This window comes from Homo sapiens, chromosome 8, assembly GCF_000001405.40.
Source record: "Homo sapiens chromosome 8, GRCh38.p14 Primary Assembly".
In the NCBI taxonomy this organism is placed as follows: domain Eukaryota; kingdom Metazoa; phylum Chordata; class Mammalia; order Primates; family Hominidae; genus Homo; species Homo sapiens.
Genome location: NC_000008.11, coordinates 121,740,375 through 121,884,553, shown reverse-complemented (window position 1 = coordinate 121,884,553; position 144,179 = coordinate 121,740,375). Strand labels below are relative to the sequence as shown.

General features: G+C 37.8%; 2 annotated features.

The window, feature by feature from the left end:
* Positions 40,097–40,611: an enhancer, noted in NCBI's record as "NANOG hESC enhancer chr8:122856182-122856696 (GRCh37/hg19 assembly coordinates)". NCBI's record gives its function as "activates a minimal SCP1, AML or CMV promoter by ChIP-STARR-seq in naive H9 embryonic stem cells {active_cell/tissue: H9 hESC(naive)}" and the evidence as "EXISTENCE:reporter gene assay evidence [ECO:0000049][PMID:30033119]".
* Positions 60,672–61,398: an enhancer, noted in NCBI's record as "OCT4-NANOG-H3K27ac hESC enhancer chr8:122835396-122836122 (GRCh37/hg19 assembly coordinates)". NCBI's record gives its function as "activates a minimal SCP1, AML or CMV promoter by ChIP-STARR-seq in naive H9 embryonic stem cells {active_cell/tissue: H9 hESC(naive)}" and the evidence as "EXISTENCE:reporter gene assay evidence [ECO:0000049][PMID:30033119]".

Genomic DNA, 144,179 nt, shown 5'->3' with positions numbered 1-144,179 from the left:
GAGTCAATCTGTTTAGAACCTCATGGATACTCTTACAGAAAATAAAAGCTATTGAGAAGAGAAACGGAGGCAAAGGATGTCGGAGGTCAATCAACTAATATCTACTCCATCATCTAGCCCTTGATTGCTCAGTCAAGTGTCAGGAAAAATATCAGCAATGCCCTTTTTATTTAATACCATGCATTTCTTTTATGGTCAACACTATTTTAAGTATGCAAATAAAGTATGCAAATATGTGTGTGTGTGTGTGTGTGCATTATGAAACTCAACTGTCACTTACAAATTTACTGATTAATTTACTCAATAAATATATATATATATTTTAATTTTTTGAGATGGAGTCTCACTCTGTCACCCAGGCTGGAGTGCAATGGCGTGATCTCGGCCCACTGCAACCTCCATCTCCAGGGTTCAAGCGATTTTCCTGCCTCAGCCTCCCCAGTAGCTGGGATTACAGGCATGCGCCACATGCCCAGCTAATTTTTGTATTTTTAGTAGAGACGGGATTTCACCGTGTCGGCCAGGCTGGTCTCCAACTCCTGCCTCAGGTGATCCACCCACCTAGGCCTCCCAAAGTGCTGGGCTTACAGGTGTGAGTCACTGCACCTGGCCAATATTTCCTGAACACCTGTTTTGGGTTAGCCACTGAGATTCTATTTATTTATTTATATTTTGTTTTCAATCTGTTTATCTTTTAATGTTATTACAGTGTCTCCAAGCTGCAGTGATAGAACTAATTATTTTTTTCTAATTTTTTTTTGTTCTATCCAAACTCACTTAAAATATTAGGACAAGGGAAACAAATTAATATACTTCAATGTTATTTTCTTCTCTCCAAAATCCAAATTATTGTTAGGCTTTCTTTGAAGTCATCTTCAGAGACTAGACTTTGTAGGCACTGTAGAATTATGGTTCAGGGGACAGACTAGAGCAGGACTTGTTGAGTTCAAATTTTAGCTCACACCATTTACCACCTTTCTGACCTCGAACAAGTTGCCTAACTTCTCTGTGCCTCAGTTTCAATAGATGATAAATAAGGTTAAAGACATTATCTTCATCATACAGACTTTGCAAGGATGAAATGGTCCCACCCTGGTATAGCACTTAGAAGAGCACCTGGCATATTGCAAACACTTAATATTACACTCTAACAAAAAAGTGTAATGTTTACACCAAAATATTGTTTAGAAAAAAGATAAAAATTTTGCACAAAAGATTAAATGGTGTAATGGTGTAAAAAAGGGAAAAAAAGGCAACTGGCATCACCAAATATCTAAAGCTTTTAAATCATATCCGAGCACAAACACACATTTAGAAATTCTATTAAAATAAAGAATGTGAAGACAAGCAGAGGAAACTTATTTTTACATTCTTGTTTTCAACTATTAAAAGATATGTATATATGTGAGTTTTCTAATCGGGAGCCTAGAAATCCAACAGGCTTCAAAAAGTAGGCCGAAAAAAAAAAAAATCCCACAATGTGTCTTTGATGGTTCCGGTCTCAAATTATATTGACTGCTTGACAGACAAAGCGATGACCTATCTATCCTAATGGCCCAGATGAAGATTTAGACAATCTTATCTTCAGAAAGACTTTAAAGATAAAGAAACTTCCCCACTAGAATAGGGAACCCACTTCAGTATCCTAAACAGGCTATCATCAAGCTTCTGTAAATAAAGCTGGAGAGCTCAGTACTTGACAAGGCAAGCCCTCTGTCCTTTCTGAGCCTCTCTAATCATTTAAAAGTTTTCCTTGTAAATTCTTTAGACGGAAACTCTTCAGTGCCTTTAGGTTTTCCACACATGAACTACTTTCTAGAGCCTTCATCATGAGCACCTTCTGTTTTGATCAGTGATCACACTAAGGTGGCCCACGGCATGAATATTAAGCCCCTACATTGATTTTAAAGAATGCAAATTGTTTGCCAACATTTAAACTCCAGCAGAGTTTAGAAGTCTCTTACAGGATGAGACAGTTTGCAGACCTGCCTACATAGCTACAAAATGCTGTCAGACTCTGCCCTCCTCAAATTTTAACATACCTTTTCCAGAACCTCTGATAGATAACCATATAAACAACCTATAGACAACCACTGATATAAACTTTCTGATATTCACCTCACACCTCACAATATAGCAACCAGGATTAAATAATAATAAAACACTCAAGGTAAGCTCAGACCAGCTTATGGGAAAATTTTCTCTTTTTCTATGCATGATATTCAGCTGAATAATATCAGTTAGCTTTTATGTGTGACATTTGAAAGTCAAAATTAACCTAAATTCATACCCTTGTTAGTTTTCAAAAATAAAACATTTTTTAAATTATAAAAAATGTACATTCTTATTACAACAACTTTAAACAATACTAAAAAGTAGGTAAAGCATAAAACAAAAGCCAACCCATCTAAGCCTTCCATTACCACACAAAGCAATTATTTTCAAAGGCCTGTTAGAATCTCCTTCATCAGCCACTAATATACCTATAAAGACATGAACCCAAATCTAATAAATAACTGTACCCTTCCCTTAAGGGTTACTATGTTCTGTTAATACAGAGATTCTAAGCTGTACCAAGCTCTGAGATGTTGAAGAGCAAATTATTTGAAATCACAGAAGTATGACTTTCCCATGATTCAACAAAAAAGGATCCAGAAAGAAGTTAAAATATTTCAGACGGGTGGTCACATAGACATGTCAATTCCTAATCTGTGCAGCTGCTCTTTGTCTGATACTCACTGTGGGCTTTCCACCCATCTCTGGGGAAAAACTAATGTCTATATGAACTGGCTGTTTTTAGCCCAGGCACTATCCTGCAGCCTTTAGCAAAGCTAAAGGCTTACTTTTACCAAGGCTTGGTTTATCTTTACCAACGCTTGGTTGATTTTTTTCTAGAATAATGCCACAACAGCTCCAATAGGGGATTGGCAGAGATCTTTGGCACTCTGAAGTTTAGGGTGGATATGGTTAACTTAATCTCAATCTATCATTAAGATCACACCAACAAGTAAATTTCTGTATTATTCCATATGATCAGGGAATAATTTAAACACACACACATACATACCTCCAAAATACAGATGTTCATTTTAAAAGGCAAGACAGCTTAATAAGACAAAGGAAGCTATATTTTTAACTGTCCCATAATTTTATAAGGATGTCTTCCTAATAACGGAACTAGTTCTTCACATTAATAGGGATAAATGGAGTCGTATTAGAGTCACTGCCGTCCTCTCACATTTGCCACCCTCCCCAACCCCTACCCCTGGACCTACAAGGTATAAAACATGGGCCAATTTCTGGGCCTTACAGTTTTGATGAAATTCTTACCTAGCAATTTTGTCATCTATATGTATTTGTATTCTTTTGAAAGTTGTCCACAGAGACATAATAGGTACACAGACATGTATATCATATTTACATGCTTTCAGTATATTATCTTAGCCATCTTGTTCTTCAGAAGATATGTTTTCCTACTAAGTCTGAGTTCTTAAAATCATTACAGTTAGAAAATGTTCTCTTGTTATAAAAAGATAATCACTGAAGCCAATTGAGTCTTTTTAGAATTAGAACCCTTTCATTTTTAAGTTACTAGCCTTTTTGTGGGGGGGAGGCGGGGACAGTCTTGCTCTGTCACCCAGGCTGGAGTGCAGTGGCGCAATCTCAGCTCGGCTCACTGCAACCTCTTCCTTTCGTGTTCAAGTGATTCTCCTGCCTCAGCCTCCAGAGTAGCTGGGATCACAGGCGCATGCCACCACACCTGTCTAATTTTTTTTTTTTTTTTTGTATTTTTAGTAGAGACAGGATTTCACCACATTGGCCAGGCTGGTCTTGAACTCCTGACCTCAGGCAATCTGCCCACCTCGGCCTCCCAAAGTGCTGGGATTACAGGTGTGAGCCACTGTGCCCAGCCAGCTATCTCTTTTAACCAACTTGGAAAGCACTCCGAATCTTGAGAAGGATGACTTCAATATCTTCATCTTCATTATTGATAAAAATATCACATGAGATGAGTCACTTAAGAGAAGCCTGTGATACCTCCCTCCATGGTGGCATTTATCCATTAATAAAAGCTCATTGATTACAAGTTTTAAACCAGCTCTGATTTTCACTGTATGATCTATCGCATATTTCTCAGCCTTGTCTGCCAAAAAAATTATGCAAGTCTTTGCCAAATTCCTTGGTGAAATCCAGATATATTGCTTATGAGATTTACTGAATCTGTGAATTTGCTAACTTTCTCATGAAAGGGAATGAGGTAAGTTTGGCCTGACTTAAGGTACCGGTATTAGCTCATAATGATCATCACTTCACTTTAGAAGAACTCACAAATCACCCTTATTATTGTTCAGTCTGGACTTCTGCCTGCCCCAAGAAATACACAGTCTGTAATTTCTAGAATTTATACCCATTCTGGTTTATAAGATTTCTAGAATTATTTGTAGTAATTCTGGGACTACACCTGCATTATCTTTTTGGTATCACATAAATAAATTAAGTCCATATTCCAAGATGCACCTAGTCTTGAATTTATTCCAAAGAGCTGGATTCTCTAACACTGTCATCCAGGCACACCTGGAACTTTAATGTTCATCTGTTCACATGTGTATTATTGTTCCAGTTTGATAATCATTTGCCTTAATAAAGAACACAGAGTGTACCAGCTAAGGTGCTCTTGGCTGAAAGTAACAGGAATTCCAACTCAAACTGCCTAAGATAATTAAGGTATGTATAACTTTCAGGAGTAGATCAGGCTTCAGCATTTGTTAATTTGTGTCTCAACATTACCATCCTGTCTGCTTGCTCTTTGTATCTTTCAGTCCGTTGCTTATAGCATCAACGTCATAACGAGGCTGATTCTGCTTATAGTCATAAGGTGGCTTCCAGCATCAGTCTGAGTTCATGTTTTCTGATTCATATTACACTGGAGAGACAGAAGACAGAGAATGAGAAAATGAGAAAGAGAGAAATTCTTCTAAGAATGTTAAGCTTTCCTTCTAGAATGATTGGGCACCCACATGTCACAGTCCCATCCATGTATCATCATAGTCCAAATGGATTAAATGAATTAGTATCTACCCAATAGGAATAAGAACAAGCTTGGAGAAAGTATGAACATCCCAGCACTTTGGGAGGCTGAGGCGTGTGCATCACGAGGTCAGGAGATCGAGACCATCCTGGCTAACACAGTGAAACCCGTCTCTACTAAAAATACAAAAAATTAGCCGGGCATGGTGGCGGGCGCCTGTAATCCCAGCTACTCAGGAGGCTGAGGCAGGAGAATGGCATGAACCCGGGAGGCGGAGCTTGCAGTGAGCGAGATTGCGCCACTGCACTCCAGCCTGGGGGACAGAGCGAGACTCTGTCTCAAAAAAAAAAAAAAAAAAAAAAAAAAAAGAAGAAGAAGTTAAGGGGAAATGGGATAATGCTGGGTAGGAAACCAAGGCTGTTCACTTTAGGAAATAAGTAATAAATAGAGAGACCTTATTTATATGTATTTTGTTTTTAATCTTTCATCTTTTGTTTAAATAGAGAGACCTTATTTATATATATTTTGTTTTTAATCTTTCATCTTTTGTTTATCTTTTAATGTTATTCTAGTGCCTCCAAGCTGGGGTGCTAGAACTTTCTAATTAATTTTCCCACACCAAACATAATCTGAATATCTTTTATCAGGTATATCATGTAGAGAAGTCCAAACTTATTCTAGATTTTTATATTTCAGACAAATTCTTTAGGAATAGAGTTATAAATTTTTATTTTTCATTGGTTACATTTCTCTTTTTCAATATATTACTCATGGCAACTGAGATATGTATTTCCAAACCTCTTTTGTAGATGAACTAATAATAATACTGTCTGGAAGGGCTAATGACTTTCTCAAGGTCTTTGTGTCTAGTTAATAACGTATATGAGATTAGAACACAGATTTATTTCATTCTTAACCAATATTAAAAGCTCACTGATTACAAGTTTTAAACCAGCTCTGATTTTAACTATATCATCATCGCATATTTCTCAGCCTTGTCTGCCAAAAAATTACACAAGTCTTTGCCAAATTCCTTGGTGAAATCCAGATATATTGCTTATGAGATTACCAAACCTGCGACTATTCCCAGGAGTTACTGGTTATATTCTCAATGGGCCTCAGTGGAAGAGGTCCTGTCCTTCTTGTCCTCTCTACACTAAGTTTCTTTTTTTGTGAAAAATTCTACTCTTTCAATAACCTCTCTTTTTCAATATAGAGTGGTGTTCAGGAGTTGCTCATAATCATGCATTACACTTATGATTCCCCAATAGCAAAATTTAGCCTCCAAATTCTATGATGTTGTAGAAATACAAAAAGCTTTGATTCTCTTGAATTTCATTTTTATCACTCATTTTAGCAAGGTACTTAACCTCAGAGAAATTCCATTTTCTCATTTGAAAAAAAAAATACTCATCTAAAATGGTGTTATAATAAGGGTTAAATGTAATTAAAATATATGAATGATTTTGTACATAAAATAAAGTCAGTAAATGATAGTATTTAAGTGGTAGTTTCTATTTTTGCTGCTATTATCATCTACAAATTATAGTGGAAGTTTTAACCAGTATCCCTGAAGTCATTGAATGACTTCTGTAACTTTCCTACCTATGTTGATAGTTTCCTGTGCCTAGGCTGTTCTTTCCTATTACCTGTGCTACTAAAACCTACTTCATCCTTTAACAAAGCCTTTCTCTACCTTTTTGTTTCCTTCAAACTAATTTAATGAGGTGAAGGTATTAGAACTAGCATCTTTTCTTCTCTCCATGTTTAATTGAATCATGCAATTCTTTATGAGAAATCTTACTAAGGAGGCATAAGTATGCCATTAATGTGAAGCCAGGAGAAGCAAGCAGATTCATTTGGTTTGAACATAATAGGAAACAATGGGAGAAATGGGAAGGAATACTATCTTGAAAACACTGTAGAGATATCACAGCTCACTTAGAAAAATATCTGTATTAAAAGGTTCCACCAAAAGTGTATGGAAAAACTGGCCAGGCATGGTGGCTCACGCCTGTAATCCCAGCACTTTAGGAGGCAGAGGCGGGCAGTTCACCTGAGGTCAGGAGTTCAAGACCAGCCCGGCCAACATAGCAAAACTCTGTCTCCTTTAAAAATACAAAAATTACCCAGGCTTGGTGGTGGGCACCTGTAATCCCAGCTACTCAGGAGGCTGAGGCAGGAGAATCACTTGAACCTGGAAGGAGGAGGTTGCAGTGAGCCGAGATCACGCCACTGCACTCCAGCCTGGGTGACAGAGCGAGACTCCGTCTCAAAAACAAACAAACAAAAAAGATGTATGGAAAAACATTTTAGAGGAAGCCTTATATTAAACATACATCTGCATAAATTAAGGAATCCTTCCATTTTCCATTCCTGTGAAAAGTATTTATTATAATCAAACTAAAATTTTCAGTCATATAAACATGCGGATTGAGATCAAGGTTTAGATACAAATGAAGAACATTTCTGAGCAGTGCAGAATAGTCAATAGGATTTGACAGTAGACTCCAGGATGTGAGAGCTACTTAATTCATAATGTAAAGAAAGTCTTTTTTGGCAGAAGACACAGCAAAGATGACACATTGGGGGTCCTTCAAGAAGTTCAGCCATGTCTGTGAGTAAATCTCACCTAAACTTTGCCATCACCACAGGGAACACAGGTTTGGAAATAAAGGTTTATTAAAGTATTTTCTTTTCACTACAAAGATGTTGAAAAATGCATTCAACAAAGTGACATAGGAAAGTTGGCTCAAGAGAAAAACCCCAGGTACTAGAGAAGTGTTCATTACAGAGTTGATATTTTTCCACCTGACCCATATGATACCAAAGTGGAGTAGGTTATAAAAAAACGAACTTCGCTAATACAGTTTAAACTAAGCTGGTATTCAAGGATGGCCAAAGCCAAATTCTGATATATACTACTACCCCAACACACACACACACACACACACACACATTGTTAGAATTCCTCCCCTTTTCTAGAAGTGTCCTTATCTTGTCCAAAGAGCTCACCTAGGCATGTCTACCTCATGTTTCATGTTCATTTTCCTCTAGGAAAATGAGATTTTTTTTTCTGCATCTTTTTCCTTCGTGGCACTTAGAGGTAACTTGTTGGATAATCATCCAGAACAATAGCTTAGGGAATATGTAATTTCTCACAATGATTTATTGAATATATTATGTTGGTGCAAAAGTAATTCCTGTTTTTGCCATTAAAAGTAATGATGTTTTTGCCATTACTTTTAATGCAAAAACAAGAATTACTTTTTCACCAACCTAATATTAACAACACAATAGGTTATACATTGTATCCGATATATTAATATCTTCAAACCCCATGTCTATACTTTTGTTCAAGTTATTGATATCTCAGCCTCTTCTAAAGAGTATCTGAGGATGTTTTCTACAGTATACATAGGCTTACTATATAGATCATTATAATATAATTATTTGTCAATTGTGGAGAGTTATGATGAATTATGGTTCCTATGTATTTCTACCACATATGGAAGACCTCAGAAGGAATATTTAGGTCCAAAGACCTCTTGGACCTCCTTTATTCCTTATATAAATACCCCCACAAAAGTTCTCTGCCACAGTTGCAAGTAATAGTAGCATGCATTACAATTTTCTGAGCACTGGCTAAGCACTGGATGCGTGCATCATCTTATTAGAAAAATCCCTAGATCTTGATAGTTGGAGAAATAATGTCAGAGAGGTTATTTTTTTCTCAAGATCACTTAACTAAAGGTGACATAGCCTGAATTGATATTAGGTTCTATCTAAATCACAAATTCATGTTCTTTCTAGCATAGCCCATCTAGAAGATTTTTGTTTTGGTTACACCCTCATAGTTGCACAACGTTATCAATAAGGCATCAGTAGCACAAGAAAGGCCTTCAACTGACCATCGAACAGTTCCACTATCCTGGGCTTAGTCATTAAAGTGCCAATTGCGGATGCCTTTGTCAGTCACCTGGGAGTGATAGCTGTGCGTGGTAGGGACAGAAGGTCAGGCCAGGAATAAATAACCTCAAGCAGATAAGGTTACAGAAGTGGCCTCCTAACACTCAAGGATTACCTCCAGATGCATAGGGAATTCATTATGAGTAAAAACGAGTTATTTAGAAGACAGATATGAACAACTCAGAGTAGTAATATAAAGTTAAACAGGGGTGAGGTTGAAAGTGTGGAGGAATATCTCATTTATTCAGCCTTGGTTCACTGAAATTCTCCTAATAACAATCAGAATATGAAACCCGCTGAATCATTGATATACAGAAGCACCAAATAAAATACATGTGGAAATTAATCTGTGTCTACTGTGGAATATATATTATGAAAATATTATCGTCTGTAGGTGTGTTGAGGGAGGGGTGGTTATTTTTAGCTTTTTTTTAAGTTTATGCCTATTATTTTTAGTGTTATGATTGTGAGTTTTTTATATTTTATAAAATATTCTATACCATTAAATTATTTATAATATTATTGTGGTATAAATATTAAAAATCCTATCATCAGAGAAAGTCTTAGCAAATTTAAGTGTTGCAAACTATGAAAAAGCTTTAGTTATTATTTGTTTTTTTAATTGCTTGATGATTATAACGTATCATTTATAAACTTTGTACTATTCATTAATTTTATTTTCCACCAAAGGAGATGTGAGAGAAAAGTAATAAGGAACTTAAATAATGAAATGAATTACAATATTAGTTGTGAAATTAAGTAATTAGAGCGATCAAAGCCTAACTGATAGGCCTTTCTTGCCTTATAGTAAGATGAACAGGGATAAAAACTGTCATATATTCTAAGACAGAATTTTAAGAAATTCTGTATGATGATAGGAGAAGATATATCTCAAGTCAATGGCAAATCCAGAAGTCATCAAAATTAGTCAAAGTCACCAATAATGACTCTGCCCTTTTCTCTTTCGTGACTACAACAGGAACAGAAGGATATCTTTAGACTTCAATAAAACTATTAAAGTGTTTTCAACTTGATCCCAATATACGATTCAGCAGAATTTGAAAGGGTGAATGGGAAATAACTTAGAGCAGAGAAAGTAGGAACAGAGTAGGACACCAAATGAGAAACAAGCTGATTGCCCCACAGAAACCACTCAACCTCAGAAAAGAGAGGCTCTAGGCATGAAGAAGGTGGAGGCAAAGAGACTGGGCCAAAAACCAGGTGGATTACTTGAATGTCTAGGAAAGTGGTCATTTTCATTCCTATCCTATGCAACGACTGCTCCTGCTCTCTCTCCATAGGAAAATGGAGATGTATATTCTGAAGAAATTGAACTAAGGCCACTCTTGATTCAAGAAAATAAAGCTCAGAAAAGGGTAAGAGGTGAAGTTCTGAAGGTAAAGACAAAGGAGGTGAAGTCACAGGTGAAAGGAAAGACCTCAGCTCCCCTCATTTTACCTTACTCACAGGAGACTGGTATCCTTCTTTCAAGATCCTAAACTGCCCCAGAGAAGAGGACTATTAATAAGGACATTTGGGAAAAGTCATTTTTAAATGCCAGCTGTCCACGTGATTGCCTACTACTTGCTAAATTCTGCTTACTGGTAGAATTTCTATTTTTAAAAGGCTCCAAAATGCATTTCTGTTTTTAACGGCTCAAAGATCACAAAATTTTGGAGGAAAGTTTCCAGCATGAAGTATAAAGGGGAACAATAAAGACAATTAGAACTGGGAACTATTTAAAAATGATAGTCCATATTTCATCCACATGAAAGAAAATATTGCATCAATAAAACAAGAACAAGATGCTATGGGTAAACAGAAACTCTGATAAAAATTAATCCCTGAAGAAAAAAAGGGACAGAATTTTTTTTTCAAATCAGTAAAAAGATTGAAAGAAATAACTGACAAAATGCTCCAGAAAATAGAACAAAAAAGTGGAGCTAGACAATAGAAGAGAAAAGATCAATTCAGAAAGTATCCAAGTGCAAAAAATAAGCACTAAAGGAATAAAATGCCTAGAATACAATGTAGATAAGTTAACAAATAAATAACAAAATACAGTATTTTATAACTGAGGCCATAAGTCTCCAAATTGAATGAGCCCACTAAATTGAAAACAAGATGAAATTTGTAAAGGCACAGACCAGAGCAACTAAGTGGGAAATTTCAATAATTATGGTTTTAAAAAAAGATTCTGAAAGCAATACAAAGGTCTAAAATTCACATACAAAAAAAAATTGTATAAGAACAGCATCATATGAATGATGATGAAAGCTGGAAAGTAATGCTTTCAAATGTCTGAGTGAAATTAAATGTCCACCTAGAATTCCATATCCATTCAAACTACCAACTGAGAATAAAGATAGACTAAAAATATTTTCAGAAAAGTGGAATGTCAAAAATATTACCTCCTTGAACAGTTTCTCAAGAATCTACTCAAAAACAAAAAAAGTCTCATCATAATAAGTAAGTAAATCAAGAAAAAAGACATGAGATCCTGCTAACAGTCAATCCAAAACAAAATAAAAGTAAAAGCAATTCTTGGGATACTGAGAAGGAAAAATCCCAAACAACAGCAGTGTGGCAGGCACAGACAAACCCAGATTCAGATAGGAACAGAAAAAAGGAGGTCACCAGGACCCACCTCTAGGTAAAAGTGGAACTGGTACATTATGTATTAGGTTGGTGCAAAAGTAATTGCGGTTTTTGCCATTAAAAGTAATTACTTTTGGCCGGGCGCAGTGGCTCATGCCTGTAATCCCAGCACTTTGGGAGGCCAAGGCGGGCGGATCACAAGGTCAGGAGTTCGAGACCAGCCTGGCCAATATGGTGAAACCCTGTCTCTACTAAAAATAGAAAAATGAGCCGGGCGTGGTGGCGGGCACCTGTAGTCCCAGCTACTCGGGAGGCTGAGACAGGAGAATCACTTGAACCCAGGAGGCAGAGGTTACAGTGAGCCGAGATTGCACCACTACACTCCAGCCTGGGTGACAGAGTGAGACTCTGTCTCAAAAAAAAAAGAAAAAGAAAAGTAATTACTTTTATGTTACTAAACTACTTACTTTATAAAAAAGTAATTACTTTTTTATATTACTAAAAGTAATTACTTCTAATGCCAAAAACCTTAATTACTTTTGCACCAAGCCAGTTTAAAGTTTGTAAAATCTTTTACTAAGAGGCATTTTGCAGAGCTTATTTAAGATGTTGGAAGATTTAGCTCAATGATCACGCATTAAGCAAATTACATAGTAATTAAATGGGAGAGAGGGAGGTGTCGAAGCTGTTTTCAAAAAAGTTATCCTGGTACTCGGCACTAAGTAGCTCAGCAGTGAAAAACAAATGTTTACATTGCCATAGTAACAATAATATGGACTACGAATTTAACAAGCATTTCAAAATCTATATATTGATGAAGCAGCAAGAAAGGAGAGGATATAAATAGTTAATATCTGAACTTGTGAGTCAAGAGATAGCAATATAGAGATATTGATTTGATATATATGTGGAGCTAAGAAGAAACTGGCTTAAAAAAAAAAGCTACCTTTGATGAACAGTTGGAGGCTTAGGGGTCATGATGGTGGTCAGCATATGAAATAGAAGTGGGTGCAGGGTACCATTCTTAGAAATGCATTTGAATGTTTAAACTCTGTGTATATGTTACATTGATGGATAATAAAATGACTAATTTTAAAAAATTATTTGGTACATCCCCAGATGTAGATGATTGTCTTTACATTGTGTATAGTTATGACATTATTTATCAATATTAATGAAATAAAACAGGAATATTTATAGTATGATACCATTTTTAAAACAAAACAAAAAACTCAATATATGGTACATATGTAATAGTATATGCTTCTGCATACAGAGAAAAATCTATAAAGGTACATACCAGATTATCAAAAGTGTTTACCTCTAGAAGGAAAAAAAGGGGCAACTTTTACTTTTAACTTTTTATTTTGCATCTAAATTGGAACTTTAGAGTGACTGTGTACAAATTTTGTGTTTAAAATTTTTATTGGATTTTATAGAAACAAAGGGGGGATCAAAGTAACAGGGTAGAACTCTCCAAATAATGGAAAGGGAAAATCAGTCCCCTGGCATACAGCAAGTAAGTTACATTTGATCCATTTGACTTTCAACTCCCTTTGAAATTGTTTGACTTGAAATTGTTCAGCAGTTGTGCTGGAAGAGGCTCAGATGCAAAGACACTGATATTGTCTCCTACCTCCATTTCAAGTCAAGACTTCTTTTTCAAGTTTCTGTATCTCAGACCCCCCATATTTGGTGCTAAGGAGAGAAAGTTAAGATGTGATCCCTGTTCTAAGTAGTCTAAAGTCTGATTGGGACAAGTGAATATGTAAACAAATATAATCCTATATAATTATATTACCTTAAACTGCTCTAGAAGTTATAGAGATATAAGATATTGTTAGTAGCAATATTAATAACATCCAGTGTTTATTAAGTATATACCATGAAATAGTCTTTTAAGGACTTTAGTATCATTACTGTATTTAGCCCTCCTAATGGTCCTGTAAGGTGAAAAATTTTGTTATTTGATTTTCTAGATAAAGAAACTGAGGGTTATAGGTGTTGAATAACTCATTCAAGATTGTACTCTGATAAATGCTGTAATGAAAACCTAAACTTTATCAGGCAAGTTTGACTCAAAATCTCATGCTCATACCACTACACTCTACTGTTTCCCAAATGTTTTTAGGTACACAGGAGTTATTTGATTAAGTCTGGTAAACTGAAAAATATTAGTAGATCCATTTTGTAAATAAACATTTGCTATAGGTTGAACCTTTTAGTTTCCCACAAAATTTATATGTTGAAATCCCAAGCCTCAAGGTAGTGGTATAAGGAGGTAGGGTTTTTAGGGAATGATTAGGTCATGAGGGTAGAGTTCTCATAAATCGGATTAGTGCCTTTATAAAAGAGACCCCAGAGATATCTCTGATGCAGTTTTTTACCATGTAAGGACACAGCAAGAGGCAGCTATGAAGCAGAAAGTGGGCCCTCTCCCGTTGCTGAATCTGTTGCATCTTGATCTTGGATTTCCCACCCTCCAGAACTATGAGAAATAAATATTTATTTCTTGTATTTTTGTTATAGCAGCCCGAATAGACTAAGACAAAAGCAAGACGAAACATGAGCTTCAGGACTGAAGAAGACACTCAAGCAATGACCCAGGGTGAGACTAGGAAACCAGATCTTTTGCTCCAAGTCTCCTTTTCTCCCTTTTGCTCTAATGTGGCCTTGAAGTTTGGGCATCATAAGAAAAAGTTACAGCTCCTCCCTCCCCCATTTACTGAAGAGAAGACTGAACAGTTTCTTTTTCTTTCTAACCTAACAATAGATTTTATTCCAAACCCAGAGTTATCCAACCTGGCTGATTTCCTTGGCAAAATTGTATTTGTGACTCCAACAAGTGTGGATTTGAGGGATGTTGCAGAACCATGGAAGGGGTCACTTAGAAAGAAAGAATTAACTTACAACCTGTGTAGCCTGTGCTTTCTGATCCAGCACCTCGAAAAAGGGAAAGCCTGAAGCATGTCACAGGAGCAAGAAGGAAAACATAAATAATGTCACCCATAACGTAATATGGTTCAGAGGAAGAAATGGGGTCAGGCCATTAAAGAGTCGAAGATGAGATCATTATGCTTTAACAAGGCAAACTGTGACTAGAGGAAGACAGCAATGAAAAGTGGGCTGGGATATTGAAAGCCAGTATGTGAACACCAGGGGTAAAACAGAGCTTCCTAATCAAAACCATATTCCCAAGCTCTCAAGCAGTAATGCAAGAAGGATAAATGAGATAACAGAGATGAAGGAAGCAGACTGAGGGAGTTGTAAATACAGCGAGGGATGGAGATGGCACATGGCCTGAAGGAGTACTCTATAGTTGGGGAAACCAAGACAGCTTTGAAACAAAGCTGAAAGAAGACAAAATTGCATCTGGATAGACCATGCTAGAAATTCAGGATCCAAATTCTAATCTAACAGGAGAAAACCATCCTAGGAAGGAGATGTCAAATCACAACAGGAGAGGAAGAAGAAGTTAATGGAAAACAATATTTCAAGTCGGCTTTGCCTCTGAGGGTGTTGAACTGAAATCTGTGGAAATCAAGGTGTGCTGGAGGTAATAATCTTCACGTGTTCGTGTGAAACTCAAAACCCTCTTGATGTTCTGCCTGGCAAATTCTGTATTTCCCTGTTTTGACCTACAGCAGGAGATATTGTCCAAGGACTTGGGCTGGGGGCCTGAGAGGACTCAAGTTGCACCAGACGTCTTTAAAACTCTCAAAGTCCTCACTGTGCTTCAAATACACCCCCTCTCCAAACACACACCCCCTCCAACACCAGCCCTGTAGTGATAGGCACCTCCTCTTTGATATGCAGAAGTAAGAGGAGGTTTGGTAAAAAGTTTTCAGACATTTGAGACCTCTTTCTTAGTGATTGATTTGATGAAACAGCATAGGCAGAATCTATAAAGAAAGATGATATCTGCTGGGCACAGTGGCTCACGCCTGTAACCCCAGCACTTTGGGAGGCCGAGGTGGGCGGATCACCTGGGGTCAGCAGCTCAGGACCAGCCTGGCCAACATGGTGAAACCCTGTCTCTACTAAAAACACAAAAATTAGCCATGCATGGTGGTGCATGCCTGTAATCCCAGCTACTCAGGAGGCTGAGGCAGTAGAATCACTTGAATCTGGGAGGCAGAGGTTGCAGTGAGCCAAGATTGTGCCACTGCACTCCAGCCTAGGCAACAGAGTGAGACTCCATCTCAAAAAAAAAAAAAAAAAAGAAAGATTATATCATTGATTTAAACCACTACAGAAGCAGAAGATACGAGGCTCTTAAGATGTTTTAAACAATAGTTGTTTAAAACATAATAGCACAGCTATGCTTCCAACACAAGTTTAGTTATTTGTTTTACTTGCTTTCTCTACTAGCTTAACGAAGAGCCAAAATGACGACAGTCATGTGTCACTTATCAATGAAGTTTCATTCTGAGAAATGTGTTGTTAGGCAATTTGTCATTGTGGGAACAAGGTAGAGTATACTTACACAAATCTAGATGGTATAGCCTGCTACACACCTAGGTTGTATAGTATAGCTTATTGCTACTAAGCTACAAACATGTACAACATGTTCCTGTACTGACTACTATAGGCAATTATAATATAATGGTAAGTATTTGTATATCTAAATATATCTAAACAAACATAGTAAAGGTAGAGTAAAAATATTATAATCTTATGGGACCACCATTATATATGCGTCCATCATTGACCAAAACATTGTTATGAGGTGCATGAGTATTTTAGTTTTGGAGGCTTATTTTCCCCTGATCACTCTATGTCAGAATAACTATGCAAATAAAATTCTTTTTAAGAGAAAGGTGAGATGGGAGGAAATTATTAGAATTGTTTGAAACTCTCTACTGGTCAATTTGAGAATTTAATAAATTCCTGCTTTTTCGCTCATTCCTTCATTCAGTTATTATTAATAGAATTCCTAACGTACACTAGGCATTGTGGTGAGCCCTGGAGATCTGATAGTAAATAAGACAAGTAGAGTGCCTATCAACTTACATTTTAGCAGGAGACAGACTCACAGATTATTTAGAGTTGTTGTCAGTGCTACTAGGAAAACTTCGAACATTCTATGATATTTATAGGTTTATTATATATTATATAACATAAGAGGAGACATGACCTAGTGGATGAGGAGAGGCTAAGAAATCTTCTCTAAGGAAGAGACATTTTATTTGAGACCACCAAACTAATACAAATTATAGGATCTACCTGGGGCAGGGAGGAGAACAAGGGAGCATTCAGACAGAAAGAAAAGCTAGTACAAAGGCTTATAGCAGAAAAGAGCAGACATAACATTTACAAAATGCAAGAAGCTAAAGGACTACAGGAGGTAAGAGGGGTGAATACCAGGTTATGTAGGAACTATGGGCCTTGGTTAAGATCTTGGGCTTTTGCCTAAGATCAATGGTAAGAAATGACATTTCTAGCAGGAAAGTCAAAAAATCTATGTACTTTTAAAAATGTATGGTCATATGTCTCTAGTACTTGTATTTGTAATTTTGACTACAATTTATTTCCCATGTGTGGCATGATTTTTAAAGGTGGCTTCCTCATTATTTCTCCCTTGGACACATGTCTCAGTCTGAACCAGATCCATCTCGTAGAATGCAGTGCTGAAGTTAGTTTGTACCATCTAGCAAGAGCTGACTGTGCATATCTTGTCATAACTCTATGTTCAGTGGCATCAAGATGAAGCTAGAAATCAGTGATGGTGAAAATATTTACTCCATGGGAGTTGACAAACACCACAGAAAAGGGCTTTTTAAATTAGAGACCCAATGGACCAGCACCTAACAAGAGCTGTCTCTGGGGTCCAGTGATTGGAGAAATTGCCTAATCACAACTTAGACGAACAATGACCAGGATAAATTAAATTAAAGTATGCTGGTTCACGCCTGTAATCCTAGCACTTTGGGAGGAGGATCACTTGAGATCAGAAGTTCAAAACCAGCCTGGCCAACATGGTGAAACCCCATCTCTACTAAAAATACAAAAAAAAAATAAAATTAGCCTGGTGTGGTGGTGGGCACCTGTAATCCCAGCTACTTGGGAGGCTGAGGCAGGAGAATTGCTTGAACCTGAGAGGTGGAGGTTGCAGTGAGCCGAGATTGCACCACGGCACTCCAGCCTGAACGACAGAGCAAAACTCTGCATCAAAAAAAAAAAATAGAGTATGCATACATAATCCTATATATGTATGAAAAGCAAATGTATACAAAAATAATATATATACGCATAATATATGGATATATATAATCACATACATACATCATACATAGAGAGAGAGAGAGTTTAAAAAGAACTGCTTGCTCCTAGAGATGAAGGATTCTTTTATTCTTCATCTTACTTTCAAGTGTCTTGCAAGGTACTTGGCATATAGTAAATATTCAATAAGTATATATTTAATGAATGGGACAAAAGCTCTGCTATTTTGTATGTATACTCGTAGATCCTAACCACCACTACTCTTTCCAAAATATACACACAGCCAAAAAGTTAATCCCAGTGCATTCAGGAAGAGCTCAAAAACACTGTGTATGGGAAAAGCAATAAAGGTGTCTGGCAGCAGTCTTGAATATATCTATATGATTCATGTAAATATGTGTGATTTGCAATGCCATTTTCAAGTGCACTACTGATGTCTGGATCTATGAACTAAGAGATCTGATGTAAATTGAGAGCCATTACTAACTCAACTACTGAAAGATATCAAATATCATCTGCACTAAGCAGGCAACTTATCAGAAATTCCTACTGTTTGGGTCATTCCTAAATGATGCAGCAAAATATAGTTTCTCCTTCTTCATTAATTGGCAATGCTGCTTCTGCTGAGAATTTTCCACAGACCCTCTAGGAGGAAAAAGAAAAAAAAAGTCTCTCCTTTCTCCTCTGAGAGCATGATGCTTATAGTACTACATAGTATGTTTTATTACAGTGTACTTTTTAAAATATTAAATACATTTGCTAGTACAGATACATATATTTGTATATACTTAAAATTTCTTGATTATAGAAATTGTCTTTTTCACCTCATGATCTCTTTACAAAAAAAAATGTTGAATAGATAAAACATCTGTCTTTATGTTTAGCGTCTCTCCTTCAATAGATGAAAATTTACTAGGAACGAAAGGCCGTCTTATCCATGTTTGTACCCCAGTCTCTAGCAGAGAGTCTAGCAAAAGAAGACTTTGAAAAATTAATTGAATCAACGGATGGAATTGAACCAGATCTCCTTTTTCTGCTATACCTGAGAATATGGAATTTCAGCACTCCCAGATCTGCCTGCCTAGCTGAATTATCTCTTTTCATCCTTTCTCTTCTTTCCCTAACTCTAAAGTCCAATATTTTAAAAAACCATAAAAGCGGCTGGGCGTGGTGGCTCCCATCTGTAATCCCAGCACTTTGAGAAGCTGAGGCGAGTGGAGTTCAAGACCAGCCTAGCCAACATGGTAAAATCCCAACTCTACTAAAAATACAAAAATTAGGTGGGTGTGGTGGTGGGCGCCTGTAATCCCAGCTACTTGGGAGGTTGAGGCAGGAGAATTGCAGTGAGCCGAGATCACGCTATTGCACTCCAGCCTGGGCAACAAGAGCGAAACTCCATTTCAAATAATAATAATAATAATAAATAGAAAACCATAAAAGCAGTGAATAAACTAAACCATAGATTTAACTACCTGTGAAATTTCAGTCAAGTCAATTAATTCAGTTTCTTCATCAGCAAAACGCATAACCAAAGCTCTATTTAAAAAATAGCTTAAATTTGACGATTTGATTGGGCTGTTCCCATTAGAATGTGAAGCCACAATATGTGAAATGAACACTGAACCCCAGGGATTAATGGAGCATCCTTTGACTAGCTTCATGAGACCATCGGAAGCCTCTGGTAGGTTAATTTATTAGTTTTTATTAATATTATTAATGTATTAATGGAGCATCCTTTGACTAGCTTCATGAGAACATCAGAAGCCTCTAGTAGGTTAATTTATTGATCCCCCAAATTAGCCAGACTCTAAAATTTGTTAGTACTTTTCAATTCCCCCAAGAAGCTCATAAAATCATAGAACTCTATCATTAAAATGAACATTAAAGATCTTTCTTGATCTCTTTTTATATATAAAGATAATACCAGCATTTAAAGGCTATCTCATCTTATCTACTACCTAGGAGCACCTACCACAGTTATTACAGTGGATTTGTTACCTTTTGTTGACAATCCCACTCAAAACTATATATGGAATTCCAGCATGTAAAATAGATCAATAGAAATACTCCTGTTGAATCACAGTAGGGAACAAGTTCTCCCTTTCTGCCATCTTGTGCAAATCCTGATGGCCTTCTCCATATCTCAGGAGGCTCAATTACACAAGATTTTAAAATGCTGTTCTTCAAACATTGCTGTGAACTTATCTTCTAGCCTTTGTTTGAACACCTTTAGAGATGGGCAACTAACTTAACAAAGTTACTCAATTCAACATCTTTACCCAGTTTTGACTATTGCAAAAAAGACATTAAATACAGTATTGTGCTGAAATTTCATTCCTTGTAGTTTCTGACCTATTTTTATAATTATACTCTTGGGGTCATGTAGAATACAGTAGTCTGTGGTAGCTGACAATTTCTTTTTAAAATCTGCTCTGCCAGCTCTATATCTACTTTCTTCCATATGTTCATGGAGCAGGCTTGTTCCAATTATAGCACTGGATATATCTTGCAATAATGATTGCTTCGAAGCAGGGAAAGGAGAAATGGCCTATTCTGGGCTGATAACACACCTTCCCTGAGACTGATATAGATGCTGGTGAAATTATGTTCTTACTTTCCTCTAGGTCTGCTAAAACGAGAATGTCAGTAGTCAGATATCCTGCCACATGGAGAAAATCTGTCTGCATAGGAAAGAATGAGGTCAGCAAGCAAAAAAAGCAAAGATTAGAGAGAAAACGAAAGAATATTACCTGATGTTTTGAGTGCTAGGTTCCAGTTCTTCTATTTTGATTTGTATAATTCCTACTTCAATTTTTGTGACCTCACCTTGATATTCTTCTCATATATGTAAACACCAACAAAATTATTTTTACTATAGAAAATTTGAAATGTGTACTTATCGTTTGATGTCAAAGCATCCTGACTAATAATGAAAACAGTTCTAATATTTTCTGCTCCTTAAATCCATTAAAGTAACTGAACTGCAGATTATGTTTAAAAATACAGATGAACATAAGAAAATAAAATTTTGTTGTTTGCAACATGAATAAACCTGGAGGACATTATGTTTAGTGAAGTAAGCCAGACACAGACAGACAAATATTTTACTCTCTACTTCACTAAAATCAACCCTTTTAGATTCTACATATGACCTCACTCATATGATCTCACTCATATGTGGAATCTACAAGGGTTGATTTCAGTGAAGTAGAGAGTAAAATAGTGGTTACCAGAGGCTGGATAAGGGAAAGGAAAGGGAGAGAGGAGGAAAGGCTGGTCAACTGGAACAAACTTACAGTTAGATAGAAGGAATGAGTTCTGGTGTTCTTTTGTACAGCACGGTGATTATAGTTAGCAATAATATATTGTGTATTCAAAATAGCTAGAAAAGAGGATTCTGAATGTTCTCACCACAAAGAAATGATAAATGTTTGAGGTGATGGGTTTGCTAGTTACCCTGATTTGATCATTACACAATATATGCAAGTAACGAAACATCACATCATATCCCATAAATATGTACAATTATTTTGTGTTGATTAAAAATAAAACAAAATTTAATAAATAAAATTAAATTTAAAAATGTAGATAGAGACACTATTATCACTTAGACTTCCTTTGATTCTGAGGGGTCTCATTTCCCCTCTTTTATGTAGTCTAAACCACACCTCCTCAGCTCTCATGTATTTGAGATGTCTTTGGCACAAAGGGCCTGTTTTCTTTTACCTTTTCTTTACTTTATTAGGAAGACATGGCTCATTTGACTTGGCTACAGCACAGAAACCTGGGAAAGTCTCTCCACTTGAATTCCTGTTAATTGCAAAGTATCAGAAGGAAAATTCATTAAAAGGAAAGTACACATGTATCGTTTATTATTTAGTCTGCAACAGGCAAACTGCAGCCACGGCAGAACCCTACCATTCCCTACATCCTATACAGGAAGGACAATGCTTCAATGTCACTTGACCCCATGTGAAAAAAACTGTTTCTATTAGGAAGTCCTGTATTGGTTTTCCTCATATGACTCTTCTAAGTGGCTCTAGAATCTTCTTACATTCTTTAATTTCTCCAGCTATGTAGGTAATCCTCTTCCCTTCTGGAGAGCTTGGGATTTTATGAGAAAAAATCTAAGCCTTCCTGCTGTAATCTGGATAGATATTACATCCTTTCCAGTTAAAATACGTTAATGGGCCTTTAGGATAATCCAGCGTTTATTTCTGAATTCTCAAATTATCTCTCAGGAAACTTCACATTCCCCTTCTCTTTTCTGATCATAAGACTCTGAGAGAGATAGCAGTCTTGTTACAGAGTCAACTAAGTGTTCCTACTTTCGACTGAAGGCTGAAGTCCTTCAGTTTCCAACGGAAACCTTTTTACTTTCCCAGGACCTATTAAGACTGGCAACTATTCCCAGCTTATTCTCATGAGAAAATGAGAGAGATGAATGAAGACACTCAGAAAAGCCACTGTTGGGAAGTATTCCCAACCCATGCAACCATGTGGCTCTTTCCTTGAGTTTGCTTGAAGCACCTTAGTTCTTGTGTAAGCCAAATTTCTGTGGCTTATGTCGGTCAGGCTACATATACATCAAGAAGAGTGGGAAAGAACTAAGATTACGTGTGGACCAAACTCCTTTTATGAATTATGGTGAGTGGTTTGTATGAGTTATCTGTCATATAACTAAATGAGGATAGCTAAATATAAATGAAAACAGAATGCCTAATACCAGCTCTGAAAAGTTCCATCATTTGGAGTCTGAGCAAAGAAACAACCAGGAAAAGAGACTGAGATGGATTGTTCAGTGAGGTAGGAGCAAAACCACAATATGATGACCTGAAAACCAAGAGAAGAAAATGCTTTTAAAAAGAGGGAGTGCTTGTCAGGGTGGGGCGCTGTGGCTCACGCCTGTAATCCCAGCATTTTGGGAGGCCGAGGCGGGTGGATCACCTGAGGTCAGCAGTTCAAGACCAGCCTGGCCAACCTGGCGAAACCCTATCTCTACTAAAAATACAAAAATTAGCTGGGCGTGGTGGCAGGCACCTATAATCCCAGCTATTCGGGAGGCTTAGGCAGGAGAATCACTTGAACCCAGGAGGCCGAGGTTGCAGTGAGCTGAGATTGCGCTGTGGCACTGCAGCCTAGGCGACAGAGTGAGACTCTGTCAAAAAGAAAAAAAAAAAAAAAGAGGGAGTGCTGCCAAGAAGGATGAAAACAGACATGAAAAAGACTGGGAAAGACACTCAGTAATGTAATCAGATCATTTTCTGTTGAGTGTGAGGGCGTGAAGCCTGTTAGCCTGTTTGTAAACAATTAAAAAGGAGCAGACCAGGAAGTTCAGTCAGTAATATAAACAACTTTTCTAGAAAAAAGGGATACAGAGAATTAGGGTGGTAGCTGAAGGGACTGTGAAGTTAGGAAATACTTTAAATAGTTTATGTTTTCAGATAGGAAACTGTAGAGCTTGCGTGTGTGCTGTAGAGAGTAACCCAGCTAAAGGGAGAAATTGATGAAGCTGAATAAAAGGGAATATTGTAGAAAGTTTCCTAAGAAAGTTGAAGGACCAAAGTACTGGTGAAGTTGTTCTAAAACACATTGTAACAGGAAGAAAATCAAAGAATTCAGACACAAAAGTGGGGAAGTTGGCATCTTTGGTTACAAGAAAAGAGAGGGATTTCCCATCTGTTTGCTTTTATTTTCTCAGTGAAGTATAAGGAAGAGTTATCTGCTGAGAGTTTAGGTAGGCAGAATAGAAAATAAGGAATTAACGGGGGTGATATGAGGAGAGTAGGGAGAGGAAGAATGTTCTAAGTAGCCTACAATAGGAGGTTACAGATCAGGCTCGAGGAACTAACAAACCGCCAATGCAAACAGAGCACAATTAACTAAGGAACAATCAATTTACTATAGTATTAACGGAACCAAAAATGGTAAGAAGGAACTAACTAGGCCTTGCAGGTCACTGATCAGGATTTCGATCATTCATTAAAGCAGTATGCAGATACCCAAAAGTTTTCAGCACAGAGGTAATACGATCATGTACGCATTTTTAAATTATCACTCTTCCTGCAAGAAAGAAATACATTCAAAGAAGGCACAGGGAATTTAAAGGGATCAGTAGGAAATCTCTTGTCCATGTGAGAAACAGTGTTAGAATAATCTAGAAGGATGATGATAAAGTGGAGTGAGGTGGGTAGACTTGAGGGATATTTCAATGGTAACATTGGCTTTAAAATCCATTTCATTTCACTTGGTAAGACTTGTTTTTTTAAAAAGAGAATTGATATAAGTAGGATAGAAGAAAGAGAGTCTTTCTTAAAAAAAAAATTGATGTAGGTAGGACAGAAAAAAGATGTCTTCTAAGGTTCTGGCCAGTACATCTGGATGGAGGCTATTACCATTCACAGACATGGGAACCTCCCGAGGCTTAGTTTTGAGGATACAAACTTGTAAGTTTAATATCAGAATGTTCCATTTTTAGAATAATTAGTATATTGAAAGGTAGGATGTTGAATAGTTGTTGAGATATATGGGTGAAGAGAAAAAATGGGAAGTCCAATCTGAATACATGAAATGGAAGTTCTTTCAGGAAAAAGTAACAGTTCTGAAGAGGATTATGGCGATTTTGACAATCATAATATTAGCTAACACATATTGGGTGATTACAGTTTGTCAGGCACTGTGTCAAGGATTTTAATGTAGACTATCCCATTTAATACTCACTAAGCTCAAGAAAGTAAGGTACTGTTATTAGCTACATTTGCAGAAATGCAAGTGAGAAGAATAGTAAACTAAGACACATAGATGGTAAATTTGCAGCTAGAATTTGACTGTAAACTATTAGTAGAAGTGGGGGTCTGTATCACTGAAAGAGATACTAAGATAGCTGATAAAATAGCCTTTCTTTAAGGTAGAAATTTCTCTTTAGCCACAGCTCTGCATAACTGCAATTAATGAAATTTCTAAACACTGTGCATGAGTTTACTTTGAATTTCTATATGAGTGTGTGTTTACCATAAATCACTGGTATTTTTAAGTTTTTAATAATGTATTTGTTTTTATTACAGAAGCAATAAATGACCATGTAGACAAAATACCAAATTTAGATAAGCATGGAAAAAAATTAAATAATGCAGATATTTCCACCGCCAAAAATGTAAAAAAGAATTGGTTATATTTTAATGCGTTCTAGCCTGCATGTGTCTGTACACATATATATCCATATTTGTGACAAAGTGGAATAAAACACATATATTTATTATAACCTGCTGTTTTGGTAATACATAGCAAGTATCTTTTAGTTATTTACACATGTTCTATTACTTAATAAACAAGTCAACTATCTGTTCCTGCGACCATAGCAGACAGTTGGCAGTTCATTTCCTCTTCTTTATTTTCATGTAACTAGTTTATAACTCAGAGGTATTTTCTTGTGGTTGGTGATGGGAGTGTGTGTGATTGTATGTGTCTCGGGATGGGGGCTGGCATTTTATGTCAAACTCATGTTCCACATACATCTAGAAGCAATTCCTAAAGAGGCCATGCATATTTATTTTCTAATTTCCTCTCTTGTTTAATCTTTTCTCCTTCTCATAACCTCTGATTTCTTTGTTCCCAGTGTCACTGCTGATGATTTGTAATGTTGGTGGCAAAGGAAGCAAAGCGTTTATTATTATTTTCCCTTGGGCTTTGCTTTGTTAAGGCCAGGGGATGTGTTGCTTTGTTTTCAGAATTGGGCTTTATGTATATTTTGTTAAATTCCCCGAAGTCCTCTAGACACCAAGGGCTGGAAAATGAAAAATGACTATTTTTGCTACCCTGCTTTGCCCAGGCCTGGAACCACCACATGTTTCTGACTTCCCAGTCTCTAAACTCCTCCTTTGCTGGCCATGAGCTGAGGGTCAAGCAGAGCTGTTGACTCTTTCTACAATAATCCCAGAGGCATACATGGTCCTGAATAAACAGAAATTTGTAAAAGTTACTTTAATTCACACATGGGCTCTTCAGTTTTTGCATAATTTGAGCCATAAGTAACAACAAAAAAGGGTGAGGGAAGTTCTGTCAATTCAGCCAAAATGATTAGTTTCCTCCACACCAAATATTGACATTTTGGAAGAGTCCAGGCAGTTGAGATAATTTGTTTATTTTTCATACAGATGTTTGTCATGCAGATCCAGACTGTAATGATTCTTACTTTATTTTATTTTCTTTAAAATATAAAATCAATCCACACAGGGTTATTAAGTATTTCTTGTACAAAAGACACTGTGCTAAACACTATGGAAGTATGTATAAGGCAACTTGGTGTGGTGAGAAAAGCAATCAAACAAAAGAAAACAAAACCTAAAATCAGAAAGTCAAAGACCTGCTTTTGCCCCTTAAAAGTGAAGAGAGCACACAAGTCAATTACCTCTGTAATCTCTACTTCCTTCCCTGCCTTCTCACAAAACTGTTATGAAAAATGAATGTGACAATGTGTATTCAAGAATTTTATACACTGTGATGTTCACACAAATGATAGTGCTTGCCAATTATTTGTAAAATATTCTCCCTTAACCAGAAGAAACCTATAGCCTAGTGAAGGCAATCAGAGATAACAAATTCAAGAATTTAGTAACAATAAAGAGCTAAATAGTACCAGACAGAGACTCGAGAGATGTTGCAAGACAACACAGGATTAACTGTCAAAGAATAAAGGCTTGAGCAGAGAGAAACAGGGAGTAGTGTGAGCTAGAATCATCAAGGGACAAATGAAAGAGTTGCCAAAACACCATGCAGGCTCAACTAAGCTTTCAGACCAGGAATCTGCAGAAGGTCAAGTTAGCACAAAAATGAAGGAGTATCAAGCTTTAATTACGAACATCTAACATTTTGATAAACAACTTTCATAAGTAAAAAAATCTTCACAATTTCAGACCTTTAAATATTAATGTTGGAAAGGGAGACAAACCTGCAGAGATATCCCCTGAATCTAAAATAAATGTTGAAAATAAATAAATAAAACAATTTATTGGCTTTGAAACTATTCATATCAGATCGTTAATATTCAGTGTGGCTTACAATGTTATGACAGTGTTATCCAGTTATAAAAGAGAGAGTGACCAAGGAATCAGAGAAAACTGAGTTTGAATTCTGACTGCCCCTTTCCTATTGCATTCATGACCTTAAAACCCAGAAAGACATATCTAGGAACAAGCCCAGAAAGTCATACTTACCTCATGGGCTATTAGGAGTTAGCAGAATTAACTAGGCAAAGGATGAGCTTTGTGTGGGGGTGGGTGGGAATGTGCCATAAAAAGAGGAACAGCATGCCCCAAGTCCAGAAACAGAGAAATGGTTTTGAGCATCAGCTGAAAAAAGACAAGGACAAGTTATCTGCATTTAGTGGGTGGGTTGCTATATCTGGAGGGACAGGAAAGAGCCAGGGTAGGCAGAGACATTGTAGGTCACAGTGAATATTACAGACTTGATGTGAATAAATAGTCTCAAAGCCAATGGATTGTTTTACTCATTTATTTATTTTCAACTTTTATTTTAGATTCCTGGGGGACATGTGCAGGTTTGTTACAAGTGTATACTGTGTGATGCTGAGGTTTGGGGTATAATTGAACCCGTCACCCAGGTAGGGAGCATAGTACCTAATAGGTAGTTTTTCAACTCTTTCCCTGCCCTCTCCCCACCTTTATAGTCCTCAATGTCTGTTGTTCCTATCTTTATATCATCTGTGTATAACCACTGTTTAGCTTCCACTTATAAGTGAGAACATGCAGTATTTGGTATTCCATTTCTGCATTAATTTGCTTATAATAATAGCCTCCGGCTGCATCCATGTTGCTGAAAAGGACATGATTTCATTCTTTTTTATGTCTGCATGGTATTCCATAGTGTATATGTACCACATTTTTTTATCCTGTCCACCACTGATGAGAACCTAGGTTGACTGTCTTTTGCTACCGTCAATAGTGCTGTTGATGTCTTTGCTATTGTGAATAGCATTACAATGAACATATGAGTACATGTGTCTTTTTGGTAGAATGATACATTTTCCTTTGGGTATATACCCAGTAATGAGATTGCTGGGTTGGATGGTACTTCTATTTTTAGTTCTTTGAGAATCACCAAACTGCTTTCCACAGTGGCTGAACTAATTTACATTTCCACTAACAGTATATAAGCATTCCCTTTTCTCTGTAGCCTTGCCAGAAACTGTTATTTTTTTACTTTTTCATAATAGCCATTCTGACTGGTGTGAGATGATATCTCACTGTGATTTTGATTTGCATTTCTCCGTTGATTAGTGATGTTAACCATGTTTTCATATGTTTCTTGGCTGCTTGTATGTATTCTATTGAGAAGTGTCTGTTCACGTCTTTTGCTCATTTTTAATGGGATTATTATTATTATTATTGCTTGTTGATTTAAGTTCTTAATAGATTGTGAACATCAGACCTTTATCGGATGCAAAGTTTGTGGATATTTTCTCCTATTCTGTAGATTGTCTGTTTACTCTGTTTATAGTTTATTCTGCTGTGCGGTCTTTGTAATTTAATTAGATCTCACTTGTCAATTTTTGGTTTTGTTGCAATGGCTTTTGAGGACCTAGTCATAAATTCTTTGCCAAGGCCAATGTTCAGAAGGGTATTTTCTAGGTTTTCTTCCAGAATTTTAGTAGTTTCAGTCTTACATTTATGTCTTGAAGCCACCTTCAGTTAATTTTGTATGTGGTAATGGGTAAAGGTCCAGTCTCAGACTTTTGCATATGGCTAGCCAGCTATCCCAGCATCATTTATTAAATAGGGAGCCCTTTTCCCATTGCTTATTTTTATAGACTTTGTCAAAGATCAGTTGATTGCAGGTGTGTAGCTTTATTTCTTGGTTCTCTATTCTGTTCCACTAGTCTATGGGTCTGCTTTTGTACTAATATCAGGCTGTTTTGGTTACTGTAGCCTTGTAGTATAGCTTGAAGTCAGGTAGTGTGATGCCTTTGGCTTTGTTCTTTTTGCTTAGGATTGCTTTGGCTACTTGGGCTCTTCTTTGATTCTATATGAATTTTAGAATAGTTTTGTTCTATTTCTGAGAAAAATGATGCTGGTAGTTTAATACGAATAGTGTTGAGTGTGTGGATTGTTTTGGGTAATATGTCCATTTTAATGATATTGATTCATCCAGTCCATGGGTATGGAATGTTTTTCCATTTGTTTGTGTCATGTATTATTTCTTTCACCCATGTTTTGTAGTTCTTCTTGTAGAAATCTTTCCTTTCCTTAATTAGCTGTATTCACAGGAATTTTGTGTGTGTGTGTGTGGCTACTATAAATGAAATTGGGTTCTTAAAGTAACTCTCAGCTTGAACATTATTGGGGTATAGAAATGCTACTAATTTTTGTATAGTGATTTTATATCCTAAAACTTTACCGAAGTCATTTATCACGTCTAGGAGCCTCTTGGCAGTCTTGAGGGTTTCCTGGGTATAGAATCGTATCATTAGGTAGGAGAGATACTTTGAATTTTATTTCCTATTCAGATGCCTTTTGTATCTTTCTCTTGCCTGATTGCTGTGGATAGGACTTCCAGTACTATGTTGAATAGGAGTGGGGAGAGTTGCCCTCCTTGTCTTGTTCCAGTTCTTACGGGGAATGCTTTCAGCTTTTACCCATTCAGTATGATGTTGGCTGTGAGTTTTTCATATATGGCTCTTATTATTATTTTGATATATGTTCCTTTGATGCTTAGTTTGTTGAGGGTTTTTATCCTGAAGGGATAGGGATATCAGATTATATTGAAAGTTTTTTCTGCATCTATTGAGATGCAGTTTTTGTTTTTAATTCTGTTTATGTGGTGAATCAAATTTATTAATTGTGTATGTTGAACCAATCTTGCTTCCTAGGCATAAAGCCTACTTGATCATGGTTAATTAACTATTTGATGTGCGCTGGATTTGGCTTGCTAGTATTTTGTTGAGACTTTTTGTGTCTATGTTCATCAGGGATATTTGCCTGTAGTTTTCTTTTTTCCTTGTGTCTTTGCCAGATTTTGGTATCAAGATGATGCTGGTTTATGCAGTTAAGAATGAGTTAAGAAATAGTACCTCTTCCTCAGTTTTTTGGAATAGTTTCAGTAGGACTGGTATCAGCTCTTCTTTTTCTCTCTGGTAAAATTTGATTATGAATCCATCTGGCCAAAGGATATTTTTGATTGGTAGGTTCTTTATTAATGATTCAACTTCTGAACTTGTTTTGGTCTATTCAGGGTTTCAATTTCTTCAATCTTGGGAGGTTGTATTTTCCAGGCATTTATCTATTTCCTCTAGATTTTCTAGTTTGTGTTCATAATAGTTTGTAAGAATCTTTTGTATTTCTGTGGGATTAGTTGTAATGTCATCTTTGTTGTTTTTGATCATGCTTATTTGGATCTTCTCTCTTTTTTCTTTGTTAATCTAGATAGCAGTCTATCAATCTTGTTATTTTTTCAAAAAACTAACTTTTCATTTTGTTGACCCTTTGTATGGATTTCCTAGTCTCAATTTTTTCAATTCTGCTCTGATTTTAGCTATTTCTTTTCTTCTGCTAGCTTTGGGGTTAATTTGTTCTTGGTTTTCTATTTCCTCTAGGTACAATGTTGGATTAGTAATTTGAGATCCTTCTGTCTTCTTGATGGAGGCATTTAGTGTTATAGATTTTCCTCTTAACATTGCTTTTGGTCTATCCCATAGATTTTGGAATATTGTGCCTCTGTTTTCATTTATTTCAAAGAATTTTTTTTATTTCTGCCTGAATATCATTGTTTACCCAAAAGTCATTCAGGATAAAGTTGTTTAGTTTCTGTGTAATTGTGTGGTTTTGAGAGATTCTGTTGGTATTCATTTCTATTTTTATTTCATTATGGTCTGGCAATACGCTTGGCATGACCTGAATTTTTTTAGAACCTATTGAGATAGCCATAAAGGCTAAGCATGTGGTCAGTGCTAGTGTATGCTCTGTGTGCAGATGAGAAAAATGTCTATTCTGTGAGTGCTGGATGTTGTATTCTGGAGCTGTCTATTAAGTCCAACTGGTCAGATGACAAATTTCAGTCCAGAATATCTTTGTTAGTTTTCTGCCTCAATAATCTGTCCAACTCTGTCAGTGGGGTGTTTAAATCCCCCACTATTACTGTGTGGCTGCCTGAGTTTTTTCATAAGTCTTGAAGTACTTGTTTTATGAGTCTAGTGTTCCAATGTTGAGTGTGTATATATTTAAAAATAGTTAAGTCTTCCTGTTGAATTGAATCCTTTATCATTACGTAATGCCTTTCTTTGTCCATTTTTTACTGTTGTGGGTTTCAAGCATGTTTTAGGACGGCGCACTGGCTCACACCTGTAATCCCAGCACTTTGGGAGGTTGAGGAGGGTGGATCACAAGGTCAGGAGTTCGAAACCAGCTTGGCCAACATGGTGGAACCCCGTCTCTACTAAAAGTACAAAAATTAGCTGGGCGTGGTGGTGTGCACTGGTAATCCCAGATACTCAGGAGGCTGAGGTAGGAGAATTGCTTGAACCCAGGAGACAGAGGTTGCAGTGAGCCAAGACTGCGCCACTGCACTCCAGCGTGGGCGACAGAACAAGACTCCATCTTGGATGGATGGATAAATAAATAAATAAATAAATGAATAAATAAAGTCTGTTTTATCTGATACAAGAATAGTGACTCCTGTTCTTTTTTGTTTCCTGTTTGCCTGGTAGGGCTTTCTCCATTTCTTTACTTCAATTCTCTGAATATCATTACATGTGAGATGGGTCCCTTGAAGACAGCAGAAGGTTGGGCTTTGTTTTTTGTTAATCCAACTTGCCACTCTGCTTTAATTGGGGGCATTTAGACTCTTTACATTCAAGGTTAATATTGATATGTCACATTTTGATCATGTTATAATGTTGTTAGCTGGTTCGAAGACAATGGATTGTTTTACTGCCATGGGAGGGCTGGTGGCAGTAGGGAAGGACTGATGTTTGCAGGTATGGGAGATTGCTTATCTTGAGGGAATATGTGCTGTGTACTTTTTTATCTTGGCATATTAAAGCTGAAAAATTAGGTCCACTTAATGTGTTAGGCTAAGTTTAGGATTAAAAATAATGCTAATTCAGTATTTATTCCCACTAATCTTTCAACTTGCTTTGGTTATTTCCCATTCTCTGAAGTGACGGTTTGAGCTTTCATCTCTTCTCTTCAACCTTGTTGGAATACAGAGTAACCTGGATTTACAGACTTGAACTACTAAGACATGCATTCAGAGATCATTATAAAGGATGAACTTCCATTATTTCAAGAATCATAAGCTCAAATCAAGGAACTTTTTGATTTATTGGGGTTAAGGATTAAGGAGCTAGATAGAGAAAGAGATCTATATAGCTATACGTTTATATATAGATCTACACATCTGTAAAGCTATAGCTAAAGATATATACACCTCTCTCTCTCTCTCTCTCTATATATATATATATCTGCCTATCTATCTATCTATCTATATCTATCATCTATCACCTGCTCTCCAAGCATCAATTTCTGAACTCCCATTTTTTGTTGCCTTCACTATATAGAATGAAAAATCCAGCAACAACTGGGATAACTAAACAAACAAACAAACTTTGAGGCAGGGCCCAGAGGCCCTCAAACCAAGGCAAGCTGGGCCTCATCTCTGATTTATGCAGTTTTTTCACTAGTTAGTTTTCCTTATAGTTAAAAATTACATTTCATCTTGTGTGTGTTTTAACAACTCCCTTAGGGGATAATGAGCAAGAAAAATTTTATATTCTAAAATATGAACATAATCCCTTAGCAGATAAGCGAGATGAAGAAATATGGATTCAGGAAAGGTGGTGTTAAGTCTGTGAACAGATGCCAGCTTCCTCATAATCAAAAACGCCTGAATCAGGAAGCAAGTTAAGGTTTGTGATGTTTATTGCAGAATTTCCATTTCTAAGAGAGTGATTAACATACTGCCAAAAAATATTTAGCACATTGTTTTAAAAAAAGTAGGGTGAGATTATGCCCCTAACACCTACACATTTTCTGATCTAAGCTGGAGTTGGTATAAAAATCCATGAGATGAATTAGAATTTTTAAACCAAGCAGTAAATTATTATCCAAGTCATATGCCTCTTTTCTTTACTTTCCATTCTCTTCTGGTTTCTTGGTGCAAAATCAGCTATATTAGAATAAACTGAAAGCAAAAATGGAATAACATATGAGAAACAGATCACATCCAAGATACATGCTTGTCATATTCTGTCAAAGATGTAATATTAGCTAGCAGTGCATAAGCTAAATCAAGAAGAAAATTCAAATTGCACGCATTAGGGACTGGGATGCTAAATGGAAAATATGCAAGAAATCTCCATGCATATTAAGCATGCCATCATTGTCTATCTCCCCTCTTTTTGTGTCAGGGTCACAAATGAGAAATTATTCCAGACTGCCAAAGCCTCCCAAACAATGTTAATACCTTAATGCTCAGGAAACTGGAGTGGAAGTTTCCATTTCTCATCATTGTTTTCAGCCTTTTTTCTTTTCATCCATAAAAACTTGTCTTAAGGGTTTTAATTTCTTCTCCAAATATGTCAGCCAAATGGACCTATCACCTAACATGCACTATGCATGATGGTTAGGAACTTTGAATGTGGCACTAATGTACCTATATCTGAATTTCCCTCTGCAATTGACTATATAATTGCTCAACTCTTCTGTGCCTCAGTTCCTTTTCTGTAAGAAACAATGATATGAGAATAATATGTAGGGCTAGTGTGAGGATTATGTCAGCCATTATGTACAAACGAATTAGAATAGGGCTGGTCATATACTAAGCATTGTTAGTATTATTACTATTACTCCAGTTCTTGAATGTGAAGTAATTAGGACAACCAAATATGTTTGCAAATAACCACATTTTCTAATTGATGAAACCAAAGTCCAGGGTGATGAAGACATCTCTGCCAAGTTCATTGCATAAGTAATGTAAACCCAGGACTCCTGGATCCCAGACTGTTTCTCCTCTTCTTTACCAGTTTGTCAAATTGGAAAACTTTGTAATGAGATTCCATTGGTGAGATTTAGAGATAGCTATTCTTGAATTTAAAAAGAGTGGCAAAACTTTGATATAGATGATTATAATTTTTTGCCCACTTTTTACGTATGGGGTGCTTTAAGTGAATTATCTATAATCTTACAAGGTAAAAATTGGTTCATATGATACAAATGAGTAAAGTGAGACATCAGGTCAAGGAACACATAGGCAGCTGTGATCCATATCTTTTCCAATATACCTTCAACACAGATAGGAGCAAGGAAAAGAGAACTAGTGTATTCCTTGAACCTTCTGATTTGTTTCCTGTTATCTTTATCCCATTGTAAAAGACTTTATAGATATCTGCCTTTAGTTTTAAAGCATTATTAAGAGGAATAACCTAACAGTCTTAGAATTAGTCAACACCCAAGAAAGTAAACACTGGGAGGAGAGCCAGGTATTCTGTGATCTGAACTTTGCATTACCGTGGCAGGTCATCAACCTGAATGTTTTCTTACAGGCTTTTATGCACTATTCACGCTGGGCTCTGGCTTGCTTGTTCACCTTTCCTTTGAGAATTTAAGACTCGCTCTTGCTACATACATACTTGTCTATAAGCCATATTTTTTCTCATTCAGGTTAGAAGACATTATTGACAGGATATGTATCAACTCAATATTTAAGTCAGCCTTTTTTTAAAGAAACTTCAACATTTGTTCACTAAATATACTAATCTACTCCTAAAATGTGAAAACTTTTGCTAGAATTATTGATTTTACTTTCTTTATCTTTACTTCTTTTAATTCTAAACTTTTAGCCCCTTTTTTGTTCATTGAGTAGTGGATGCAAACTCAAAACAATGATCAATACAGTAAACAAAAGGTAGATGGATGGAAACAGAGATAGAAAGAGGGAAATAGTCTTCCTAGTCACAACACCAAGTGAGAGGCAATGAGTTGAAAACAAGCTATGAGATAAAAGGGGCTTTAATGGTATGCTTTCTTTGGTTGATTTTGTGTTAGCTCTGGAAAGAACTTTGTAACAGGTAATTTGAAATCTCACTGAATTTATAACTAATCATAAACATATTGGCTCAAATAGCTCAGGCATAATAAATCCTCCAAGTAGGATCAATGGTTAGACATTCAAATTGGTAATTTAGTAGATTTGAAGATAAAGTTAAGACCAATATCAAACAGCTGGGCACAGTGGCTCACGCCTGTAATCCCAACACTTTGGGAGGCAAAAGTGGGTGGATCACTTGAGGTCAGGAGTTCGAGACCAGCTTGACCAATATGGTGAAATCTTGTCTCTACTAAAAATACAAAATTAGTTGGGTGTGGTAGCCTACGCCTGTAATCTCAGCTACTCGGGAGGCTGAGGCAGGAGAATCACTTGAACCCAGGAGGCAGAGATTGCAGTGAGCTGAGATAGCGCCATTGCACTCCAGCCTGGGCACTCCGTCTCAAAAAAAAAAAAAAAAAGACTAACATCAACTGGATAAGACAGACTACATATGTCTGATTAAATGACCCATGAGTAGTTTGCTCTTCTTAGCTTCTTAATGAAACAAGCAAAACAACCCTGAGCATTTTAAACCCTAGACCCTTCTTTTATCTAGCACCAGTACTACTTTTTACGTGACAAAATGAATAAGAAACCTACATTAAATAAAATACCCCAGAGGTCAAACGATGTCTCAGTCCATTTCATTAGGATAGTAAAAGATAAAGGATTACAAGACAGATGCTTGATCTAGAAATAAATCCAGACACAAAATGTATGCAGTTGGAATTTTCCCTTTGGCTCCTCTTTGTCTGCCCACAATCTCTATATTGGTGTTTCCTGGGATTTTCTTCTCAGTTTTTCTCTCTTCTGTTTACATGGTTCCCCTGCGGATGAACTCTATGCCTGTGACCCACAAAGCTATGACTCTGTCTTTTGTTCCTGACCTGTTTGAATAACAGGGCATCCCTACCTAGATGCTCTACGTTTATCATCCCCTAAACAATACCCAATTCTCTTTCTCCCCAGTAGTTTCAGGATCATAAAACTGTAATCGTATCATTCCTATACTTAAAATAATACCACCATCACTTCACAATGCCTTTAGAATCAAAAGCCAAGCTCCTTCTCATGGTCTACAAAGGGTCTGTATGATCTGGCCTCTGGCTGCCTCCATTAACTCATCTACTCTTCCTCCAAATAACCTCCCACATGCCATAAAGGCTTTATTTCGTTTGCAAACATGTCAAAGACCATGCCATTTCTAGGCCTTTGAATTACTTTTCTATTTGGCTGGATTTTTGTTTGATTTTGTATCACTTGGGCAATCAGAAAAAAAAAATTGATAATAATGTTTAATATTAATGAAAGAGTTTGGGTTGTATAAGGTACCCTGTGATAAACCGTATACATCTCTGCTCTGATGTATAACGTCAGGTCATACATATTTTATTTTATTAATATTATCACTGTAAACATGGAAAGATTTCTTGCTTAAAGTCAGGATTTAAAATGAATCATTGTGTAATGTTCCTTTTTGTCCCTAGTGATTGTCTTCGCTCTAAAGTCTGTTTTAGCTAATATTAATATAGCCACTTTAGCTATTTTTAATGTTTGCATAATATACTTTTTCTACCCTTTTAATTTCAATCTACTCATGTTATATTTAAAACGAATTTCTTGTAGACAGAATACAGTTGGGTCATTGTTTGTTTTGTTTTATAAACTCTGCCAAGGTCTGTCTTTGTATTGGTGCATTAATACCCTTTATATTTAAAATGTTTATTGATACATTGGGTTTAAGACTGCCATTTTATATTTTGTTTTCTATTTGCTCCTTTTATTTCTCTTTCTTCTTTCTCTTTACTTTTTGTAGGTCACTCAAACGTTATCTAGCATCTCATTTTGATTTATGTAGTGTTTTTGAGTATATTGCTTTGTATAGTGTCCTTAGCCATTGCTCTAGGTATTGCAACATACATACATGACTTATTGCAGTCTACTAGTATTGACATTTTACTACTTCCAGTGTAGTGAAACTTTACTTCCACTTTGGTTCCTTTCCCTTCTCCAATTTAAAAATATAATGTCTTAACTACTTATTATATAAAATATAATAAATATATAAAATATATTAAGATATTTAATATAAGTATACAAAATGTATTATATAAAATATATTATAAATATTATTATATAAAATATGATGTCTTGACTATTTCCTTTACATTACAACATCCAAAATATGTTGTTATAATTTTTGCTTTAATCATCACATATGATCTAATAAACTCCTGAGGAGTAAAATAATTATATTTCTCCATATTTTTACCCATTCCTTTGTTCTGTCCTCTCTGAAGCTCCAAGCCTTCTTCAGTTATCATTTTCTTTCTGTTTGAAAAACTTTCTTTAGTCATTTTTTAAGGAAAAGTCAGCTGATAACAACTTATCTTAGTTTTTCATCATCTGGAATTTTTTTTCCTTTTATTGTTAATGAAGTAAATTTTTACTGAATGTAGGATTCCTTTTCTTTCAGTACTTGAAAAATGTGCCACTTAATTCCAGCCTCCATGGTCCGAGATGAGAAATCTAATGTCATTCAAATAAGTGGTCCCCTATAGATAGAGTCATTTTTCTCTGGCTACTTTCAAGATCTTTTCTTTGTCTTTATTTTCAGACATTCAGTTACGATAAGTCTTGCTCTGAATTCTTTGGGTTTCTTTTACTTGTAGTTCAATCAGCTCTTTGAAATCTGTAGGTCTATGTCATTTGCCAAATGTGGGAAGTTTTTAATTATTACTTCTTCAAATAAATTTGCAGTCCTACCTTCTTTGTCTTCTTTTTCTGACACATGGATGGTATAAGTAATAGATATTTTGTTATGGCCCTTGAGGCTCTGTTCATTGTTTTTCTATTTTCTCTGTGTTGTTAAGATTAAATAATTTATATTGTTCTATTTTCAAGTTACTATTTTTTCCTTTATTATATTCACTCCACTATCAAGCCCACTCAGTGAAATTTTAAAATTTATTTATATTGTATTTTTCAGTTCTATATTTTCCATTTATTTTTTATTTCTCCTATATTTTGAGACAATTTTCTATTTTTTCAAGAGTATTTGAAATTGTCCATTGGAACATTTTTATGATGGCTGTTTTAACATCCTTATTAAACAATTTCAACATATGATTCATTTCAATTAGAATCTCTTTTCTTTTCTCATTTCTTGATAAAAGAAGTTATTTCTCATCGTCTCCTGGATATTTGGGTGTTATTCTAAGAGACTCTGGACCCTATTTAAACTTTTATTTTAGCAGGGAGACACCCTGTTTAGACTTAGCACACAAGTCCCGACCTGCTTCTGTGAGCTGCGGTTTCAATGACAATTTAGTTTTCAGAGCCCTTGGAATGCTATTCTGTTATCCTTGGTGACAGTCGGGCTCTGGCTCCATTTTTCTACTGGTTCTGTCACTGGCGAAAGAATGTGTTCCTTGCACCTGGTGCTGCTAGTTTGAGGGTGAGGAGGAAATTGTGGGCCTGTAAGGGTGGAAGACTCTTCTCCAGGTTGCAAGGTACTCCTGCTTCGTCCCTGTTAGTGAAGGGAGGAAAGGATCTCCCCAGGCTGCATGATGAGGGGCTCAGACGTCATTTCACTTGGCCTGCTCTACAGGCTGGCTGATGTCAACTCAGCTCCCACTTGCTCTCTGCTCATGTTACTGTGGAGAACTGAGCCCATTCTCCTCCTAAGGGGAGCACCGGGAAATGACAGGCCTGACATCTTCCACCAATGGGTGCAGAGTCAGAAGACAGAGGATCATTGTGCTTTTACTCAAGTCCTGGACTTGGTTCCTCATCAGTTCACTTTCTTCTGTCCACCTTTCAGAATTCTCTTATTACTGTCCTCTGTATTATTTCCATGTGTTTTTAGTTGTACTTAGCAGGGAGAAGCAGGGGAAATGAGTGTATGCCATTTCATCTCAAACCTGAAGCCTCAAAAAATATTTTAAAAATATCACTTGTCATTAGTCAATAAATCTCATTTCATTTCACACTTACAAGCATTTTTTTTAAATTCCTGGTTGAAATTTGTCTTCTCTTGCACCAAACCTGAAATAATGATCAGTCTCTTAGTTTAAAATGGTTAAAAATTCAGAAATGTTAAGTAGTAAGTCCATGTAGCATAGGACATAGATTGTACACTTTGGAGTCAGACAAATCTAGGTCATCAATTCTCACATGCTATAGGTATACTATCTTTCATGAATCACTTGTCTATGTTCTCAATTTCATCAGCTGTAAAAAAGAGAAAATAACTACCATAAAAGATTATTATTATACCTAAACACACCATGTTGTACATAATAAATGTACTTAGCATTATCTGTCAATTAAAAAAAAAATTTGGCCGGGCGCAGTGGCTCACGCCTGTAATCCCTGAACTTTGGGAGGCCGAGGCGGGTGGATCATGAGGTCAGGAAATCGAGATCATCCTGGCTTACACGGTGAAACCCTGTCTCTACTAAAAATACAAAACATTAGTCGGGCATGGTGGCGGGCGCCTGTAGTCGCAACTACTCGGGAGGCTGAGGCAGGAGAATGGCGTGAACCCAGGAGGCAGAGCTTGCAGTGAGCCGAGATCGTGGCACTGCACTCCCACCTGGGCGACAGAGCCAGACTCTGTCTCAAAAAAAAAAAAAAAAAAATTAAGATTACTATTTTGATTAATTGAAATCATTATATAGAATGCCTCATGCAGGGCTAGCCATATAGCAGTGGAAAATTTAGCTGATTCTTTTGTAGTATTGTATCACCAATATTTTTACCTCTTTTGTTCTTCATTTTTATTACACACATCTCAAGGAGACCGCTTTTTCTTTAATAATTCTCTATTTTACAATATCCAGTATCTTATTTTCTACATACTATTAGGTTTGTGCAAAAGTAATTGTGCCAACCTAATAATAATGTCTTAAAGATTTCTTCCCCTGAGTGCTCCTCTTTGTAGCTGCTCTGTGTTTTTAGCCTCATTGCAACGTAAGAAGGAAGCTTTTAGCTGTTGTTATACAATTTCTATGTTGTGCCTAAAGGGAAGAGGACCCCATACTGAGCGGTGTGGGCAACATTACTCAGGCCTCTGAAGCTTGGGATCTTACTTACAAACCATTTTGCACTCATCATTGTTATGTAGGTCAGACACACTTCCCAAATATGACTCAATTCAAGTTTGGATTCTTCAATGAAAAAATATCTGAAAATCTGCGAATACTTCCCAGTGTGCTGAGAGAGCACCTTTATTTGTTATAGTGTACTTTCCCCCAGGGGTCTGTGGTCTGGGAAGGGAAACTAGAATACCCTGGATTATACTTAGCATTTTATAATTACTAACTGAAACCCAATCCAAGGCTTTCCAGGCACTTGCCATCCTTAACACATCTGGCCTCCCTTTTCCCTTTTTCCCTGGTCTGGCCCTACAAGAGGAGCCCTTAGATAAATAAACTGAAACGTGTATGTGGTCACCAAAAGATCTCTGCGGATAGCAGAATCTAACCAAAGCAACCCCGGGGCCTGCTGTGCCTTTGTTCACTGCCTTTCAGGGATGTAAGCAGCCAGGAGGTGTATACTGCAAAATCATTGCTGTTCTAGCTGGGTCCACACTTTCCCTGACAATAACTCATACTTGGGAATGGCCAAACAAGGCATTCTGACCATCTGCATTTCTGCAAAGAGAAAGATGTTATTATTAAATTTCTTGTCTTTTATATATATTTAAGCCAACATTGATTGAATCTCTGCTTAGTACTTGAATTATAGTATTTTAGATTTTACCAAAATGAGCAAAAAATCTGTAAAAGGAACTTATTTGCTGAGACAGTGTTTATGTACATAAAAAATGAAGGGAGAAAGAAAAATGAAATTAAGATATACTGAGCATCTACTCTGTAAAATAGGACAAACCAAATAGAAATAGTGTATTTGTCAAGCTAATTTGCAAAATGAAATCTAGATAGTGGAACTGTGGAGTTGGAATGCTGCTGTTTTAAGGAGGGATTTATTTTTAACTCTATTCTCAGGATGTAGATGATAGAAAATAATCCTATATAGGCCTAGATGTAGAGGAAGAGATGTGTGATGAATTACATGCCTAAAATGCAATAGGGCTATGCTAGCAGGTATCATTCCCATTTCACGGATGAGGAAGTAAATCTGTCAGAATCCCACTATCTTTAATTTATTCATTATCTCCTTCATTCATTCATTAAATATTTACCAAATGCCTATGTATTTGTTCCTTCTCATGCTGCTAATGAAGACATACCTGAGACTTGGTAATTTATAAAGGAAAGAGGTTTAATTGGCTCACAGTTCAGCATGTGTAGGGGGGCCTCAGGAAACTTGCAATCATGGTGGAAGGGGAAGTAAACATGTCCTTCACATGATGGCAGAAAGGAGAAGTGCTAAGCAAAAAGGGGAAAAGCCCCTTATAAAACCATCAGATCTCATGAGAACTCACTCACTATCACAAGAACAGCAGCCTGGGGGTAACCACCCCCATGATTCAATTACCTCCCACTGGGTCCCTCCCATGACATGTGGGGATTATGAGAACTACAATTCAAGATGAGATTTGGGTGGGGACACCAGCCAAACCATATCATTCCACCCCAGCCCCTCCCAAATCTCATGTCCTCACATTTCAAAACACAATTATGCCTTTCCAACAGCCCCCTTCCCCCCAAGTCTTAACTAATTCTGGCTTTAACCCAAAAGTCCAAGTCCAAAGTCTCATCTGAGAAAGGCAAATTCCTTCCACCTATGAGCCTGTACAAACAAAAGCAAGTTAGTTATTTCCTAGATACAATGGGGTACAAGCATTGGGTAAACACACCTATTCCAAATGGGAGAAATTTACTGAAACAAAGGGGCTACAGGCCCCATGCAAGTCCAAAATCCAGCAAAGCAGTCAAATCTTAAAGCTCTGAAATTATCTACTTTGACTTCCTGTCTCACATTCAGGTCACACTGATGCAAGAGGTGGGCTCCTATGGCCTTAGGAAGTTCTGCCCCTGTGACTTTGCAGGGTACAGCCCCACTCCAAGCTTCCTTCATAGGATGGCATTGAGTGTCTGTGGCTTTTCCAGGTGCATGGTGCAAGCTGTCAGTGGATCTACCATTCTGGGGTCTGGAGGACAATGGGGCACTCTCAGGCAGACCTGTGTTTGAGGTCTGGAGGACAGGTCTACTAGGGAATGCCCCAGTGGGGACTCTGTGTGGGCTCTCCAAACCCACATTTCCCTTCTGCACTGGCCTAGCCAAGGTTCTCCATGAGGGCCCTGCCCCTGCAGCAAACTTCTGCCTGGACATCCAGGCATTTCCATACATCCTCTGAAATCTAGGTGGAGGTTCCCAAACTTGAATTCTTGACTTCTGTGCACCCACAGGCTCAACACAATGTGCAAGCTGTCAGGGCTTGGGACTTGCACCCTCTGAAGCCATGGCTTGAGCTGTACCTTGGCCTCTTTTAGTCACAGCTAAAAGACACAGGGCACCAAGTCCTGAGACTGCCCAAAGCCACAAGGCCCTGGGCCCCACCCATGAAACCATTTTTTCCTCCTAGGTCTCTGGGCCTGTGATGGGAGAAGCTGCCGTGAAGACCTCTGACATGCCTTGGAAACATTTTCCCCATTGTCTTGGCAATTAACTTTTGGCTCCTTGCTGCTAGTTATGCAAATTTCTGCAGCTGGCTTGAATTTCTACTCAGAAAATGAGTTTTTCTTTTCTATTGCATCATCAAGCTGTAAATTTTCTGTAATTTTATGCTCTGCTTCTCTTTTAAACATAAGTTCCAATTCCAAACCATATCTTTGTGAATACATAAAATTGAATGCTTTTAACAGCACCCAAGTCGCATCTTGTACACTTTGCTGCTTAGAAATTTCTTCTGCCAAATACCCCAAATCATCTCTCTTAAGTTCAAAGTTTGACAGATCTCTATGGCGGGGCAAAATGTCACCAGTCTCTTTGCTAAACCATAGCAAGTGTCACCTTTATTCCAGTTCTCAACAAGTTCCTCATCTCCATCTGAGACCACCTCAGCCTGGACTTCATTGTCCATATCACTATTAGCATTTTGGTCAAAGATATTCAACTAGTCTCTAGGAAGTTCCAAACTTTCCCCCCTCTTTCTGTCTTCTGAGCCCTCCAAACTATTCCAACCTCTGCTTGTTACCCAGTTCCAGAGTCACTTCCACATTTTTACGTATCTTTATAGCAGCACCCCACTCTCTGTGGTACCAATTTACTGCATTAGTCTGTTCTCATGCTGCTAAGAAAGACATACCTGGGACTGGGTATTTATAAAGGAAAGAGGTTTAATTGACTCACAGTTCAGTGTGGCTGGAGAGGCCTCAGGAAACTTACAATCATGACAGAAGGGGAAGCAAACATGTCCTTCTTCATGTGATGGTAGGAAGGAGAAGTGCTGGGCAAAAGAGGGAAAAGCCCCTTATAAAACCATCAGATCTCATGAGAACTCGCTCACTATCACAAGAACAGCAGCATGAGGGTAACCGGGCCCAAGAATCAACTACCTCCCACTGGATTCCTCCCACAACACATGGGGATTATGGGACCTATAATTCAAAATGAGATTTGGGTAGGGACACAGCCAAACCATATCGGCATACCATATGCTAGGCATTAACTCCAGATGCTAAGAATTGATCAATGAGCATAACCAACAAATTATCTGTTCTCATAAAGTTTACATTCCACTGAAAAGAGACAAATAATAAATGACACAAGTAATATATAATATGTTGGATGGTGAGAAGAGATAAAGAAAGGGAAAAAAATGCCAACATGAAATGAGACAGAGCATGTTGTGGGGAAAAGTGATTTTAAATGGACTGGTTAAGAAATGTTCTACTGAGAAGGAAAAGTTTGTAAAAAAAAGACCTGAAGGATATGAAGGAGTAAGCCACATAGATGCCTGAAGAAAAGAAGTCAGGGCAGAGTGAAGAAAATGTGTAAAGCTCCAAACTAAGCGAGTTCTTGGTATGTTTGAGGAATACTAAAGAGACTAGAATAGTTGAAGCACAGTGAACAACATTAAGTACAAAGTAAGATTAGGAAGAAACAATGGGGCATGAGATCATATGGGGCATCATAAGCCATTGTAAGAACTTTGGCTTTTACTCTGAGGAAGATGGGTAGTCATTAGAATGAGGTGAGTAGCACAGTAGAATGACCTGGCTTGCACTCCAACCAGATCTCTTTGGCTGCTGAGATAGACTGAAGAAGAAGAATAGATTGAATAGACTAGAAGACTATGACTGCCAAGAATAGACTGAAGAACAGTAACAAAAGCAGGGAACTAGTTAGGAGACTTAATACAATAACTCTGGTGGATGGTGATTGTGTCCAAAGTCACACACATAGTAATGACAGACTTAGCATTCAGATCTTGATGTGTCTGACTTTCTACTGTTCAGTGTCACCTCCTCAGGCACATGGTCTGAGCAAAAGGTCACTATCAATGCAGGTTGTTCATTTTTTTCCATGTGTGGCCAAGACAGATGGTTACTCCAAGACCTGTGCTATTTTGGTCTTTTCTATTAGCTTATTTTATGAAAAAAAAATCAGAAAAAAAATTAGTATATTATTTACAAGAAGAAAAAATACATACATGTTATACTATGATTTCTTTAGCTTACCTTTATTTTTTCAAGCTTTATATGCTACTTTGTACAACCTGGAGAAATCTTGAAACAGAATATTTTTGACATTAGCCAAAACCTCAACTGAAATCCCTTCTGGACTCTGTTAAGTACCTTTTCTAGGTGATTATCAGCTCAGAAACATTGGTCCCTCTTCTCTTCCACTTAGGTTCCACTTAACAGCAGGAGCCATGGGGCTGCCCTTCACTTTATCTCAGTGAGAGAAGTGAGAAGGTAAAGGTCATTGTCTGAAAGTCAATTGTTTGGTAGCAACTAACCATATTAATTTATTCCTTCTGAAAGATATTTGTGGGGAAGGTGATTTGATTCAGTATGATTTCTCTCTCCAGAGATGGCTCTGGGATCCAGAATAGCATGCTCATTCACCCTATTTTGTCCATCCCCAAGACCCCGCCTTAAAATGGGAGAAAATTGTGAGTTGGATATCAGATTTCCTAGAAAAAAAAATGGAACTTGAAGAATGCACCTTAATATCCCCAGTAGATCCTTTTAAGGCCATTGACTTGGTCTACATCAGAGTCAAATGACAGCCAGGTTACTGTATTGGCACCACTTCAAGGAAAGGCCATGAAACCAATACATTTAGGAGTCTTTTTCATGTCCTAAATCATCAGGTTTCAACATAGGCTTAAAAACCAGACCTACACAATCAGAATCATTGAGAATGAACTCCAGAGTTTGTATTTTTAACAAAAATAGGTAAATCTGCTAAGCATCCATATCTGGAAACCTCTGGCATAAAGGACATGCCCAGGACTCTGTCTTCATGTTGGCCATTGGCAGCTCTCTAGAAAAATGACTTGAGTAGGGCTCAGAAGACTTAGATTCTACTACTGCCACCATAACATTTTTATCTGAATTGTATTTGGAATAGTTAGGAAACATTGGATGTTATTGTTGGAAACAAACCAAGAAATCCATTTGGCATGTAACAGAGGAGTAGATTTAGACCTAAACAGCATGAATGCCCATAACAATGAATTCATTTCAAAGGTGAAACTAGGGCCAAGTTTTACTGAGACCACCAAGTTTCTCTCTCTAAAATGGTAACACCTAGATTAACTTCAGTTTCTTTATCTCTAAAATAATGATGTCATACTTTTTCAGCCACCTCCACAGATTGGTTATAAGGACTGTATGAGAGAATCGATATGAAAAGCTATGAAAACTTCAATATGGAAGACAGATATGTATTATCTATATATGATGAGAACATGGGTGGTTGAACTTTGGGAACTGTCAGTACAATCATGGGCACCTCATAGCTGGATGGTCAGGAGTTATTGTAAATGGCAAGGAGGGTGGTTCCATTTCTATGTGAGCAGAGGACACTGAATCTGTGATTTGAAATGAGTTAAGTTGATACTTCAGTATCCAACTATGTGGCATTACAGAATCACTGAAGATGGCAGAAAGCACAAGGAGGAAAGGCTGATGACATCATTTAGAGGTCCAAAAACAAAAATTGTGTGAATCCACTCATAACACTCACATCATCACTCACATTTCCAACTTAATTTAGATAACAGCTCTGGCAATTCCATTTTCATCAAAGTATATGCTGATTTACTTTATTCTCACCACTTCTTATGTAAGTGCTTATTTAAGACTAGAAAATTTCTTTGTAAAAACATTGCTAATAGGAGAAAATGTTGAAAATGTTTCAATTTTTATTTGCACTGGGCCATTGCATGTCCCCAGACTATCATTACACAAAGTCACAGAGGGCTGATATGATTTAAATGTTAAGATTTGAAGACATGGCTGGGAGTTACATGAGGCCTCTATTCATCTTCTGGTTCACCAAACATTTACTAAGCCTAAATTATGTCAACACTGCTCTAGTGTATACAGCATAAAACTCCCATAAATGGGAGAGCCCAAATCCTGCTCCCATTAATGGCTGGCAGAGGTATAGCTATGAAGACTCTCATAAGTATATATTTTTAAAGCAGTTGCTATTTATTGAGAGCCTACTATACGACTGGAACTGTATTAGGAAATATACATATATCCTCAAGGCAATAATATTAAGTCTCTGTTTTTTATTCTAATTTTATGATGAAGAAAATGAGCAATAAACAGGTTGATTACCTTGCCTAAAGCCAACAACTGGTGAATGGTGAATACTGGATTCAAACCAAAATTGTTTGATTCTGAAGACCACTGGGGCCCTAACAAATCTTCTTTTGTTGTTTAACTAAATGTTTAATCAACTACATACAAGAAAATCATCATTTACACTGTTTAGTTTTGTTTGTTTGTTTGTTTGTTTGAGATGGAGTCTCGCACTGTTGCCTGGGCTGGAGTGCAGTGGTGTGATCTCAGCTCACTGCAACCTCCACCTCCCAGGTTCAAGCAATTCTCCTGCCTCAGCCTCCCGAGTAGCTGGGATTACAGGCACCCGCCACCACACCCAGATAATTTTTTGTATTTTTAGTAGAGAGGGGGTTTCACTATGTTGGCCAGGCTGGTCTTGAATGACTGACCTCATGATCCACCCACCTCAGCCTCCCAAAGTGCTGGGATTACAGGCATGGGCCACCGCGCCCAGCTAATACTAATTAGTTTTCATAACAACCCTATGAGCATGAAAGGTTGACTTTTGGGGGGTTACAGGATATAACTTCACCTAAATATAAGGCAAGAACATAAAATGAGTTTTCCAAGAAAGCCAGTGCAGATCTATGAGATATAAACATTGTTATTAGAGAGAAAAAAAAAAAGGCCAAAAAAAAAATCTGATCAAGAGGAAGCTTTCCTCCTTTCCTACAGAAGTTTTACTATATTGACACTTTCACTTTTGAAATGCTTAGTATGAAGAATAATCTAGCAAAATATCCCATTGTATTAGTCTGTTTTCATGTTACTGATAAAGACATACCCAAGACTGGGCAATTTACAAAAGAAAGGTTTAATGGACTTACAGTCCCACATGACTGGGGAGGCCCCACCATCATGGCAGAAGGCAAGGAGGAGCAAGTCACATCTTACATGGATGGCAGCAGGCAAAGAGAGAACTTCTGTGGGGAAACTCCCATTTTTAAAATCATCAGATCTTGTGAGACTCATTCACTATCACGAAAACAGCGCAGGAAAGACCCACCCCCATAATTCAAACACCTCCCACTGGGTTCCTCCCAAGACGTGGGAATTGTGGGAGTTACAATTCAAGATGAGATTTGGGTCAAACCCAAATGGATGATATGGCCAAACCATATCACCCATCTGCAGTGATCAGCATTAAAGCCATATTTTGAAAGAACCACATTTTCTTTAAAATATAACACAGACTAAAAACATATTTAGATGACTGTTTACAAACCTCAGGGTCTTTTCCAGAACACCATGTAGTTTTTAAAATACTAGATCACAAAAGGAGAAAGTAGGAAATTAACATGGAACGGACAGTCATGGAATCTGCATGCTAGTTTTAATCTAAATAATTTCTTCTTCCTAGCCCTCTTGTTTTTATTGAAGAGTCTTTAATTCTGTGAATTCTATGAATTGCAGAATCCTTTGAATGGGAAAACAAGTAATATTTTATATTCACAATCAATGAGGCATTTTCATTTTATTTTATTTCATTTTCATTTAACTCTTATAACAACCCTGAAATAATTGTTCACAATTTATAGATGAAAAATTAGAGTTTCTCACAAGTTCACATACCTGATAATGGGCAAGATGACACTCAAATAATTCTGGTCTTTTTTCTACTCTACTAGAAATGGGTCTTTTCCATAAGCAGTTATTGATTGACTAATTTGAGCAAGGCACTGTGTGTTTTCTAGATGACTTCAGAGATGGATTAGACATATCTACTTGCCTGCAGGAATCTGAAGTCTGATATAGGCAAATACTCACATAATTAAATTAGAAGTTAGAATGGTAAGTGTTATAATGAAAGTGGGAGTTTTATATTGGGAGAATCAGAGACATTTTGTCAAAGGGATGGATATTAGCATGTTTAAGTGAGTGGGAAGAGACATTCAAGATAAAAGTACCAGTGGAGACAAAGTTAAAAAAAAAAATTAAAAGGCATCGGTTTTATATGAGCAGTAGTATGGCTGGAGCTAGTGGTGCTTGAAGGAGAACAATGACTCACAATTATTTAGTTAAAGAAAGTTGTCTAAAAATTTGAATTTATTCCAAACATCTCTTTGATCATGATGATGATGAGGCCAAAAAGCTAGAAGAAACTTTTTGAGAAGTTCTTAAACAGAATGATTCAAATGCAGTACCATTCTCTGAAATATATTAGTTGCACCCACTGTAATTGTTCTGTGGTTTATAACTTACTCTAGAAAATTACTACAGCCTAACCAGTATATGGTGGGGGAGTGCTTGGAGGATGATGATAATTTTAATCTCTGATCTTCACCCTAGGGTTGAATACTTGGTCTAATTGGAAATGTACGCCCAAGACTTTGGATCATAAACCCTATCTTAGAGGCAGCTACCAGAAATGTATCAGCTCTTTTCATCTCCATTCAAGAACAAAGAGCATATTAGTTTATCTAATGGCTGTTAAAATGGGAGTTTAATTGGTGAAACTACAGCATAACAGATATGAGAAATGGGTATTGGCAAAATTAGTGGGATTCAATATACGCACATTGGCTAGAAATATTGCAAAGACACTGTCTTATTTTGCAGAAGTATAGAGGAATTCATTGAGTCAAGGAAGAGGGAAAAGAGCCATACACTTAATTTCTAAGCAATTCTCTGTCCACCTTCTGATTTGGACAATTCACATGACTCCAACCAGACTCTTCCCCATATCTTAGGGAGAACATGGTCACACTTGCCTCGGGTGACCCTTTTATTCGGGGTTCTACTGGAGCACTTAAAATGACAGAGAACTGGAATAAAATTTGCAACAGTTAGTTTCTGAACCTCCTGGATTAAGCAGAGTCCTTAGATGATGCAAATCCTGGCAGGCAACGTAAGAGATAAAAACGAACCTGCCTTTTCATGCCCTGGTCCCAGAGGCAAATCTATGCAAGTTAATGTTGAGGGAAGGGGTCCAAACTGAGCTGAGGGAAGGGGATAATTTAATAGCAGTATCTAGTACTTAGAAGGTATTCTTGGTGTGCTGTGCATTGCTTATGCTCTTCATATAGATAAGCTCATTTAATCGTTAAAATAACTTTGTGAGTTTATATTTTTATTGCAATTTAATAGAAAAAGAAACTGAGGCATAGAGAAGTAAAAAGTTACCTTAGGTCATTCATCTGGGAATTAGCAGGGCCAGGATTCAAATCCAAGCAGTATGTCCCTAGAGTCCTTAGCATTCACCCTACTCCTTCACATGCAACAGAATATAAAATTCCTGGGAGGTCTCTCTACATCTTTCCCTAACCAGAGAACCCAGAGGTCAGGTGCCTCTTCTGGAAGCCTGAGGTTCAGTAATAATAAGATTCCTTTAATTGTAGACATAATACAGGTTTCCAGTTTCAATGCATTTTATTTCACATGTCTGGGCTCACCTCTTCCTCACAATCACAGTGGGAAAAAGATAGAGAAATAACTGTTGTCCCACTTTTACAGATGAGGAAAATGCAACTTAGGGAATCTAAATACACTGTTCAATGCCACATAACTGGAAAGGGATAGGATAAAGATTATAACAAGTAAGGCCAAACGCTGTGGCTCACGCCTGTAATCCCAGCATTTTAGGAGGCCGAGGAGGGCAGATCACCTGAGGTCAGGAGTTTAAGACCAGCCTGGCCAACATGGCAAAACCCTCTCTCTACTAAAAATACAAAAATTAGCCAGGCGTGGTGGTACGCGCCTGTAATCCCAGCTACTCGGGAGGCTGAGACAGGAGAATCGCTTGAACCCAGGAGGCAGAGGTTGCAGTGAGCCAAGATCTGGCCACTGCACTCCAGCCTGGGTGACAGAGCAAGACTCTGTCTCAAAAAAAAAAAAAAAAATAGATTATAAAAAGTAGGCCTAGGTTGAGGAGGTGACAGCCCTCAGAGTCATCATCAGATGACACCTGGTGGCAACCTCAGGTGTCATTATCTCTTTTGCAATTTCTGTTATTTGATAATTTTCAGAAGAACTTTTCCATATGCCATATTATTAAATTCAGACCTCACATGCACCTAGACTGCATGCATGTATGCTGGCGGCAAGAAGTGTTATTTATCTTTTTCTGAGGGTGAGCAAACTTAGCCTCACAAAGGGTAAATGATGTTCTTAAGCCTGTAGAACTAGTTCTTACATTCTACTTAAGCCGGTTGAACTAGAATGTATCAGAGACAGGCAGAACTCAAATATTTCAACTCCAAATCCAGCCATAGGCTTGTAAATTCAGAGCTGTGATGTTACCGACGAAATTTATAGTTAAGTGTCTTCTGCATTTTATCTGTCTTCCTCTCTTTCTTTTCTTGGACTACTCCCATCACTCTTAAAATCCCTTATCCCTTTTGCTTCACTGTGATACTATTACTATTCAGAGCCAGAAGGGAGAAATCATTAAATATCCTTAGAACAGAAAGCATCTTGTCAAAAAACACATGTTGTGACTCTGCACCAAGGCAACACGGAATTGATGACGTGAGTGAAGGAATGCCTATGACTGTTTAGCAACAGCCTTTGATACACAGCTACAGAGTCAGCCATTAGGAGCAATGATGAGTTATCCATTGGCCTGGTGTCAGCATACTTCCCGCCATAATTGGCTTTTGAAACATTAACAGGAATTGAAGTTGCTGACCTAAGCAGATTGGTTGGAGAGGAAATAGAGCACCAGATGGCAAAATTTCTGATCTTCATAAACTCTTAGAACTAAGGAAAGTCTATTACACTTAGAATTTTGGTTTCTTCATCTGGCAAATGGGAGTTAAAGTAACTACCTTAATAAAAGACTGGACCGATCTAGGGCTGGTTTGCCTCATAAATCCTGAGTCTTTGTGACCCAGTGATAATTCTGCACAGCACCTTGGCCTTTGCCTTAGCCTTTTCATTGAGGATGAGGTGATTTATGATAGAATTTGCATAGGCAAACAAATCCCCAGCTCAAGCTGCCTGCCCTGAAGTTTCATGGTTCACTAAGGATTAAGATTCTTGGAACTCCTTCTGGGTGGCTACAGGCTATGACAGATATACTTTCCCACTTAGTTTCCTGACTGTGGTAGGTATCCCTTCACTTAGTGGCATGATGAAGTTTGACTCTACCCAGGAGGAGTGAATTAAAGATTGCGGGCTGTGAGCGCCATGTTTTGTGTAACTTAATTGCAAGGGGACTTTCTTTGGGGAAAACATTTCTTTTTCTGCAATGTGAAATAGCTAGTGCAGGAATTACAAATGACCAAAGACAAGACCATGACCAATCTCTTTGGCTTGTAGAGATTATCCAAGAGTAACGAACTTTCCTGAAAGGATTTGAGTGATTACGGAAGAACCTATTGATGCTACTTCATAAATAAGACAATAGAATAGATTCATAGGGTGACAAAAATCTCAGGATGGCAAGAGAAATAATATTTGAATCCCTGTTTAATATTCTGTCTATCCAGAGCACATCAAATGTATATTGAAACTTGGGGTGATATGGAATACAACAAAAATGAGGTAGATTATTCTTTCCTCAAACAGCTCTGTTTGGTAACAATTTTGTTACATCATTGATGTGGAATTTTTTTCTCTTAACTTTATATCCATTTGAGTCATGTAAAACAACTCAGATAACATTGACGTGACAGCCCATTTTAGACCTGTATGATTTGAAGATACCGATTATGTAATCCATAAATTTTTTCATTTTATTTAAAAGTTCAGCTGAGTCCACTGCTCTTCATATGACATGAATAAGCCTCTTTTTTAAAAGTCATATATATAATGTTATATACATATAAAACATTCAACCATATGTCAGATTTATATGTACATATAACAGAATAAGAAGGAAACCAAACACACAATTTCATAGCTCTTAATCCAGTATCGATTCTATTGTTACCTTTGCTCACTTAGCAACTGAGAATCTTAAAGTTATTTCTAGAATGTTGGAATACTATAATTAAAAGAGATATTAGAAATAATCTGATTTTTTCCATATCTTTTGATCACAAGACAGTGAGCCTCTAATCTCACCTTGAAACTCAGCTGGTGTTCCTGACAACCATGCATCTAAACTCCCTGGAACTAGGATCTCTACTACTATTCTTTAGCTAGCAACAAAACTGTAAGACATCATGCTTTACATAATAAATGGTTGTCTCTGATTGATGTACACCCATCTGATGGCAGAGATTCATTGTTTTTATGATTTTTTAAAAGAATGTGGCTATGTAATTACAGCACATTACTGCTTAATCAAATTAAAAGCAATGGAGAAAAAATTATGATTATGTCAAGGAAACATATCTAGGGTTTGGAAAAGGAATCTGAAAATTATCTAGTCAATCTGCTGTTTGAGTGAGCTACACCACATTCTGGCCAAATGCTGAACCAGCCTCTGTTTGAATCTCATGATCAGAGGTGACTGTATTCTGGGCAGTATGCAGCAGATTTATATGCTCTAGTTATTACAAAGTGCTACCCAAGACTGAGTGAAAATTGTCTCCCGGAGATTTTTATTGAGGGAACCTAGTTTTCCTCCTTGTCATTCATAAACTATTCTATTGTCAACAACTTAACTACAAAATCAGAACATCATTCTAGAAAATTGGCCCCACGCTGATGCTGGTCAGCTGGGTAAATTATAGGTTTCTGTATGGTCAGCATGCAGGAGTTATAGTGGCCTGTCACCACCACTAGCAGTGTGATTTCTGCAGGAGCCACCTCATTATATGGGAAAATGCCCTCAAAGGGTAAGTCTGTTTCTTGTCCTGGCAGACCTGTCACATCTGATGTTAGAGGAAACAGCAGCAAAGAATTGTGGCTGAAAGAATTGTAAATTTTGCCTGTGGAGAGTCACTGAGGGCAATTCTCCTGAAAGGGATTATTTGTCAACTGTGGTAAGACTCTTTGTTATTAGAATTTAATTGATATTTGCTACTGGAGACGAAAGCTGAAAACAGGATACAAGGCAAGCAATTAAATGTCTTTTATAAAGTGTAGTTAATGAGTTGTCAAATTTGGTAGAGATTATTCCCTGCCCCCGCTTTTTTTTTTTTTTTTAAATTGTAAAGATATGGAGGGCCGTCTACTATCCTGGGGAAATGTCAAACAATCGCAAGAAAGGAAAATTAAATCCAATAAGGCCAGGCAACTTTTGTGCAATAACAAGAACAAAAAAATGGGAGTCAGGGGACCTAGAAGTCTAGTTCAAATTGTTTAATAGTTAACTGTACAATTCTCCTTTGGGGCTCTTATTCTTTCATCTGTCAAAAGTGGTGTGGACTAGCTTATTTCTAGGACCCTTCTAAGTACAGTATTCTGTTTATATTCTATACAGTTATAGCATACATACAGAATAGCATAGCAGATATAAATCAAACATATCTAAATCACAGAATTCTAGCATCCCCAGTAATTAGCTATGCAGTCTCGGTTGAGTTAATCAACTTCTGTAAGTACTGATGTCCTCCTTTGCAGAAAGGGAGAGCATATGCATATCTCACAGGGTTTCATACTTGCACATTATTTGCTAAAAGCCCTGGAAGATGGAACGTGATCACCAAACGCTGGCTATTTTTATTAATATTCTGTTCCATGATCTAGATTTTTTTTAAACTACAGCCATGTATCCTAACCACCAGAGGGCACTGCTTAGATAAACAGCTAGATTTCTTTCTCTTTTAAGCTAGATACACCTATTTGCCGCTTTAAGTAATGGCTTGCTGCCTAAAAGTTTCCGGTCTCCATTTCCATCTTAGGCCAGTCTCAGTGATTGTAGGTGCTGTGCTATCTTATTCAGTCTGGCTTTTCTACTTCCCACTGCAGTTTCAAGGAATCCCAGGTGATAGAGTGTTCATTTAGAAGGAAAAATAATGAGCAAAAATGTATTGAGTATCTACCATGTGTTAGTCATTGTGTTAATCATTGCAAACATAAATATCCATTTTACAGATGGGAAAAATAAAACTCATGCACATTAAGCTCTTTGCCTAAAGTCAGACAATCCGTAAGTGGTGAAAGTATAATTCAAAGCCATGGCTGCTTGACTCCAAAAGCTGTGCCCCTTCAATTTCATCAATGCTATATTGTGATTAAACAACCGGATATTGATTATGGAACAAGCAGAAATGTCCATTATCTCCTCTACTATTTAATATTGTCAGATAAATTAGCTAAAATGGTAAAGTCCTAAAAAGCAAATAGAGGCAAAAGAAAAGATAAAACAATTTCTATCTACAGATTATAAAATTATAACTCTGGAAAACCTAAATAATTATTTATTTATTTATTTATTTATTTTTAGATGGAGTCTCGCTGTGTCACCCAGGCTGGAGTGCAGTGGTGTGATCTCTGCTGACTGCAAGCTCCGCCTCCCAGGTTCACGCCATTCTCCCGCCTCAGCCTCCCGAGTAGCTGAGACTACAGGCGCCCACCACCATACCCGGCTAATTTTTTGTATTTTTAGTAGAGATGGGTTTCATCATGTTAGCCAGGATGGTCTCGATCTCCTGATCTTGTGATCTGCCAGCCTCGGCCTCCCAAAGTGCTGGTATTACAGGCGTGAGCCACCGCACCCGGCCCACCTAAATAAATTAATATGAAAACTAGTAAAATAAGATAATTTATCAAATAGAGGGTATAGGCTGGGCACGGTGGCTCATGCCTGTAATCCCAACACTTTGGGAGGGTGAGGCGGGCGGATCACGAGGTCAGGAGATCGAGAGCATCCTGGCTAACACGGTGAAACCCCATCTCTACTAAAAATACAAAAAATTAGCCGGGCGTGGTGGCGGGCGCCTGTAGTCCCAGCTACTCGGGAGGCTGAGGCAGGAGAATGGCGTGAACCCGGGAGGCGGAGCTTGCAGTGAGCCAAGATTGCGCCACTGCACTCCAGCCTGGGCGACAGAGTGAGCCTCCGTCTAAAAGAAAAAAAACAGAGGGTATAAAATTAGCATAGAGAATTGACTTTCAGATATACAAACATAATCTAATGGAAACAATAATGGAAGAGCAAACCTAGTTTATAATCGCAACATAAAATAAAGCATAAAAGCAACATAAAGTAAAATAAAAAACTTGTGCATAAACTTAAAAGAAATGTACAAGACCTCTATTAGACACACACATGCTTAAAAGATGAAAAGCACACTATTAAATAAAGAAAAAATATTCTATATTCTTCAGTAGGAGGAGTCAACTTAATAAAGATGTCAATTCTCCCTATGTTAATTGTTCAATGTAATTTGATATTGATGATAATATTCTCCCCTACCTTCCTGGAATAAGAAAACTTGATCATAACATTCATTTGAAAAAATTAAAGAAAAAAGAAGAAAAAGAAAAAGTTGAAAAAGAAAAAGTGAGACTAGCTAGAAAAGCTGTAAAAATGAGAAGTAATGAGGAGTGGCGCTGATTCTTACGGTTCATGAAACATATCATAAAGCCTTTTGACTCAGTGTAATACTGGTGCACAAGTAGACTGACGGAATGGAATGAAAAATCCAGAAAAGAAAAAAAATACATGTGGAAATTTAGTACATGATAAAGAAGGTATCTCAAATCAATGGGGAACAATAAGGACTTTTAAATGGGCAGACAACTGATTAGCCATGAGTACATATACAAATTTGGATATTTTTTATACCTCATAAAGGGAAAGAATTCCGAATGGTTTGATATTTAAGTGTAAAACTAAGGCCATACAAACACTCGAAGAAAACACGGATGCTTTTCTTCATAATCTGGAAGATAAAACATGATGTTGATGTGACCAAGCTCCAAATGCCCTAGAGAGATGCTTATTCTTTCTTTTTTAAAAAAGTTTTTTTTCAGCCGGGAGCCGTAGCTCATGCCTGTAATCCCAGCACTTTGGGAGGCCGAGGCGGGTGGATCACCAGAGGTCGGGAGTTCGAGACCAGCCTGACCAACATGGAGAAACCCCGTGTCTAATAAAAATACAAAATTAGCCGGGCGTGGTGGCACGTGCCTGTAATCCCAGCTACTAGGGAGGCTGAGGCAGGAGAATCGCTTGAACGTGGGAGGCGGAGGTTGCCGTGGGCTGAGATCACGCCATTGCACTCCAGCCTGGGCAAGAAGAGTGAAACTCCATCTCAAAAAAAAAAAAAAAAAATTTCTTTTTCTGTAATTGACACATAGTAATTAGTAATTGTATATATTTTATGAAGTACATAGTGATGTTTCATAGATACAATGTATAGTGATCATATCAGGGTAATTTGCGTCGCCATCCAGGAATTTTTAAAGTATTTGCCATCCACCAAATGTCAAACTGAGAACAAATGTCTGCAATTTATATCATAAACAGATATTTCACTGATATATGAACAGTGTCTAAATATTGAGAAGAAAAACCAACAATCTGATAGAAAGAGTGCAAAAGATATGAATAAGACATGCAAATAATTCACAAAATTATTTTCACAAATATTTTTAAAAGTCAATTTCATTCATAATAAGAGAAATTCAATTATAACTACACTGAGATACCATTTCTCTCTCATCAGATAAAACATTCAAAAGTTTGCAGATATAATATTTGTCAAGGCAGTAGGGTATGGACACTCTTATACATTGCTGATGGTACTGAAAAATGACACAACTCAATGATGAGAAATTGGCAATATGTGGCAAAATTACATTTTGATGCAGAATTTCCACTTCTCAGAACCTATCCCAAAGATGCTTTGGCAAACCTATGAAAGGAGGTATGCCCAAGGATTCATGTTGCAGCACTATTTGTAAAAGCAAAAACATGGAAATCACCCAACAGTAAGTACATCAGCAATCAGCATGAGTTGGATTGAATATACTATGATATATCCACACAATGTTACAACATACAGCTACATAAAGGAATGAGGCCTGTATCTTCATTGTTTTTTCACAAGAATATGTCATTAAGGGAAAAAACAAAAGGCATAGAGAAGTGTCTATGTTAATTTTTATTTAAGGGAAACAAATACAAATATGTATTTATATCTACATAAATATATGCATATTTATTTGCAATTTTAAAAATAAATATTGTAAGAATAAACCAAAAGATAATAAAAATGGTTACCTGTAGGAGAAGGCAGAGAAGAGGGGGAAGGAACAGAAAGGGAAGACAGACTTTTTACAGCTTTGACTGTTAAACCATGGGAATATTTTCCTAGTTAAATAAACAGAAGTTATATCAGAAAACAAAATAAAAAACTGAAAGAAAAAATATACTTTGTCAAATTGCTCATATCATCAAATAAAAAATAATCAGTGATTTAAAAAGACAATGTGTTAACTGTACATCTCCACAAAAGTATATCTTAATGAAAAAAAATACAACAAAGGAGTCATACTTTTCACTCAGCAATCTCACTGTTAGTTACAATATCGGTAATATTATTTTGAAACACACACACATACAATAAATAAGTTCATGAATCAGCCATCATTAATAATCAAATTTTCAGTGAAAAAAAAGAGATACAAATGTAACACTAGGGCCTTAAAAATCATTTAATCTTGGGAACTGGAAATTGTACGCCTTTATTTCTCCTTTTTCTAAAAAGAAATGCATTGCTTCTGGGTTGTTTCAGTGGACAGAATCAGAAAAATATAGTTTGTTTTTTTTTCAGTAAACTAAATTGTTCAGAACCAACGGTAACATTTGGGAGATGCTGAAATATATGGGTTTAAAAACTTGTTGGATTTTATTGAGTGTCAATAGCAATATAAAAGAGGTATGAGATACCTCTTTCAAATGCACTGACACATGAAATAATGCCTCAGGGAGTGGCTAACCAAACAGGAGACCACCTCCAGGCACATCCTTCCAGGGTAGGGTGATGGAGGTCAGCTTGGGCAACTGCTATAAGACCATGTGAATCACTACCTCTGGCATATTTGCCTAATAAGCAGGCTGTCTTTCCTACTGGGCATTGGGAAGAATTTTGGAGCTAAGATATGGTATACCTGGATATTTGCATATTTGAATGAACCATTGTTTAGGTCAATCAAAATATGTCAATTGGTCATCTAATATTTCTCTTTTTTTACTGTAAGTTCTAGGAAGTGCTAAAATGAGGAAGATTGATCTTACTTACACAAAAGGTATACCATATATCTTCAAGATGGCAAGCCATTAGTGTTTCTAACTATGGCCCAGTGGAATGAGTACTCACGCTGCTGAGTGTTAGATGTTGCTTCTGAATTGTGATGTTGTATAATCTTGAACAAATTAATTGAATAAACATTAATTGAGTGCCCACTATATGTGAAGCACTATTCACAGTGATGGAGATTAACTGGAGAACAAGATAAATAAGGTCTCTGCCTTTATGGAGTTTATATTCAAGTACAAGGAGAGAGAAAATAAACATGAAACACATATGATTAACAATATTTTAATAAATTGTATTTAAAAAGAGCTGATGGAGAAAATGACTGGAGTTGTGGCGGAGGGATGTTAATTAGATTGGTTGGCCAGGAAAGATCTAATTAGCGAGTAAATGACAAGTAGCCAACCAAGGACGAATCTGGGAGCAGAAATCATTTTAAGAAAGGGAAATAATCTTCCCCAAGTCAAGAATCAGATGTTCTGTATCAAGGAACAAAAAGAATTGTGTGGCTAAAACATGGTAAGCAAGAGTGTGAATATCAGTAGATGAAATCAGGGAGGGAGGTAGGAAACAGATCCTGTAGGGTCCAGGAGTTTGAATTTAAGGAAAAGCTGTTGACAGGTTTTAAAAATAAAATTTGCTGGACAATTTTTTAAAGATTATTCTAAGGCTGCTGGGTGGAGAATGTTTGCAGGAAGACAAGAGTGGCTATTGCAGCAGGTGAACTGAGAGCTAATAATAGTTTGTACTAGAGAAAATGGAGATAAGTGAACAGAGCTTAACAGAATGGGACCAGCGTTGGTGTAGGTATCGAAAACAAAGAAGGATTCCACTATGATTCCTAGACTATTGCCTTGAGCAACTGAGTGGATGATAGCAGAAAAGTCCACAGCTCTCTTGTGTACCTTAGTTTTCTTTTTTTGGGAAAAGTTTCATTACATAGCTAAAATGCGTAACTCCAGATCTAGCATTTTGAATGTGTACAAAATGGTACCAACTACAATTTCAAGGGGAAGTGATAGTCAGTGAGAGATAACTATAAAAACTGTATTTAAATTCACAGAAATATATATATATATTTAAATGTCATAGTATTTTTAGGGCATTTGGATATTTGAAAAACTCTGTATGTTTGGTATTGTGAGGGCCAACTGGTCTTTTGCTGGATGTTTAAAGCCTACTAAAACTTTTCCTGTCTTAGAACTTTGTTCTTTCTGTTTGTTCCCTTGGCTGGACATTACATCTAGTTCTTTGCATGACTGATGACTGTCTGAATGAATGAATAAATAAATAAATGAAAGAAATAAGAATAGAAGGAAAGAAGAAATAAGAATAGAAGAAAAGAAGGAAGAATATAACTTCCTACAGTTTATATAAAGTATGACGATAAGTCAAATAAGGGCATTGATCTGAGAGGTATGAGAGTTTTGGGTTGTTTTTTCCCCCATTTGTCTTCCTTTATGTTATGGTTCTTTTCAGTTTTGAGTGGGGACTCAAATATGTTATGGAACCTTCATTAAAATATAATCATCAATTTGGCCGGGTGCGGTGGCTCACACCTGTAACCCTAGCACTTTGGGAGACTGAGGCAGGTGGATCACCTGAGGTCAGGAGTTCAAGACCAGCCTGGCCAACACAGTGAAACCTTGTCTCTACTAAACTACAAAAATTAGCCGGGCATGATGGTGGGTGCCTGTAATCCCAGCTACTGGGGAGGCTGAGACAGGAGAATCACTTGAACCCAGGAGACGGTGGTTGCAGTGAGCCAAGATCGCACCACTGCACTCCAGCCTGGGTAGCTGAGCAAGACTCCGTCCCAAAAAAAAAAAAAAAAAAAAAAAAATACATATATATATATATATATATATATATATATATATATATATATATATATAAAATCAATTGGAATGAAGGGAATGGTGGGTAAAATGTGCTCCAAAGAGGAAGCGAATGATAGGGAACAGACGTTTCCAAAGCATTCGATACTTGGTGAGGACTAAGCTCTGATTTTTTATATCTTGGCCAAATTCCTATCTAAGGGGTTTGGAGAGTCATGCCCTACAAACCATAAATTCTCATCTGATGGGTTTTATTTAACCCTGTATATTGGGACTTACTTTCCAATCTGACTCTGGCATAACAAGGAAGAAAATCAGAATATTTTACCCCAAAACATTTTTCTCTGCCACATCTTGAAATGGGCCTGCAAAGCCATCCTTTGTGGGGGACAATCTGCATCTGTAAAGAATCTCTATTAACATAGCTAGATCTTTTTCTTCCAGGCCCGCCCTATCCTGAAGAGATTAACTAAAAGTCTAGCACCTTTCAAAGATCTGAATAGGAAATATTTGTCATCTATTGTCTCCAAGGGCAGCCACTATAAGACTTCAAAAGAACCTTGGTCTCCACAATCATTTATCTTAACCTGAACATTTCCTTTCTGTCATCCCAGGTCTTTAGACAAACTCAACCAACTGCTAACCAGAAAATGTTTAAATTTACCTATAACCTGGAAGCCCCTGCTCCCCTATTTCTTAAATGTATTTGATTGACATCTCATGCCTCCCTGAAATATATAAAATCAAGCTGTACCCCGACCACCTTGGCACTCATATCTGGCTCAGAATAAATTTCTAAAAATATGTTACAGATTTGACTCTTTTTGTCAACATTGGTCATAACTTGAGAAGCTTCTCGACGTTTTGTCTGTGAGGAAAAGGAGCTGTCATCAGTCTTAGAAGAAAAAAGTCTGTCTGCACTCCTTGACAGTCATAACCTCTTGAGGAAATCCCCATCAAATCAAGAATACTATAAAAGACAACTGGAATTTCCCATCTCCTTTGGTATTATTTACATATCTGAGAAATCTTTGGAACTCAGTAGCTGAGGTTTCCTGAGTTTCAAGATATGAACACATTTCGGTTGTTATTTCCTAGAAATTTATATTTCTCTGAGACATAGCGTACTTTCTTCATTTCCGGGTCCCGGGTTGGTGGTTGCCTGGTGATTTTAGGGCATCATTAAAAACACATGAAGTAGCACTGGTGATTTTCTTATCTATGTTGCAAGAACTTCACTTGCTTTTTTAAGGAGGAAGGAGTTCTCTAAGTGAAGGCCTAGATCCAAAAGTGATACCCAAAGTAAAATCTTGGAAATAACCCAAGGTGGATATAAACATCCTTTGCAGATAAAAATGTCTAGTGCAAGTGACAAAACTTTTCTTGGCAGCCCTGTTTCATGTTCATCCCATAGTACAATTGCTTGTAAATTAGTGTGACCCTATTCAATTAATCTTTCTCAGTACAGATGATGAAGCCATGCACCATATTGTAACGATACATAATATATCATAGAGGTCCCTTTTTTTGGATCCAAAACAATAAAGAATTTTAAAAGTCTGTCAATGGCTTTATTTCTCTGGAATATATAGCCATTCTTATTTTTAATTTTTTCCAACAGATCTGAGGGCTTTGACATAAAAGTGAGGTTTCCAAAAACAGAGACTTGTCTTCAAATCATAAAAGATCTATTTCTTACTCTAGGACTAGACATATGGTAGCAGGATTGAAGAGGACTCATGTGCCTGCTTTTATATTTTTCATTTCTTACCTCTTTTCACTATTTCTTTATCTCACCACAGACTATGCCTATAATGCAGATACTGACTTGAGCCCTTTAAGAAAGAAAGATTTTATGCCGAATGTTGTCCAGTTAATGGACAATTACTCATTTTTTTATAGCAACACTGGACTAAAATCAGAACCATACTAAGCATCAGTAGAAAACTCTCCCATTTTTAAATCTATCAATTCTTTTAGTTGCCATGATTTCCTCTCCTTCTAATTCATACTTTCCTTCCTTGTCTGGAAACATACTGTATTAGTTTCCTACTGCTGCTATTTTAAACAATCCACTGATTTGTGCTTAAAACAATACAAATTTATTTCACAGTTCTTTAGATCATAAATCCAGATTTGTTCTATGGTTTCTCTCTTCTAGGTTTCACAAGACTAAAATCAAGGTGTCAGTCTGCCCAACCCCTATTAGTGAGATCCTAATCAATTAATCCTTCTCAGTACAGGGGAGATCTGGGAAGAATCTGCTTCTAAGCTTATTCAGGCAGAATCCAGTTCCTTGCAGTTGTAGGGTTAAACTCATCATTTCCATGTGTGCTGTTAGCTGGAGAGCATCTTATCTCCTAGAGGTTTATCCTCAGTCCTTGTAGGTGGGCATCTCACAGCCAGCAACGGTGCCTCTAATCCGTCTCACACTTAAAATCTCTCCAGCTTCCTCTTCTGTTACATCTCTTTTGCCTTTGTCTTCTGCTGCCTTTCTGACTCAGAGAAATTTCTCTGCTCTTAAAGTTCATATGATTAGATTGGGCCACTTGGATAAGCCAGGATAACCTCCCTCTGTTAAGGTTCATAACCTTAATTACATCTGCAAATTCCCCTTTGCCATGTAATGTAAGATACTGACAGTTTCTAGAGACTGAGGCATAGACATATTTTTGTGTTTGTTTGGTGGATAGACATTATTCTATCTACCATACATATTAAGTTTGGAGTTCTATGCATCTAATTCCTTTTTTAAATCGTGGATTAAGGAGGCAAAATTAAATCTGGATGCTAAGAATCCAGAGAACAGCTAGTATTTAGAGCATGGTTTTCCTCTAAACAAAGAGACAAAGCCAGAAAATGAGTGGAGGAAAATTAGGCAGATACTCGGGGTTATGGTTTAGGCCAATGTGATTCTCAAATTAGGGTGATCCATAGGCTCATGTCCACTGATGCTTGGAGTTTGCATCTGAATGGCAAAAATAAGGGGTAACAGGAATGCACTTGATTTTGTTTCTAGGGCTCACAACTTCCAATATTGACATTAATGTAGACAATATACTTGTTTTAGTCATAATTGATACCTAAGTTTGAAGATAGCTGAGTTAAAGACGGGTGGTGGACATCTGAGACTCTAACTCTGAGAATATGTGCCCAGCTGAATCACTTAAGGATAGATACATTCCATTTTTCCCATAGTTCTCTTAAATTAATTCTGACGTCATCAACTTGCTGATTATTACTAAACTTGTTTGGACTGGATAGTCTGAAACCTTTTTTTTTTTTTTTTTTTTTTTGAGACATAGTTTCACTCTTATTGCCCAGGCTGGAGTGCAATGGCACGATCTCAGCTCACTGCAACCTCAGCCTCCCGGGTTCAAGCGATTCTCCTGCCTCAGCCTTCCGAGTACCTGGGATTACAGGTGCGTGCCACCACGCCGAGCTAATTTTATTTGTATTTTTAGTAGAGATGGGGTTTCTCCATGTTGGTCAGGCTGGTCTCAAACTCCCGACCTCAGGTGATCCACCCGCCTCGGCCTCCCAAAGCGCTGGGATTACAGGCATTAGCCACTGCTCCTGGCCAGTGAAACATATTTTCTTAGCTACTTCCCATTCCTCTGGAGGCATGCTTTTCCCTAGAGTTATTCTCTTCTTCATTTTTCTCTGAAGAATTTAAAATCTAATAATCTGGGATCTACTGTATATCTGACTCTATCCTCGCCTTAATCTTAGGAGCCGTGGACAATCCCTGAAACAGTGGGTACTAGAGAAATAACAAATAACTGGATATGATATATTTCCCAAAGGGAAATGATCACAATTCTTTGATCACCAGAGACTGATACTTAAACCCAAAGTAGCAGCCTCCTCCTTTCATCAGCCTTCTTGGAGATGTGATTATCAAAAATGTCTTAGATCTTCTCGCGAGTGGAATAAATATCCCAAAACACGTCTCTGTGTCCTCTGTGTGGTGACAACTATTATCACTTTCCTATGCATTGACCATTTCTCTTATTTCCGATAATAGAATCTTGATTTTCCTTGGGAAAAAAATGTAGTCTCTACTCTTAGTCTATAGGATTAGGATAAAGCTGACCGTTTTCTGAACTCAATGTGTGAGCATTTGACTTACATTTGGCTAATTAGAGCCAATAAATTTTAATTCTCTATTCTTAAAAGTATAGAGAATAAAGAAGTTCTCCATCTGCTGGACTTCATTTGAAAGAATATGAGCCGGGACATTAGCAGAGTGGAAAAGGGAGTTTAGGAGCTATTCAATAAGGTAATCATATGCAAACAAAAGTAAAATTCAAAGGCCCCCTCAACCATCTGAATGGACTTTTTCCTAGGCCAGGGCACTTTTAAAATGTAAACTGAGAAACTGGTTCAGGCCAAGTCAGGAAGTGGGGGTTGAATATACCTCATGATACCTCTTTAGCGTTAACATCGACACAGGCCTTTAAGTCTGATAAGAAGCATTTACAATCTATTCTCTCTGAAGCCTGCTACCTGGAGGCTTCATCTGCATAATTAAACTTTGGCCTCCAGAACCTCTTATCGCAATCCAGACATTTCCTTTCTATGGATCCCAGGCCTTTAGATAAACTCAACCAATTGTCAACCAGAAAATGTTAATTTTAAATCTACCTGTAACCTGAAAGTTACCCCTGCCCTCTTGCTTTGAACTGTCCTGCCTTTCTGAACCAAACCAATGTGTTTCTTAAATGTATTTTATTGAAGCCTCATGTCTCCCTAAAATGCATAAAACCAAGCTGCTGCGCCCCGACCACCTTGGGCACATGTTTGTGGGCCTCCTGAGGGCTGTGTCACAGGCCATGGTCACTCATATTTGGCTCAGAATAAATCTCTTCAGATATTTTACAGTTTGACTCTTTTCACTGACACAGCAGAAGACAGACAGAGTCTTAAGTTCCCACAATGGAATTTGAGCCCCTGCATCTGAGACGGGAGAATTCCCTTAATCCCCTTGCAGGACTTGCAACAGGGGTGGCTCGTTTACTCAGCTCAATTCCCTTGGAGGAGTGGGGGGCACACAGGTGAGTGGGCGCAGGCGCTGGGGCAAGTGCCTTTGGGAACTAAGTGTCCGCAGGAACTAACCCATACTGCCCCCGGCAGTGTCTAGGTGTTGCCCACGACCTCTGGGGTCCCAGGGATCGTGTGTTACAAACAATGCTCTTTTAGCATTTGCCTTTTGCTGATGGCTAGGTGTTAAAACCAGCTCAGGGGAGGATCCCGGTAGCCTTTTACACCCTGCTCTCTTGGTACCCAGGTTCTTGTCCAGCATCCAGGAAGAATCAGGTCACAAGGACTTAAAGAATGGTGAATGCAGAGATTTTATTGGGCAGTGGAATGGCTCTCAGTGAAATGGGGAGCAGGAAAGGGGATGGAGTGGGAAGATAATCTTCCCCTAGAGTTCGGCTGTCCCTGGCCGAACTCCTTTCCAATCATCCCCGGCCAAACTCCTCCCCGATCCTAGTCTCCAATGTCCAGCGCCTCTTCCCTTCTGGATGTTCAGACGCTTCTCTCCTCTCCTTCCCTGCCACACCGCTCTGCTGCTCTGCTAGTGGAGCCTGGGGTTTCCATGGGCACAGAGTAAGGGGCGTGGTGGGCCAAAAGGCAATATTTGGATGGGAAAACAGGGATTTAAAGTTCTCATTTAGGGCCACTGGCCCAGGCTTGAGGGTGGAAACCTTGTCAGGGACCCCACCCTTCTCTTCTCTTCTCTTCTGTCCTTGTAAGGAATAATGCTCAAAATCCTAAGGAAACTGAACACTCGAACAAAGGATTCTTAGCAAAGCAATTTTACTTCTGCACAGAGGGGTGCCTCCTTGGCCAGTCGCCATGAGAGCACACCTGAACAAAGGGGCACAAGAGCCTTTATTCCTGATGCAAGTCCTGCCCCTGTACCCTTTCCCCACTGGCCAGGGTCCGGTCGTATAATCTAAACTAATTCCGGTTGGCTAAACATTTGATTTTTTTAGATAAGGTGGGCACATAAAAGAAAGTGGAGAGGAAAGGGGAAAGGGTGTCTGTAATGAGCTAGAAAGTTAGTCCTCTTTCCAAATAAGGAAAGGAATGTGAGCTGGTACTGATAACACCTGGTACTGAGGCATGCCTGGGCATCTAACAAATGCAAAAAGGGAAAAAAGGAGAAAAAGGGAAAAAAGTGGGGGGTACTATGAATTAAAGAACAAAAGACTGATCGCGTTATTTGAAGAGAAACCTTGTCATATCCCACATTCCCTCCCCTCCCTCCCCCTTCTCTTCTCTTCTCAGATGGAGTCTCACTCATGGGCCCAGCTTTGAGGGTGGAACCCTTGCCAAGGACCCCACCCTTCTCTTTTCTTTTCTTTTCCCTTTTCCCTGTTCCCTTTTCCCTCTCCTCTCCTCTCCTCTCCTCTCCTCTCCTCTCCTCTCCTCTCCTCCTCTCCTCTCCTCTCTTCTTTTTCTTTTCTTTTTGGAGATGGAGTCTCACTCTGTCACCCAGGCTGGAGTGCTATGGCGCGATCTCAGCACACTGCAACCTCTGCCTCCTGGGTTCAAGTGATTCTCCTGCCTCAGCTTCCTGAGTAGCTGGAACTACAGGCATGCACCACCATGCCCAGCTAATTTTTGTATTTTTAGTAGAGACGGGATTTCACCATGTTGGTCAGGCTGGTCTCGAATTCCTAACCTCAGGTGATCCACCCATCTCGGCCTCCCAAAGTGCTGGGGTTACAGGCATGAGCCACCACCCCTGGCCCCCCACTTTTTTCTACCTAGTATTTCCCTGCCTCCTGTCCATATCAGATCCAACCAACCTACTTTTAAATTTTTCAGCTTTGTGAGCCAAAGAATTTTCTTTCATGCTTAAATCAGTTTGAATTGGGTTTCTGTCACTTCAGCTATAGCATCCTGAGGGGATCTCATTATATCATGTCCTGTCCAAACGGTAGTTAGATTATTATACCTACATCTGAGTGCTCATCCCTGCTGCCTGATTAGAAGCATTCTGGGAGCAGCAGCCAGCTTTGTATAATACACTGCGATTGCCTTAGCTCCTGATCATTGCTGGACACATACACATCCTGTCCCCTGAAAATATACCTATGTATTTCAAAAATAAATGCAGAATGATTGATATTTTTCTTACTCTTTTTCTCTTCAACTGTATTTTTTAATAGTTTTTTGTCTTAATTGTCTGTATGGGTACTTCTTATCACAGAGTGATTAAAATAGAAACACAAAAGTCCCTAGAATCCATGAAGTGACTGTCCAGTTTTTGTTTTTTCTTTTTTTGAGATGGAGTCTCACTCTGTCACCCAGGCTGGAGTGCAGTGGTGCAATCTCATCTCACTGCAACCTCCACCTCCTGGGTTCAAATGATTCTCCTGACTCAGCCTCCTGAGTAGCTGGGATTACAGGCATGCACCACCACTCCTGGCTAATTTTTCTATTTTTAATAGAGACGGGGTTTCACCATGTTGGCCAGGCTGGTCTTGTACTCCTGACTTCAGCTCATCTGCCCGCGTTGGCCTCTCAAAGTGCTGGGATTACAGGCATGAGCCACCGCGCCCAGCCAACAGTGTTTAAAAATCATCTGGTTATCTGCCTGCCACACCATCACCTTCACTAAGACAAGTGTCAGGCCTCTGAGCCCAAGCTAAGCCATCATATCCCCTGTGACCTGCATATATACATCCAGCTGGCCTGAAGCAACTGAAGATCCACAAAGAAGTGAAAATGGGCAGTTCCTGCCTTAACTGAGGACATTCCACCATTGTGATTTCTTTCTGCCCCACTCTAACTGATCAATGTACTTTGTAATCTCCCCCACCCTTAAGAAGTTTCTTTGTAATCTCACCCACCCTTAAGAAGGTTTTTGGTAATTCTCCCCACCCTTGAGAATGTACTTTGTGAGATCCACCCCCTGCCTGCAAAACATTGCTCCTAATTCCACCGACTATCCCCAAAACCTGTAAGATCTAATGATAATCCCACCACCCTTTGCTGACTCCTTTTTCGGACTCAGCCCGCCTGCACCCAGGTGAAATAAACAGCCTTGATGCTCACACAAAGCCTGTTTGGTGGTCCCTTCACACGGATGCACGTGACAACAAGACAACAAAATCAACTCTAAGAAAAAGAAAATAAAACAAAGATTTGTGAAGTTTAATATATCAGCCATAATCTCAGGAAACTGTATTATAACTCCATTCAGCTATTGCATAAAAAATGGAGATTAGAAAATATCTGGGCAATTTAGAAGTCCAATGCGCTATCCATTGCGCAACAGAGCCAATATCTGGGCAATTTAAATCAAAATTTCCTCAGTTCTGAGGGAAGAATTTGTCAGAGAAGTACGGCTTGAGAAATTCATACTTTGGCTCACATACTGAATGCATTGTCTAATAAGGTTCAAATCTCTTTTGTTCTTTGTAGATAACAGATTTGCTAAACAGAACTGAAAAATTTTCTTCAGAAAAGAACTATTAACCTACAATACAATCTCTCTCATGAAAGTGTTGATGAAAGCCTGGGTTTCTGTTACCTTTTTGGACAGTCTACAGATCCCAAGTGTTATTATAACTCAGCCATGAATAACAGCCCCCTACTCACCCAAGAATCTTTGTGGATGAACTTCCAAAACACAACTATTTATTATTGGAATTTTGAATACTGAAGAAAAGGAGCCCTATTCCCATCATTAACTCATTAATTAAGCCCCAAATTTCTAAAGTCAGCATGTTTTTAATCACCTCATTGTATGCCTTTCATCCTGAGGCACAAAACAGTGCCCAGTACTCACATTTTTGCCAGCAGCCTTTTCTTTATTGGTGATTTTAGTTTTGTATGGGAAAAAGATGTGTTTGGGGATACTGACCACAGGGCTTTAAAAAGTACCCTTATGGTGTTTTATCAAATTGACAAATTGTTATTATGATTTATTTTCATAATAGTCCACATATTTTTACTTATCAGACTGAAGAAGGAAGGAGCTCACCCTCTGGAAGTATTGTACTACTTAAGACCACCTCAGACCCCCTTCAAAATACATCGATGTCCAGCCAATCAGAGCCCTACAACATCGTTTCCATGTGAGGAATGGCTAGTTAAAAGCACCCCAGTCTTCTGTCTTACATACAGAGTTCTCTTGTCTGCCAACATGAATGGTTGCTATCATTACATCAGCCTCCAGTGACTTCAATACATGAATGGCTAGCTTACGGTCCAAGAGTGGATGGGCTTTTCTGTCTTTTTTCAGAGGCATCTGCCAACCAATGGGAACAGGCAGACAAAGCTATCTTTAAGTATTCTGCCCCATGCAATGAATAGGCAATGCCTAAAGAGCAGCTCAAGATGAGGCTGTGAGAACATGAAGGATACCCATAGACATCTGAAAACCTCCTTCCAGCAAGAAAGCTCTTCTCACATACAGGAATGAAAGTAAACTGAACCGAAAGCAGAGCTGTGTCTACTTGACACAGGGAGCCTCCTTGAAAGGGAGGCTTAATAAAATGGCGTGGTGAAAACAATTCAAGAAGCTATAGGGATAGAAGGGTGCCTGTTATTTGTGAATGGCCCTGTTTACTCAAAGTGAGAATTCCCTAATATCCAGGAGGGAATTAACTTGGAAGACATAATATAAGAGCTCTACTTCTGCCTCAAGCACTCTTGTTTCCTTTATTTCATTTTAAACATTATTCCACTATCAAAAATAGTATCAGCTTATGGCAAATAACTAGACAAATAAAAGCATTAAGAAACAGAAACCTGTCTATAATCCTAGTGAACACAGGGAATTACTGTTATCATTTTTGGCACATTTCTTTTCAGTTTTGTTCCCATTCTTTTGTGTTTATCCAGATGACATCAGGATAAAAATATGAAAATATCCTTATTTTATACCTATGTTTTTATCCTGATTTGTTGAACTTTATATTATTAACCTCTTGTTCCATGTTATGACAAGCTTTTTATAGGCATCATTTTAATAGTAAAAAGTAATACTCATAATTTATAGAATTGTATAGACCTTCTGTAATTTTAATTGTATCCTCAATAAGGAATATTTTTATCTATAAACATTACAGCCAGGTGCGGTAGCTCACGCCTGTAATCCCAGCACTCTGGGAGGCCGAAGCGGGCGGATCATGAGGTCAGGAGATCGAGACCATCCTGGCCAACACGGTGAAACCCCGTCTTAACTAAAAATACAAAAATTAGCTGGGCGTGGTGGTGGGCGCCTGTAATCCCAGCTACTCAGGAGGCTGAGCCAGGAGAATGGCTTGAACCCAGGAGGTGGAGGTTACAGTGAGCCAAGATCATGCCACTGCACTCCAGCCTGGTGACAGGAAGAATCTGCCTCAAAAAAAAAAAAAATTACAAATCATGTAAAATATGGAAATAAACATTTTTCCCTAACTCCAACATAGACATTTTTGTGTCCCCCCAACATTTTGGTACTCCCTTCTAAGAGGACTGTCTGACTTGCTGTCACCCCCATTTGAGACTCACTGCCATAATCAGCCACAGGCTGAGGGCAGTGGGGAGTACTTAATTACAGTTGACCCTTGAACAACACAGGGGTTAGAGGCATCGACACGTTCACGTATAACTTTTGATTCTCCAAAAACTTAACTAAAACAGTCTGCTTTTGACTAGAAGCCCAATCGATAAGTGAAACAGTCAGTAAACACCTATTTTGCATGTTCTATGCATTATATACTATATTCTTACAATGAAGTAAGCTACAGAAAACAAAATGTTATTTTAAAAAATCATAAGGAAGAGAACATACACTTAGTAATAATTAAATAAAGTAGATTATCATAAAGGTCTTTACCCTAGTCATCTTCACGTTAAGGAGGCGGAGGAAAGGTTTGTCTTGCTGTCTCAGGGGTGGCGGAGGCTGAGAAAAATCTGCATGTAAGTGGATCCGCACAGCTCAAACCAATGTTGTTCAAGGGTCAACTATATATACTTCAGGTGTGTTTCATTAGGAGAAAATATGAAATCAATAGATCTATATAAAAAGAGGAGCATTAACTCTTAAGCAATGGAGACATAGTTAAAATAAGCTTTATAGCCTTTGGAGAAAAAAATGTTCATTGAGATGTATACATTAAAAGCTTTTCAAAATTGAAATCAGATTTTCTTCCTTTGGATTCAAAGACTGAACACATCAAAATACTTCAAAATATTTAAAACATTTCACACTAAACAAAGTAAAGACATCAGTTTATCTACTGCTTCTACTAATTGATGTTACATGTTTTATTTGGAGTTTTTGTTTGTTTGTTTGTTTTAGGGTTTTTTGTTTTTTTTTTTTTGAGACAGAGTTTTGCTCTTGTTGCCCAGGCTGGAGTGCAATGGCATGATCTCGTCTCACTGCAACCTCCACCTCCTGCCTCAGCCTCCCAAGTAGCTGAGATTATAGGTGCCTGCCACCATGCCCGGCTAATTTTTTGTATTTTTAGTATAGACAGGGTTTCACTATGTTGGTCAGGCTGGTCTCGAACTCCTGAACTCAGGTGATCCACCCACCTCAGTCTCCCAAAGTGTTGGAATTAGAGGCGTGAGCCACGGCGCCTGGCCTTATTTGGGGTTTTTATACGTTATATTTCAGAGGCAATAAAGGTATTTTCAGGTAAAGAAAGAACTAAGGATAATTCCGCCACTTCCCCTTATTCCAGCAAGCGCTCCACTGAATTCAACATCATGGTAATCAGCAAGTGGCCAAATAGTCCTTTACATTTTTTCTGTTTTCCCATTTGGGTAAGAAACGTGCTTTGTGAAAAGTACACTTAAATGACGAAGACAGAGAAGCAAAATGCTTGGCTAATCCCAGTGCACATGACCCATTGCCTGAAAATGGGAAAAGTGACCACAGGAATTTAACTTGAAATACTTCCTACCACCACTAAGCCAGAGCAGGGGAAGCCAACAGAATGAGGAAGTTCTGGTCAGACACACATTGACTCATTTGATATATTACTTCCTCATATAATATTCTTGTCCAGTCAGACACTGTATTGGTTCTCCTAGAAAGATACATAAAAGGAGGAGCCAAAATTCATGACTTCACAAAGTTAATGAATGCTCAAACACGGCCTTAGAATGCCCAAATTGACCAGAGAGAAGAGGAACCCAGGTTTATGGTACTTGTTAGCCACAGAGGAGGTGAAAAAGAAAAGTTGTTTGTGGACATTCTCACTTAAATGACCACATTTTTCTGATTATGAGATTTGACACTTGTTATCTCCGTCAGAGAGTAGGGTAGGTCCCTTGAATTCACACTGAAAATGCGAAAGCAGCCACATCTGGAAGACTTGGGCCCCACCCCAGGCTCATATTTACAATCCTTTGGCAGCCCAGCCCTTCTCTGAGCCCACATGGAAGCTGTCAGGGCAAAACCACAGAGGATTGGTGACGATAGATTGGATGCATTCAGGACTCCCCCAGATATGTGCCATTGATCAGTTCAATGCAATTGGATCCCTGATGCCAAGAAATCTGGAAATGAAAATACAAATTGTTTTCAGCCTACAATTTATCAGAAAATGGTTTACCTTCAAAGATGCCCAGTAGTTGGCTTCTGGCTAGAAGAAAGAATACAGATGGAAAAAAAAAATGCTGAAGGCTATTTTGTTCTCAAGTCTAGGGAACTTCCAAACATTTGAACCGTCTGCTTACGAAGAATTGCCTTACATATCACTGAGAACTTGCCAATACTTTAAAGAATTCAATGCATCTAGATCCCAAACTGAACTGAGTATAATGTTCTTCCTCCCCCTCCTCCTCTTCCTTCATCTTCTTCTTCCTCTCCTCCTTTTTTTTTTTTTTTTTTTAATTTTTTGTATTTTTAGTAGAGATGGGGTTTCACCACGCTGGCCAAGCTGGTCTTGAACTCCTGACCTCAAGTGATCCACCCGCCTCAGCCTCCCAAAGTGCTGGGACTACAGGCATGAGCCACCACGCCCAGCCAAGCCTCTCCTCCTTTTCTTCTAGCAATTTAGAAAATAAACTTCAACACAATGGCTTTTCTAATTGTCTAAAATTATAAGCAAATATCATGAGTTATAGGCAGGCAAAGTATGAAGACTATCATCAAATACCACTGCAAACCAGTGAAAATGGCACTTCTAAATGCATACATACTAGTTATGATGCTGCAGGATAGTGAGAAACCTGGTAAACTATTTGCATAAATTTCCATAATTAATGTAAAGCAAGTGAACCAAAGTTGTTATTTTTATTTCTTTTAATGTGTTACATCTTCAAGATCTATAATAATTGTCTACCTTTTGTACATTATCATTTAGCTTGATAATGACATAAAGTAAAGGATAAAAGACGGAATATAAGCAAGTTATAGGAATTACAGGATAAAATACATAGAATATAAGAAAGTTACAGGATTTGTGATTTTTTAATCACCACTACTTACTGAAATTGAATGCATTCTACATACCATTGTTCTAGAGGCTTTCCAACTTGTAACTGTGTCTGTGTGTGTGTGTGTGGGTATGCAAATTCATGTTGAAACCTTGTTTAGTGTCTCTTTAGACACATTATTCACATTATTGGAAATATTTTAGGATACTAGAGAGTATGTGGCCTTGGCTGTCTGCATATTGAACACTGAATATAACAACGATTACTTAGTAACCTAATGATGAAGTAATTAGCGGATGCAAATTTTAATGACATGTCCTGTGAAGCAGCTCTGAGTCAGAAGAAAGGTGGATGTGTAAGCATCAGTCACTTTGCTAGAAAGTCACTTTAACTTAGCCAGAGTCCTTCACTTCTGCCTTTGTCCATTTCCATTTCCAGTGCCACAGAATTTCTGAAGTTAGGAAAATGTAATTTTGTATTTAAAAAATGACCCTGACAGTTAGGAAGCAAAAAATCAAACAATTTATATAAACATGAAGAGTAAGTGAAGGTTGGCTGGGCACGGTGGCTCACACCTGTAATCCCAGCACTTTGGGAGGCCGAGGAGAGTGGATCACGAGGTCAGGAGATCAAGACCATCCTGTCCAACATAGTGAAACCCTGTCTCTACTAAAATACAAAAAATGAGCCAGGCATGGTGGTGTGTGCCTACAGTCCCAGCTACTCAGGAGGCTTAGGCAGGAGAATCGCTTGAACCTGGGAGGCAGAGGTTGCAGTGAGCTGAGATTGTGCCACTGCACTCCAGCCTGGGCGATACAGCGAGACTCTGTCTCAAAAAAAAAAAAAAAAAAAAGAGTAAGTGAAGGTATAGCAAGTGAAGTTTCCTAGTAAGAAAAATAGAGGCTTTACATAAGTTACTGACAGTGATGTCAAAAGTAGTAATAACGGGGATTACCAACAAGGGTAAGTCTGTTACCAGGAAGAGGTCTGATCCAGGCCCCAAGAGAAGGATCTTGGATCTCATGCAAGAAAGAATTCAGGGCAAGTCTATAAAGTGAAAGCAAGTTTATTAGGAAAGTAAAGGAATAAAAAATGGCTACTCCAAGGCTGGGCGTGGTGGCTCACTCCTGTAGTCCTAGCACTTTGGGAGGCCGAGGCAGGTGGATCACCTGAGGTCAGCAGTTCAAGACCACCATGGCCAACATGGTGAAACTCTGTCTCTACTAAAAATGTAAAAGCCAGGTGTGGTGGTGTGAGCCTGTAGTCCTAGCTACTTGGGAGGCTGAGGCAGGAGAATTGCTTGAACCTGGAAGACGGAGGTTGCAGTGAGCTGAGATTGAGCCATTGCACTCCAGCCTGGGCAACAGAGCAAGACTGTCTTAAAAAAAAAAAAGTGGCTACTGCATAGATAGAGCAGCTCCGAGGACTGCTGGTTGCCCATTTTTATGGTTATTTCTTGATGATATGCTAAACAAGGGGTGGATTATTCATGCCTCCCCCTTTTAGACCATATAAGGTAACTTCCTGACATTGCCGTGGCATTTTAAACTGTCACGGCACTGGTGGGAATGTAGGAATGAGGACGACCAGAGGTCACTCTTGTGGCCATCTTGGTTTTGGTGGGTTTTGGCCAGCTTCTTTACTGCAACCTGTTTTATCAGCAAGGTTTTTATGATCTGTATCTTGTGCCAACCTCCTCTCTCATCCTGTGACTTAGAATGCCTTAACCATCTGGGACATCAGCCCAGTAGGTCTCAGCCTCATTTTACCCAGCTCCTATTCAAGATGGAGTTGCTCTGGTTCAAATGCCTCTGACAAGTCTACCATACATTCTTTCCAAAAACCAGAAAATTCATTTGTAAAATTGTTTTAGTAAATGATTTGGCCAATGCAAAATTTTCTCACTCAGTGAATAAATGTTAGTGAGAGTTAAAAAGCTAACTAATTTGGTTTACATGGCTATTTTTAATGGAAATGAGACTTAGGGGTAGATTTAACATTTTAAAATAAATGGTTACATATGTAATTATTATGCATAAAACCATATATAATAAGGTAATCACATTTTATATCATATATAGGTATATAATCATAAAGAGTATAAACAGCTCTTATAAATTTCTTGCTAATATTTGTTTCAAGTATTTAGAGATTTTCAAAGTCATGACGTTTCTACCTCATGATTATTACAGCTTTGAACAATGTTGCTACTCTCTAAAATGTTTTCTTATGTAAGGAGAGTATCTACTAGTATGATCAGAACAAATTTAAGTAAATTAATTAAGACTCTTTTATCAGGTCAGGTGCAGTAGCTCATGCCTGTAATCCTAGCACTTTGGGAGGCCACGGTGGGTGGATCACCTGAAGTCTGAAGTTCGAGATCAGCCTGACCAACATGGAAAAACCCTGTCTCTACTAAAAATACAAAATTAGCTGGGCATGGTGGCACATGCCTATAATCCCAGCTACTCAGGAGGCTGAGGCAGGAGAATTGCTTGAACCCGGGAGGCAGAGATTGCAGTGAGCCGAGATCACACCACTGGAGCAAAACTCCGTCTCAAAAAAAAAAAAAAAAAGACTCTTTTATCTCCATTTATATGCTTATCCATTCACCAAACATAGAACACTCACCTATGTCAGTTACTGAATTTACATAGTCCTTATTTGTTTTTTAAAAAATCAGAGTTAAGAACAATTCAACTTATTTTGACAAAAATTTGTCTGCCACTCACAATGTACCAAGTACTTTGCTAGGTGCCTAAAATATAGCTATAATTTTTTTTCTGTGTTCCTTTATGGGCAATATTCTTAAAAACCATCCGATTGTAATGGTTGGTGTTGATTCACTAAAGAGAAGACCAGGCCAAAGTATTTCTTTTGTGAATCACTCTTAACCATCTGTGGTGGAGACGCCTTATTCCACTAAACCTCATCTTCATTGGCAAGCACACAAATGGGTATTCTCTCTCACCACTGTGGACAGTGGCAACCAGAAGCAGAGATTTGGAATGTCTAGGAGGGCCATCATCAAACAGCTCATGCATGATGGCTCTGAGGTCATCCAACTGTGCTATGGAGATAAGGCTGTATTTGTACGTTTCTCCTAAAATATATCTTACAGATTTCATTACAAATGATATATTCTTAATTTGAGGAGATGTACTGCTATTTTCTACTTTTTATAACAATACAAGGTAGCAAAAGGGAAACAAAAATTGTGTATTTGCGCCACCCAAGTAAAGAATGCCACATGTAATGGAGTATATCTTTATTCCCCTTGTGTGCTGCCTTCTCCTTAAGAAGATTAAGCATCCCTTTCTCATCCTATGAGACTTGTGTGGCCTCCTTATGAGGGGAGCATAATTCCCAATCTACTGAAGTGGATTTGGCCATGTGACTTTTTTTTCATCATTGAATGAACTGCATGCAGAAGTGGCTTGTGTGCCATGGGAGCAGAAACATTAAGAACTGTAACTTGTTCACTGTAACCCAGAATGAAACTGCTCCTACAGCTTGATCACAAAATGAGTAAGATGGTGCAAAGCCATAGATGGAAGCATAGTGGCAGCTGACTCTGCTGACCTATGCTGACATGGAATGTGAAAGGGATCTAAAACTTAATTGCTGTAATTTACCAAAATTTGGAGATTGTTTGTTCCTGTAGCATTACAAAGTGAAAGCTAAGTAATAAGAAGTTTACATGTCACTAGTAAAACTTAACTTCATTAGTTTGTAGTTATTGTCATTTCTACTTTTTATTTTATTTCACTTTTAGTTAATCTCTTGGTCATCGCTCTGCCATTAACCATTAGGGAAGCCTAGTTTCTTCCTTTTGAGGCCTTACTCTCAACCCCATTCTCATTCTTCTAATTACTCAAAAACCCTGGGCAATATAATCTGCTTTGTGCAAGAAAGACCAGTCCTCTAGGCAGAGAGGGAAAACAAACAAACAAACAAAAAAACACTAAAAAAAACTCCAATAAGTCCACCGGCATCCATGCTTTCTTCATGGCCATATGATGCAGCTATTGAAGATTAGTTCTGCTCAGACTAATAGAAACGTGTCCACTGATGTGAAATATAATTTATTACCCTGCATCTCTGGCATGGGCACATCACTTATTTTACATCCACGTGCTCAGGTGTCTTCCCCAAATGCAATCACATGTTGTGCTGGAAGTAACTTTTCTTTTCTAGCCTTTTCCCTCATGCTGAATTTAGGCTACCAGGCCACACACCACTTGCTTCACAGGAAGTTCCCTCTGTGTCATGGTGACCTTTTTAACCAGGAGACCCCCATCCACCATGGGAAGCTTCTCTAACATTGAATCACAGAGACAGTTTCAGATTAGCCCTATGACCCACGAACAAATGGTCCTTTTACAGACATTCTGAAGCCATTTGTATATACAGTCATTCATTTATAAAACCAAAAACCCCACCCATGAGCCTGTTCATAGGATAACAGTGACACTGTCAAGATGAATGACTGTGTCTCTGCATATATAGTGATGTATATGGAAGATCCCCTCAATTAAAAAAAAAAAAAAGTATCTTCTCACATTCATACAGATAATTCCTGGGCTGTCATCACTCCCACATCACTGTTGCAGCTCTAGTGTTCAGCAGGATGTTTAGTACATTTCAGGTGCTCCATAAATACCAGTTGAATAAACGGGAGAAATATTACTTACAACAATTAATAAGATCAAATTACAACAATTAATAAGATAAAAAAGGACTAGAATTTTCCCACTCTACATTTCACACTACATTTCCCAATATTACTATTTTCCCTGGTTTTCCACTTCTTCAACTAACTCTTGAAACCAAATACCTGAGGTCTTTGGGAGGGCATTTCAGAGACAGTGAAACTACATTTGGTTCTTAAAGTATTCATAAGGGCTCTTCCGACAAGCTTTAAAAAATGATGCAAATACAAGACAAAGATAAAAATATACAAATAGTTCTTATCTAGTTGTGTGAGATAATTATGACACTGAGAATGTCGCTTACGTCTTTATCCTATAATTAAATTTTAAAGTTTGATTTATTCCTATACTTGTAGCAGGACAAGCCACAGACAAAACCACTCAGACACTGAGTTAAAGAAGGAAGCGGTTTATTCGGCTGGGAGCATCGGCAGGACTCCTGTCGCAAGAGCCAAGCTCTCCGAGTGAGCAATTCCTGTCCCTTTTAAGGGCTCACAACTCTAAGGGGGTCCGCTTGAGAGGGTTGTGATCGATTGAGCAAGCAGGGGGTACATGACTGGGGACTGCATGCACCAGTAATTAGATCGGAACAAAACAGGACAGGGATTTTCACAGTGCTTTTCTATACAATGCCTGTAATCTATAGATAACATAACCGATTAGGTCAGGGGTTGATCTTTAACTACCAGGCCCAGGGTGTGGCGCCGGGCTGTCTGCCTGTGGATTTCATTTCTGCCTTTTAGTTTTTACTTCTTCTTTCTTTGGAGGCAGAAATTGGGCATAAGACAATATGAGGAGTGGTCTCCTCCCTTATACTAAAATAATGAAAAAAAAATCTTCTGGGTTTTCTTACATGATAGAGCATGCAAGGTGTCTTACCATTTAATAACACTTATTTCTGACAATATCATTAAACTCAGTATATAACAATCAATTTTCTGAGTTTGTCTGCTTTGTAAGCAACCCTGTAAGAAAGGATGTATTTCAGGTAGCGTTTTTGTTTCTTTGCTCTGAATGAAATTCTATATGGTATTGCATACATGATAAAAAAAATTTCTTCAAGTTTAAATCGTTATGATTGCTTTGTTTTATACCCCAAGCATTACATTTATGCTTGCCATTTTGAATGACAAGAATATGTAGCCAAAATTACTGGATGAAATACAAGAAACAAACAATCATGAGGTAAAATGTATATACATTATCACATGTGTAAACTCCCTATTGCGATTCATGCAGAACATCGCAGGTGTTGATAAACTGCTACATTTTTAAAATCAATTTTTTTCCTGAGGGTTTCAGAATCTAGCTAATAATTTGGAAGTGAGAAAATTTAGTACCCAACATCTGCTCTTTTCTAGTTAATTGTGCAAATTTGGCCAAAGACATCAATGCTCCAGGCCTTGATTTTCATATTTGTGGAATAAAGATAATATCTAACTCTGGGGGTTTCTGAGTGAATCAGTGATAATATATGTATATTAAACACAACACTTTAACTACAAGAAACAGAAAGTTTAAGACAAAAAAAAAGAAAGAAAACCTATTTCAAAACCAAAAAACAATTTTAAAAACCCATCAATGATTTTCTATATGTGGACTCAAACCATTATATTATCATTTCATCTTCTATACCTTTCTCTTTTTACATGGAGCCATGTTATCTCAAGATAACCATTCTCATAAAGTTAAAACTAAGATTACAGACAGCTCAGAGCTAATATTCTCATAAATTTCATAAATACAGAGGAAAGTTCCCTTCAAATAACTCCAATTGGAAAATTCTGGAGAAGAAACTTAATTGGTCCTGCTGATGCAGAATTTTCTTCTTGGTCACTTTGCAAGCCGGGGGCCTTGGGCCAGTAACACCCCACATGGGCCTCCCTCAGCCATGCTACCTGCTGCAGGAAATGGCCCGCCCACTTGGCCCGCCCAGGCTGGGTGGAGTCTGGCTTGCACTCCAGTTCCTAGCAAGAAAGAATTCAGGGCAAGTCCCTAGAGTAAAGTGCAAGCAACTTCCCCAACTTCCATGAGGATCAGCTGCTAACAGCTCACAGATTGCCCCTTTCTCTGGAAAATATGTCCCCCAGCTGCCAGTTACTTTACCTGGAGAGTTATGCGCATGCCCTGGAGGCAGTCCAAAGCCATGACTGATGAATGTGGTATATAAAGGGTTACTTTCTTGCCTTAGGCGGGCCAACACAACTAAGTGATTAGTGATTCAAAGACCTTCCCTTAGGGACTTGGCCAAGGTTGGACTTTATCGGAGACCACTTTCTTGCTCAGCACCTTCGCTTTCTCTGTCCTGCTTCAGTCCCTTCCTTATGGGCTTTTCTGTTTATGTATCACTTTCACAGGAATTCGGGTCTCACACTCAGCCTCTAGGGAGCCTAAGACCATGTTACAACGACATGTGATCAAAGTAACTTGCCGAATACTTTGAAAATATCAACTTAATCTCTCTGAGAAGCAATAAATCTCAGAAATGCAGACTTTTAAGAAAGAAGATCCACAGAATTGATAATAAGGAAAGCGATAAGGTGATAAGAAGGAAGGTACTACCACAAGCTTTAGGCACAGCCAGCCCTGAAGCATGAGATCAAAGATTAACAATTGCTGTTGGTTGGTATGTTGCTTGGCTGGTTTGATTGATCAGCTGCTTGAGAGGTGCCCATAATTCATCTCTCTTCCGTATTTGGGGGCAATAATTCATTGTGTGGGATGACATTCCCCATCTCAAAATGCCTGTGCAAAAGTGGGCAGTTCTTTCGCTGTCTAATCCAGAGACCAGGGCTAGATAATATAACCAGTCCTTGATCAAGCAGCCCTCTAATTCAGGACTTTGAAGTTAAAGTCAGTTACTAAAAGAGGTCATCCATGACAGTTACTGCAGAGTTTCTGCAGTGAGAGATAATGATAGTGCCCAGAGATTCCAGTAGTGTCTGGGAGCAATGGTATAGTGTCAATGAGAATCTTTAAAGCATTGCTGCTACTGTCTGAATTGTATGTTCTTCTGGTTTCTGTCTCCTCATTAAGCATACTCCTCCATTTTCGCATCAATTATACGAGCTCCCTATTTTTCACAATTAAGTCCCTTTTCAAAATAGTAGTTGCTCTCTCTTGTCTGAAGTGAAGAAAACTTATTTATACAATACCTATACAGATTTCCACAATGTCAAGTTTTTACAAAGTTGACACACTATACATTTACAAATATGAAGCAAAAACAGAATCATATAGATTAAGATATTAATTGATTATCAACAATGGGCTGAATGACTCTGGCAACTTTTATTCTATCTACTTTTTGTTGTCATGGTCGAAGTGCTCACCTGTTTGAGCACCTGTAATATACTACATACAAGGAGAAATGTACAATCAACAAGACCCTATCTTCATGCATCATCGAATTTTATACATTCCAAATAACTTAACAAATAAGTAAATAAGTGTTCACAATTTTTGGTGTTATGAATGCAAATATAGGGCAAATGATGAAGAGTAACATAGAGAACCTTACTCAGCCCAGGGAAGGATATTTCAGGGCAATCTCTCTGAGTTCCATGTCAGCTATGGCTTGATGCATAGGTAAAACTTATCCAAGGAGAGGAAACAAGAGGCTGAAGATTCCAAAGTGGAAAAGAGATGGGTGTTATCCCAGTAAATTAATTGGTGAGAGGCCAATGTGGCTTTCCCAGAGCAAGCAGGGGTTCAGTGGTTCACGATGAGCTATGGGGCTAAGCAAGAGTTTTAAAGGGCCTTATATATTTCCCTTATGTTTGTGAGAGACAATCCTCTATAAAACTCCTTTAAAGAACCACATAAGTAGGCTACTTTGAGTTAGGACTGTGGCCTCTGATAGAATTGAATGTAAATTTGAGTGGACAGACTGTCTTGACACCCAAATCATTGGGGATGTGGAGACAAAGTAGACTCTGGGCAGGTGTTAGTACTGAATCATCAGGAAAGGGTGGAGAGGCAAGAGAGAGTTTAGTCAGAGGGCAGATTCAAGAAACAGGGGCTCCTCCCTTTTAGACCAGCAGGCGGGAAGGAGGTCATGAGGAGGGGCTTGATTTCACATGGTGCACTGGACAAGGAAATGAGATCTGCTGGCCAAGAGTCAAAAGAGAGAGACAAGGCAAGGCAGGAATCGAGCCAGGGACTTAGGCAATGAAGATGTAAAATCCCAGGAGAGCAATGCCTTGCTGTAGAGAGCTACCTACTCAAGAGGTCTGCTACATGGGTACACTGGACAGCCTCAGCCCACAATGATTCACGTCAGCCTAAAAAGGGTTAATCTTGTCAGTGAGTAAAGTTTCCTGGTGGGTAGCTGAGTTTCTCCAGTCCCTAAATTCATTATTATAGTGTTCTTCCTCCCTTCTTATGTCTTATCTTTGCCTGCCTTATCTCATCTGGGTATCTGTGCCAGGGTTTTCACAGCAGAAAATTTGACACATACAAACACCACACACGCGTGCACACACACAGAACTGAAAAGCTGAGACACTGAGAATTGCCGACATATCTCAGGCTACTAACTGCTCTGCCAGGAACTTACAGAAAATAGAAACAAAATATTGATGAAGCCTGAATTTTAAGGAAAAATTAACATGTCTTGGTTTTCTGCTTAATTGTACTCTACACATCCCTGTTAATGTGCCATGTTGGGAAATTTGAAGCCGTCATTATCTCTGTATCAAAGAGATACAGCGTTGTGCAAAAAATAACAAATGTTAACAAATAAACTGAACATTCTAGAAAAAATTAATAAATGAGCATATTTGGGGAGAAATAAGAAAATAAGCTTATCAGTGATTAAAGTTGGAAGACAATAAGAGAAAGTAAACACATAATTTGTGAGAACTGAATTAAGAAAAACAATGATATTAATTGTAAATTGAACGTCAGAGAAAATATGTTGGCAGTGTGAACTAATTAAATTGTAGAATCTAATCTCCCAAGGGAAGGGGTGGACACTTCATCTAGCATATTAGAGGCAAAATTCTCACTGGCAGGAGTTAGGGTAAAAATGACCTAATAGGTCTTTTCCAACTCTGATTTCTATCATTTGGCTAGGGAAACCTAGCCAGGAGTTACACAATTAAGCATCTTTGTGGAAAAAAATAAACACAGAACTATCAGATAATGCAGATGCACCCCCACCCCTGAAAAAACATAAAAGCAACGATCACACCACCAAAAAAGCCACAGGATCCAAACCAGAATGGCCCAGAAGAACAATTCTTGACATGGACCATAGATAAATAGATTCATTCATTCCCCTAATTTTCTTAATCCTCAAATCTGAATGGACTAGGGTGGTGGGCTTTCAGGGGTGCTGGAAGGCAGGGGCTTTGCATAATCTTCCCCTGAAGGTTTGCTCTGTTTGGAAGAGGTTATCCTTTGAAGATGACTGGATAGGTTCCAGCAAGTTTTTTCCGACTTTCACAATCTTTTGCCCACTTTCCTTCACCCGTTCTTCTTGGCTCTACCCATCTCTGGGAAAAATGGGAAAACTATAAAACCTTAGATCTTTTCTTGAAGAATTGTGAGTAGAGCATTATATCCTAATAGGCTGTTGCCAAATCCAAACCCTATTCAAAGAAAATCCACTTTGAAAACGGAGTCTGTGGAGATGTGGACATTCCTGGGAAAATACATTTTCTCTTCTTACTTTTTGTTTTCTCTCTTTATTGGAGGGCTTAAAAGTTTTTTGGTTGCATTATTTGATTCAGGGCTTTCGTTATTCTGGCTTTTAGAAATTACCACCAATGGAGACAGAACAGAGTAGATTATACAAAAATGTCTGTGACTGTTTTGACTGGAAAAAAGACTCTTACTCAGGCAAACTGGGGAAATTAGAAGAAGAATAGCTTGGCGGTTTGTAGTTCGAGAACTAGCAACACTGAGTACCAACCCCAGTTCTGAGTCTTTTATTTCTCTCACTCTTGCCTTTATAAATGCCTATTTTGGGATTTTATCTCTGAATCATTGAAGTTAGGCAATCAGAAAAAAAAAAAACTGGCATGGATAGGTTTGACTTTGTATTTTCTCAAGAGAATTTAACAGCTGCAACCTTTTGGATAAATAACGTTCATTTTCTAGCCACAAAAGAACTTTTTTAAAGCCCGTGGAGTCCAGGATAATTACATTTTAAAGTCTACCTCTACTTGGCTTGCTTCTGTTAGACTTTCTAGCTCTGCTCAGCTCCTTAGTAGACTTCAAAGAGGAACAAACCTAGATGCAAAACTGCTTAAGGACAGTCACAATCCTAAGGGCATGTTTTGTGCAGGTATTGATAAACGAAGGGAAAGTCCAGCACAATAAAAATCTGGCTTTTCTGGTTCTTTCATATACTTCTTCTGAGGGGGGGGCGGGTATTTTTCACATTTTCTACAGTCAGTATTACTTAATTTACTCATTTTCACTCAACAAATATTTTTGAGCAGCTATTAGATACTAGGTGATCTAGACCCTGGAAATATAACATTGAAACAAAACAAAACAAAATGACATATTTTTTAAAAAAAAGAAATAAAAATAAACGTAACAATGGCATATACAAATACGAAACCAAGTTTATAGGAAATTAAGAAGAAGGGAAGATAGAGATAAAAGAAGGAAAAGAAGGAGAAGAATTCTTTCTGCAAGTCATTTTGTTTTTATTTGCAAAAGACCCAAAAACAGAAAGTTAAGGTGTTGATTTTATTTCCCTTAGAAAACTGAGTAAGTATCTTCCCACTTTAACTACTGGCTAATTTACATAAACCAAACTTTTTTTTTTTTCTGGAAAAATCTCATGGCAGTGATAACTTTTGTTTTTATAAATGAGCTTCTCCAGTTGTGTCATATATACGTGTCAATGCATATATTTTCTTTTTTAAAAAATATGAATTAAATGAATGAAGAGCAATTCATTTTAAGTGGAGGATTATGGATAATCCTATTTACTTTATGAGTTTTCTACAATCATTATTGCTGATTACATTTGATTTCAGTTCATCTCTACCTAATGATTGCATACACTTTAAGGAAGAAAACCCATTCATGTGAAATAGGCATAGTCCTGTTTTTGGAAGTTATATTTTAAGGAAAAAAAAAGCCCAGGTTAATCCTGGGAGACTTATTCAAAAAAGCAGTTGTTCAGTACAAGAATTTCTTTTGTATCATTTTAGAGTCTAAAATTGTAAGTCATGTGTATATGGCCTAGCAATTGAGTTTACTATTAATAAACAGGGTCAGGGTATTTGGTTCCAATATTCAATGAAAATTTTAAATAGTGAATAAAATTGATTTCATATTATTGATTTAAGTTTATTTTCACATCACTCTACAAAAACATGCAAGTAAACAGTAATGAATTTTCAGGTTATTTTAAGAGTCAAATGTGGCTGAAAGACTGAGATGAATTAAGAATTTTGTCCTTAAACTGTTGGCTTCAAATAGGAGACAATTTTAAGAAAATACTTAAAGCTGGCATACTAATGATCAAGAGTTGTAAGTTATATCATTTATTGAACTGTTACATTCAATGTAGATTGATTAAAGAAAGCTCAATTTAATTAAGCTATGCATAAAGGAATCTTCTTTAAATATTTTTTTCTGAAACACTTTTTTCTGAAAGGATAGCTTTGCATAAGCATATTTTGATAGAAGATACTTTGTTGAATTTCGCTTCAGGAAACAAACATAAAATTTTCTAATTATTGTCTTTTTTGTTGTTGGTTTTGCTTTTTTAATTGTAGTCACTAAAATATGATGCCACAAAACAATGTCATTTAATTCCTTACTCTCAAAATAATATATACACCTATTAATATATTTATCATTAAATCATCTTATAACTCTATCCCATGACACTTCTCAAAAAAGTCATGAAAACTGAAAAGTAATACAGACAGAAAGAAGAAACACGTATTTCTCAAAACACATAAAGCTCAAAATCCATTCTGTTCATATTAAATGTGATTTCTCTCAAGCGGGCCAAAACCTGCTATATTTAAGAATAACCACAAATCACGATTCTGATGTTTAATTTGATAGAATGAGAGTATAACTAGTGGTCGACTTATTAAAATTTTAACCACTTATTTCATATTGTTGAGCAAGTTACTCTGCCAATATTAAGCTAAATTTCTCATTTGGTTAAAGTCACTGCTTCCTTTTTGCACAGACAAAATCAATTAAATAAAATGCAAGGAAATAGATTACTTGAGTAAAAATGTGAAAAAAGAGACCGTATTATCTTTTATCTAACAACCACACAACGTAAGAATAAAAATCTAGATTTTGTTCTTTGTTGGACAAGACAGGGTTTAGTGACTCTGCAGAAATCACAGTGCAATTTATGTTTTCATCCCCATCCTACATTTTTAACACACTCCTGGTCACTAAGGCTCTGTTTGTGGCAGTATCTAATCTGAAAGCTATCTCTAAAGCAAAGCCCTTTCAGAAGCATTCTGATTTGCCATCTCTCCGTTGCAGCGAATGCTTCTTTGTCAGTCCTTCAGAGCTTGTAGCTGTCTTGATAGAGGCTGGGTCTCCATTTTCCAAGGGGAGTTTTCAGTGAACTGTAATCTATCTTTCCATTGGCTGAGTCTGTAAACCTTGGTGGGCTGGGTGGGTCCAAAAAAAAAAAAAAAAAAAAAAAAAAAAAAAAACAGGATGTTTTCTTTTTCCACTGTTTAAATCTCCTGTGAGTAATTCCCCACAGCTGTACATAAACACCCCCTTTCTGAGTGAGGGGAAAGAGGTCTCAGAACAGAACATCTCTCTCTGTTTATCAAATTAAAACAAATCATGGCAACAGCTTCTTAACTTTAACCAAAAGGGAGTCTCCTAGTCCTGATGTGTTTGTAGGGGCCTTAATTGTACTCCGGGGTTTCAGGCTAGAATTGAATTATCCAGAGTTCTCCTTTAAAGAGGAAAAAGGATAAGCAGAAGAAACAAGTTTTAAATTGCTGTGTGTAAACAAACTGGGATTCTTTTGCAGCTATTATGAGATTGTCCAACAATTAAATAGTTATAATTATATCCCCAAACAATGTTTGACTGGGCTGGTTGCCTAATCAGTGAAGCCGTATTTGCACGGCAGACTAAGCATATTATTGTTAAAATAAATGTTATTGAAAAAACAGCGCTAGGGAATACATGTCTGCCTACAGAGAAGTTGTGGTTATTTCCAAAGATGCCAAGAAATTCAGTGCCCACCATGCAGTGGATGTAAAATGACATCTATAGGACCAAATAGAAAACGTTTAGTCTTGTTTGCAAATCACCACTTATTGTTGGCGATTTTAAAACATCACCACACAGAATATTCTAGTTTTTGGACCCATTTCTTCTTCCAACCCCATCTGGCAGAGATGCTGAAACAAAGGTTAAGTGATTTTACAAGGTCATGCGTTAGTCGTATACTGTGAAGTCACAGACTTCTCTGCATAACCCCATCATTGTCCTTGTAATTACAGTAATTGATTTAAATTGTTTGACTTCATGCATAGATTGTGAAATCCTTGAGACTGTTTTATCTCTTAATATCCACAGCCTAGCACACTGCCTAGTTAGAGACAGTGTGTGTGTGTGTGTGTGTGTGTGTGTGACAGAACACATAGATAGAGGTAAAGGTAAGTATAATACTAAGTAATCATTGGTATCATTTGTAATCATGTTTATGAAGTAGAAATTAATGACTGAGTCAAACGCAGCACATAAATGGATGAGTGCTGATACTAACCTTGCATACCTAAACCTATGTAAATTTTGGAAGATTCTACCCCAAATGTTTCTAGTCTCTAGATTACCTTTGCAAATGAGAGGAAGAGAAGAAGAATTTAAATCTTACAATTAGAGAAAGTTTTTCAACAATTTTACCTGACCTGATAAGTTTGAAAATCACCTTTCTAAAATAATATTTGGCTAACTAAGGATATCAGGCAGGTCTTTATTATCTAGGGTAAATATAATTTTTTCCACAGAATCAACAGGAAAACTCTAATCTACAAAATTTTTAACGTGTACCTCTCTTTTAACTTATGACATTTATTTTCTCATTACCTTTTAACGGCATCATAAGCTTCAAATGGGGAAAAAAACCCTGAGACTTATACTTTTTCTGCATTTAACCAACATTTACTGGGCACTAGCTAAGATTTGACATCATGATGGAATGGACTAACAGTGAATAAGACATGGTTTCTGTACGATTACAATTTGACAGGTAATATTTATCTACAGTGCTACTACTTTTTTCCTTCTCCTTCTTTTTGAGATGAAGTCTCCCTCTGTCGCCCAGGCTGGAGTGCAGTGGCACGATCTCAGCTCACTGCAACCTCTGCCTCCTGGGTTCAAGCGATTCTCCTACCTCAGCCTCCCGAGTAGCTGGGATTACAGGCACCTGCCACCGTGCCCGGCTCATTTTTGTATGTTTAGTAGAGACGGCGTTTTACCATGTTGGCCTCGAGCTCCTGACCTCAAGTGATTTGCCTGTCTCAACTTCCCAAAGTGCTGGGATTACAGGTATGAGCCTCCGCGCCCAGCCATTTTTCTACAGGATCTAGTGTAGTGTGTCTCATAAAATAACTGCTCAAAATCCACTTGTTGAACAAGTGAATGAATGAAAAAATAAATAAATAAATTCAGAATTGAATGTATAATACCGCAACATTAAAACCCAATGAGATTCCCATTCTGGCATTGTTTCCTGGAAGTAAAAATGATTCTAAAAAATAATAAATCATAGTGGCAACTGAAAGTGCCTTCTAGTTTACAGCTGACAAAATGTTTTCACTTGCGTCATCTCATCTTTTCTTCATGTTGACCCATTGAGACAGAAAGTGCAGGTATTATAATAGCTTCATATTATAGATGAGCAAATTATCCCTTAACAAGCTTAATTAAACTAGTTGGAGTCAGCTCTTACAACTGAATTAGAATTCTTGCTGATGCAAGGTTGATGCTGAAATGCAAGATTCAATAGTTATATAGTAAACCCAAGAGCTGGGTTTAGAAGATAAAACTCAGGAGACAGAATTTACCACTTACTAAATAGGTTACCATTTCAAGCCACTTGACCATTTTGACCCCATTTTCTCATTTATAAATGAGGGTTGATGACTTCCACATCATAGAATTGTTGTAAACATTAAAAGAGCTGTTAGAATGCTTTTTTAGATTCTATAAGAGAATTTTGGTGAAGCTCCAAACCAAGAAGGATGCCTTCACTTTTGAATACATATTTCTGCCTAATGAATTCACTCTCTGTAAATTATGAGGCAAGGCAGGCTGGTGATTTAACCACAAGTGGTGGGGTTGTATTGGCTGTATATCCTCCCACCTCTCCCACTTATCAGCTGTGTGACTTGGTAAGTTGTTCAATCTGCCTGTGTCTCAATGCCCTCATCTATTAAATGGACATTTAAAATACCGTCTGTGGTACAGAATACTTGAAAGGAATGACTGGTACTTAAATATGTAAAGACAGCATCTGATATATAGTCAGCATTGAACAGATGGCTGATTTTTTTCAGGTTTATAGATCAGGAGCTGTGAGCTGGAATTTTTCTTAAGGTTTATCTGAAATTACCATTTGATAAAAAATGTCTTGAACACCTATTACATGCCAGTCACTGCTCTAGATATGGGGCAAACATTCTTGCACACAACTATTTATCTTTTTTATTTTCCTACTTTAGAAATAAAGGGAAAGGGAACTTTCTCCTCTCTGGGGCCTCAGAGGGCACAACTTAGTACCTTGAGGTAGGAAAAGAAGGGAAGCCCTTGTCAGCGTGGAGCGCTGTGATTAACCTCTGGAAATGCAGAGATCAGCCAGGCCAGGCCTCAACCGTGACAGTTCACATAGGTTAGAAGTTCACTTTTCCTTAATTGATCCCAGACTCTCATTAAGGACAGTCTTCGTTGGTGGTGGGCTTGCCAGGCAGGCTGCCCTAGGTGTCACATCAGATAACAATGGCTTCATTTTCCCCCTGGGCATGCTCAAGAAAGTGTACTCACTCAAGCTGTTCCTATTCTTCCTGGAGAAGTTTTTCCTCATTCATCAAATGACAAATCTAATACATCCACATTTGCCTAACTTGTTTATCTCGGGATAGGGGAGCCAGTAGTTCTGATTAGTTACTGGCCTTCTAAAAGGCAGAAGAGTCTATCTGGAAATTGGTCAGAGTCCAAAGTGTTATTAAAAATACATGAAATGGCTTAGAAAAATACCTCTATCTCACAAGGTTATACTAGGCATCAAGGTAGATAATGGACATTCAGTAACATGTTTGCTAATTAACCATTTTTTTAGATAAATATAGATTCATATGCAGTTAGAAGAAATAATACAGAAAGATCCTATGTACCCTTTACCTAGTATTCCACAGTGGTAACATCTTGCAAAATGATACCACAATATTACAGTCAGTGAATTGATGTTGATAAAATCCACCATTTTTATTCAGGTTGTATCAGTTTACCTGTACTCACTTGTCTCTGTGTGTGCATGTATATGTGTGTATGTATATGTGTACATTTAGTTCTATGCAATTTTATCACATGTGTGGGTTCATGTATCTACCATTACAGTCAAGATCCAAAACAATTCCATCATCACCACAGGATACCTCATGTTGACCTTTTGTTTTGTTTTGTTTTTTGTTTTTGAGACGGAGACGGAGTCTTGCACTGTTGCCCCAGCAGCTGGAGTGCAGTGGCACGATCTTGGCTCACTGCAACCTCCGCCTCCCAGATTCAAGCAATTCTCCTGCCTCAACCTCCCAAGTAGCTGGGATTACAGGATGTTGACCTTCTGATAACCACCCCTACCTACCTTTCCCAGTCCCACCTCAACTCCAGCCCTAACCCTGGCAACCCGATCTCTTCTCTATTTCTATAGTTTAGTCATTTAAAGAGTGTTACATAAATGTAATCATACAGTAATTCAAATTACCTGAAAGCATAAAGTATCAGTAGATATTATTATTATTTGTTGTAATTTTACTAACAACAATTATATATATTTTTTACAACCACCATATTTTTAGACAATTTAATTTTTTAAGCAGTCGGTTTTCTGGGGTGGGGGTTGGTGGGCCCATTATGCTGATTGCTATCTCGATTTGTCCTACTCCATGCAAGAACCAAGCCTCAACTGTGAAGAATACCTGGGCTATCAAGTCTTCTGACTTTGGCATAGGAGGATTTGGGTCGGAATCCCAGATGCAGTGTTCTCTAGATATGTGATATTAACCTTCATTTTTGAGGTCCAGCATAATCATTTGTAAGGTAGATACCCTCATGGACCTTATAGTGTTTTTATATGAATGACACATAGGAGACAGCAATCAGTATAATGCCTGGCACTCGCAAGCACTCAATAAGTATAAATTATTCAGACTTGGCCGGATGCGGTGGCTCATGCCTGTAATCCCAGCACTTTGGGAGGCTGAGGTGGGCAGATCACGAGGTCAGATCGAGACCATCCTGGCTAACACAGTGAAATCCCTTCTCTCCAAAAAATACAAAAAATTAGCCGGGCGTGGTGTCACGTGCCTATAGTCCCAGGTACTTGGGAGGCTGAGACAGGAGAATCGCTTGAACCCGGGAGGCGGAGGTTGCAGTGAGCCGAAATCGCGCCACTGCAATCCAGCCTGGGTGACAGATCGAGACTCCATCTCAAAAAAAAAAAAAAAAAATTATCCAGACTTAAGCAAGTCAAAGTGATGGGATTTATCAGAAAACATAATTCACGCCACATTCATGTTTATAGCTTCTTTTTCTCAAAGAGTTCCCTTTAGTTCTCCGAGGAAAATTAAATTTTGATACTCCTCCGTGGTTTCTGTTTTTATCTGTTCCCTTACAGGAATTGTTAAATGCAGTCTACTGAGAGATACATCATCAAACACAAGGATTTTTTCCTTCATTTCCATGTTGGATTGCCACTAAAATCATGGCTCATCAGGCATCCCAGTGTGTGGTTAGAAAGTTGTCCTTTGAGTGGGCCACAAGCTGATATTCTCATTTTGTGGTTGTGGTGGTGATTGTGTGCTCTATTCACTTTTGGGAAAAGTGTGTTAATAGTCTGTGTTTTTCTTATTGTGAATTTTTGAAATCACTTCCTCCTTTTCACTCTTAGTAGCTCACTCTGCCATAATGATCCTCAGCTTCTACAGAAATAATTATTTATGTTCTGCTAATTGAGGAAGCCATTTTTTCTTTGTGTATATTATGGTTTCATTTATTTGAGATTTTTATGAAGCCTCATTTCAATAATTAGGAAATGAACTCCACTTATTATAATGGTTACTTTTATGTGTCAACTTGATTAGGCCACAAGCTGTCCAGATATCTGGTCAAACATTATCCCGAGCGTTCCTGTGAGGCTGTTTTTAATATTTAAATTGGTAGACAGATGTGGGTGGGCCTAATGTGGATGGGCCTCACCCAATCATTTAAAGGTCTGAATAGAACAAAAATGCTGACCCGCCCCCAAGTTAAGAAAGAATTATTCCTGCCTGCCTTCAAATTGGCACATTAGTTTTTTCTGCCTTTCAACTTGAACTGAAACATGGGCTGTTTTTAAAGCTCCAGTCTGCTAGCCTTTGAACTGGAACGACACCATTGGCCTTCATGGTTATCCAGCATGCCAGCCAGCTCACCCTGAAGATCTTGGGAATTGTCAGCCACCATCATCCCATGGGCTGATTTCTTATAATAAAGCTGTCTCCACTCGTGGTCTGTTTCTCTGAAGAATCCTGGCTCATACAGATCTCTCTCTCTCTCTCTCTTTTTTGAGAAAGAGTCTCACTCTGTCACCCAGGCTGGAGGGCAGTGGTGCAATCTCAGCTCACTGCAACCTCTGCCTCCCGAGTTCAAGCGATTCTTGTGCCTCAGCCTCCCGAGTAGCTGCACCACCATGCCCAGCTAATTTTTGTATTTTTAGTAGAGACAGGGTTTCACCATGTTGGCCAGGCTGGTCTTGAACTCCTGACCTAAAGTGATCCTCCCTTCCTCGGCCTCCCAAAGTGCTGGTTTTACAGGCATGAGCCACCAGATATTTGATTTCATCTAATTCTCACAATAACTCTCTGAAATAGTTACTCTTGGATCTCTCTCAACTTTGAGGACCCTGGATCTCAGTGCTTTTGTGGCACTTACCCAAGATTACCCTCATGATAGAAGTCCACTATTTTTGCTTGGAATTGTCTGATTTCAGGGTCCATACTCTTTGCAAAAAGGGAGGTAAGTAGGCAGGGGTTATTATAAGCATCTTTAATTCCATAGCACCAAGTCAGGTGATTAGGTGAACTCTCTGCATTTACACACCATGTCAAGGAAGTGCATACATTTTGAGGATTATCTAAGGTATGAAAAACTTTGCTTCAGGAGCAAAAAGTATAAAATCAACTCTGGGCATTTATTTGCTACCCACTGAATTTCACAACTTTCAACATGCTATTCACTTTAGCAAACTAGCCTTAAATTATCACAACGGTATGATTTTTTTAAATGTTTATGACCTTTTTAAATTACCAAAACATGTTGTTTACATTTTTTACAGTGTTTAGACTACTGGACTTGTACTTTGTTTACAACTCTATCCTATTTTTATTTGCCTAGAAAACAACCACTTGTCTTTAAAAACATTTACTGCCCAGAGCCGGGTGCGGTGGCTCACGCCTGTAATCCCAGCACTTTGGGAGGCCAAGATGGGCAGATCACCTGAGGTCAGGAGTTCGAGACCAGCCTGACCCACACGGGGAAACCCCATCTCTACTAAAACTACAAAATTAGCTAGGCTTGGTGGTGCATGCCTATAATCCCAGCTACTTGGGAAGGCTGAGGCAGGAGAATGACTTGAACCTGGGAGGTGGAGGTTGCGGTGAGCAGAGATCGCGCCATTGCACTCCAGCCTCAGCAACAAGAGCAAAGCTCCATCTCAAAAAAACAAAAACAAAAAAACAAAAAACAACAACAAAAAATTTAATGCCAGGATCTAGATGTGTGCCTAGGCCATCTAAGTCTTGGATCTTCTCACTTTAATACATTTTTTAGGTAACTTCTGACAATGATTGCAATTGTCTCTCTCTCCCCATTTAGACTGTGAACTTCTTGAGAGTGTGAACCCAAAATATATGAGACAGGTCTCAGTCAATTTAGAAAGCTTATTTTGCCAAGGTTAAGGATGCACCTGTGACATAGCCTCATGAGGTCCTGGTGACATGTGCCCAAGGTGGTCATGGTACAGCTGGCTTTTATACATTTTAGGGAGACATGAAACATCAATCAATATGTGTAAGATGTACACAGGTTTGGTCCACTAAGGGGGGACAACTTGAAGTGGGGTTTTCCAGGTCAGAAGTAGGTAAGAGACAAAAGGTTGCATTCTTTTGAATCCTTGATCAGCCTTCCACTGAACACACCATTTAGTCTGGCTCACTAAATCTGCATTTTTACATAAGCAATAGGCAAAGGCAGCAATCAGATATGCATTTGTCTCAGGTAATCCTCAAAGGGATGACTTTGGGTTCTGTCTGTCTTTTGTCCACAAGGAATTTCCTTGTGGGCAAATAGTGAGGGAGGGATGTAACTTCTTACCTTTGTAGTCTAACTTATTTAGGAATAAAATGGGAGGCAGGTTTGCCTGACATAAACCCCACCTTGACTTTTCTCTTGGCTTAGTGATTTGGGGGTCCCAAGATTAATTTTCCTTGCACAAGAGCAAAGGTGGTGGCATTTTATTCAACTTTATTTACCAGTGCTTGGCATAATGCTGGCACACAGTGGATGCTTAGTTGAGAGTGTAAACGAATTTTTTTTTATTCTATTGATAACATATGTTGTACATAGTATTTCTAGGTTTCAGTGACAGAAAAAAAAGGCACAGTAATTCACAATTGAGACACACGTAATGTCTGAATGTAGACAACACATAGCAAAATTGATAGACAATGTACAGACACATAGAACATTTTACTGAACTTTATTGTGTAGCAGTCATTTTTAGAAAGGCTATTTGCTGAAGGGCATATATTTGATTAGAAAATTTAGCTAAGAATAAATGAGTCAAGTTTGTTCTAAGATTGATTTGAGCAGAATGTGTATGTTTTATGTTAAGTAGCATTCATCAAAACCAATAATGTTGCCAGATTTACAAATAGCCAACAGATTTTATGTGTTCAATGTCTCCTTTGAAATTGTTTAAGGCGTGTTAAGCACTCTTAGCTACATTTGTTAAATATGCAGGCTATTATAAATAAATCGTAATGCATCAATTTCTATGGATCTAGAATATGTTAATACTACAACAGGATGAGGAACATGTGAGCTTTCTCTGAAATGTATTTGGTTTGAGGTCAAAATGTTTGAAGGAAGAAGACATTGCATTACACTGTAGCTGAGAAGACAAAAGGCAGCAATTTGGGAAAAAGAAACTCAAGCAAGTGGTAACTGGGGTGGCTGGGAGGCAGTGAAGAAAAGAGATGTTTCTGAAAAATGAAAAGAAAGGAATATTCAGACAGCTGGCCAGGGAAATAAAATTTTAAAACAGGCTTCTTAAAAAAAAAAATCAATATTGAAATTTCAGGGAAAGAGAGAAAAGTGCAATAAATCAGCAAACTAGCTTATTTTGTTGAGAGTGGAGAGAAACTTCTTTTAAGTTTTCATGAACGGTTTCAGGAAGATCAAGCTTTACTTGAATTACAGACCTTCAAAGATTCAGTGGGGAATAAGGACAAATGTGGCAGATATCTAAGAGAAGGAAACGTGTCTTTCATTAAAACCTTTCATATCACAAAGAACTATGTATTTTTTGACCTTGAAGTTGTTCAAGGATTACTATTTGCTGTGTAATTTAGTAAATGCTTTTATCCATCTCATAGAATCAAGAATATACCCAATGTGGAAACAAATACATTTGAATATATTTACAGTCCACATTTGCAGGGGTAAAGGGGGATGTCATCTATTCTTCTTTGATCATCCATTGTCATCTAACAATGTCCCCTAACATGTACTCAATAAATAAGTCAAGCACCATTTCAGAAGTTTCTATATGCATCTTTTTAGTTTATTAATTTATTTAGCATTGATTTTCTCTATATGCCAGACCTGCTGCTTGGCCCTGGAGATAATAAGGTATGTAAAACAGTATTCTGACCCAAGTAAAGAGATTCAAGGAGAGAAGATAGACCTCTGGTACAGTTTGGCTGTGTCCCCACCAAAATTTCATCTTGAATTGTAGTTCCCATACCCCCATGTGTCATGAGAGGGACTGGGTTGGGAGGTAACTGAATCACAGGGGTTATTTCCCCCATGTTTCTCATGATAGTAAGTTCTCCTGAGATCTGATGGTTTTATAAGGGGCTTCCTCCTTCACTTGGCTCTTATTTTTCCCTCTTCTGCCACCTTGTGAGGAAGGACATGTTTGCTTCCCCCTCTGCCCTGATTGTAAGTTTCCCGAGGCCTCCCCAGCCCTGCAGAACTGTGAGTCAATTAAACCTCTTTCCTTAATAAATTACCCAGTCTCAGGTATGGCGTTATAGCAGTGTGAGAATGGATTAATAAAGCCTCTAAGTAGATACCTGCACTAAAACATTAATGATTATTAAAAATAGAGGAGAGGGCCAGGTGCATTGGCTCACGCCTGTAATCCCTGCACTTTGGGAGGCCAAGGCAGGCCGTTCACCTGAGGTTAGGAGTTCAAGACCAGCCTAGCCAATCTGGCGAAACCCTGTCTCTACTAAAAATACAAAAATTAGCCAAGTGCAGGGGCATGCGTCTATAAACCCAACTCCTCGGGAGGCTGAGGCAGGAGAATTGCTTGAGCCCAGGAGGCAGAGGCTGCGGTGAGCCGAGATGGCGCCACGGCACTCCAGCCTGGGTGACAGAGCGAGAGTCCATCTCAAAAAAAAAAAAAAAATAGAGGAGAGAGACATTAGTTATATCTGCAGTAGTAGACGAACATGTACTCCAGGAGATTCTATTCAAACTGTGTCTTAAAGTGTGCATGCAATAGACTTAAATTAGAAAAAATTTGCCAAGCCTGTAACCCTGCTAGTCAACTCATCTAATGATATATAAAAGGAAAACCAAACAAATTATTGGAGGAGCATAATATGCTTAAAGTAACTTAAAATCAGCATTATATTTCCCCAGATATAATTATTATTTATTTCCTCTCAAATTATCTTGCATAGCTATGGTTTTATTGGACATATTAGACTACCCAACTGGAGACTGCATTTCTCATCCTCCTTTGCAGCTTAATACAGCCTTTAAAATGTAGGTGGATGTGTTGTTTGCAACTTTCATGTCACTTGCTTAAAGGATGCTGTTTGCCCTCTACTTGTCCTCTTTTTGGTCTTCCTGTGGGCTGAAACCTAGAGCAGAAAGTGACCCACCTTTGACCTGGGTTCCCTAAATGGCCCCTGGAGCAAAATAATCTGGACCACTGACTTGTACACTATTACATGAGAGAGAAAGAAATACATTGCTATTTTATTTAAGCCACTGTGTTTTGTACCTGTTTGATAGAGCAATATACTCTGTACCCTAATGAACACAGACATCTCTTTTCTCACTTGTCAGAAGTAAAAACTGAGTTTTAAAAGCAAAAACACACACTTTAGTTGCAGAAAGAATTCACACCTAAAACATAGGAGGGTACATTTTGAAGTTTGGAAGTCAGAGCTACATTCAAATGTCAGTTCTCACCATGTGATGATAATAGTATTTATTTCATGCCATTCTTGTGTTGAAAATTGAGTGTGGTACTAGGTATTTGATTCAATTTAATCTTCAGAAAAACCTAATGAACTAGCTACTATCCTCATTTTATAGTCAATGAACTCGAGGCTTAGAGTAGCTATGAGGTCACACCAGGTCATATACTTTGTAGTAGTAGTAGCAGACAGGATTTAATTCTAGATTGTTCTGGCTTATAAAGCTCTACTGTATCTCGCTTCATCCCATACTAGCTGAGGGCAAGGCTCAACCTTCTTATCTATAAACTGTCAATAACATTTACCTATTTATGAGGTTGCTGTGAGCACCAGGTAAGTCTATGTATATGATAGACTTGTAAGAGTCCTTTCAAATCCTAATAAATAGTAGGCACACAATAAACATTGGGTGTTTTTCTTCTCAATAGTCTGAGAGCTCATAGAATGAAGGAGAAATATCCCTTTAATAAACATTAGGATAAATCAGGAGAATGAGGAGAGCAGGTACAGAAACTGGAAGATTTAAAAGAAAAAAGAAAAGGCTGGGTGAGGTGTCTCACACCTGTTATCCCAGTGTTTGGGAGGCTAAGGTGGGCAGAACACTTGAGGCCAGGAGATCAAGACCAGTCTGGGCAACATAGCGAGACCTCATCTCCACAAAAAATAAGATAAAAATTAGCCAGGCATGGTGACAAACACTTGCAGTCCTAGCTATTCAGAGGCTGAGGCGGGAGGATCCCTTGAGCACAGGAATTCGAGGCTACAGTTAGCCATGATTGTGCCACTGTACTCCTGCCTGGGCAACAAAGTGAGATTCTTCCTCCCCCCAACAGAAAAAAAAATATAATAAAAATATGGATCAATAAGCCCAATAGTATTGAACCTTACAATGTTCTGTGAAATACAGTAATTACTTGATATATATTTTTTTCCTTTAATCCTCCTGATAGCTCTGTGAGGTTGGTCTTACTATTTTCCCTATTCTACAGATATGGCCAACGAACCCCAGCTGTTAAGTAACTCACTTAGTCACACAGATATTAAGCTATGCAGTGGCTTCTACTTGAACTGAGCATTATGTTTGTCCAAAGCCAATCTTTCAATCACCTCCCCATGCCAAACAACAGGACTGAAGAAGCTAAATGCTAGTCTTAGCCCATAACACTGTTTAGCTTTGAGCTTCAGAATACCCCCCAAATGCCCTGTCTCGTGCTCTTCAGCATTGAGGGTGATGATTTGCAGACTCCAGACCTTTCCCAGCTTGACCTCTCAGTGTCCTGCAGTAGCCAGGTGGGCTGTAGCTCCAGCTTCTCCCCTCCAGGGAGTGCTCCTGGGTGGCCAAGCAAGGCCTGTGGGCCTGCACAGCTGCCTTGCGTGTCGCCGTCCAAGCAGCTGGGCACGTGAGCTGCTCCAGCAGGCTGGAGTCAGATTGTGTAAACCTCTGTACGCTCCTGGCAGCTTTGGGACTGGCTGGGTCCCTTCAGGAAATGAAGGGGGAGCTCCAAGTAAGCTTGACAAGGGCTGCTCTGGGGCAGGAAGCAACAGACACTTGAACTCATTGAATTTCCAACTCCGGTTCCTTTCAAAGGAACATGCTGTGTTGTAATCTTCTACAAATGTACTCTTGTCTTCCATAGTGCTCTGGACACAGTATGTGCTCAGTGAAATTTTGCTGAGTGGATGGATGAGTGAATGAATAATTGAATGAAAGAAATGCAATCATGTTTGCTGTTTGGAGGGCACAATATTTACTTTATTTTTTTTAATTTTTTTTTTTTTTAAAACGGAGTTTTGCTCTTGTTGCCCAGGCTGGAATGCAATGGCGCGATCTCAGCTCACTGCAACCTCTGCCCTCCCTGGTTCAAGCGATTCTCCTGCCTCAGCCTCCCTAGTAGCTGGGATTACAGGCATGTACCACCATGCTCGGCTAATTTTTGTATTTTTAGTAAAGACAGGGTTTCACCATGTTGGTCAGGCTGGTCTCAAACTCCTGACCTCAGGTGATCCACCCACCTTGGCCTTTCCGAGTGCTGGGATTACAGGCATGAGCCACTGCACCTGGCCTATTTGGGGTTTTTCTTAACAAGCTCTTTGCAGCCAGTGACTTTGAGCTACTCTCCTCTTCCACAACAGCATCACTATTCCTCTTTTACAACCCCTCCCACCAGCTTCACTCTATCTGCCGTCTTCCAAATGCCTGACATTTTCTTCCTAAATTTTCTTCTCTTTATCCATAACATTTACCCTTTTTATGAGCTATGTTTCAAGATAATGCTAGGAAATAGCTAGTTATTTGATCAGAATAAAATGCAATTCTGATATGCTCCAGGATTCACCCTCCAAGAATATACGAATGAATTTTAACAGTAATCTTGCAGACAGTTCTTATCTCTGCTTATTTGGGGTACTATGACAAGCCAATACAAACATATTTTGCCAAAGATAGATTCTTACGACACCTTCAATCCACTACCTATATTTCTCCCTTACATTTAAGTCTGCCACTGTTTTGGAAGAGGAATCATAAATACACCTACGGTATGATGAACTTTACGAATATAAGTACATACACAATTATCATGCACATATGTCTACACAGATTTCCTGGTCATTGAATTATGCTAAGTTAAAGTATAGTTTCATCAGAAATTATGGATAAAATGCACACTCAAAGATGGATGGCTCTGAAAGTTCCATTCAGCATTTTGACTCTTATTCTTAACTCATAGAGAACACATGTAAAAAATCTTCGCAATGAAAAGAAATTTGGAAGACTATGTTGGAATCAAGTTTCCAAAAAATGTAGATGCAAAATTATTTTAATTTGTTTGTTCACAAATTTGTTTTATTGCATAGTGAAAATTAGCACATAATGTGTTAAATAGTAGAATAAAGGATGCCTTTTTTTTCTTCTTGTTTCTAGATATGCAGTTATGATAATAGTGATGCTGTTTTAAAAAAATTCTAACATTACCGATATATATAAAGTACACAGATATATATAAAGTATATATATATATACTTTATATATATATAAAGTACACAGATATATAGAAATATAGATATATATATATATGGAAAGTATATAGATATATAGAAAGTAAAGGGTAAAAACTCTACTCATCCTTCTATATTTTCCAGTCAGTTGATATATGTCCCTTGAGATTAGGTTGTAAGTTATTTTAAAAGAGTAAAGAAAACTTACTCCGTAAATATTTATTAAAGACATTCTATATGTCAGGCATTGATCTAGGAATATAAGAGTAGACAATTGGACAAAGACCCAACATCTTATGAAGCTTAGTTACTTTCTTTTTTCTGTTTTTTGTTTTTTATTTTTTATTTTTTTGACCTAGGGTCTTGCTATGTTGTCCAGGCTGGCCTCAAACTCCTGGGCTCAAGCAATCCTCCCACCTCAGCTTCCTCTGTAGCTGAGACTACAGGTATGCACCACCATGCCTGGCTTAGAGCCCACTTTCTTTAGAGAAAAATAGACACTAAGTAATAAATATAATAAAAAGGTAATGTATAATATATTAATAAGGAGTGGCTAAAACTATGGGAAACTAAACAATCAGTATTACAAGTAAGGGGCATGCTAGGTGTCAGGCCTCTGAGCCCAAGCTAAGCTATCATATCCCCTGTGACCTGCACGTACATATCCAGATGGCCTGAAGCAACTGAAGATCCACAAAAGAAGTGAAAATAGCCTTAACTGATGACATTCCACCATTGTGATTTGTTTCTGCCTCACCCTAACTGATCAATGTACTTTGTAATCCTCCCACCCTTAAGAAGGTTCTCTGTAATCCTCCCACCCTTAAGAAGGTTCTCTGTAATCCTCCCACCCTTAAGAAGGTTCTCTGTAATCCTCCCACCCTTAAGAAGGTTCTCTGTAATCCTCCCACCCTTAAGAAGGTTCTCTGTAATCCTCCCACCCTTAAGAAGGTTCTCTGTAATCCTCCCACCCTTAAGAAGGTTCTCTGTAATCCTCCCACCCTTAAGAAGGTTCTCTGTAATCCTCCCACCCTTAAGAAGGTTCTCTGTAATTCTCCCACCCTTAAGAAGGTTCTCTGTAATTCTCCCACCCTTAAGAAGGTTCTCTGTAATCCTCCCACCCTTAAGAAGTTTCTCTGTAATCCTCCCACCCTTAAGAAGGTTCTTTGTAATCCTCCCACCCTTAAGAAGGTTCTCTGTAATCCTCCCACCCTTAAGAAGGTTCTCTGTAATTCTCCCACCCTTAAGAAGGTTCTCTGTAATCCTCCCACCCTTAAGAAGGTTCTCTGTAATCCTCCCACCCTTAAGAAGGTTCTCTGTAATCCTCCCACCCTTAAGAAGGTTCTTTGTAATTCTCCCCACCCTTAAGAAGGTTCTTTGTAATCCTCCCACCCTTAAGAAGGTTCTCTGTAATTCTCCCACCCTTGAGGATGTACTTTGTGAGATCCACCCCCTGCCCACAAAACATTGCTCTTAACTCCACCGCCTATCCCCAAAACCTATAAGAACTAAAGATAATCCCACCACCTTTGCTGATTCTCTTTTTGGACTCAGCCTGCCTGTACCCAGGTGAAAGAAATAGCCTTGTTGCTCACACAAAGCCTATTTGGTGGTCTCTTTACACAGACGTGTGAGACACTAGGGATAAGTCTGGGAACATGGGTTGCGATTTTAAAACAGGGTGATTGAGGTAGGCTTCACTGAAACGGTGACATATAAAGAAAGACGTAAAGGAAGTGAGCGAGTTAGCCCCATGGATGTCTGGTATAAGATCATTCCAGATATATGAAATAGGCCTATGGTGGAATGGCTGGCATATTTTAGGGCCAGAAAAGAGACAGGCGGAGCAAGAGTGAGACTAGAAGAATAGAACAAGAATAGAAGTGCAAGGGGATAATAGGACACTAGATCATGGAAGCAATTGTGCTGCATTGTAGGAGCTTTGGCTTTAGTTTTGCATGAGGTGAGAGCCAGTGGAGGATTTGAGCAAACCAGTAAACATGATAATGACCTTTGTTTTAAGAAATTACTTTAACTGTAAATTGAGAACAGACTAAAGAGAGGCAAAGGAAAGGAGAACTGTTAAGAGCCTATTGCATAGAGGGGTGGTGTCATGGATCAGAGTGGTAGCAGTGGAGGTGTGAGACAACAGCAAATTCTGGATATACTTTGAAAGTAGTGGCTGGGAGTGGTGGCTCAAGCCTGTAATCCCAGCATTTTGGGAGGTTGAGGCAGGTGGATCACGAGGTCAGGAGATCGAGACCATCCTGGCTAACACGGTGAAACCCCATCTCTACTAAAAATACAAAAAATTAGCTGGGTGTGGTGGCGGGCGCCTGTAGTCCCAGCTACTTGGGAGGCTGAGGCAGGAGAATGGTGTGAACCCGGGAGGCGGAGCTTGCAGTGAGCTGAGATCGTGCCACTGCACTCCAGCCTGGGCGACAGAGCGAGACTCTGTCTCAAAAAAAAAAGAAAGTAGAACCAAAGAAAAAGATTCCCTCCTGAAATATTGAAAGCAGAACGTGAGAGAAAGAGAAGACTCAGGGACAATCCCAAGGTCTGAGAAAATGAAAGGGTAGCATTTGCACTAAGTATATTTTCCTGAAACTTATCTTGATTCACAATATATAATGAACATTATTCCATGTCCAGTCACATAGAAATACCTCATTTTAAACAGTTTCTTAGTGGTCTATTTTATGGTTATTCTCTAATTTATTTAACCAGTGTATGATTGCTCTCTTATTATTTTTCCTAATTTTCTTCTGTAAGGTTTTAGAATTACTTTTTTAAAAAATTTAATCTTGTTAATTTTTTTGAACAGACCAATGTAGTAGCCTAAATCAGCATTTAAAGAACTACTAGTGAATCTTTCAGAAATCTAGTTCATTAGCAAAATGAAACATTCATATATGTTCGTGCTACTTTATAATGCCTTTCAAGTGTTTCATTACTAGATCCACGTGTTCAATAATTTTTTTTTATTACGTTCACTGTGATCAGAACTTTGGAGAGAAATAGACTTCAATTCCATTCCTGGAGAAGTTCTGCACCCGAAAATGAAACACAGAGAGCTTTGTATAGAAAAGGGCCATGGCATAAGATAAGATAAATACGTAAGAAATGTATTCATATATTTATTATTCATATATTTATCTAATATTTAGAATAGGAGTTCATGGTAATTCTTAAGTTGTCTTACTTATGACATAAATATATAACTACATTCTTAGTCTGGCTAAGAATGGTGAGTTTATGCTATTCATCACTTATTAAAACAATGATTTAATCACTTATAAGTCCTGCCATTTATAGAAGTGGTAGGATTAATCATATAATCACATAAATTTATTTTTGGGGTTGTTTAGTTGTTTTGTAATTATTCAAGAGATATATCTATGTCACCAAAAAAAAATCTATTTACCTAGATGATAATTTTTAAATAAACATCAAATTTCTTACTTCTCTAGGTAAGGAAGAATAGACTAGTCTCTTGCTAGAAATCACCACAAAATGGCTTGACTGGTTCTATTAGTACAAGATGAACAGAAGGACCCTTCTCCAAATATTGAGCAAACCAAAGGCAGAAGACTAGGCCATGGTACGGGTGTTTGTACAAAGCCATAGAGATGCGTATGCATAACAGCCATAGAGATAGCGTACAGTTGATGTGTTTGTACCAGAATTCTGCAGAACTTAAGAGAAGACTTAAAGATGTGTTTGATTTAATCTCCAACACAGATAAAGGAAAAAATTTAGTAGTAGTTGGCAAAAAGTATGATCAATGCGAAAGGTACTGGACTGAAACTTCAAATTCAATTTTTCAACTTTTACGAGAATGATTGTATATATTACATACTTTCTAGCTTTTATTGATTGTTTTAATTTTTAGAAAAGTAATTGTATATTGTATGTTGTAAATTGTATATTTTGTTATATGCTAAAGAAACATTATCTATCCCTGTCATTTTAGCTTGAATTTTTAAAGATATAGAATTTTGTTTTGTTTTGTTTTTGAGACGGTGTTTTGCTCTGTTGCCCAGGCTGCAGTGCAGTAGCGCGATCTCCACTCACCGCAACCCCCGCCTCCCGGGCTCAAGCGATTCTCCTGCCTCAGCCTCTTGAGTAGCTGGAATTACAGGCGCATGCCACCATGCCTGGCTAATTTTTGTATTTTTAGTAGAATCGGGGTCTCCCCATGTTGGTTAGGCTGATCTCAAACTCCTTACCTCAGGTGATCTGCCCGCCTTGGCATCCCAAGTGCTGGGATTACAGGCGTGAGCCACTGCACTTGGCCTATTACAGAATTTTGTATTAAACTCTTTGAAATATAATGAATCAAGTTTAAGGGAGAAGTTTCCATTTTGCATTTAGATTTAAAAATGTAGAGGCCAGGCATGGTGCAATCCCAGCACTTTGAGAGGCCGAGGCGGGCGGATCAGGAGGTCAGGAGATCGAGACTATCCTGGCTAACATGGTGAAACCCCATCTCTACTAAAAATACAAAAAATTAGCTGGGCGTGGTGGCGGGCGCCTGTAGTCCCAGCTACTTGGGAGGCTGAGGCAGGAGAATGGTGTGAACCCGGGAGGCGGAGCTTGCAGTGAGCCGAGATCGTGCCACTGCACTCCAGCCTGGACAACAGAGCGAGACTCTGTCTCAAAATAAATAAATAAATAAATAAAATAAAATAAAAATGTAGAATGTTTGAGGTTATTTCACAATAGATAATATGCGTTAATATTAAAAAATCAAATATATGACAAAGCTCTTGGCTCTATTTTATATTCAACCTTGAAATAGTCCCATGCTACCTGTCTATTCAGTAAAAATAACAGTAGCAGTCATCGGGGGTAAGCATCTTTGTGTCAGTTATGTTTTAAATGCTGCATTTAAAATTCTGTTGGTCGTATCTATGGACATGCAACAAATAGGTGATGAGTAAAAAAAATTAGGAGAGAAACCCTTAGATGATATAGTTTGGCAAAAAAAAACTTTCATCAGGTGATTATATATGACAAAAATTTTCTTGATTTATGAAATTGTAAAAATTGCAACTGATTGCTTCTTTTCCATATCAAATTTTCTCTCCCAAAATGTGTCATTTGAATCAACCCAATATATCCAAATATAATCTTATAATCCAGTGAAGAATATAGAGGACAATATACAAAATAGATAATTATTAACTATTCATATTATATTACAGTTATGTATGGCATATTGCAAAGAGTATAGACTATGAAGCAAGAGACACCTGGATTCCAATTCCACTTACCAACTTCCTGACTTCAGGTGCGTTTACTTCCTCTCTTGGTACAAAGTTTCCATGGAAAATAAGAGAAACATGTCTATTGTAAGAACAGTGAAGATTCGAGGCTAGCACATAGGACTGTACATAGGTGTTCAATAAATAGTGGCAGTTTGGATTGGTGATTGTGTTGCTGAAAAAGCTAATCATCATCTGAAAATTAAATTTAAGAAATCCATTCTCCCAGCAAATAAAAATAATAAAAGGAAAATTTTGATTGTCCTGGTGGGTACATAAATGTTTTGCTTTATGAAGACAAAAAGCATACTATGAAATAAGTGGAATACATATTTTTCAAAATAAACTAGGCACAAAGTTTATTTAAAAAGAAGTACACAAGAAAACGGAAGAACATAGGAAGTAAAAGAGATAACCACATTTGGCTTTTACCTATGGGAACATTCTATGTGCACAGAAGAAAGCATAAAAATCAGCATTCTAGGAATATGTAACTATGTCTTTGGGAATACATCAAGAAAATGACTAAATTCTTGATGTATGTAATAAGTCTGCACTTAACTATAGCAATGTACCTTTGCTTTACTAGGATTTTTTTTTTTTTTTTTTTGAGATGGAATTTTGCTCTTGGTGCCCAGGCTGGGGTGCAATAGCACCATCTCGGCTCACAGCAACCTCCACCTCCCGGGTTCAAGCCATTATCCTGCCTCAGCCTCCAGAGTAGCTGGGATTACAGGCATGCGCCACCACGCCCGGCTAATTTTGTATTTTTAGTAGAGACGGGGTTTCTCCATGTTGGTCAGGCTGGTCTCGAACTCCGGACCTCAGGTGATCCACCCGCCTCCGCTTCCAAAAGTGCTGAGATTACAGGCATGAGCCACCACTCCTGGCCTACTAGGATTTTAATAAGATTATTCATTAAAGTGATGAAAGGACTACAGTAGTCCCCCTTTATCACTGCAGGATATGTTTCAAGACCCCCAGAAGATACCTGAAACCACAGATAGTGCCAAACCCTACATATACCATGTTTCTTCCTATGCATACATGCCTATGATAAAGTTTAATTTATAGATTAGGAACAATAAGAGATTAACAATAATAATAATGGTTTAGTTACAACAATATACTAAGTTATGTGTATGTGGTTTATATTTCTTAAAATATGTTATTGCACTATACTCACCCTTCTTCTTGTGATGATGTGAGATGATAAAATACCTAAGTGATGAGATGAAGTGAGGTGAAGGACGTAGGCATTGTGATGTAGTGTTAGGCTACTGCTGACCCACAGCCTTAGGCTACGATTGACCTTCTGACAGTACTTCACAGGAAGCATCATTTGCTTCAGGTGATCCTGAATCATTGAGCAAACATGATGTTGATGGTTGGATGACAAGAGCAGACAATGTCAGTGACTAATTGGCAGACAGCACATACAATGTAGATTTGCTGGACAAAGGGATGATTCACGTTCAGGGTGGGATGGAGCACGACAACGTGAGATTTCATCACGCTACCCAAAATGCCATGCAAGTCAAAACTCAGAAATCTAGAATTTTCTATTAAACATTTTCAGATGGTGGTTGACTGTGGGTAACTGAAACCGTAGGAAGTGAAACCGAGGAAAAAAGGAGACTACTGCATCTACCTATATGGAGAGCTGGCCTTTTGGGTCAAGTAGCAAAGATTTGATACGTCACTAATGGTATAATGATAAAGCAAGGAGTCACACCTTTTGTGTGTTTCTGGAATATTTTCAAACACTGGGATTTTGAATAGCATACATAAAAGAATTTACACTTAAAAACAAAGGACCAAAATCTATAAATGTATTCATTTACTTGCTTGTTCGCTGCTCAATATACATCACAATTTGAGCATAAATTTTTGTGGCTTTGGCAAGTAGTACTCTCTTATAGATTCATGAAACAAAATGTTTGCACCTTCTAACACTGACTTTTCCCATTCAGCTCTGTATTCCAGTGAACAAATATTGCCCTAATGGGATATATTCTAATTACAGCAAAAATAAATGCATCAAGTGGTAATAATTTGACAGTATATTTTTGAAGAATTCATGGCCCAATGATTAAGCACCACTATAGTAGAAAGTAAAATGTTTTTGCTTGTTTTTTAATAGATATGTTTTTTTCTATGTCTAGCTACTAGAAAAGTGAAGTTGAGGACTAAAGCAATTTATTTATCATTTAGATCAATCTTTCTGGATACAGGAGATGTGTTTTTTATGTATGTTTCAGTTTGAATGACAAACAATGTAAGAAATGGAAATCAACTATGTTAAAACATAAAAGATATCCATTTTCTACACACCAATAAGAAGAAATTTTTATTCACTTCAACTGTAATAAAGTCTGGTAATATTGTTTTCAGGCTTCTGTTAAGTTATAAGTTATTTATCTTGAAAGTAACTGAAAATTGGGCTTGGTGGCTCATGCCTGTAATCCCAGCACTTTGGAAGATCAAGGCAGGCATATCACTTGAGGTCAGAAGTTTGAGACCAGCCTGGCCAACATAGTGAAATCCCGTTTCTACTGAAAACACAAAAATTAGCTGGGCATGGTGGCACACGCCTGTAATCCCAGCTACTCGGGAGGCTGAGGCAGGAGAATCACTTGAACCCAGGAGGTGGAGGTTGCAGTGAGCCGAGATTGCGCCACTGAACTCCAGCCTGGATGACAGAGTGAGCCTCCATCTCAAAAAAAAAAAAAAAAAAAAAAAAAAAAAGAAAGTAACTGAGAAAGTGAGAAGTTGTAAATGAATAAATTCAAGTCTATGCCAAGTAAATCGAAGGTAATTAGATTGCTTGGACTGACTTAGTTTAAAAGTAAAAAGAAAGAGCACTTTTCATACAGAACATTTTCATAAGTGGATGGTGGGTAGGCTGTGAGCAGGCAGAGTAACCAATTACTGCCAGGATATCACAGTGAGGAGTGGAAGTGCTAAAATTCAAGGTCAAGTCTATCTGCCTACATTACACTCAATGGCTTTCCAAATTAACCAAATGATGTGATTAGCAAGAAAGGAGGGAAGCTAACATTTATTGAGTATCTGTCATTTACCATGTGCTTTCATTAATCAGTTAGTTAATAAAATGAATGATGATGGTGAAAATTTAAGTACAGATCAAAGAATTACTAAATAGGAAACACTTACATCTTTAAAAATCTGAAATTACTTAAGAGAAATCACAAGGGAAATCACTTAATATCTGAGGCTCCTCCAGCTTACTTCACCCTTCATAAATAAGACTATTAACTTAAAATTCCCCGCTTTCTTGGAAACCTAGTGCCTACAATTCCATGAAGGCTAATGGAGTATATATTATAACTTGTTTCACAATAGCTGCTTGCTTGGTGTAATGTTGATAAAACATCTGGACATTGGGCTTAATTTCTTTTTTTCTTTTTCTGTTTTTTTTTTGAGACAGAGTCTCGCTCTGTCGCCAAAGCTGGAGTGCAGTGGTGCGATCTTGGCTCACTGCAACCTCCGCCTCCCCATTTCAAGCGATTCCCCGCCTCAGCCTCCCGAGTAGCTGGGATTACAGGTAGGCGCCACTATGCCCAGCTAATTTTTTTTTTGTACTTTAGTAGAGACGGGGTTTCACCATGTTGGCCAGGATAGTCTGGATCTCCTGACCTCGTGATCTGCCGGCCTCAGCCTCCCAAAGTGCTGGGATTACTGGCATGATCCAGCACGCCCGGCCACCAATTTCTCTTTTTCTATCCATTGTTCTTTTAGGTTTTTACTTCCAATTCTGCTACATGACTGTGGATCCATGAAGAATGAAGAATGATTATTTACATGCTTTATTTCACATACATTGTTTGTTCTAATTCTTTCCTTCTTATCCAACACTTAGGCTCATGTAAAAGCATAAAAATTGACCTTTTCTCCCATTTTTAATATTTTAATTCGAAGGTATTAAACTTACATGCATAATCTCTTTCTTTCTATGTAGATGGAGGATATATTTCAGAATTATGTTTTACAGATAATTCTCCAAGATGTTCAGAACAATGAATCTTTAGTTATAAATTGAAAATCTTTAGTTATAAATTCAATTTAGTTATAAATTGAAATCAAGTGGCTTTTTTTTCTTTTTTTGAGATGGAGTCGCTCTGTCTCAAAGGCTGGAGTGCAATGGCGCGATCTCGGCTCACTGCAAGCTCTGCCTCCCGGGTTCACGCCATTCTCCTGCCTCAGCCCCTGAGTAGCTGGGACTACAGGTGCCCGCCACCACGCCCGGCTAATTTTGTTTTTGTATTTTTAGTAGAGATGGGGTTTCACCGTGTTAGTCAGGATGGTCTCGATCTCCTGACCTCGTGATCCACCCGCCTCGGCCTCCCAAAGTGCTGGATTACAGGCTTGAGCCACCGCGCCTGGCCATAAAACCCTCGAGTGGCTTTTTAATCACAGTTAGGATAAACCCAATCTCCTTATCATTATCCTCCCAAAGGTCCAAATGAGCTGGCACCTGTCTGTCTGACTTCATCTTAGAGCCACTCCCCGTCACGAAATGCTTTCCAAATCAGTGGTCTTTCAGTGTTTTCAACACGTCAAACCCATTCCTGCTTTAAGTCATTGGTTGTAGCTGTGTCCTCTGCCAAGAATGTTCTTCACATGGCTCTAATTCTTGTAATTCAGATCTGAGAGAGGCCTTCCCTAACTACCCAGTGACTACCTACTCATTCTTTCTCATATCCTCCTGTTTCAAGCTTCAGCACAGTGGTTTTTTTCTTTGTTTGCTTTGTTTATTTCTTATGGTCTGCTATGCTATTTCATACTAGAATTTAAGCTTCGCCACCATAGCCCTGGTGTCTAAAACACTCCTGGCACACAGTGGGCAAATGAATTAATGAGTGTTAAAGGGATTAGTACACATACGATGTTCCTTTGGCACAACACTGATTACTTTTTACCTTTCATTACGAAAAACTTCTAAATTTAGGCAAAAGAAGAAAGAATAAGTAATGAATCCCTAGATATCAATAAAACAGTTGCAAAAATTATCAACAGTTGCAGTACTAATATATAATTAGTACTTGAAAGGATGAATTCACCTTATAGTTCTATTCCCCATTGCATTTGTATTCCTGTTATTCATAATAATAGCATGCACTTATTATGAACACTTCTTTAAGGATTATCCATTTAAGACAAAACTTTCGGTTCAGTTACTGTTAAAAATAAATTTGAATAAGATCTCTGTCTTTACATAGATCACAATCTAGTAAGAAGGATTAAGACAGGAACGAAAAGAACAACAATGCTAGGTGGAAGTAGGAAGTGCTCAAAGGGAGGCTAAGAAAAATATAATAGTAGATGAAAGAAGAGGTTTGCTGTTTGTTTTTGTTTTGGTTTGTTTTTCAATTTGGAAGTAGATTGAGGAGGTTTTCTAAGAAGCAGTGGGTTTTTTAGTTAGGTCTTGAAGAGTAGATGTAATGTTAGCCATTGAAGGTATAAAGAATTATACTCTAAGGAGGAAGAGAAAAATCCACAAAAATAATAAAAGCAGGAAAGCAAATATATTTCTTCCTTTTTCTTTTTTTTTTTTTTGGTGGGGGGGATGGAATTTTGCTCTTGTCACCCAAGCTGGACTGCAATGCTGCGATCTCGGCTCACTGCAGCCTCTGTCTCCCAGGTTCAAGCGATTCTCATGCCTCAGCCTCCGAGCAGCTGGGATTACAGGGATGTAGCACCACGCCCAGCTAATTTTTGTATTTTTAGTAGAGATGGGGTTTCACCATGCTGGCCAGGCTGGTCTCGAACTCCTGACCTCAGGTGATCCACCTGCCTTGGCCTCCCAAAGCGCTGAGATTACAGATGTGAGCCACTGCACCCAGCCTAAGCAAATATATTTCTAGAAAGCTGCAAGTTGGGGTCTAGCACAGGTTGAATGCTTTAAAAAGTGGAAGAAAATACTGGAAAGCTGAGTTGAAATTAAGAGTTGCTTCTTTATTCAGAAGTAAATGGGGGTGTACTGAAGGCTGTTATGGAGGGAAATAACACTGTTAAAAGTAATCTAAAGGTGAAGGTAATAGTAATAGCAGCATACAGTATAAATAGAAATAGAATAGGCTGCAAAAGAAGTTAGCAGAGAATAATGTCACGACAGACCATGTGGCTGCTCTAAAATATGACTTAAATATTCATAGACATTTCTCTCATCTAGCAGTGAGTCTTTTGCCTTCTTCCTTCTAATCAGGGCAGCTTGTGACCATTTCAGCCAGAAGAGTATGGCAGAAGGATCCTGTGAGCCTTCCAAGAAAAGGTCATCAAAGGCCATGCAGCTTCAGCCTTATTCTCTAGGGACACTTGCTCTGCGGAAAGCCAGCAATCCTGTATGAATTCTGGCGAGCCTTGGATCATGCTGGAGAGGTGTTGTGTAGATGATCTAGTTGTCAGCACCAGCTGAGTTTCCTGGGCACAGTCAGCTATGTGAGCGCACTGTTTGCAAGGTCCAACCCAGTTGTATCTTTAGATGACTACGGCACCAAATGACAGAGTGACTCCAAGCACAAACTGTTCATCTGAGCCCTTCCTAAATACTTGACCTACAAAATCATGCGTAGAACAAAATGTTTCTTGTTTCATACCACTAAATGTTAAGAAGTCTCTAATAAGTAACAACAGACCAGGAAGTAAAAGTGAGTCTTGAATTGGGAGATTGGGAATTACAATGGTGAGGTGGGGGCAGATGTTAAGAGAGGCAGCTTGGAATGACAGGATTTAGTGACAGATTTGATGTGGGAAACACGACAAAGGGAGGAATCAAAGATATTCCCGTTTTCTGTCTAGGTAAATAATGGAATTTTAGCTCTATTAACTGAAATAGTTAATAACTAGAATTTCCCTATTTAATTGTTCACTCATTCAGTCAATCCTTCACTTTACAAATGGTTGAGTATGCAATGTGTGTTAGCATGCTACAAACTAGCAATACAAAGAAAAAAGATGTTGAGTCTTAGCCACAAAGAGCTTTCGGTCTAGAAGGGGAAACATGGACTGTAAGCTGTGGATTACACTCCAGCAAAGGGTCAGCTCAGGTGAAATGAGGACAAAAAGATGAATTTAAAAATGGGAGGTTCAATATCAGTGAAGATTTGTTCATGAAACTTCTGAGATTTTTCTCCTGAGAATCTGACCCATGCTTTTTGCATCACATTCCTCTAATCTGGGGGCACATAATTCTGGTAAATTAAGTAAATATTCTAGTCTAATTTCTTAGCCCAGTACTGCAGGCTCTCCAAAAGTATCTCTCTAGATGTGGTTCCCATAGTTTCCATTGACCTCTGTCACCAGTAATATTGAGCTGTTTATTGTCTCTCTAATATGTTGTGTTCACTACAGTCTCCAAAGCATTGCTCCCTGCCTGGTGCATTCTCTCCTCTTCTCTCTTCTCAAAGTCCAAACAGTCAAAGCCCAATTCAAATTATATCTCCTTGATGAGGTCATCACATTGCAATGTTTCTCCTCTTCCTGAGTTCCCACAGTACTTTGTGACTAGAATATTCATTGAGAACTTTTGCAGTGCTATTCTATCTAGATATAGATATAATATAATAGATAGATATAGGTATACTCTATATCTCTAAGTATGTTTTATCTCCCTAGCCAAATGCTTTTACAAGATAAAGACCAAAACTTGTATTTAAAAATCTATGCCTAGCACTATGAATTATACCTAGGAGCCATCTGACTGGTATTTCAAAGTCCTGATAATACTACTGACATTAATTCTGCTTCCCAGTATTTCAAATACTGCTTGTTGATAGTTGAAGCAAATCCATTGTTTAAATCTTATACAATCTTATAAAACCCAGTTTAAAATCTGATTTCCTTCATAAGTATTGCATTTTAATGGTTATGATTGGTCATTCGAGAATGGATTCTTTTTCCATTCTCTAATTTTTTGCATGTTTTCAGAAATTAAAAAAATATCTTATTGTTACCTGGATTACAAACAACCTGATTCTACAAATCTTGGATGTTAGAAAATAGAGACTCTGATATCTGGACCTAGTTTTCCCAAATCTTAACTCTTTTTATAGAGAACACAGAACTTCAAATAAAATTTTCTAATAAACAAATATTAATTTAGTTATAGTTTTTATTTAAGCCAAACCAAGGAGAGAATATAAACGGGATTAATCTCTTAAATTATTAGTTAGGGTTAAAAAATTTAACCATATATATACTACTTAAACATGTTATAATTTTCTAGGTCTAGAGCCAACACAGAAATTACCTAGTTCCATCAATAAGTTAAGGAAAATAAGGTAGATTGTTAGAGAAACATGTTATTTTCCCAAAGGTTGAGGAAACCCTGACAATCTGTACTGAGGGCTAAAGGTCTAGCAGCGGATGTGTTATTGAAGCCTCTCCTGGGAAACAAAACTAATTGACCCCGATAAAGTTCATGTTGACCAAAATGTTGGTTTATTTTGTGTGTGTCATCTTAAAAATAAAAAAACAAGACATGTTGCTTCTCACATTCCTATTATTTATTTGCCACATAGAGACAAAGAGCCACAAAATGACCTAGAGTGTAACTTTATTTGACTTTATTTTTTTAAGTTTTTCACCGTCCCAAGTTGGCTATGAAATTATGGTGAAATAAAATGTCAGGGTGTGGTCCCTTTGCCATTACACATTTTTTCATTACTTTCTACAGGAATAAGCCAGCAGGAGAGATAGGATACCACCCTAGGGTGACAGTAAGGAAGGTAACACACACTTCTCCACTTCACCTATCAACCCCACTGTGGCCAGACAGTGAGTTCCTAAAGGGTGGCTGGAGGCTTAAGGATCTCTGGACTTTTCTCCTGTGCTAAGTGTTTACAATCTGACCATGCTCCTACTTCTGTTTCACACAGGGAGTGAACGTTCTCTTGGAATAGTTAATATAATCCAGACATCACCATGATGATGTCTCACCCAGAGGAGAGGCAGTCCTCCCATTCATTCTGGCTGGGTGATTTCGCAACTGCAAGCACATGGGGGAGGTGGGTTACAAAGGTCTTCTTTCCGCCAAATATATTTGAATCAATTCCTTTACTATCTGTCTGGTGATTTGACTCTCTTATGAATAAACTAAAGTTCAAAATGTTATCCTTTTCCCCAGAGCAGTAATAAGAAAGTTTCATACCATGTAGAATGAGCAGATCATAAATAGTATTTTTAAAATAAAAATCCTAAACACATTGATGCATTTTGAAAGTTTCAAAATAGGTTTGAGTCTGCCAAAAGCAAGAAGTTTTATTTTTGTTTGATGCACCTCTTGGATCTGTCCAATGGGATGAAGATGTTCTAAGCCAATGTTTGTCAATGATTTTGATAATCACCAACAGAGCGGGAAAGTGAGGGTGTTTAGGGACAATTTGGTTGTTAATAACATTGGGAGCCAGATTGGAATGAATCTTCATCCTTCTCTCAACACATCCAGTAGTAGAAGGAATGTTTTCACTAAACACAGGGCCAAGAAATTGCAGAAATGGAGGAGTGAGGGGACAGAGAAGAAGGAAGCAAGGATGAGATGGAAAGATTGAAGATCTTGTCTTTGGCCAATTTATTATCAGTATGAGTCATTTCACATAATATAGGTTATAGCAAAAATTCCTTCATTGATATGGAAGTAAATGTCTACAATGGTAGATGACAACCCACAGTAATCTGAAATAATGAAGACCTCAGGTCTCTAGGGTAGAACACAGGGGCAGGGCAGGTTTATTGAAAGCAGAATATAGCCCTGCCAATTTGATTATTGGATTTTAGCAAATATTATCCCACAGATTATAGTCATGACTTATTCTCACTGAAATGCTATTGATATTTGAAAAATGTGATGCCTTAGACTCTTATCTACCATTGACAATTTAACCTCAGCTACACTATTGAATTATTCATATGTAGCACATAGAGAGGGTGGAGTTCAGAACTGGGGACTTAGTGGGTGTTCAGAGTTGGGAGTGAAAAAGTGTAACTGTCCCTTAGAGCTATGGGAGAGATAGATACACATGTGCAATGGACCATGGAAGGAGAGAGAAAGAAAAAAAAAATTGAGTGGAGGAAAAAGGAAGGAACAGCACCCACTAATTAACACAAGAAATAAGGGCTGGTTCTAGAATGTACATTCGATTGAATAGACACACAAACGTCATCTCTTAATTCATGTACAATTTTCCACCATGCCTAGGCTTCTGGGGCCCAGAATTAAGAACTGAGGAACAAGGAACACTGAGTTCATCAAGAACAAGAGCATTTCTGTTAGAAGATGGGAAATTTCTTTGTCAATTAGACTCATTTGAGCTCCCTTTCTGGATCTTACCTCCACCAGTGGCTTGTACTTGCAGGGATTGCCCAGGGTTTTGGCAACTGCTTTCTACCACTTTTCTGCTTGCAGAAGCACACTGGGCTTATTTGCTGTGGACCTGTTTTTCTCATAGTCAGAAACAAGGCCTGGGGGATTTCCTTCTGAGGTGTGATTACTATAGATCCCATCCTATAGTTGTTTGATTAAGGGAATGAAATGCATACAAACTGAAAATTCAGATTGTCCTGGATAATGCCTGCCCAGATCCAGGGCCTCATTTATGTTTCATATGGGCTTTTTAAAGCTAGAAACAGTCCTGTTGATTGAAGTGCTGTCCCAAAAATGTGCTATTCCACGGCTTCCCAAGCAGACTGAGTTCCCCTGGGGATGCAGGGTAGAAACAAAGGATTTAGCTTGGGAACACACTAGGTAGAAGTAAGTCTTTTTATCAAAGAGCTGACCCAGGTCTGTTTAGCTAGACATTCTGACAAAGAGATGAAAGGCATGTCAGATCTTAGTATCATCAATCCTATTGTACAGAGAATACATTGGCAGTAAAACGACAACATTGTACAATCCATACAGCTGGGAAGTGACAACGCCAGGATAAGAACCAGCTTTTTCACTTCTGGTTCATAATGACACAATGACACATAGCTATGCCTGTGTGTTGCAGGTAATATAACTTGGATATTTGACTTGCCTATGTTAGAAGGACAAGTATGTGTTCTCTGGTTTAATGATTTGTTCATGTTACCTAATTTCTGATTCTTGCTGCCTCTTAGATGTCTCTTAACAAAATAATTGAGGCAGTGCCAAGAAGTGGGCTGTACAGAGAAGCTACCTTATACTCACATTTTCCTCAGCACTTACTCACTTTCTTGTGACACAAAGCCAGGCATGTGATGTCACTGAATGCAATAACAGGGAAAAAGATGGAACCAATACAGTGAAGTTGGAAACTAACAGACTACAGGAATTTCTGGACAGACTGTATAATCAGAACATGGTTTATTGTATGTCTCCTCCTGGCTGTAGTTTTTTTTTCCCCCCTTGAATAAGTGTACAAAAGCTAAGACTAAAAAGAGGGAATCTCTCAAAGCTTTTCTTTACAGTTCAAATTTTATCTATTATATTAAATCTTTTTTTTTTTCTCTTGAGATGGAGTTTTGCTCTGTCGCCCAGGCTGGAGTGCAGTGGCGCAATCTTGGCTCATTGCAACCTCCGCCTCCCAGGTTCAAGCCATTCTCCTGCCTCAGGCTCCCAAGTAGCTGGGACTACAGGCATGTGCCACCAAGCCCGGCTAATTTTTTGTGTTTTTAGTAGAGACGGGGTTTCACCGTGTTAGCCTGGATGGTCTCGATCTCCTGACCTCATGATCCACCCGCCTCAGCCTCCCAAAGTGCTGCAATTACGGGAGTGAGCCACCACGCCTGGCCCTATATTAAATCATTTTTTACAGATCAATTGCAGTAATAGGATTAACTTCTTACTTTTGACTTAATGTTAAGAAGCTAAGGGATTAAAGCTAAAAGAAAAGCAGCCCTTTCCTATGACGAGGTCCTAGGATAGAAACCAAAGGAACTGATACATAGATAATGCAATATGATTAGTGCTCCTGTAGAAGTTACATACAGCATGGAGCACCTAGTTTAGAATGGGGGACAAAAGACAAAGGCTGGGATGTCGTTCTTAAAGAGAAGCTATCTAAGCAACTGGAAATTAGATTTTTAGGCAAGCTGAAGAAAGGAAAGTGTGTCTCTAAGCCAATGCAATAATATACAAGTTATATTGCCTTTGCACAGAAATGTGTAGCAAGTGTAGTAAGTAACCTCTATGACCAGAGTATAGGATTTAAGTGGAAAAGCAACAAGAGTTAAGCAGAATCTGGGTTTCCTCAAGGGCCAACTATGCATTCTCACCTTCCCAAGAGACTGTACTTAGTGATTGTAATTTAGATAATACTCAAAGGTACTGATATTTGGGGCAATAATCATTAAAAGAAGCAAACTATACAAAGAACATTAATCAACTCATTTGTTCTCAGAACAGCCTGTTATTATTGCTACTTTTTACAGGTGAGGAAACTGAGGCACAGCAGGGTAAAGAAAGTCATTCAGAGTAAATGATGAAGTCTTGACTCAAAACAGGTGTTGTAGTGCCAAAGAAGAACACATTATGTAAAAAATCTGCAACCAACTGCTATGAAAAAAAGAAAAGGACCCCACCCATAACATGAACTGCTCATGATTCTCAAACCAATAATTCATTTCTGGATTTTTTTACACATTCAAGGGAAAAAGTTTGAGTGTGACTTAGAGTTCTTTGTCCATCCTAATGAAATCACATTATTCTGTCTGAAGTAGGATGAAATGACATTATTGCCTTCTTTCCCCAACCAGCATCTATAAAGTGGCATAGATTTGCACATGGCTTGATTTTCAGGCAGAGATGAAAGAGAAAACATCAGTTATCTCGCATGGAAAAAGCAGTTATCTAAGAAAAGAAAGAATAAAAAAGATTTCCCAAGTCGCCGTTTGATTGGCCAATGTCCAGCTCAGAATGAAGTGCCCATTTTTCTGAAGAACAGGGATTGCTCACACCCAATTACTTACACCTTGTAAGTAAGCCTTCTTTTTCATAAGACATGAAATCAATCACTGAATGAAATCTTTGTAAGTTAGGGGTATAAACAGTCCAAGCTTGTAGCTGTTTGTGATTATAGCTAGCAAAATGAAAGATTGTTCAGTAGATATTAATAGTTAAAACGACAGAAGTGGGGGGGAAAAGAAGCAAGTTAATCTTGTTTAGGGCTTCCAGAATGAGGAAACCGACTTACGAGGAAGTCCTTGGATCTCAATGGGGATGCCCAGTCCTCTGTTATATTTGACCTTCAAAGCACTACCTTCATCTGGAACAGGTGTTGATGAACGGAGGCGAAAAACCTGACACTGCCTGGTATTTCTCTGCTTGAGAGGAAATGAAATTTCCCTTGATTTAGTTTCCTCTCTGATTCAGTTACCTTTTCCCCACTTACTGGACAGTACTGCTGAAACTATCTGATAGAGAATAAACGGTATCTCCTTTCTAAGAACAAAATCTGCTGAATATTAAAAGAATAACATTTGTGGCAGCCCTCCCAAGTAGAATTTTAAAAGGGTAGGATCCTAGGAAATTTACACTTAAAAGATTCTCTTGGCTCTTCCATGAAGCCTAATGCTTCATGGACCCCAAAGAAGATCACAGGGAGTTTCCTCTACATTTCGATAAGTGTGTTTCTAGAATAGGGATCAGTAAATAACAGCCCTGGGCTACATAAAGCCCTCTCCATGCTTCTGTATAGGCATAATATAACATCCATTCACTTTAAGAGAAAACATCAGTTATCTCATATGGAAAAAGCAGTTGTCTAAGAAGGAAAAAAATAAAAAAGATTTCCCAAATCACCATTTGGCTGGCCAATATCCAACTCAGAAGGAAGTGCTCATTTTCCTGAACAACAGGGATTGCTCACACCCAATTACTTCCATCTCATAAATAATCCTTTTTGTTCATAAGACACAAAACCAATCACTGTATATTATATATACATATACATATATGTATATAATCTATTCTTAGAGTTAGATTCTTAGATTTTGCTTAATTTCCCAGAACCTAGTATTGAAAAAGAATTAAAAAAAAATATTTCAATTCAAATTTCCACATGAATAAATAGTTTTACTGAAATCCTGCCATGCTCACTTGCTTATGTGTTATCTGAGGTTGCTTTTGTGTTACAGTGGCAGAGCTGACCAGTTGCTACATAGACCACATGGCCTGCAACACTCAAATATTTACTATCTTGCCCTTTATTGAAAACGTCTGTCAATCCCTGGTCTACAGCGTTAAGAAACTGAACTCAGTGAATGACCATCTTATTTTTCTAAAACTGCAGCCTATTAAAAGTTGAATATCTCTCAGAGGTATTTGCAAAAAATACAGTTCAGTCTGTATGGACCTTTTGGGAAGTAAAAGAGAACCATTTATTTCTGCTGAGTATGACTGAAACAAAATGAAAAGTCGCCTGAATAAATTCACCAGGTTTGGCACACTGTATTAAGTCAAATTAAATTCACCAGTGAGCTGCCAAATCACCACTAATTATTGTGCTGAACATAGGAAATCACAGTTTTTTTAGGTCAAAAATAATTAAGTATTGTCAATTTTATATGGTTCCTGTGATTTCATAAGATGCTCTACAAAGAAAGGAATTTGTTTTAAATATGCATTTTCATCAGCCTTCCTCTGTCAGGCATTGCACCTGATTTTCCTTAATTTCCCAGCACCTAGCATAATGAATGTATAGCATATGTTTGCTGACAACCTAGTAATCAAACAATAAGTTAAAGTTCCTTCTAAAAATTCTACATTTGGAATAACGTAGCAAAGAAAGGATACTAGGACTTGAAACTTTTAAGGGAGAAGTTCAATGCTAAGGTATTCCTTAGAACTTGGTGCCTTGCCCAGGACAGTTCAGAAGGTAAATTTGCTATAAGAATTGAAATCCTAGCACTTTGGGAGGCCAAGGCAGGAGGATCACTTGAACTCAAGAGTTCAAGATCAGCCTAGGCAACATAGCAAGACCCCCATCTCTACAAAAAAAATAAAAGAAAATTTTTTAATTGGCTGGGCATTGTGGTATGTGCCTGTAGTTCTGGCTACTTCAGAGGCTGAGGTGGGAGGATGACTTGAGCTTGGGAAGTCAAGGTGCAGTGAGCCATGATAGTGCCACTGCATTCCAGCCTTGGTGACAGAGCAAGACTCTGTCTCAAAAAAATAAGGAAAGAAAAAGAAAACAAAATTTCAATTCTCACCCCAGCATCTTACAATTTCTAGCACATGCAACTTCTAGCACTAGAACTGCTATGTAATTATTTCTCTTTTCAGTGAAAGAACAAAAAATTATATTAAGAATCCAATATCAAATCAATAACTTCTTGAAGTTAAACTATTTTTAAGAATTCCATAAAATACTTACTATCACAAAACTTGATCAAAACAGCAACATCTTTAGTTACAATGGATAAATAAATATTTTCCAACTGTTTTGCAATTGTTTCTTTCTTTTCATGACCCTTCTCTTTGTCTATAAACCTCTTGAAGGCAAAAGATATGCTTAACTTGCTAATCACTAACCTTTCAAGGTTTAATATTGCTTCTTGGGCATAAACATATATACACTGAATGAAGACAGAGAAAGAATCTCCCATAATTCAGATGACAGAAGCAGCCTTAAATTTTAACCACAGATCCAGATCTTTCCAAGCAAATTAGAATTATTCTTCATGTATGGCCATAAATAGGAGAAATATTTTAACAAAAAATGCAATATGGGATTGGGGAAGAGAGTGGATTCAATGGTATAAAAAGCCTGAAAAATATAAAACAGTCAATATTTCACAGAAATTTAAACTCCTTCCTTTAGGTAATCTCATTTATTATGTTTTATTTCTTAAGGTAACTATATTTGTTTCCTCTGGCTGTTGTAACAAATTACCACAAACTGAATTTCATTCTTTCATAGTTGGGGAGGGCAGAAGCATGAAATCAGCGTATAGGCGGGGCTGCACTCCTTCCAGAGACTGTAAGGAAGAATCCATTTCTGCCCCTTTCAGCTTCTGGTGACTGTCAGCATTCCTTGGCTTATGGCTGCATCTCTCTCTGCTCCATCTTTACATCATCTACTCCTCTGTATATCTTTGTCTAATCCCCTCTTTCTTATAAAAACATTTATGATCACATTTAGGATTTACCAAGACAATCCAGGATAAGCCCCTCCTGTCAGGATCTGTAACATCATCATATCTTTTGCTACATAATGTAACATTCACTTGTTTGCTATATAAGTTAATATTCACAGATTTTGCAGATTAGGAAGTGAATATATCTTTGTGGGACCATTTCTTCAACCTACCACAGTAATGATATTAAGCTGAAATATACCTTAAAATTACTTTTAAATTTTCTGGAAAAAAATCAAAGCTAGGGCAAAACACCCTTCACCTTGGTGCTAATTAAGATTATTTTAATATGAGATACATGATGGTCTTCTCCAAAATAGTTACTTTCTTGAGCTGCTAACTGCATTACAGAAAATAGATATGTAAATCCATGTGAACAAATAACAGCTTCTAAAGAGACACATTACCGAAGCCATATTTCCAAAAATTTAGAAAAATAACTAAATGAATTACTGAAGAAATTTATTAGTATTTTTTTCAATGGGTTCATTTCTTTTACCCACAAGAAAAGTCCAATAAAGTCCTTTCATTTGATTAAAAACAGACTCTAATAAAAGTGGGTTAGGATCACAGTGATAACCTATATTCGAGAACATGAACAAAAAGTGCCCTTGAAGGGAAAGGCTCACATGTGTTCACATCTGATACTGGGAAATAACTATATGATGTTGGGGAGTGATTACTACCAGCTGCAAGCAGGCACACCACACAATAATACCTCATCCGTACAACCGCTTGGAAAATTTCTTTCTTGTTCTCTCTCTTTCTCTCAAGGGTTTCATAAAATATGGCCAAATCTTCCTCCTCTTACTGAATATTGACCTTTTAAAATCCAGATATAATAAAAAGAAAGAGATTTTAAATTTTGAATGAACACAAAGAGAAAACACAGTTTACTTTGTCTTCATGAAAATAAGATTGACAAGATCTTCCTATTTCTCTTTTTTTTTTTTTTTTTTTTAGACGGAGTTTTGCTCTTGTTGCCCAGGCTGGAGTCCCATGGTGTAATCTCGGCTCACCACAACCTCCACCTTCTAGGTTCAGGCAATTCTCCTGCCTCAGCCTCACCAGTAGCTGGAATTACAGGCATGTGCCACCACACCCAGCTAATTTTGTATTTTTAGTAGAGACGGGGTTTCTCCATGTTGGTCAGGCTGGTCTCAAACTCCCGACCTCAGGTGATCCGCCCGCCTCGGCCTCCCAAAGTGCTGGGATTACAGGCATGAGCCACTGCGCCTGGCCGTAAGATCATGTTTCATTATGAAACATTTTCTATTGCTTTCCAATGGCACTGTTAGGCTTTTAATTTTTATGGCCTGGAAACCACCACTGAAATATAAGATAAACAGTTTGAGTTAAAGGTGTTGAGTTCTCAATAAAGCATCATTGAATACTAACTATAGTATCTTACCATTGGAAATAATCTGAAACATCAGAGTGACCATCCTCCTGAATTTCAGATATAGCAATGTCTGAATCACTTCTTCATAATAATTTATTTCCAGAATACCTGGTATATCCCTAGACCTGTGTTACCTTAGCTAGACTAGGGTTCCACAAAGGAATTTCTGGGTAAGAGGAGTAATAGGGAGAGAGTAGAGAAAGTTTGAGAAGCTCTTGGTCAACAGGAACACATCTTTTTATCTTTCAAATTATTAATGTCCCAGTAAGGTTTTTGTCTGAAGAAAATATTACCAGTTGAAACAAGAAAAAGAAAAGAACCAGCTTGGGCAACATGGCAAGACCTCATCCCTACAAAAAATTTAAAAATTAGCCAGGTGTGGTGGCGTGCCTGTGGTCTCCGCTCCTTGGAAAGCTGAGGTGAGAGGATCGCTTGAACTTGGGAGGTCAAAGCTGCAGGGAGCCATGATGGCGTCACTGCACTCCAGCCTGGGTGACAAAGTGAGACCCTGTCTCAAATAAAAAGGAAAGCAGTAAAGAAAGAAGGAGAGAGAAAAAGGAAGGAAGGAAGGAAGGAAGGAAGGAAGGAAGGAAGGAAGGAAAGAGAGAAAGAAAATAGAGAAAAGAAAAGAATATCACTACTCTAATTTTTTTAACAGGCAAGTTAAGAGAAGGAAAGATATGAGATACTATCAGTGTTGATATCAGTATGTTTTTTTTGTTGTTGTTTTTATCTAATGCAACTAAATGAAAATCATTGAAGGAAACAGAATTTTGTCAAAAACACTTATGTTATAAAATGACAACAGCAGAGGGAAGTAACTATGATTTTTTTTTTTTTTTAACCTCTAGCAAAATAGCTAAACAATGAATAGTCAATTAGTCAATGAGACAGAAGGTGATCTCTCTGCTTGGACATCACCATTCTCCACCATCACCATGTAGTGGATGTTCTTTCCCCTACACTTCCCTGCCCTGTTCTCCTATTTTCTTAGCAATGAAAAGGTTGATGAAACCTGCTTTATTCTTATTTGACATGGACTTCATACCACGCCTGAGGTTAATATACTGCAAAGCATTACCAATCAACAGGTTGAAGCACAAACGATTAAAAACAGAAAGATGACCCAACACTGCGAGAGGACAAACATCTGCAGGAACTGTGAACAGCAGTGCTGCAAGCCCCAGTTCTTGCTGAGGCTTAGAGCTTGACTGACATTCTCAGAGAAGAATTTGGTGCCCCCTAGAAACTGGACCTCCAGGCAAAGCCAAGAAACCAGTTCCCAAAAGTGCAGGGGGAAGTAGGACACTTCTTGACTCCAAGTTACCACGTGGACTAGAATGGAGAGCCCATTAGCAATGCCCAGCATGGACCAGGAATGGAAGGGCCTGTTGGAATATTCTGCTTTGTATCAGATCATATTAGGTTTTGCACAGCGCATAAGAAAGAAATGGCAGTAATCCCAATAGTGACAGAGACTGAACTTCTGCGCAGATCAGCAGAATGAGGACTCAGAATAAAAAATTTGACAAATCTTTAAACAATATAGTATGTCTTTTCTCACATTCTGAGACTGCTGGGAAAAATTCATACCTAGGTTAAAATGATGAGGTCATTTATCACTTTGATTATGTTGCCCCTTAGCCTTCATTTTCTCATTTTGGGGAGAAAAAAAAGGCACCACTTTCTTGGTTTCTTCCTATGGTGGAAAATACAGCTCATATTAAATGTTTTCATTTTCCATTGTTAAGATACTGTTTTGTCCAGTGGCTCCCAAATACGACTGACATTCACTATTACCTGGGGCAAAATGTTTAAAGCATATAATGCTGTGTGCCATCCTTAGATATTCTACTTCATTAGCTTTTATTCAAACCCAAAAATTGTGGTAAAGACAAATGTACTGAAATCTTTCATGCAAAATGGCTAAAGACAGGGGTTGTCAAAATTCTGATTCCATTGTTCATTGGTTAACTTGATATGATCTACATGCTTGGAGGCCTTTCAAAAGAAATCAGAAGAGAGGCGATGGACAGATCGATCACTGATTCAGCCTTTAAGTATGGCTAAAATCCTTTTGTTGCTTGTTTGTTTGTTTGTTTTTGTTTAAAGGAACGGTTCAGGAGCAAGATTATTCCATGAAAGGAGAACTATTTTCATAAAATGGAAATTGGCAATTTACCCATTGAAGTCTGGAAGAAACTCAGATGTCTACATTTCCACTGGGATGAATTCTGACAGCCAAGAGGAGGGAGTGCTGACAGTAAAAAAAACAACCTCCTGTTGCTGAGCAGGAGAGGAAGACGCCAGGTGGGACACAGACCCCCACAAAGGAAATTTGAGCAGTCTCCCAGCTTCCTTCGGGATAGAGAAAAATAGGAAACCTGGAGATGAGAAGGTAGGAAAAGGGAAATCTGAGCAGGTTTCTTAGCTGTCCTCCTTGTGGGGAAAGCAGGATTGAACTGGACAGACTGTAAAGCAGGAAGATTGACAATAAATGCTTATGTGTTTAAGGCACATTTAAACGATTAGAATGCTACAGAAACGTAATGATTCCTCTGAAATTACAGGTGTGTCTAAATGGAAATGAAACCAGGAGTTACCTCAAGTCACCATCATTCTAGAAAATTAAAATATTCAGTAAAATACTATTATGAAGGATAGTATGGCAGAAAAATAAAGTTTTAAACATTAAGCATAAGAACAAAGGAATATGCTGCCAAAAATGAAAACTCTTAAAGTTTTTTGAAGTGAAAGGCTTTATTGGCCCTCTTGTCATATCTGAGACTGAACTAGGAACAAAGAGTAATATTTACTTACACTGTTTTCTCTACTTTCTGTTTCTCTCTTTTCTGCGGTAAAAGGGGAAAATGAAATATCCTAAATTAAATATTTAGGAAGAGAAAAAAACTTAGAATAACATGGATTATGTTATTAATCCAGAATAACGTGGATTAATAATTATAATTTGAACAGTTGAAAGTATCTCAACTTAAAAATTAAAAAGCATGTAGCACATTCAGCAAGCAAGCCTCATATGTCCTGCCCTTTTCTAACTGCTTTACATGTACTCTTTATTTCAATCATGTCAGGTATTATTATACTCATTTTGCAAAATAAGAAACTGAAATTGAGCAATATTAAATAACTTTTTCAAATATATAGCACTAACAAGTGGTAAGTCTAAGACATGACATAAGGCTCTATGGCTCTAGTGGCATTCTTCAGCAATATATTCCTATTAAGCAGCATCACCTATCAAAAGCTGATTACATGTCAAAATATAGCAAAGATTCTGAAAAAAGGATTAAAAATGAATGTTTCTAAGATGTTAAATATACATATTACAAAACTCTTTCTAAGCCTCTCAGAGTATATTTATTCCCGTTAGGATGAAACCCTCACAAACTAGGTTATCTCACATCTAAACCCAGAGCAGATTAGTGACAGCAAATTAGCAGGATGTTTGGAGGGTTGTGTGAGAAAAGCAAAGACACTGATCAAATCAGAAAGAGTAACTGGTAGCCTAACCACAGGTAGATTATCACCTCACTTTCTTTTGGTTGCAAGTGTCAGAAGAGCTAATGAAACTCATTTAAACACAGAGAATCTATTGTTTCTTAACCCATGTATCTGTGAATCCCAATCATAGGGGGACTCCAGGGGCTCAAGCATGAAACCAGGATTCAATTTCTCTCCATCTTCATTTTCTGCTTCTAGGTGGTAACCTCAAGAATGGCTTGAATTGCATTTTTCAATTTTGATAAAAGCAGCAAGAAAAAGTCTCCCTCCTCACTGCCTTTACCACCCCCTCCCCTAAACCCCACACAAAAAATAAGCCTCAGTGGTTGTTCTTAACTCTAGTTGGCCCTGGGCAGAGATATGAAATAAAGACAATGGCCAAAAGAAAAAAAGGTTTGGGGTCAGGTAGGATGTGTACTTAATTGAAATATATAGACTGAGGTTTCAGGATGGTTGGTTCCTTTATTGGGGGTATTGATAAAAGAAAGAAAGAAAGAAAGAATTTCCATAAGAAGAAGAAATGAGAACTACAGATGAACCAAAAAGTTAATTTTTAAAACTACAAACATAAGAACAAAAAAGTTCAGCTAAATTTCTGTTATTAGAGAATGAAGGAGCTTTAAATAACTTCAAGCATGAATAGATAGACCTTAAACGCATTGTTTACCCTGAGTTTTCAAAAAGTTTAATGCTCTCAAGGTAAACATGGTATAAGCAGGAAGGTGGAAATAATGTAAAATTTAAATGGTTAGCATCTATATATTGTTGACTATGTACTAGGCACTGGACCCTCACAACAACCCTGTGAAGAAATACTTTGATAATTCCCATTTTACAGTGAAGATAATGTGAGAAACAGAGCCATTTTCCCAATGAGAGTGATTAACTTGTATAATTTAACAATAGGAGAGAATGGTGATTCAGACTCACAGGATTAATCCAGAAACTTTCCTTTGAAATACCATAAAACACTACCCTATACTGCATAAAATAGTTTATATATATTGTCACTGAATATTACTTTTGAAAAAAAAGTACTAAAACGGATAAATTGTAGTGTATTAATCCATTCCCACACTACTATAAAGAACTACCTGAGACTGGGTAATTTATGAAGAAAAGAGGTTTAATTGACTCACAGTCCACAGGCTTAACAGGAAGCATGACTGGGAGGCCTCAGGAAACTTACAATTAAGGCAGAAAGCAAAGGGGAAGCAAGGCACCCTCTTCACATGCCGGCAGGAGAGAGAGAGAGAGAGAGAGAGAGAGAGTCAACAAGGAAGTGCTACACACTTTTAAACAACCAGATGTCATGAGAACTCATTCACTATCATGAGAATAGCAAGTGGGAAGTTTGCCCCCATGATTCAATGACCTCCTACCAGGCCCCTCCTCCAACACATGGGGATTTCAATTTGACATGAGATTTTGGTGGGGAGACAGAGCCAAACCACATCATGTAGTCATATAAATTCTAAACCAACTTTCGTAAATGATTCCATACTTTGACAGCATATTTAATATAAGAGCTTACCATGAACTCTTTCACATATATTGTATTGTTACTCTTTGCACTCAGTTCCTTTGCCTTTGACATAGTTTTTGAGCATCTACTATGTACCAAGCATTATACTACACACTCAGGATATCAGGCTTGCAATCTGTTCTTACATTCCATTCTTGAATTTGTCTGGCATGAAATCTGTATTTCAAATTTAATATTTATAATAGTTCTATGAACTTATTAAATATCAAATCCTAAATATTAAAATAATAATAATAATATTCTCATGACTGCTGAGTAGGAAAGAAGAGAATTAGTCGCAGTAAAAAAGAATTAATTTTGTGTCAGAAAAAATATTGGATGCCAAAATATGTTAACAATTCAAGTTGTTAAATATCCATCAATCCATCAGTTACCCAATAGAAATTGGCAGGCATTTTTATTAGGCATTACTTAACAATTCTCTGAATTTTTATGTTCATGGTTAAGAATCTACTCATACAATGTGGAAAACAAGGACAGCAGAAATATTTCACAAAGATCTTTTATACAATTGAAGAAAACTTTTTATGCAGCTTAATAACAAATTGTGTTTAATACAGTAATTTATACATTTTTCTTCCTTTTGTCCTTGTCTGAAATTTTGTGGAGGATTTATGGAAGATGTCTTTACATGCATTTAATTCATTATTTTTTAAATAAGAAATAAGATAGACCAAAGAAACCTACTCACTTGTAAAGACAAAAAACATGGCAAAAATAGCTTTCTGTGACTTGAGTATTTAAGAAATATACTTGTATATGGCAATTGTTTGGGAGAAGGAAAGAAGATTCCACTGAAATTTATTTTACTCTAAATTTCCTTTGACTTTCTTCTATCTCTGAAGCCTAGGTTATTGTCTTTCCAAGGGCGTTTTCTTTTGCAATTAATAACAGCTTCATTATTTTTTCATGTTTCTGTTCTTATGCCAAGAACATCCTAGTTTTGTAATCAAACCTCCCTGAGTCTGGAGGCTCAAGAATTATTTCTTTTGCTTTATGAAAAGATTTCACCTTCAAGGCAGCACCCTCACATTGGGCTTTATAGATATACTAGTCCTAGAAAAAAGATAAATTGCCCCAGGCTTCCTATGAATAAATGCTAGCTATATTGAGAGAATTCCTTCACCAAATGAAATGCAGTGGGTAATAATGTGGACTCCGGAGTCAGAATTTCTGGGTTCAAATTCCACTATATCACTTAACAGTTGTGTGGCTTTAGGATTTTAACATTCCTGATTCTTAATCTTTTCATCCATACAACAACCTCGTGGAGGACCCTGTGCACCACATTTTCTACTTAGCACACTGCCTAGTACAGAGGAGATCATTAATTTAAGTATTATTATGGCTATCCTCAGTAACAATAATTATAAAATAACTGCTTAAACAAAGAGGATTTGGGGAGACTATGAAGATCCATTAAAAATGCGTAGGATTTCTACAATGGAAAATGGACTGTTGCAGGGTGGGAAAGAACAAAAGAGACAAGAAATACCAGCCAAGACATGAAGGTCAGAAAGAAATAACTAATCCATTGAGACTGGAACAGAAAACTCGTATTCTATTAGTGCTGGGAAGAAGATTGGAAACACATTTTTCCCCCAGTCAGGGATAGGTGGCCCTTCTGTGTGCACTTAAGGAAGACTTGATTTCCCTCATCACATTATAGACACATTGCAAAGACCTCACGCTTTAGAGCGAGAATGCCCAGGTTAAAATTCTGGACTGACTTTTGTGCAACCTGGGTGAAAACACACATACACAGACAAACACACATATGCACACACACACAACCTCTCCAAGTCTTAGCTTTTAACAGATACAGTGGGGATGATGCCATTTTGCACAGTTATTTTCATGGTTTAAAATAATAACAATATTAATGCAACAACAGCTACTATCTTTGAATAAGTACCAGGAATTGTGCTAAAGTCTTTGCATCCATATTTTATATAACATCCTCAATATCTATAGAGTAATGAATGAAGAGTGATTATGACACCAGAACTACATGTAGATTCAGGGGCCACAAACCGAGATAGCCAAGAAAAGCTATAAATTAAGAAAAACAGGACAGACTGCTTTGAGTTTCCATAGAACATAGAAAGTGAAGCTTAAAGCAAATTTTAACTAGATTTCTGAACAGGGGAATTCCAACTTATATCTAAATTACAATAATTTTTCTGTTACATTCCTCACAGCATTTTTATTAGGCCAAAAAATAATTCACTGAACAGTAGAAGACTCCTCAGCTTCAAACCCATAATTGGTCAATTAATCAAAAAGTCAGTTAAAGGGAAGAACAATACATAAATATTTAATGTAACTTTATGTAACAATACATAAATATTCTTTTTTTTTTTTTTTCTTTTTTTTGAGATGGAGTCTCGCTCTGTCACCCAGGCTGGAGTGCAGTGGCGCGATCTTGGCTCACTGCAAGCTCCGCCTCCTGGGTTCATGCCATTCTCCTGCCTTAGCCTCCTGAGTAGCTGGGACTACAGGCATCCGCCACCATGCCCGGCTAATTTTTTTGTATTTTTTAGTAGAGACGGGGTTTCACCGTGTTAGCCAGGATGGTCTCGATCTCCTGACTTCAGGTGATCTGCCCGCATTGGCCTCCCAAAGTCCTGTGATTACAGGCACGAGCCACCATGCCCGGCCAACAATACATAAATATTCTAACTTAAGACTTGTGAAAGTACATTTATTGATCAAACTTCTGAAGTCAGGCCAAGACATTTCTTAGTATGAGTCCACTGATTATGAATCTGTATGTCAGGTTTCTAAATCTAAATCTCTTTTATGAAAATCATACCCACAATGCATCTGTAATTTCCACATTTGCTTTCTTCAAGTCAGAGCAGAATCTGTGAAGACATCTGAGAAGCAACCTAAGTGCACAGAGTATATACAGATTGTAACACCTTTTTTTTCACACCTTTCTTGTCCATCCATATTCTATAACAATTTTTATGGTGTAAGCCATTCACGTTTTTGTAAAGCACACTGCTTATTTTTTCTTAGAAATAATTTTTTTGTGCTCATATTTAATAGATTTGATTAATATTTAAGTGAATGACATAATGACTCTAAAATGTAGTGACATAAACTGGTTTAGGTGACTCTTGATATGTATTCAACTCATTCAATGGGAATAGAAGTATGTGGACATACTAGAAAAGAGCCTGCTAATCATGAACTTTCAGGATACTGTGGGCTTCAGCCAGTATGGTCAATAGAGGGAAAGGATAATATCATTTAATCTAACAACTCTATTAAGAGGAAGTTGATTAGTATGTCGACTCTTTGTTAAAGAGTATTATTGCTCTTACATTAATAATATGAGAGAAGCTACCATATTTCCTTAGATCATTCTTCTATGATACGAATACACTTTAACACATTTGAATTTATACAAAGAAGAAAATGCCTAGTTTGCGGCTGGGTGCAGTGGCTCACGCCTGTAATCTCAGCACTTTTGGAGGCCAAAGCAGGTGGATCACTTGAGGTCTAGAGTTGGAGACCAGCCTGGGCAACGTGGTAAAACCCCATCTCTACTAAAAATACAAAAATTAGCTGGGAGTGGTGGCGGGCACTTGTAATCCCAGCTACTCAGGAGGCTGAGGCAGGAGAATCTCTTGAACCTGGGAGGTGGAGGTTGCAGTGAGCCGAGATCACGCCACTGCACTCCACTGTGGGTGACAGAGCAGGACTTTCTCTCTGAAAAAAAAAACAAAGCCTACTCGTATCAAAATAATCATTTAGACTTTAACAGCAAATTTGAAAGAAGCAGCTGTTCAAAATAAGTGTCCATCCTGAAAATTTACCTGATATGAACCTTACTTTGGGCATTCATTTTATTTGTGTTTCAATAGTGGCACAGCTCAGCCAATCAGAGAGATGGTTTGTTTTTATACCTCCCTTCATTTTTTAATTTCAAATCCTTATTTTTGATGTTGCCCAATGCTATGCAAAGAAACAAGATTTTCTCTATTCAATTCAAAGGCCTGAAAGAGAGAGTCTTCCCAGTTCACCTCCTATCAGATGTGTCTTGAGGATAGCAGGCAAGTCTAACAGGTAAATATTAATACATGGCAGAGTACCATTAGACTCAGACATTTGGGAGAACTAGGAGTCAACAACCAAATCTGTTCTGTATTTATAAACATTTACACTCCACTCCAATAAGTCCTCAAATCTTTTTTGTTTTCAGCAATGGAGTGATAGCCCTCATTCTCTAGATTGAGGAAAGGTCACACAAGAGATAAAACTTTCTGCTCCGGCAATGAAGAATTTGTAAATGTTCAAGGTAGGAAATTTCTCAGTCCTCCAAAAAGTGACAGAGTAAAATAACTCTGAAACTCTGAAATAACTCTGAAATTATTGGTTATTATTCCTCAAGAAATCTTTATAGCCAGGGTATGTTTATTTTCTTGCCTCCCATGGGGAATTATTTCAATAAATTTGCATTCAAATATGCTCCTTAGAATGATAACTCATAGATAAATAAAATGAGTGAGAAGTCAGAACTCCCTAAAATTGCTCATGGTCCATAGATGGAAGCTTTTTGTTTAGTGTGAGTAAGTTCTATTCATTCAGCTTTTGCAGAATTGGCCAACTTGTTTGTTAATGACTATTGTGTGTAAAAGCTGGCATTATTTCTTCAAACTTCACCCTACTTGAACATAAGTGAGAAGTATCTTTATTCCTGCCATATACGTGTCCTATGAACATGTCCACTGATCCTTAAATATGCCTTTGCATTTACCAGAAGAAAGAAGAAAACGAAGTAATATATATCAAGTACTAACCACGGCACTAGGCACCACATAAGCTCTTTATACATAAAGTATTCTTTCTAGAATAAAGCATTTCTAGTACCTGAACAACATATATTTTATAAAGTAAAATTTTATAGAGTATAAATAAATACTGTCAGTAAAAGAATATAATGTTTATTTAGTTTAGCACTGTAACAAAGCTTTGAATTATAAAGCTCTCCAGAGACAATAACTTTATTATTATTATTTTTTTACTGTGAAGGAAAGACTTTAATATACTACTATCAAATTCCTATGTACCCAAACCAGCAATGAAATACCTGGATATATAATATGCTACCTTGGGCAAAACATAAGAAAAAAAATACAATAGCTCTAAATTATTCATAACCTTCAAGGACAGGAAACCAGTATCTCTGAGAAGTGTGTTTATTTTAATACAATTGAATATTTCATCCCTCCTCCTCCCCCACAGTAATCAAAGCGAATATTTTATCATTATTACTTTTGGTATATAAAACTGAATTCCAGGAAGGTAAAAAAGTCTGACCTGGAAATATTACATAGAAAAAGGTTGAATTAACAAACACATTACATTTTTTAGTTTTTCCTCATACGTATACCTTGACATCTACTATCCGATAGCAGCACTGCTGGTTTTGAGTGAGTTTTTTTTGTTTGTTTGTTTTCTTCCAGAGGGAATGCAGTATGGCAGTATGATCTTTGGAACAAATTCAGAAGATAACAACAAATAACAGGAGAAAAACTTCTACACATATATTTTCCAAGGGCAATAAATAGGTAAGTATATAATTATGAAAAAATACGCCTCAACCACGCTTTTTAAAATTTCTCAAGGTTTACAGTTTTGTTTTTCTTATTAAAATCGAATGCACTGTCACTGCTATCTGTCCTGGGAATAACAGAGCCAATAGAGAGTTCTGTAGTGTATCTGGTTATTTTACTAATGTACACATATTCTAAGTTATAATCAAGATACTCACTAAATGTTTTCTATTAAAGTTTTATAAGGGAACAATAACTTTTGAATGGCATAGAGGAAAAAAAGAAGGATTATTCAGTAAAATAGAGATTTTTCAGTATGAACAACAGGTGGAGCAACAATACGAGAAAAATCTCAGTGCTCCCCTTCCCCCTCCTGCTTATTTGTCATCTGTGTTATCTTCATACCATTCACATTATGGTGTCACAAGAGAAATCAACAGAAAGTCTGACTAAGAATTGGATAATAAAACCACTAGCCATTTCTGCAATTTATAGTTCTGGTGTAAATGGTAATGTAACTACAAAGAAACCAGTTGCTAGGGAGTTGCTAAAATAAATTAAGAAAGGGGTCCTAATGATTAACTCAAGTATCTACATTCAACCAAGGAGGTGAGAAAACCCTTTGCTTGATGAGGAGCTAGCTGAAATGAGGGACCTGGAGTGAGTGGTTTGAAAAGTAAATAAACAAGTGAAAGGAATATGTCTTCCAAAGCAGATGTAGGACTTGACCCTACAGAGAAATGGGAATAGGTAGTTCAACCACATTGTTGCTTTTCCTTTTCTCACTGAGCATTCTTTCTTATGGTGCTGACAAGAAGTTCAATGCAGAACAAGAAAAACAAGCTGATGGAAGGTAAATGTAAATAGGCAGTGAGACAGAACTTCCCAACTCATGGATGAAGCAGGAAGATTTGCTGGCTTAGAGGTTACCGAAGGTTTTATAACCTGAAGACTAGGAGTTAAAAGATATTCTTAGAGGTTTCCTTTTAATCAAACCAAGTGCAGTGCTATAGGAAAGATACTCCATAAAGCTTAAGTGTTAGTCTTATTACATTTTCCTCCAAATAATTTAACAAACAAACATTTATGAAACTCAGTTTGGTACTGTTCTAGACACATTGGACACAGTAGTGAACAAAACTTCTTTTTTCATGTTTCATCCTGTGAGTGATAGAGAGACAATCTACAAGTAAATATATAATCAAAGGATGGTAGTAAGTGCCAGGAAGTAAAATAAAACATGGGGACTGGATTGAATGTGTAGAGATTAGAGTCAGAAGCTATATAATAGGAGGATTGTTGTCATTTTTGATGTTTGGTGATAGCTTCCAAGCCCCATCAGTTCCCCTTCTTTTTCTGCCTCCCATGTTTGGGTAAACTGATAAGAAAGTTGAGTTCCCCCTCCTTTGGCATGGCCTGCACAGCACTCGGGAGCCCTCGCCCCAGCCTTACCTCCCAATCATGATAAAAGACAAGCCGTTCCCCTTTCTCTGCTCTCTAAAGCCATTTTTGGACCTGCATGAGAGCTTAAATATTTAAAAGTGCATTAGAAGGATTCGGAGTAAAGAAAAAGAAGACACAAGAAAATAAAACATCAGAAAACTTGAAAATATGTCAACAGAAATTAATCAGAAACAATGGGAAATTTTTTTTTTTTTAGTGAACAGAGCCTAAATGACCCAAGGAATAATATCAAGCCTAACACATGGAATTAGAATCCGAGGAAGTAAGCAGAAACTATTAGGAGACAAAAATAAGTTTGAGGAAATAATGACCATAAATTATGCAAATTTGGTGAAAAATGTAAACCCACATATCCAAGAAGTTCAGTGAATCCAAAGCAGAATATATTAAGAAAAACACAATAAGCCACACATAAACAAAAATGACATTAAATACAGGAAACAATACTAAGGATAATACCTAACATACAAGACACAACACAAACAAGGAAAAAATAAAATAATATCAAAGTGCTGAAAGAAAAATAAGGTAATCTAAAATTCTTTAGTGAAAATGTCCTTTTAAAATAAGGTGAAATAAAAATATTTTCAGACAAATGATAGCTGAAAGAATTATCACAAATTGACCCCACTATGATAAATGCCAAAGGATGTTTTAGCTAAATAAAACTGATACATAGGCAAAGAAATATCTGATTGACATGAAGGAATTGAGGTAAAAGCAACACAAGTATTTGGATAAATACAAAAGTATATATATAATATATATTAATTCCTTAATTAAAAAAAGACAATTGACAGTTTAAGTATATGAAAATTAGACCAAAGATTTAAACTGACACTCCATCAAAGGCACACACAAATGGCCAATTGAACATATGAAAAATGTTCATTATCGTTTAGAGAATTGCATATTAAAGCCATAATGCAATATCACAACATAGGCACTAAAGTGGCTCAAATTATAAAGCCTGACAATTTCAAGTGTTGACAGGTTTTTGGGTAACTGGAACATTCACACGTTACTAGTGATAATGAAAAATTGTTCAACAAGTTTGATAAAGACTGATTTTTTTTGATAAAGTTAAATACATCTATCATATAACCCAACATTTCTACTCTTAAGTATTTAACTGAAAGAAAAGAAAATACGTGACCACAAGAAGTTTTGTACAAAAACGTATGGTGAGACTATATTTACATTTGTCCCAACTAGAAACAACTCAAAAGTTCATCAAAGAGAATGAATATACAAATTGTCATGTAGTTACCACAATGAAGCACTACTCAGCAATGAAAGGAACATACTACTGATATACACAAAAGCAAGGATTTTGAAAACATCATGCTGAGCAAGAGGAGTCAGAAACAAAGCATACTATGTATGAATTTATTTCTATGAAGTTTAAGAGCAGGCAGAAATAAACTATGGTGAAAAAAATCAGAAGAGTGGTGGAGCCTTATGGTAGAGAGAAAACTGACTGGAAATGTGTGTGAGCAAACTTTCTGAGAAAAGAGAAATGTTCTAAATTTTTTACGTTTGTTTTTATTGTGTAACAAACCATTATAAAACCTCATAACTTAAAGCAATGTTCACTTTATTTAACATACGTTTTTGTTGGTAAGCTAGGTAGTTTTTCTCCTCAGGACAATCCCAGTTAACCTTACATATCTCTCATACATCTGTGGTCATTGGGAGGCTGGATGATCTATGATCTAGAATGGCCCTTGTCATATATCTGGCTGTGGGTGGGCTCTGAACTCGGTTACCCTGGTCCTCCTCCATATGGCTTCTCATCCTCCAGCAGTCTAGCTCAGCCTCATTCACTTGTGAGTTTCAGGATTCCACACAGAACACGTTCCAATGCCCACGCGTTTTTCTTTTTCTTTTTCTTTTTTTTGAGATGGAGTTTCGCTCTTGTTGCCCAGGCTGGAGTGCAATGGCACGATCTCGGCTCACTGCAACCTCTGCCCCCCAGGTTCAAGCAACTCTGCTGCCTCAGCCTCCCGAGCAGCTGGGATTACAGGTGCCCACCACCACACCCGGCTAAATTTTTTGTATTTTTAGTAGAGATGGTGTTTCACTATGTTGGTCAGGCTGGTCTCGAACACCAGACCTCAGGTGATCCACCTGCCTTGGCCTCCCAAAGTGCTGGCATTACAGGCATGAGCCACTGTGCCCAGCCACCCATGCGTTTTTCAAATATTTACTTGCGTCATGTTTGTAAGTGTCCCATTGCCAAAGCAAAACATATGAACAAGCCTAGGATTCAATAGTGAAAAAATACATTCTGCCTTTTCAATCAATAAGCTGTAATATGTAGGGATGGAAAGAACTTGCAGCCCTTCAAACATTCAATCTATTCCAATCTTAATTAAAATGTTATTTATGTGATAGTATACACATTGCCCAAATGGATATTCAAAAATAGTGCATTTTACTGTATATAAGCTAATGCTAAATATAAAAAAAGAAGTATATATGTGCCTTGAGGTACAAGTACCAATATAGTGTGATTTGATATTTGGCTTGTCATTTTGCATTGTTTTGGAGGAAGAAGTAGATAAATACAACTTAATGGATTTAAATAATAAAGATGATTTATTGGCTTTTAAATGAAAAGACCATTTGTAGTTGCAGGTGTGGTTTGATCAATGCTCTAGCTCTACTGTTCTGCAATTCTCTCTTCTTGGCTTTTCTTCTGATGTCTTAGTAGGTGTTTTTCCCGGATTGGCATTTTTCATAATAGCAAAATGGCTACAATTATCTTAGGTCTTACATCTGCACATCATCCAGAAAAAGGTGTAAATTATCCTCCATTGACTAACAAACAAAAGCCAAGAGTTTCACTATGATTGGACCTAACTTAGATCCTAAGCCTAGAGAGTCACTGAAATAGGCCTGTGTTACAAGCTCATCTTTGAGCCAACCAGTGTTGCAAGGAGGAGAGGTCATGTCAACCTCCCCTACATTTAGAAGTAGGTTGGTTAACCCTGCCCTAACCTTATGGCAGCTACAGAGTGTATAAAGGGTGTAGTAGATGCTGTGGAGGCAACCAGATTTCACAAAGCAGATGAATTGGAGGAGTATGATAAGTAAGAAAAAATAATCAAAGTTGAGTAATCAGGAGGAAAAGAAAGAAAAAAAGGATTTTTTGGAGTTGGGTACAGTACTCAGAAAATGCTGATGGATTTACTTTACCGTTAGTTTCAATAAAATGATTTAATAGGGAAAATATAAAATATTGGAATGGTATGAGCTGTTATTTTTATGTGTATTTTCTGACACCTACGTAAAAGTCCCTTGTTGAGGCTGTCTTCATCCCATTACACCTGCCCTGCACCTGTTTGTTTCACTGTTACTATAGAGTTGCTCTGAGGAGAGCATCTGGACTTTGGATTATACTCACATTGGGACACTAACCTGGTTTATTCTCAACCTGTAGATTTAACATCTGTACAATATTTTACAAAGACCACTGCTGTGATGGAATGATCCTGAGACCTGGAAAACCAGGATATGATCTTGGAATCTACCTAGGGGAAAGACAATGTCCTCCTCTCAAATAATTATTTTTATCTTGTGACCCTTTGTGAGAGAAAATATGAGTCAGGCAGTGTGTTTGGAGACTCCCACATTCTCTGGTATATGTATGTCTGAACCTTACCCAGTTGAAAATCATCTCTTTGACTTAGCATTTGCCACCTGGGAATTCCAAGTTCCTATGAAAGAAGAAATAATACATGAAGCCTTAGCAGTCATTTCTACTTCAGTGTGAATGAGCTTAAAGGATCCGGATAAGCATGATAGGAGGGGTATGGGAGGAAGCTGAGAGTGTGAGGACAATGAGAAATCCTGAGCACTTTCAGCGAAGGAGGGCCACTAAGGGGAATATCCCTGAGAGTAAAGCTGTAGTAGCGAAGAAAAAAACTTATCTCAGCACTTTTTTTTTTTTTTTTTTTTTTTTAGATGGAATCTCACTCTATTGTCCAGGCTGGAGTACAGTGGCATGATCTTGGCTCACTTCAATCTCCACCTCCTGGGTTCAAGCGATTCTCCTGCCTCAGCCTTCTGAGTAGCTGGAATTACAGGCATGCCCCACCACACCTGGCTAGTTTTTGTATTTTTAGTAGAGATGGGGTTTCACCATGTTACCCAGGCCGGTCTCGGACTCCTGACCTCAAGTGATCCACTCTCCTCAGCCTCCTAAAATGCTGGGATTACAGGTGTGAGCCACCGTGCCCGGCCAATCTCAGCATTTTTAATGTGTGGAAGAGTTTGTATAAAGCATCACTGTTACATTGTCTTAGGAAAAGGAGACATCATGGAGGAGGGAAGGTGTTCTCAGTCTACGGCCCTACATCCTGTCTTGAATGTCTACTCTGACACTGTCTATGTGACCCCAACGCAATTTGTTCAATCTCTTTGGGCTTTCATTTTCCCCTTTGAAAATTGGAGATAATAACACCTATCTAACAACGTAATTGTGAGAATTAAAATGCAATGTATATGAATAAGCCTATGTAAAGCTAGTCTAATATCAGTCACACTCAAGCAACCATTGTCACAGTGGGTGGGGAGAAAGTGAATAAAATGATAAAAATAAGGAAGAAGTGTTTTCTTGTAACCAAAAATTTATTAAAAGAGAAAAGTTTAAAGAATTTATTAAGCATCTACTTTTATGCCCAACGACACGACATAACCTGGTTATATCATGGTCAGAAGTATAGGGAATCAGGCAAAGCTACATAGAGGAAATGGACCCCAGTTGCTGCTGAAAGGATGGTTAGATACAGAGGAATGTAGTGATGTGTCCTTAGCATTGCAGAGATCAGTAGAGCTGGATAGTAGAATGATCTGCTGGCAGAAACAACTAGTCCACTAAGGTCTTCATTTGCTTGCCAGAATAGCACCTGGCATTTTAGAAACACAGCCAGTGTGGCAACTGGGTTGATGTGTACAAAGTGAGCCAGATGTGACTCACTGATTCTATATAAGCCATGGGCTTTGAGGTCATAACTACTGCAGAACAAAGTGTAATCATAGTATCCAAGGGAGAAATACCAGGAGAGTCTAGTCATTTAGAGCTGAAAGACACGGCCATCATTTAAGTTATGATTCTCCTTTCCCGGAGGAAGAGCGCAAGTCCTGAGCAGGCATAGCTTCTCATGACTGTGCAGATTATGTAGCCGCAGATCTAGGGGAGCAGCCATTCCCAGGCTAGGTACTGCCCTAATCAGGACTTCCTGTAAAGTTGGAGTTTCAAAGGAAAGTTTCGCCATAAACAAAAGTATTTTTTTTTCTTCTGGTAATGAAGGACTTGGCATTGTCTGGGTTTTAATTTTCTCCTCAGTAAAATGAAGACGTTGAACTACAATGTCACTATAAACACTCTCCTTTGCTTCCTCATCACATTTTAATTATTTTTCATGTTCTTCTGAGCATTTTCTCCTAAATTGATTGTTGAACATTATTAAGACAGTCCTTGATCAGTGAAAATATGAGAAACAAATAATTAGAAAAATGAGAGAAATAGAAAAAAAATGAGGACGTATAATTAGCAGAGCGTACAATCTCATGCATAGTGACTTTGTGGTGACATGGAGAAAACCCTAAAGTCTCTTGTGAAAAAAAATTCCAACTACATAAAGCTATCTTCCTATAAAGCAAGGAACTGGCTAAAGTGGCATATCACCTTGAAAGTGTTCATAGGAAGAAAATAATATGAAGATAAAATCGATGTTATTAAACTGGTTGGATCACAGGACTCAGATCCTTCAATGTAGTTCTTCACTCGATAATATCTTTGTCTTCTTTCACTGCACAAAATAGTTAATGTCTGTCAGGTGCTTTCAACTCTCCAGAAGAAAAGCACTTAAATAGGAGGTGTCACTTTGAGCTGTGAGCTTTGACCTCCAAATCCAGGGAGGCTGGGTTTGAACTCAGGGAACTGGAAACTTGTTTGTTTTGCTTCACTGTTTCTTTCTAGTCATCTGATTTGCTGCTAATCTTGATAGTTCAGATCTGAAAGCAAATCTTTCTTATTTTTACTCATATCTCAAAAGATAGCTCTTTTTGTGTTAAATGAAGGTACTTCGATTATCTAAAGATTTTAGAGAGAAAAACAAAGCACAACTCATCATGTGTTCCGTGGATCTCCCTCTCTCTGCTCCCTACTGTTGCTGTGCTGTATTTGAAGCCATTTCCTTTCCCAGCAACTTCACTCTTATCTGAGATCTTGATCTTAACCAAACACCCTTACAAGAAACCAGGCAGCCTGATGTTTGATACCATTAGCCTCCGACCTCTGAAGAACTTCCTCAGAAGAGAGCCAATTATTCAACAACGTTTACAAAATTTGGTCATCTAGAGAGAACACGAAACCAAAAGAATAGGATAGGTTTTATGAACTTTGAAAAAGCAAAACATTTCTCTATTCAGTAGGGCTATGAAGAAAAAGGAGAAATGAAATGGAAGAAGCCTTTTGAAAAGTCAGGCTATTGTAAATTAAATATATTCTTATATCCACCCAACTCACCCAGACCCAACATCCCAACGTGTCTTCTTCAAGGTCTTAAAAAGCAGGAGATATAATAATATTTTGAAACAGATAATTTTAAAAAGTGTATACTAATACCTCTTCCTAATATAAAGTTTGCATAACGAGACTAAGCACAAAGAATTATCTGTAACAGTAAACATTCAGTTGATTTCAGATAACGAAAAGACATTAGGAAAAGTCATTGAGATATCAAACAGATGGCAGGACAACCTTGTGGTTAGAAAATTTGTTTAGACAAAATATAATTCCCTTATTGTGTTTTCTGTTCAGAAAGTTTAAAGTTTTTTTTTAAAGTTATAACAATCAAAACTTGATAGATATAAATGCTGAAATGTTTAAGCTAAGTAAGCAAGGTGGATAAAATGAACTCATTGGTCCATTGTCAGGATTTTTTTTGAGGAAGATTTTATAAGCAGATATGAGATGCAGAAAATAGAATTAACTGCAGCTAAAATCCCAGACAGTAAAATATGGAATTAGGTGGTAATTATCACTCCACACAGTAATTATCCCAACTGGAACAAGCTGCAAATTGACTCAACCAATTTTATCTTGTTCGGAGGTTGAGCTCATTAATTTCCTACCATTCTGTTGCCAAATGATAAAGAAAAATCCGAAACTGAACTAAAAGTTTTGAGCAACAGTGATAAAACATTTACTTTTTTTGTAACTCATTTCCTTATTCTAATAAATTCCTTTGAAAAAAACATTTTTTGTTAAAAATCAAAATGTAATAAGTTGCAGATGGCTGATAGAGTACTGTTCTAGCAGCCGCATCTCACACACAAGTGTTGGTATCCTGTGTCATCTAGGTTAGGTCATTTTTCATTAGAAAGATACTCCATAAAGAAAGAGGAAGACAAGAATATTTTAGAAGAATGTATTCATTGCAAGTCTTAAAAAGCAAACTTAGCCATGGACCTGGATAAAAGATTGGCTTCTATAAGGGATAAGAGTGTGTAGCACTAAGCAGATTAATGCACAGCCAATAAGTATTAAGCATCTAATAATACAAAATAATAGAAAGTAATACTAAATAATAAAATACCGGAATATAAAATACAGAATAACATAAAAATTAAAAAGAGATAGTTCCAACTGTCAAGGAATTGATAATCTAGTAGAAACCATACACGTTAATAGTGAGTTAATATAGCACGGTAAGTGCTATGCTACTGACTTGAAGAAAGTACTGTGGGCACAGAAAAAGCAAGTATTTGTTCTAGTTGAGAAATTCCACTAATGCATTTTCCACAGAATAGTGGTCCATTATAGTAACT